Source organism: Bos grunniens, chromosome 3, assembly GCF_055505025.1.
Source record: "Bos grunniens cultivar Pamir isolate PY7600 chromosome 3, Bosgru_T2T1.0, whole genome shotgun sequence".
Classification (NCBI taxonomy): domain Eukaryota; kingdom Metazoa; phylum Chordata; class Mammalia; order Artiodactyla; family Bovidae; genus Bos; species Bos grunniens.
The window spans coordinates 29,297,605-29,438,565 of record NC_141167.1 but is presented as its reverse complement, the minus strand read 5'-3'; the positions used below and the strand labels follow the sequence as shown (position 1 = coordinate 29,438,565).

At 51.2% G+C, this 140,961-nt stretch overlaps 3 protein-coding genes across 20 annotated transcripts in view; all 3 read left to right on the top strand.

The window, feature by feature from the left end:
• SSBP3 (single stranded DNA binding protein 3) overlaps positions 1-40,305 on the top strand; it is a 166,442-nt gene extending 126,137 nt beyond the window's left edge. For 2 of the 5 annotated variants that reach the window (XM_086389845.1, XM_086389865.1), the window contains 12 exons: positions 13,922-13,981; positions 18,119-18,185; positions 18,302-18,378; positions 27,062-27,126; positions 27,757-27,805; positions 28,418-28,453; positions 28,972-29,026; positions 30,348-30,418; positions 37,174-37,252; positions 37,464-37,492; positions 37,606-37,707; positions 38,551-40,305. In XM_086389845.1, the coding sequence (XP_086245971.1) occupies positions 13,922-13,981; positions 18,119-18,185; positions 18,302-18,378; positions 27,062-27,126; positions 27,757-27,805; positions 28,418-28,453; positions 28,972-29,026; positions 30,348-30,418; positions 37,174-37,252; positions 37,464-37,492; positions 37,606-37,707; positions 38,551-38,580 (720 nt within the window). In that variant the 3' untranslated portion in view covers positions 38,581-40,305. Of the gene's footprint in view, positions 1-12,958; positions 13,040-13,921; positions 13,982-18,118; positions 18,186-18,301; positions 18,379-27,061; positions 27,127-27,756; positions 27,806-28,417; positions 28,454-28,971; positions 29,027-30,347; positions 30,419-37,173; positions 37,253-37,463; positions 37,493-37,605; positions 37,708-38,550 lie in introns of all 5 variants that reach the window. The other 3 variants (XM_086389856.1, XM_086389870.1, XM_086389836.1) reach the window with 2 other exon arrangements.
• A 25,500-nt stretch (positions 40,306-65,805) lies between these two features.
• CYB5RL (cytochrome b5 reductase like) lies at positions 65,806-92,493 on the top strand. Of its 14 annotated transcripts, XM_086389795.1 has the most exons (9): positions 66,318-66,431; positions 69,229-69,334; positions 71,655-71,909; positions 72,831-72,979; positions 76,105-76,192; positions 82,696-82,800; positions 86,607-86,810; positions 90,430-90,546; positions 90,634-92,493. In XM_086389795.1, the coding sequence occupies exons 3-9, from the start codon at positions 71,715-71,717 to the stop codon at positions 90,649-90,651; spliced, it is 876 nt and encodes a 291-aa protein (XP_086245921.1). In that variant the 5' UTR covers positions 66,318-66,431; positions 69,229-69,334; positions 71,655-71,714; the 3' UTR covers positions 90,652-92,493. The 14 variants fall into 14 exon arrangements, 12 of the variants coding, with proteins under 12 accessions (XP_086245852.1, XP_086245846.1, XP_086245860.1 ...); XM_086389726.1 differs by lacking the exon at positions 69,229-69,334 and having other exon boundaries at positions 65,806-66,427; XM_086389771.1 differs by having other exon boundaries at positions 90,430-92,493.
• Positions 92,494-106,823: 14,330 nt separating this feature from the next.
• CDCP2 (CUB domain containing protein 2) lies at positions 106,824-129,928 on the top strand. Its single transcript, XM_086394046.1, has 8 exons — positions 106,824-106,860; positions 108,976-109,037; positions 109,178-109,313; positions 117,686-118,033; positions 120,598-120,933; positions 122,353-122,706; positions 125,623-125,801; positions 129,326-129,928. The coding sequence occupies exons 1-8, from the start codon at positions 106,824-106,826 to the stop codon at positions 129,650-129,652; spliced, it is 1,779 nt and encodes a 592-aa protein (XP_086250172.1). The 3' UTR covers positions 129,653-129,928.
• The last annotated feature ends 11,033 nt before the right edge of the window (positions 129,929-140,961 follow it).

Genomic DNA, 140,961 nt, shown 5'->3' with positions numbered 1-140,961 from the left:
CTTCACCTGACAGTTAGGGGTGAATATACCCCCTGCCTCTTGGGATGGTGGTGGGGACACCATGAAATAATGCCTGTGAAGCCCTGCCAGGCACCTGGCTTAGGTAAGCACTCCGGGTCCTGTGTTATGGACACAAGCAGGAGTATTCTGGGCTGTTCTTTAAGCTAGAGGCCAGGGTGGAGGTAGGTCTTCCAGCTCAACCAAGAGCAAGGGCCTCCAGGAATTTTCTCCTTTTTCCAGAAGTTTATCTCAGGGGCTTAGCACAGCTGTGGTGGCAGTGATGTGTGAAAGAGATTCAGGGTATTCTCGAGGTGGATTGCCTTTTTAGGATTTAACCCTTTAGTTAGACTGGGGTTTATGGCACCTGCTAAGTACTGAGTCTTATTTGGGTCTTTAATGTGTTACCTCACTTAATCCTGCCCACCTGGCTACCCCCTTGGGCCCTGGCATGGTGACTCCTTGTTCTCTTGTCCGCTGACAGGAGCTGGCAGGGGAGCAGGTTGTATGCCCAATTCCTGCCAGGCTCATCAAGGTGAGTTCGCTGTTGTGAGTTAGCATCTGCTCTCCCGCCCAGGGGTCTGGGTCTTCACCCATACAGTTGTCCCTCGGTGTCCACCGGGGTTGGTTCCAGGACCCCTTGGACACCAGGATCTGCCGATGATGTTCAAGTCCCTTATATAAAATGGCCGAGTGCAGTCTGCCTCCCTACCCACGAGTTGTGCCTCCGTGGGTACGGAGGGCTGACTGTACTCCAGAGTTCTGTCACTAGTGACTCACCCGGCTATCATTGGAGTTTCTGTTTCTCCACCTGTAAAATAGGAACAGCTCCACCCGCTTCACCAGCTCTGAGTGTGGGAATGTGTTCAGAATGAAAGGCGGTGGAGGTGTCCGTACAAGGGCTCCTTCCCAGGGGCTGGCGTCCGGCCATCTGATCCTTCAGTGCACATCCGGGAGGGACACCTCTCTGCCTGGCCCTGCTGGGCTCCCAGGGCTGGAAGGTAGGCAGTCTGGCTCCAGGTGTTCCTGGTCCACGAGGTAGACTCCAGCCTGGGCTCCCTGCAGGTCACTGGAGGGGCTCATTCACTCCATCAAGTCGTCGTCTTGCCAGTGGTATCCCTTCGTTAGATACAATACAATACAAGACACTCAGAGCTCTTTGTGGTCTAGCCCTGTTGATGGACCAGCTGTTGATCTTTGGGACAAGGGCCAGAGCTTGTGCTCTCAGACCCAGCCCTGCCCCTCCAGCTTGTCTGCATGGCCTCTTCTACACACTGCAGAATTCTCCCCTCCCCTTCTTGAAGACTCTTCAGTTTCAGGTCACTTTTATTCAAGAAGACTTTGACAGAATCTTGTCCTGTCCTTGCCTCCAGGTCAAAAAAGATACACCCAAAATGTGGATCTGATTAAGTGCCTCTTTCTCAGATTAATTATAGTGTCCGACTCCACGAGACTTAACTGTGTTTATGGAAAGGGTCTAAGATTTTGGAGACTTGCAGTCTGTTCTGGGGCAGTGCTTTTACCATTCTGCACCTCAGTCCGCTCATCATAAAAATACAACATTAGAAGGCGTGGACATGGGAGATATAGTGGTACTTTGAAGAACCTTGTCCTCTGGGGGCATCAGGGGCAGAAGAAGTAAGTAATAGAGCACTTCAAGGGCCAGATGTCTTGTGTGGAGTTGGCTGAAGAGTTCCCCACGTCAGGTGGGGTTGGTGAGAGCCACTTGTCACATTCAGACAGGTTACATGTTAATGGGCAAGGAGTCAGCTCCCTAGGAGCGGGGTAATAGGAAGGCTTAGTCAGGAAAGAGGGGCTTCCTGAAGTATCCCACAAGGCTGGAGGATCTGAGCACAGCTCTGTGTATGGGCAGCCACCCTGTGATGAGGCTGGTCCACAGCCCCGGACAGAGTACTGGAGTCTCAGGATCTGTGACTCTCTTTGGGAAGGTGGCAGCCCTCTTTTCAGGCAAAGTTAGGGAGTTCTGAAGGGGACTGCAGACCAGACCCCTGGCCCATGAATCTGGGGCCCTTCCAGCAGCACCCACCACACAGCTGCCCCTCATGTGGCCACTGAGATGTGCCAGCCCACTGTCTGTGTGACCATGGGCCAGCCTCTTTAAGCCCATCTTTCCCCTGGTTTCTGGCTTTTCCCTCACCCCATCCTATTGCCTCTTCTAGGAAGGAAGACAAGAACCTGGTTCATTCCCTAAGCTCAGGGAGACAGAGGCAGAAGAAGCCACCCAGTTATCCAGGAAACCACAAAGCTAATGGGGAAACCTTAGCTAACTCTGCTGTTCCCTCTTCTGCCCAGTGGACAGCTGGGGTTGAATTCTGGCATCTGGATTTATAGCTCCCACAGCCTTGTGTCTCCCTGTCCTGGTCATTATGATGAATCTGTACTTTTTGGATCGTCTGTCGGGGTATAAAGGGGTAGGGCAAGAAGGCTGTGTGCATGCATGTGCCCAGAGAGCTTAAAGTAGAGCAAGAATTCTCTGGGTGGACCAGGCAGTGCCTTATTAATATGCACCTCGCCTTCACTGTGCTGCCGTGATTAACAGCAGAGCCTGAGCGTTGGCGAGAGGTGGTGTGGAGGCTGGCAGGCAGGAGCGGGATGCGTCTTTGCAGCCCTGTCTGTTTTCAGAGCAAAAGGCAGTCTTTGGGGATGGGGGTGGGGAGGTTTGGTTCTCTAGGCAAGGTGGGCGTCCTCCCTGTGTTCTGCGGGATTGGCATGGTTCTGGATCCTGGGTGTGTCTCCGCCTCTCCCACTTACCAGAGAACCAGTCTCTACCCAGTAGACACTGGGGAGAAGAGGGTGTGCTCTCTGGATGCCTGCATGCTCTCTGGAAACCTACATGGCTGGGACTGGGTCTTGGAAACCTTCACCAACATTGATGCGAGCTGGCTGCTCAGGGCTAGAGAGTGGCTTAGTGGGGGAGCAGGCACACACTCCATGTGTAGTCAGCAGGAGATGGGAATTAGCACCCCAGACAGCTGTGAACTCACTGTTTTCCAGGGGCCATAGGTCTTTACTTCTGACTTGAAGGAGGATATAGAAGCATCTTTGGAAAGGAATGGAACAGATGTGTGCTTCCCAAGACAGGTCTGGTTGCTACCCCGTTGCACGAGCTCCCAAGGGTTAATGACCCCACTCCTTAGCCCCACTTCCAGCCCCAGGGTCGCCGTCTTGTGCATGAGACCCTCCAGCACCAGGCCCTCTCCTGCCCCCGCCAGGTGCCCACCTCAGGCCAGAAGCCTCTTCCATTTCTGCTCTGCCAGGGAACTCCAGGCTAGCCTTCCACCTCCTGCCTACTCAGTGTGATTGCTCTGCGATCGCTGCCCCTCATTCCCTAGTGCACCTGGTGCCTGCCTCTGTTTGAAAGCTGTTAGGGTCCCAGTTGTGCCTTGGTCTCTCCGCACCACCAGGAACACTTTTGGGGGAAGGCCACAGTTCCTGCTTATTTTTGTGTCTCCAATGCTTAGCACACACTTTGCCCAAGCTGCTGGGACCCACTGGCTGGGTGCACTGCCAGGGTGAACATAGGTTTTGCCCCTAAGTTCTGTGTATTAATGCTTTTTCCCGAGTCCCTGGAAAGAGTGCTCAGTTCTGTGGACACAGCACATGCAAAGAATCTTTAGCAGCGAGGCCTCAGGTGTTTAGCAGCAATGGCTGGAGGCAGAGTTGCCTCTACTAGCCCCTCCACCACTCCACCACAGCATTTGAGGTTAGAGCCCTTTCCTGAAATGACCCTAGAGAACTACTCAGAATTTACTGCACTGGAGAAGGTCAAACAGCACAAACCTCCTGAAAGAACTCAGGGTTGGAATCAAGTCTTCAGAATGTTTTGTGCTGGCAAGCCAGGGAGAAGTGTGTTCCCCAGCATTGCGGCAAGAATGAACATAGGGAAGATCGTTAGCAAGGAGATACTCTGGAACCAACCAGCTGGACATGAAGGCTGTTTATTGTATTGTATTGTAATAGTGAAAGATCATTTTGTTTAAGACCAATGGCCCAGAAACCTGGGGCTCAGAGATTGGTCACATGGCATGTTGGTGGGGGAACCAGAACTCAGGTTTGCTGACCCAGGTCTGGGCACGATCTCTTGTCCTCAGTGGGATAAATCCTGGCTCTGGTAAATAATACTGTAACGTCGCTGGACTTCATTTTTATCCTTTGTAAAATGGGGTTGATTTTTGCTTCATTTATCTTACTAGAGAGATGTGAGGTTTAAGTTAGAAGGTATTGATAGATACTAGTACTGTTTTGCTTTTTCTTGAGAATTTAAAAAGACTCCAATTTGGGATTTCCCTGGTGATCCAGTGGCTAAGACTGCATGTTCCCAATCCAGGGGTCCCAGGTTCAATCCCTGGTCAAGGAACTAGATCCCACATGCCACAACTAAGTAAGACCCTGCATAACCAAATAATTTTTTTTTTTCCTAAAAATTGTAGTGCTGAGTTTAAAAATCCAGTTTTTTCCCTCTTAAGTCTTGAAAACCATTACTAAGCTCAAGGATCAGCAAAGTTTTTCTGTGACGGGCCAGATAATAAATATTTCAGGCTTTGTGGACCATCTGGTCTCTGTCCTGACTGCTCAGATATGTTCAGATGTAACATGAAAGCAGATTCAAACGGTACAGAAATGAACATAGCTGTATTCTGATAAAACTTTATTTACAAAAGCAGATGATAGGCCAGCCTTGGCCCCGAGCCATAGCTTGCTGACTTTTCTGGCAGCTCAGTGTCGTGGACGTGCTCTTGGTGTCCTCAAGTGGCAGCTGACCTCCAGCCTCCACTCCAGGTGTGGTGCAGGGCGCCAAGCCTGGACCTGGGAGCACATCCCTGGGGCTCAGCTTTCCTGTCCGTGCTCAGGGCTGGGGCAGACGGGAGCAGCACGGGGCAGGGGCGGGGGGCTCTGTGTTAGGTCTTGGATGCCACGCTGCTGCCTGTACTTTCATTTACTGTGCTTCCTCCCTTTGTTTTGAAAACCGTCTCCTGCTGATTCTGCGTCTCTGTCTCCGTGGGACCTCTGGAGTACATGTTCTGAACGCCTCCTGCAGGTGTCTAGCGGCCTGTCTCAGGAAGCCAGATTCACAAGCGTGTGGACCTCTCACCCTCGCCACCTGCCTGGCGCTGTCCTGGCTCCTCCGAGAGGCCCAGGGAGGAGGAGAGGGGAGGGGAGCCGGGCCTTTGCTCAGCTGGAATCAGTGTGTCTGTCACTGACCTTGCACTGAGCGGACCCCGGTGGCTGTGCAGATTCCTGATGTTATGCAGAGGTGACCCGAGGGGGACACACCGTGTACTGTCTGCCTTTCACTGATGATTTCCCCACCATGTCAGGAAGACGGGCCGCCACCACTTGCCCCCTGCTTTGCCTTGTGCCCATGGAGGATCATGATTGCTGTGGGCTCGTCTCCTAGGCGGCCAACAGCCCCCTGACTGAGCTCCCAGGGCCGAGCCCCCACCTGGTCATGGCTTCATGATTGAGTATGGCCCAGCTCAGCCCCTCTGTCCCCTCAAGTTGGTAATTTCAGCTCCACCTCTGACCTTTTCTGCCCATGTCCACACACATGAAGACGTCTCTTCCCCAGAGGGGACAGATAGAACCAGGAGAGGACGGCAACTGTCCAAAGCCACTGCCAAGTTCGTTCCCGTGGGTTGAAATGAAGAAATAACTTTTCCTGTGATGAGCTGCATGTCAGAGGGAGGGGGCAGTTCAGAGCCCACCCTCTGTCACCCCGCCAGGTGGTCAGCCTCCTGCTGCAGGGAGGCTGTGGGCGGAGGTAGACTGTGGTGACGGATGTGGATGTCAGTGGCACACAGGCACACCTTGGCCCTCTCCCCAGAATGGGCTTACGGCATTTTCCATCAGCATTCGTGTCCAAGGAGCAAATTGGATTGTCTGTTGCACGCCTGTTGCCATGTGTATAATTAATGTAATTTTATATTCACTCAATTACGGTAACACGCCCAATAGGCGGATTACACAAGGCCACCAATAATGTGGGTTGTCTGTCTCCCCCTGCCAGGCAGTGAAACCCATCCCTGCAGCCTTGCCTCTCCAGTGGCCAGTGTGCCCCCCCCGGCCCCCAGGAGTTGGGGAGGGGGACGGGGATGTGGGGAATGTTTTGTCTCTTAGCAACCTAAAATTTCAGGTCCCCTTTCCCCGAAGGCCCTCTGACTAAAGGCAGATCTGGCCAAGGTGGTGATGATGAAGCACGCAGTGTGTGAGAGCACTCTCAGAGCTTTTCTGCAAGGAGTGTCCCCTGGACTCCTTGTGCCCTTAAGGGCCTGGCTGGGGATGCCAGGCAGAACTGCAGCTCGGGTGCCTTGGGCTTTCATGGCCGAGCTCTCCCCACTGGCCCACCTCTGTACCCAGAAAACCTGGGACTCAGTCTCAGTTCTGTTTCTCTGAGAGTCCATGATTCCTAGGCAGGTTGAAGGCAGCTTCGGGGAGTGTGGGGTGGCATTTGGAGAAGGAGCCGTGAGTTTTGGAAATACTAAACTTAGCACATAGCTTTCATTACCTCTCTCCTTAAAAATTAATACAGATGATTTTTTGTAAAGCGATTTTTTTTAAGTTGTATTTTTGACTGCTGGGGCTTTGTTCCTGTGCGAAGCTTCGTCTAGTTAGGATAAGCAGGGGCTCCTCTAGCTGTGATGCTTGGTTTTATTGCAGTGGCTTCTCTCGTTGTGGAGCCTGGGTTCTAGGTGCGCAGGCTTCGGTAGTTGTGACCTGCGGCCTTAGTTGGCCCGTGGCATTTAGGATCTCAGTTCCTGGATCCGGGATCAAACTCAAATCCTCTGCATTGGCAGGCGAGTTCTTAACCACTGTACCACCAGAGAAGTCCCTATCTGGTTTTTAATTTTAAGACGTCATCCTCCCTTACTCCCAGGAGTCTTTAGCTGAGAGGACCAACTTGGTTACCCTGTTGTTACCAATGTTTCCTCCTGGTTCCTTGAACACCAAGTATTAGATGTGTTCCCCCCAGGGCTGGCTGACTGTGGCTGTGGGGTCCGCCTGCTGGCTGAGGCTCAGCATTCTGCTCGGGCCCTGCCCTGGACGTCCACGTGGGGACTGTGTCACTGCCCTGGAGGAGCTCATGTGACATCCAGAGATAAGGCGAGACGTCCATAGAGGATGTGCCATATTTGGAGTGTGCTTGGCTGGGGCAGAGTAGGTCAGGCTTCACAAAGGAGGATGTGTGGCCTTTCAGCAGGCTCAGGAGGGTGCTCCTGCGGAGTATACGTCTAGTTCTTGCCTTCCATGCAGATGGGCTGTGAGTGGCTTTGGAGCGTGAGGCGTGGGGACTGTGGAAGCTTGGGGATCTAGGCCCGTCACTGTCAGCTGAACCACCTCTCTGAGGTATCTGTAGAATGTCCCGTGTTCCGTGTAAGGAAACTGGACCCACAGTGTGTCCTGAGGAGTTGGGCTGGATGCCAGGAAGTGTTCCCCACTCACATCATGCACAAGCACATTTCTCAAGAATGGCTTCGGGGAGATGCAGGGACTTGATCAAAACATGGCAATAGCTGGGCCCTGCTGACGGTTCTGAGGTGCTTTTCTTTTTTATAAAGTTATTTATTTGGCCATACCTCGAGGCATGCAGTACTTCCTCAATCAGGGATTGAACCTGTGCCTCCTACAGTGAAAGAGCAGAGTCCTAACCACTGGACCACCGGGGAAGCCCCCTGAGGTGCTTCTCTACCGAGACCTCTGATCCGTTGTGCTCTGCTCCCCACCACATCAGTGACGGCAAAGGCTCTTTCACTAAACCGTCTGCATCCAGAGTTGGAGTGGAATGGCCTGGCATTTGCCTCTGTCACACCCATAGCAGAGCCTCCTGAGGCCCTGGATGTTACTGGATGTTAGACCACTCAACGCTGAAGTGGCAGGAAAAGGCGTAAGGATGTGCGGGGCTTACGTGTCATTGGTCGGAAATCTCAAGAACATCTGAGAGGAATGGCAAGTCCATTAACAGGTTCTGGGGCAGATTGAGGTCCAGACAGGACGTGGGCATGTCTCCTTCCTTTTCCCAGATTCAGTGTCAAGTCTCCTTGTTGTCACCCCATGGAGGCAGTATGGAACAGTTTGAGAGCTCTGACCCACCAAGGGACCTTGTTCTCACCCCTGCTCCCGTTGGCCTCCGTCTGTGGCCACCCTGGGCCTCAGTTTGCCTGTCCCCTTCCTTGGAGCCCCTGGTAGTTTTAGCCCGACACTGCAGCCTGTTTGTCACTGTGTCCTCGTCCTTCTCCCTAGCTAGCCTGGGAGCTTCCTGGGCCAAGACGAGACGAGGCCAGTGCACCTCTGTGACCTTTCCTTACCCCAGACATGTGGGAGGTCGGCACCCAGGCTATGTATGTGGGTGAGTTCTTCAGCCTCTGACTGCTCAAGGGCTTGTAGGAATAGGATGGTGGACCAGCTAGGCTCCTTGGACTCTAGAATCCGCCTGGACCCACCACTTAATAGTTTGTAATCCTAGGCAAGTGGCTTTGGCTTGCTGAGCCTGTTCTCCCTTCCTGCAAGAAGTTGAGTGACATGAACTGATCCAGGTGACGCCGCTAGTACTGTGTGGCAGGTGTGGGTTCATTGTTCTTACTATAGTTACTCCCATTTCATCATGGAGGGAAGTACAGTCAGTGGCAGAGAGTCAGGGTTTGAATGAACCCAGTTCTCTTCAAACCCTGTTTCTTTGCAATGGATGGGGGGATGATATGAAGAGATCTTGACTGGAGTGATGGCTCAGCCACCAGCTTCATCTCTGTGGCCTTGAGCAAGTCACACCTCTGTCCTGTGCCTCTCTTCTCCCCCATAAATGAAGATCATTGGAAGAATTGATCTGTCAGAGCCACCAACAAGCAGGTTACTGCTGGGCAGGTGAGGTTCTCCCCAAGTTTCTGGTGGGACGACCCCCAGCCTGGTCCAGCCTAATATTCTGTGCACCTCAGATGTCTGCCCCTATCCACCTCCTCTCCCAGTTGACTAGGCAGCACCTGGAGGGAAAGCTTCCAAGGTCCAGACGTGGATGCAGAGGCTCATCCTGGCAAAGCAGGCTTCCAGATGTACCTATTTTGGGTTCTTCTAAAGCTTTCTAGTGGAAACCAGGAAGGCCCCACTGGGGAGGCAGTGGACGTGTGTGGGAACAACACTCACTGTTGTCAGCTTTAAGGCTCTTGCCCTCTCTCACCTTCTACCTCCACCCTCTCTACCTGCCTGCCAGAGCTGTGCAGGGTTTGGGGAAGAGGAAAGCCAATATCCCAACAAAGGTCAGAATCTTAAAGCAGGGTCTTTTTCTTTTTTGGTCTGCTTCCTACATAGCCTTTTGCTTGAGTGGGTAGCAAGTTGAAAAGACCAAAGGTCTGTCTTCTCTAAACTGACCTGTCAGTCTTTGGTTGAGAATGTAGACAAGAAAGGAAAGAACACTCTTTTGTGATTTAATAAAGCTCAGGGCAGCAGATGCCATATAGTCTCGTGAAGATGGGCAACACAACACGTCTGTCGTCATCTACATGAGCAGACATTTCCCCAACGTGGAGTTCCATTCTGTGCTCCTGAGAACAAGCCAAGTGTACAGTGCTGTTGCATCCAGTCTCTGGGACAGAACCTGGACACGCATGTAGAAATGGGGGAGCTTTCAGGCTGAGTGGAGGTAGCAGAGATGCAGAGCATGAAGATTTGGGAGGGTGTTGGTTACCCATTGGGGAAGGTGGGCATCTGGCTCTGTGAAAGAGAAGCTTCCTGGCCTATAATGCTCCAGGTAGTGCTGGGGACCATGCTGGGAGGTACAGAAGCAGAGCCTGGGCAGCCTGATTGGATCTAGGAAGATGAATGCTGAGCTGTATTTTTGCCTGTGTCCAGATTGTGGTGGGCTTTTCTTTTCAGATGACCAGCTGGCCTGGGCTAGAGTTCCCATGTCCTCAGTATTCCAAACCCTGGCTCCAAGTCAGAGGAGAGACTTCAGAGCTGCTGCCTCCTCTCTGGGCTTATCAGCTGGCTTCTCATGGCTGCCCGCAGATCAGGGAAGTTGCTGGGGCCTCACTGACCAGCCACACTCCCTTACTGCTTGTCACTTGTCTTGAGGCAGCTGCATTGAGGCCAAGTTGTTCCATGTCCACTCACCAGGGTCCAGGCAGCAGAGTCCCAGAGGAAGCTTCTAGGGGGGAGGTGCTGGGGGCAGCTTGGCCCTCTGGACCTTCCGGGGCCCAGGCAGCTGGAATTCAGGGCTGAGAGGTGGCTTAGAAAAGACTCAGGTTTGAGTGTTGGCTCTTACCAAGGACTGCCATTGACCAAGGCCCCCTGGGGGTATCTGGGGAGCTTTACTTACTTTTTCTCTGATCACTCAGAAAACAAGGCTTTCTTTACCTCCCCTGGCTGCCAGGGTGCACAGGTGTGAGAGCCCTGCCCGAGCCACACTGCTGGCCCTGAGAATTGGGATGTTACTGGAGAGGGTGGCGGAGGCTCGGGAGGGAGGAGGCGCTCCTCCTGCCAAGAGCTGAGGACTGACAGAAGGCCTTTTGCTCCCTCTTGGCGACTGGACCTCACCCTTGAACCCTCCTCCTCCCTGCTTTTCATTTTCCTTTTTTTGGGGGGGTTGGCTCCAAATTATCTTATTTGTTTACATTGCACCCAAGTTTCATGGTACAAAAGACTTGCAGGTGCAAATATGTCCCGCCTTCATTAACTTCCCCTCCCTTTTTAATTTATGTGATTTCAATTTTCCTTCCCTGTACTGTTAATTAGGGGACCCTCTAATCAGTGCCATTATCACAGTGGTATTCATGTTTAGGAAAGCCGCTAAACAAATGCTTGCAAAATTGCTAAATGGCTAATTAATGTCTGTTAATTAAGAAAATTGCTCATGGTAACAAACCATGCCGTTGCTGGCAGCCGCTAGAAAGACACACACTTGTTGAAATTAGTAGTGTGGCAGGTAGGGAACATCTGCTCCATGGAGCTTTCCGGAAGTGAGCAGCCCCACACTCAGGCAAGAAGCTCCAGGCCTGTCCCGGGCACAGCCCCCTCGCCCCTCTCTGCACACCTCTCTCTGTCTCCATGCCCACTGGTCCTAGCCCACCCCACGCCCACCCCGCCTACCCACCCCCGACAGGCTCCACTCTCTGGGCTGTGCTTGCTGAGCCAGCAACAGGCTGAGCAGCCTGGCTTCCAGGGAGGAGACTGAGGAGAAAACCATGCCCCAAGAGTCATTTTCCTTCTCTTTTTAAATGAAACCACACTCATCCTCTCTGCATATTTTGAATATTTCTCAACTTCCGAGGGTAGTGATATAGCCCCAACAGAGTGAATTGGGTTGTGTTTCTCACCAGCAGGCTTTCCTGGTGGCTCAGACAGTAAAGAATCTGCCTGCAGTGCAGGAGACCTGGGTTCGACCCCTGGGTTGGAAGGATCCCCTGGAGAAGGGAATGCACTCCAGTATCCTTGCCATGGACAGAGGAGCCTGGCGGGCTACAGTCCGTGGGGTCACAAAGAGACACGACCGAAGTGACTTTCACATTCTCCTTACTAGCACCAGCATCTTGCTCTGAATATCCGAGTTGGCAGCAAGGTGCTTCCCTGACCAGATTTTCACGTTTTTGACTGCGACCCACAGTAGAAAATACATTTGACACAGTGACGCAGTACATACACACACACACGTGCACATATTTATAAATAGAGATTAATGAGTATTTCCTTAAAACACAAAGCTGTCTGATATTTTCTACCCTATTTTTTATTCTGTTCCAGGTTTTTAAAAACAATGGTTGCAACCCACTAAATTGATTTCACCACCCACTAATGGGCTGCACCCCATGCTTTGGTCAGCTCTGTGGTTTAAGTGTGAATTCTTCTGCCCATCTCTCCTGTGGGGAGTCAAGGCCAGCATATAGCCCAGAGCTTCAGGGGTCAGCTAGGGACGAGGGTGGCTTCCCACCAGCTGGAGTGGTTAGCCCCAGCATCTCCTCCTGTCACCTAGCCCCGACCCTGCTCCCCCACACACCCTCTCAGGCCTGGGCTACAGAGGCCAGGGTGAGCCTTGCACCCATCAGGCTTCTCCTCCTGTCCTTGCCATCTTCCGGTTGTGTGGCTGTGGCCAAGTCTCCCTATCCCTTGATACTCATTGTCGTCACTGATAGAAATAGGAATGAGAAACCAGCTTCCCCGCGCCAATTCCAAGTGAAGGTGTGTTAATGAAGTGCTCTGAGCACTCACTCAGTGACGCTCTCTTCTCTTGTCCCCCATGTATTCAGTCTCTGGCACCACCTCACTCTGTCTATTCCCATCTATCTGTCAGAGCCCCCTCCCCTCAGTAGACTGGTTGCCTCATCCTTGCCTGGCCCTAGCCCAGGAAGTGACACGTGGGCACCCTGCAGGGTAGGTCAGTTTCTGCAAGCCCTGGGGCTTCCCTGGTGGCTCAGCGGTAAAGAATCCACCTGCAGTGCAGGAGATGCAGGTTCGATCCCTGGGTTGGGAAGATCCTCTGGAGGAGGACATGGCAACCCACTCCAGTATTCTTGCTTGGAGAATCCCCATGGACAGAGGAGCCTGGTGGGCTACAGTCTGTGGGATTGCAAAGAGTCAGACATGACTGAGCGACTAAGCACGCACACATACTGCACGCCCTGAGCCTGTCTCAACCAACGTATTTAACATGGCAAACTCCGCTCTAACGGCAGACCATGCCGGCCTACTCCTGCGTGCTTCCACAGAGGAGCTTGATTTCATTTGTCCTGCCTGGAAATCCCCCATGAGTGCGTTTATCAGCTTCTCTCCCTCCCGCCCGCCCTTTTACACCATTGAGCCGGCGACCCAAGCAGCAGCTCGCACCTCCCCGCCAACCAGAGCCCGCCGCCCGCACGCCGCCCGCCCTTCGTTTTTGGTTTAATTTTTGTTCTTTTAAGCTTCTCCTGCGCTTCTCCATGTGCTGTGATCTATAACCTGCCTCTACTGTCTGGCCTCACAGGGTCCTCCGGGGTCACAGCCCTCGCCGCACGCACAGCCTCCACCTCACAATCCCAGCAGCATGATGGGACCCCACAGTCAGGTAACGCACTGTGGCTCGCCCGCCCGCCGGCCGGGGGGCGCGGGGCACCAGGAGGACAGAGCCAGCAGAGGAAAAACAAAAATCAAACGTGCTCTCGCCATAGCCGTTGAGGATTTCCTGACCAAGGAGATGCCTCCTCCTCCCAAAATACATCTTTTCCCCCCCTAAAGATAGTCTTCGTTCCTTGGACATCACACCCTTCTTGGATATGAAACCAAAAGAAAAGGAGAACTGTTTCTGTGACCTTGTCAGCGGCCTCTGCGTTTTTGTTTTGTCCTCTCTCACTTTTAGTTTGGTTTTTGAGTTTGGTTAACCATTGTTTGTAACCGAAGCTGCATCCCTCACCTTCTCCGTGCGCACTCTTCGCTGCTGAGAAAGCTTTTCTGCCCATTCCCCTGCATCGAGTTAGGGCGCCCGCTGTCCGCTCCCTGTTGGCCTTGTGTATCTCCTCCCCCTTCTCCCTGCTCCCCTTCCTTACCCCCTTTGTTGGTGTTGTGTGAGTGTGTGTGAGTGCACGTCCAGCTTTGTCTACACACTGGGAAATGTCCTGTACAAGTCCCTTTGGGGTTCTTCCACCTGCCCTTACCTACAGCAGAGGTCTCCCCTTCACCCTGCACTGATGTAACTGCTCCTCCGTGCCCTGTGCCAAGCCCCAGCTGCTGCCCTGGCACCCAGAGTAGAGCTCTCAGCAGATGCACGGTGTGCCTCCGTCACTCCCTCCGCCCAAAGGAAGTTTTGCCCGGAGGGACAAGGCCACCGGGAGGAAGACAGTTTAAAAGATCACTAGTTGTAACAAAACTGGACTTGTGGAGTGGCGCGGGTTTGTGTCTGTCACCGTTCAGTACTGCAGGCTGTCACTGAACTAACGCCCTGTAATTGCAGCCTTTTATGTCACCACGATACGCAGGCGGCCCCCGGCCCCCGATCAGAATGGGAAACCAGGTACTGTACCTTCTCGTGTTCTCTCCCCTCACTGGGCCACCCTTGACCCCAGCTGGACTTGGACTCGGAATCTGCAAGAAGGGTTGGGGGGTGGAGGGACAGTTTTAACTAACGTGGGAGGCAGCTTATAAGCAGGTCCCCGGAGAGGACTGTGTTTTCCATTCAGTGCTCCATGCAGCCCCTCCCAGCATCATACCAGCCTCTCCCGGTGGGCTGTGGGCAGCAGGGTGTGAGTGCAGGGTTTCTACTCTTCTAAAGAAGGTGGTAATGCCTCAGCTCCTCCCTGCCAACCCTTTCTTGGAAAAGGGTCTTCCTCCTTAATGAAGTTAATTGACAACGTGCATTTTTTTACCCTGGAAGCTTTTGAGAATTACCAAGGCTGGTGAATATAATCCTGCTATTAAGGGGAGAAATGGCCCATAGGAATGCTTCGATCAGGAGCCTGGGTGCAGCGAGCAGGACATTTGTGAGTTTTTAAGCAATGTCTGCCTGCTTCCCAGTTGCTTCCCAACTCAAAACAAGAAAGGATTTGTTCGTGTGCTTAGACCAGTGGTCTACTTGTGGGGAGGGCTTTTCAGCCTGGGGTTATATGCCTTATGCTGCCCCATAGGGTTGGCAGTTCTAAGTGGTCTGGAGAAATTGGTCCCCAGCTGCCTTCCGTGGTTCAGCCCATCCAAGGGCAGGAGGAGAGCTGTTGAAGTGAAGATGGGTATCTTCTTTTGAGGGTGGACAGGCTTCGAAGAAACTTTAAAGAAACATCAGGGAAATTTGATTACGTGCCCCAGTATTTCTGTATACATAATTCTTAGAGTGACCTGGCAGAAGCCCATCAGGAAGTCTGCCAGCAGTGCCAGGACCTCCAGCCCTTGTTGCCTTTGGAGCTGGGAGGTCAGTCACCAGCTAGATTGACGTTACCTGAATGGACTCTTTTCGGTCTCAAGAAAGCCCCATTAGTGAGATATACAAGGACTTTGGAGAGATGCTTATAACCAGGGGACTCCAGTTTTAAAGTTAAATAGCCTGCCAGTTTCCACTTATTTTTTTTTTCCTCCAAAAATCTTTTCTTTCCTATTTTCTCTGACATGAAGGAGAAAAACTTAGACAAGAATTAGAGGCCCAGCTTTTTGTCAAAGAGGGAGCCCGTGATATATCACAGATGAGGAAACAGAGGGTCACAGTGGAGCAGTGACTTCTTATGTGTCCCAGTGAGCTGGGCCCGTGTTGGTCTCCAGCTGCCCTGGTTCAGTTAGTTTTCATAGTTGTAAATGTGTTGCCCCGTCTTTGTTTTTAATGGGTCATTAAGTGGACCTTCTCTGGTCTCACATGCCAGGGCCCCAGCAGCAGCTCTTCCTTCTGCCCATCCAAGGCTCTCCTTAGCCCAAACTGCGCCCTCCTGCCCGCAGGAGAGAACAGATGCTTCCTTATCATAATTGTGGTCCTTCCTCCAGCAATTAAGGGACGCGAGAGGAAACATGTTTGTTTCTATTTATCAATTAAGCATGAGCAAGTGCCCGAGAGAGCAAATGGAGAATAAATCCATCATCTGTACCTCGCATTACAGATCAATCAGGCTAACCTCCCCAGCTAACCCTCCATTGGAAATCTATCCAGATTTCCAGTTTCCTGTGGACTCAAGAATTTTTGTTCTCCAGGCAGGGACGTGTCCCTTTCCCAGGAATTGCCCCTGGGCATGGGGCTCCTGGTTCCACAGGAGCCTCTGTGCCACCTGAGTTAGCTCAGCCTTCCTCAGGGCAGGAGGAGGAAGAAGCAGCTCAGGCTTGCATGACCTCCTGGGTTAGGGTGATAGAAGGGCCCTTAGAGAGACCAGGAGCTAAGGATCATTGACTTTGGTCTGGGTTTGATCCCTGGGTCAGGAAGATCCCCTGGAGAAGGAAATGGCAACTCAACCCACTCCAGTATCCTTGCCTGGGAAATTCCATGGACAGAGAGGAGCCTGGCAGGCCACAGTTCACGGGGTTGCAAAGACCACTGAGTGACTAACACTTTCTTTCTACTTAAAAGTCTTGCAAGGCCATCCTCCACGTGCCTCCCTGGCTAGGGGTTTGGTGCCTTGTACAGAGAGCATTGTTGTGTTTCAAGCAAGGATCGCTGAGTGGATGGCGAACGATGGGTTTCAGCAGGGTTTAGGAGAAGAGGGATAGAATCGGGGGTTGTCGGGCAGCCCTCACTTCACATCCCAGTGGAGCCCCTGCCCCACCCAGCCGCTAACTTGGGCACGCAGCCGAGTGACTAGCAGATGCTGCTGGACTTCGTCCGGCCCCTGGGCAGACACTTGCTGCACCCACCCCACCGTGCTGGAGGCAGGCACGGGCCTATTTCCAGGAGCCCACGGAACAGCCCCAGGGCATCTCTCTGCCCAGCAGGCCTGAGGGTGTGTGCACAGCAGGCATTTGAAGTCCCGTGTACAATGAGCCGTTATTCTTCTCTCTCACACCTTGGGGCTTTGGCTGTTGCAGTGAAGACCCTTTTGCCTTGGTTACTACACACCTTACTGCCCTGGTAGAGGAGGCCCAGTCCTCATCTCAGGGTCAGTCCAGTGAGAAAAGTGACTGCGGGTCCCGCCTGGGCCTCTGGGCAGCCCTGCCCTGCTCCTGAGTCCTGACACACAGCAGGGTTAGGGGAGCCCAAGGAAGAGCTTCCAGCCTGAACTGATAGTCAGCACTGGGCTACCTGGACAGGAAGCAGGTTTCTGATCCCCATGGCCACTCCACCAGAGTTAGATGGGGGCTTCTCAAGACCTCCCGGCACCTCAGCACCCCAGGAGCCCCCAAACCAGACAGCTTCAATGGCAGGCCTTCCTGCGTCCTCTCAGAGTCCTGTAACCAGGCTTCAGAAATATCCCAAACCCCCAAGTGGGCAGACACTAGCCAGCCCAGTGATTCAGAGCTTGGGAACTCGGTGGAGGAAACAGAGCTGGGAGAACGCAAGAGGTCAGAACAGCAAGAGGTCAGAAAGCAAGAGGTCAGAAAGCAAGAGGTCAGAACAGCAAGAGGTCAGAACCCAGTGCCAGAGAGAGACCATCCAAGCCCTGGGCAGATGGGATGGCAGGTATGGAGTGCCACTTCTGAATAGCAAGTACCCCCAGGCTGGCGTGGCCTCCCACACGCCTCCCTCTCCCCAGACGCGCGCGCACACACCCTATTTATTCTAAAGGTAAACTGTGAGACTTTGTCCCTTTGTTTCCCACCACCTCCTTCCCAAACTGGTTGGGAATTCCCTGTTGGGCCGATAGTCCCCACCAATCTCGCAACGCAGTTGGGGCTGGGGGACCCTGGGTAGTCCAGGGCCCCTGACACACGTGCCCGGCTTTCACAAAGGCTTTCCTCCCTGTAACCTGTAACCTCCCTGTAACCAGTCCTAAGGCGTGGGGTTCCTCCCCACTTCTGCTGTTCTTATTTCACATTGCAGTAAAAGAACTTCAGTCTCAAATAAAGATCTTTGACGGCATTTTCATAGCGAGTGTGCTAAGTGTTAACTCAGGAACCCCCCGGCCCTCCTCATCTCTAGAGATCACACCGGCATCCCCCACGTGCACCAGGCTTTACGGGGGATGGGTTCTCACCCAACACCCTGCTCACCCTCTCCCAGAGGCCTCCTCCACCCCTGGGGTTGGAAGGTGGCCTTTCATGTGCTGGAAGGAGTCGGGAGTCCTGGGTGTTCTTCCTGGCCCTGCCTGCAGGGCTGTCAGACCTCTGGACCTCAGCTCCCCCATCGAAATCTCAAAGGCCACCTTGTTCATCCCCTATTCCCAATTTAGTGTTTGACCTAAATTGCAGAGACTAGAGTTTGGGTGGTAGAAGGGAGGGACGGTGCTGCCTCTGAGGGGTGTGTGGTGGGCGGTAATGCCGGAGTGTCACTCGGCTCCGGCAGATATGCAACCCGCTAAGACTCACAGATGGAGCCCCCATGCTCAACTGCGCATGCTGCAGGTTTCCATAGCTCCAGCTGGAGCTGCCTGCCCCCTGGGGGACCCTCCAGCCCTCGGGCAGCAGGAGTGGTCTCAGGGAGACCCTGAGTGGCCCTAATGGTCAGGTGGGGAGATGGGACAGACAGGTGCAACCCCCTGTGCCCCCACTGCAGGGAACAGCGCTCAGCTGTATCTTACATCTCTTTCAGCCTCCGGGAGGAGTTCCTGGGACACAGCCACTGCTGCCCAATTCCATGGATCCCACGCGACAACAAGGTAGAGGGGGCAAGGTGGGCTGCTGGGCGGATGGGGGCCGTTGGGAGAGGCCCCTCCTCCCCCACGGTCTGCCTCTCCTTCCTGCCTCTCAGGGTCACTCCACCTCTGTCACACAGGTCACCCCAACATGGGAGGATCAATGCAGAGAATGAACCCTCCTCGAGGAATGGGGCCCATGGGGCCCGGCCCACAGGTAACCAACCGCCAGTCTGTCTGTCCATCTCCCTAGCCATCTGTATGCACCCGCCTTCTCTCCTCTTTCCTAGTCTGTCTGTCTTTCCACGTCTCATAGCTCATAAGGATGAGGGGAGAGGGCATGCCCGTAGATGGGCAGCCCCCCAGCAGAGTTGAGGGGTACCCCTGTCCCATGGAGCTAGGAGGAGAGGCACCTGGGCCTTCCATGGGAAGGACTTGAGGAATTTGGAAGGCAGGGGTCTGTGTGACCAGACAGCATTGTGGGTCCCCAGAGCTTCCTCCCACCCTGGGCGAGTGGCCCTGAGCTGGCTCAGTGGTCACCTAAGGCAGGATATTATATTATTCTGTCTGCAGCTCACCATTTGTCTGATATTGGATGAATCACTGTGACCTTGGTGGGCCCAGCAGGCCCCATTGTCCCCACCTGTCCAGTGTGGGAGGTGTGAGTCTGTGGCCATGGTTCTCAGTGGTATACCTCTCAGCTGAGAGGAGGCTGGGCCGGCCAGGGCCCCAGAGTGCACTTCTACCCAGAGCTCTTGCCATGTTCATATCCCAGGCTCCTGCCTGAGCTTGCTTTTGCCCAGGGGGGTTCTGTTGCCAAGAAGGACAGTTTAGAAACCTCTGGAAGAAGTTATCTAGTGCCCTGTCTGTCCCTTCACAACACCTCAGTGATCACTCCTTGTGACCCAGCTCCATACCCTCAGGTCCCTGGGTCCCATAGAACCATCGGGCAGGGGTCTGACAGGCCGTTGCTGTTCTAGAACCTTCTCACCATTGGCTCCCACTCTGAGTATTTAAGTGTGGCTCTGGGTCCTGTAGAAGCTGTGGCAGAGAATTTGCTGTGTTCTGCCCTCCTTGGGAATTCTCTGGAGTCTGCCCCTCAAAAGCCAGAGTCTGAGTAAGGAGACGGGTGTTTCAGAGTGAGAGCAGGAGAGCCTGTGCTGGGGTTTTCCTTCCCTTCTCTTCTGCCCTGCCCAGAGGCCTGCTTGTCTGTCTCCCTTCTGCTCTGGGTGTTTGGATTCTCTGGGCCCCTGTACAGGTTTCTGGTTCCCTGGCAGTGGGGTTGCACCCCGCTCATGCGTGCCAGCGTCTCTTTTGTAGGAAGAGGCTTCTGCCACACCCCACAGTCCTCCACTCTGCCCTGAATTGTATTTACAGCACACCCAGCCGCTGCTTTCTTCCCGGTGATGGCTGTAACATCTGTGGTGTTGAAAGATTTTTAGGGAGGTCCTTGTCTTTCGATGGCCCCATAATCCTGAAAGGAAGCAAGCCCACACCAGTTGCAGCTCCGGTTTTCTTGTTTTCTTTTCTTTCCTCAAATCCCCCAAAGCTTGTGTTTTCACCAGCTCCTTTTAAGCCACCAGAGTGGCCCCTTCCTGCCAGGAGGCCGGCTGGAGCTGACCTCCACAGGAACCCGTGGGACGGCAGCAGGGTCTGAAGCCCAGCATTCTTGTCCTGAGTCAGAAACTTTCAGATTCCTCAGCCGCGCACACTAGATCCTCTTGGTGTGCAAATCAGCAGTGGCCTTGGACTTCCAGGATGTCCTGGGGGAGGTCTTGGGGATGCAAGAGGACAGTGTACTCCACCCCTTGCCCCGCTGATTCTTGGAGACTCAGCAGCTGCATCTGTAAAGTGGGAGACCAGGACTGCCTTGTAGGGTTTCTAATAGGAGGAAGCACGAGTTCTTGGTTTGAGGCTTGGCACAGTGTAGCCTCTTAGGAAGTAGCTTGGGTTTTCCAACTAGGGGGCTTAAAACCAGTGTTGAGGACTCAATCTGCTTGGGCTGGGTGATTGCTTTGTGTTTCTTTTTTATTTTTTCTGATAAAGGCCATTAACACTTGTTAAGCCTGTAGTAATATTGAGGTTCCAGAAGCTGGGAATGGATGTTATCAGACGGCCCAAGACCAGAGTGTTCCGGAAGTCTAGGACTTCCTCCTGACTCAGCAGGAGTCTCTGTGTGTCCCTGTCCCTGACCAGGAGTCTGGCACACTCTTGTGGCATGTTTAAAGAGGTGGGGCTCCTGCAGCCTGAGGTCTTGCTGAAAGGGGCCCTCCTGGCCTCACCGGGCAGGATACAGGGATGGAACTCGTGGGCTCAGAGACTGGTGCCCAGAGGGGTGGGAGAAGCAAGCTCAGGGGTGAGGCCAGCTGGCCATCCTCACCCCACCAACCTCAGGGTCTCTGAAAACATCTCTCCTATTTTCCCCCCCCTGGTTTTATGGAGATATAATTGACATACAGCACTGCATAAGTTCAAGGTGTACAGCATAGTGACTTGACGTACATCACAAAGTGATTACCACGATAAGTTCAGTGAGCATCCATCATCTCAAATAGATACAGAGTTAAGGAGATTGAAAATTTTTTTTTTCTTGTGATGAGAACTTTCAGGATTTACTCTCTTAACAACACTCGTGTATGACATACAGCAGTGTTAGTCACATTTTTGATGTTGTACATTACATGCCTAGTACTCATTTATTTATCTTGGGAGTTTGTGCCTGTTGACTTTCTTCATCCAGTTCTCCCCCATCGCAGCCTGCTGCCGCCGGTAACCACAAGTCTGATCTCTCTTTCTGTGAGTTCATGAAGTGTAATTGACCTACAACACTATGTTAGTGCCTTTACACAACTTAGAGATTCAGTATTTCTGGACATTTCAAAACTGATCACCACAGTAGGTGTAGATCCTGTGCTGTGTCACCATGCAAAGATACTCCTCGGCTATGGGCTGCGTTCCTCACCCTGGACATGGCATTCCCATGACTCAGTTTATTTTGCAACTGGATGTCCTACCTCTTAATCTCCTTCACCCACACTCTCCTCCCCTCTGGCAACCACCTGTTTGTTCTCTGTATCTATAACTGTTTTCTGTTTTGTTATTTTTATTCATGTGCTTTGGTTTTGAGAGTCTACATATGAGTGAAACCATGAGTATTTTTCTTTATCAGACTTATTTCATTTAGCATATTGCAATCGGTGTCCATCCATGTTGTCACAGACGGCAAGGTTTCATCCTTTTTTGTGCCTGAGGGGTATTTCTGTGTGTGTGTGTGTGTGTGTGTGTGTATACCACATCTTTATCCATTCATTCGTTGTTGGATACTTATGTTGCTTCCATATCTTGGTTATTGTTTTTTAAAAAATGCTGCAGTGAACATAGGGGTGCATATATCTTTCTTTTTTTAATTTATTTTTATTTTTGACTGAGCCAGGTCTTCATTGTGGCGAGTAGGGGCTCCTCTCTGGCCGTAGTGCTTGGGCATCTCATTGCGGTGAATTCTCTTGTGGAGCACAGGTTCTCGGGTGTGCAGGCTTCCGTAGTTGCAGCACACGGGCTCGGTACTTGTGCCTCACTGGCTCTGGAGCTCAGGTGCACAGGCTTAGTTGCTCTGCAGCATGTGGGATCTTCCCAGACCAGGGATCAAACCCATGTCCCCTGCATTGACAGGTGGATTCGTAACTGTTGGACCACAAGGGAAGTCCACGTATATCTTTTCTACTTAGTGTTTTTGTTTCCTTCTTTTCCCATATCAGGCTTCCTTGATAGCTCCGTTGGTAAAGAATCCGCCTGCAATTCAGGAGACCCTGGTTCAATTCCTGGGTTGGGAAGATCCCCTGGAGAAAGGATAGGCTACCCACTATAGTATTCTTGTGCTTCCCTTATGGCTTAGCTGGTAAAGGATCCGCCTACAATGTGGGAGACCTGGGTTTGATCCTTGAGTTGGGAAGATCCCCTGGAGAAGGAGAATGCTACCCACTCCAGTATTCTCGCCTGGAGAATTCCATGGACTGTATAGTCCATGGGGTCGCAAAGAGTCGGACACAACTGAGCGACTTTCACTTTCACTTTTCCCATATCTCTTGTGCCCCACTGGGTAGGGTGTGGTATTACATTCCAGAACCAAACCTCCCTCAGAGCAACCCAGATGTCATCACTGACCCCTCACTGGGGGCAGAAAGGCCTGGCCTTGAGTGAGCCTGGACCTGGGCAAGATTGGGGTATAAAATGGATTGCAGGCTCTGGGGTCAGCCAAGGAGTGGGTATCATAAAGCCTAGAAGTTTTGGACCCCCAGGATGCAGTTGGGCAGAGGACAGGACCCATCCCCCAAGTCCTGTCTCTCTCTGTCCCCTGAGGGTGCTCCCCTGGTCACTCCAGAGGAGTAGACAGGAGAGGGATGAGCTCAGAGCTTAGTGTTGGAAAACATGGTCCCGGCTGCTTCTCAGACTCTTGAGGCCTCTGGTCTCTCATCTGCAAAATGGGCGGCCGGATGAGGACCTCATGGGACTCCTCATGGGGCTGTGAGACACAGACCACAGCACGAGGCACCCCACGGATCCCATTGCTTCCCTGGAACCTGGGTTCAGAGAGGGAGCCCTGTCTTGCAATGCCTGGGCTAAGAAAGACCACCAAGCCCCTTTAGGCAGTCTTTAGTAAGCCCCACTGCATACACTTGCTGAGACCAGACACAAAGGTGGGAAACCTTCAGCCTGTTGTTCCAAGTGGGGAATAAGATTGCTAATAGTGGAACCGCTCTAGAACTTTCTGAACAAAGAATAGGTACATGTGGGCTTGGGGCTACAAAACCAAATGGAGTGACATGGTACTTTTTGAGGTTGTGTTGCATTTTAGCCTAAGTGTTACAAAGGAACCAGTAAACTAGGCATCAGCCTGCCCTTTGCCCTCAGTGTCTTGGGCAGATTTTACTCTGGTTTCCTGAAACAGCCAGTGCCGAAAAGGAGGCAGTGTTTCCACTGAATTGTATTTTCTCTTCAAAGATTTACTCCTATGCCTGTGTCTGGTGAGAACTTCTGGCTGAATTTTTCAAAAGTGAATCCTGTTAGGATGAGGCTGAAACTGCCAGAGCTCTGCAGGCTCCTGTGGCAGTAATGTATGGCACCCAGACCCCATGGGGCCACTTTCAACGCTTCTGGTATTCCTGGTGAGGTGGGGTCAGCGCAGCCTGAAATCAGATCGCCATCCCGGCATTTGAGAACATTCAGATAACCTCTGATAACCCACCGTCTAGAGACAGACATCTTCCACCAGGAGAAGCTGCATCTCCCCTCTGATCCAGGACAGTCCAAACTCAGTGCCTCTGAGCAGAGACCCCAGAAAGAGACAGGAGGATTGTAAACCAGGCTAGAGCACCCTCAGCTGGTGAGGAGAGAGTGGAGTCACTTGAGGCCCTTTCTGGGGTGGCCCCTTGGAGGCCTCCCAGTGGGGCTGGCCAGGCTCTGCGTAACTAGAGGGGGTGGAGGGCAGGTCCAAAAGCCCAGGAAATGGCCTGACAGCCTGGAGTCCACCTTGACAGGCCTGTCCTAGAGACTGTTCTCTCAGGCACCGGGCAGCACCAAGAAGAGCCTCTGTGTCGAGGAGTTGGAGGAAGCAGCAGCTCCTGCCAGCTGTGGGTGCTTCCAGCGTGGCTGTGCACCCTGCCCAGAGCACGGAACTCAGGCCAAAAGACCGGGGCCTGACCTTTTATAGAGTTCCTGACAGTGGGTCCGACCCCTCTGCCCAGGGTCTGGGGTGACCTAGTTGGAACAAGAAGCCGGGTGGGAAGATAGGCGGGCAGACAGACAGACACATACCCGTGGATGTGGCCATCCCTATGGCTGCACCCCAGACTCCTCCAGATCTCTGGCTGCCCCATCCCTGCAGAGCGGTGCTGAGGGCAGAGGAAGAGGAGTGTCCAGCGGCGACCACACCTCTGAACCCAGTGCTGAGGGCAGGCGGGCAATGGGAGAAGAGAGATTATTTCTACTGAGTCTGAAGCTATGCTTCTAAGCCTGCCCATCCTCTGTGAAAAGGCTGGAGTCTCTGATTTGGAAACTTTCCTCCAAAACCTGCCTTTCAGCCCTGACTTACTGTATGGCCTTGGGTGGCGAGTCTTTGGCTTCCCTGGGCCTCTAGCTTGTCATCTGTGAAGTGGGACATGTGAGTGGTCCTCGGGGTCTAGGCCTCTATAGGAAGTAGGAGCTGGCGGCCTGCTCCCTCCTGGGCAGTGGTCGGGCTGGTTGCTGAGGGCTCGGCTGAGCACAGCAGCTAGAGCATCCGGAGCCTCCCCTTAGGGGTTGCATGTCCAGACAGCTTTCAGGACCGAGTATCCACTTATCCTCTCCTCACCCCACTCTGCTGCTGCGGCGTGGGCTCCTGCCGGCCCCCAGGCCAGCCTTCTGCTCTCACCGCTCCATGCAGCCACTCTCCTGGGCACGAGTGGGAGCAGGACACAGCTACACCCTGGAGGACGTCTCTGTCTGGGAGGCCTTTCGGATTGGCTGGGCTGGACACGGGAAGAGTGGCTACCTGGGGAGGCCATGAGCTTCCTGCTGTGAAACAGCGGGAGCCAGGCTGAGTTGTGGACAGGGGCTTCAGTGATTTTACATGGGCTAAGAAAGGGCCCTGGAGGACCTGATGCTCAGGGCAGCTTTGAGGGCTCTGGTGTTTTCTCTGCCAGTGTCCCATATCAGCACACATCTCTGAGGGCTGATGGAGCTCTTTAGAGCCATCATTTCACTTGATCTTCTCATGACCCTGTGAGGCTGGGCTCTTTGTCCCCAATTTATGGACGAGGCAGCACAGCAAGGGATTGCACACTGAAGCCATGATGATCGCTGCACAAGGGGCCGTCACTCTGCTCCTGCGCCTGAGTGTCATAATCTTTAAAGCGGGGATGGTAATGAGATGGTTGTGGGTTAAATGTAGGTGATACAAAGCCTGTAGCGCAGCCTGGCTTGGAGGAAGCCTTATTGTTATTTGGGTGCTTTGCCAAGAGTCAGGCTGAGCCGGGACAAGCGCTCCCATGTTCTGCCTTCAGATCTGAGGCTCTGCTCACCACCCGTGGCATCATCAGTAGGGATGGGCTGGCCCTGCCATCTGCAGATCCTGCTACGGTGTGCTCCAGAGCAGGCACACGTTTTCTGGCCCTGGGACTCAGCTCTGAGCAGGTGCAGGGGATGCGGGGCCCTACACGTGCCGGCTGCCTGAGAAGCCCTCCCCTGCTCCCCCATCCATCCACTCTGGGCCTTGCTCTGTGCCAGCCAGCCTGGTGCTGCTGCTGTCATTGTGCACACCCTGTCTGGACACTCACAAGCCCCTCTCTGGCCAGGCCAAGGAGGTGGCCCCAAGATGCTTCCTGGCTGAAGAACCCGCTACCAGCCTGAAGGCGGTTCTGTTTGTCAGCTCTGGCTCGAGCCCCCTGTTGTATCCCCCTCCCTCACAGATGTCTGATGTAGAGAGCAGACCCCGAGACCCCAGATCCAGGATTAAACCCCAGTGGAGACATTAGCTGACTGTGACCTTGAGCAAATCTTTTTCTCACCAGACCCTCAGTCTTCTCTTCTATAAAATGGGAATGATACAAGCCTCACGGTGTTGTTACAAGGTCCAAACCAGAGGTTGTATATTCCGTGCTCAGTAAAAAAAAAAAAACACCTAATGCTGGCTGTTCCTTTGCCATTAAAATTAACACCCAGCCAGATACTTTCAGATTCTCCTATAAAGGCGGAGCTCGGGCTGCAGTCAGCCTCATTATACTTTCCATTCCTTTGCTTCTCCATTCCTTCACTGATGATTCAGTGCCCAGTCTGCGCCAGCTGATGTGTGGAGTGATGAGGGATAGGACGATCATTAAGATAGGGTTCCCACCTTCTAAAGGGGCTCACAGTCCAGTGGGAGAGCTGCACACATGACCACAATCATAAGCCAGTGTGCTGCAGGCTGTGCGGGGGGGGGCGAGGTTACAAGGCACTATGGGAGTGACTAGGATGGAGCAGTTAATCCCATGGGATGAGCAGGGAGGGCCTCACAGAGGAGGTACTGTTTGAGCTGGGTATTGGAGGATGTGTAGGAACCTGCCAGATAGAGAAGGGAAGCAAGATATTTATTTCCTGCAAAGAGAATAGCTCTGGAAGAGGGGAGTTGGGGAGAGTGGTGTCAGGAGATGAGCCAGGTGACAGGCCTGAGCACCTGGTCCAGACTCCCTCTGACCCACCCCACTGCCATGATGGGTTGTGCTGAGGTGAGTTGGGACCAAGTTCTGTGCAGATTCTTTTCTTAAATAGAACAGTGATTCCCTTGAGCAGACAGACCATTTTCTTCTTGCTCTTCTAGTCCTGTGCCTGTTGAGGGCCCCACATGCTGACAGTTGAATCAGGCGACTGCGTCGGGGGGCAACCAAGACCCAGGGCAGGTGGGGTCTGTCCACACCAAGGCTCGGGAACAGCCGCTGGACAGGCCTTGCAGATGCGTGCCTCCCCTCCACATGCAGCCCCTGGTCTGCTGGCAGTTTGTTCTCCCTGAGTGTCTAAGGTGGCTGGTGGTCACCAGCCGGTCCTCTTGCTGAGTCTGTTCCCCTTTCCTGCCTGAGACCTGCGGGCAGGTGCCAGCCAACATCATGAGCTCCTTGCTGGACACCCGCATGCTCTCAAGAGACCCATCCTGAAGCCCCTGAAGGTGCGCCTAAAGGCTGTGGCCATCCGCCTGTGCTGGATTGTCATTGTGATCCTGTCAGCTGGTTCCCAGCCCTCTTTTTTTTTTTTTTTTTTTTGATGAATGTATTACTTTTTCATCAGATCCTTTCACAGACTAACCCTCTCCCTTATGTTCTGTTTGTTTCTCCCTCTCTTCTCTCTGGTGCCCCTTCTTCTTCTCATAGACTGACCCTTGGTTATCGTTGCAGAATTACGGCAGCGGCATGAGACCACCACCCAACTCCCTCGGCCCCGCCATGCCCGGGATTAACATGTAAGGCCACAGCCCTGCTGGCAGCCCAGAGCCCGTGGGAGTCCCCACCCTCTATTCCCCCTGAGAAACTCACGATCGCAGTAATCACTGACACCTCTCTGGACCTCAGTCTTCTCATCAGTAGAGCGAGGACGTTGAGCGTACTGGTGACAAGACATCACAGACCCCCGTATAGGGCTTGTCTATGGATTAACTCACCTCATCTTCATAATAGCCCTGTGGAGCGCTTAGTCTTACGCTCTGTTGTCAGGTGGGGTAACTAAGGCACAGGGAGGTGGCGTAACGCCCAGGCTCTCACGCTGTAAGAGGCAGGCTCCGGTTTGGAGCCCTGCGTCACTCGATGATGCCTCATGGTGTGGCGCTTTTGCGGTAGTAGATCCCTGTGAGTATCTGTGTCCTTCTTAGGAAAACGCACTTGCAGAGGAAATGCTATTCTTCACAAATCTTGCATGTAATGTTTAGGGGTCTATAGATTTGTACCCATGGAAGTGCATGTTTTTACCCCAGTCCTAGGACTGTATGAAGGACTTCCTGTTGGTGATTTTGGCCCTCTTGTTCTGCCCCTGCTGGCACTACCATGTTGGCATCTATAGCATCTTTTTCATTGTTTTCATCTCTCTCTCCTTTCAGGGGCCCGGGAGCTGGCAGACCCTGGCCCAATCCTAACAGTGCTAACTCAGTGAGTACCCAGGTTAGGGGTGGGGGGTTCTGTTTTCTAGGGGTGGGTGAGGTTCCAAGGGGCAGGGTGGTTCCTGTCCCCAGGTTGGAGGTGTCACGGGGAGTGGGATGCAACAGGATTCCACCTGATGCTTCCAAGGAGCAGCCTATCTGTAAGGAGAGATTTGGGAGTACCACGCTAGACCCATCAGGGGCTCTGCAGAAGCTGGGGTGTGAGCTGGAAGCCGGGCTCAGTCCTGTCCATGCAGGGACTCTGCCGGCCTCCTCTTTCTTGGCAAGGCAGGCCTTCAGCACTCAGAGGAGGAAGCTGGGAGGGCGCTTGGCGCAGACAGTCCAGGGCAGGAAGCCAGGGGGTGGGGCTAAGCTCTCGCTTTCCTGTCCTTGAACTAGAGGGTCTCCTGTGCCCACGGTTCCCTGCCAAGACTCTGGGACCAGTTCAGTAGAGGAACAGGACTCTGCTCACATCTGTGGCCTTCCTAGAGATACCAGGTGGCTCAGTATGTTTCCCATCGAGAGTGGGGTTGTGTCCCCAAGAGGATTTGGTAGGCAGAGCACATGTTGCCTGTCGGAGGAGGTGTCTCTGACCCATGGTTCACCCCTTTCTTGTTTCTAGATTCCATACTCCTCCTCATCACCCGGTACCTACGTGGTGAGTGTGTGCAGGTTTGGGGCATTGCATGTCTAGTCCTGTGTGACTGCGTGTGCAAGAGTATCAGGGTTGGGGGGATCCTTGTCTCTTTGTTTTCAAGACATGTTATGAGCACAGATTCCAAACTGTGCTAGAATCTACTGTCAATATGCAGGTATTTGTACCTTCTGGTGTCCCAGAAGTCCCCACACAAGACCCAGAGTTGGGACCTCCATCCAGGGGACTGACCAGGAGGCCAGTCAGCTTCCACCACAGGCCTGTGGTTTCACTGGGCTCCATGTGTGTGAGTGCACATGCATGCCCGCAGCTGCCCCCTGGTTTAAAGAGGGGAAGGAGGGAGTCCAGTTCCCCCAGGCCTTAAACACCTGGGTTCTGTGTGGACACTGGCAGCTGAGTGAGAGCTAAATGGGCTGGGTCCCGGGTGAGCATGGACTGCTGATGTGGCTGGAGCTCGTGGCCTCTCCCGCCATGTGTCATCACCGTGGGTTTCTGACATCAGTTTTTAATCTTGTCTCCAGGGACCCCCTGGTGGTGGCGGCCCCCCAGGAACACCCATCATGCCTAGTCCTGCAGGTAAGAATGCTGGGGGACGGTGCCGCTGGAGAAGTAGGAAGTCCTGGAGGGGCCTGGTACAGAGCCAGGGCTGGCTGGCTACTCTTTCTGAGCATTGTGCCCCCCACCTGGCATCTTGGCATCAGGGATTTAGTGGGCAGGAGACCCTGATGCCACCAGCCCACCCTGTGGCTTCAGCTGGGGCGTTCCTCACTCCAGTTGAAGGACAGGGCAGAGCAAGGAGATCCAAGAACGAGGTGTCTCACTACTCTTGACTCCCCCTGGTCAGAGAGAATCCTGTCCTGATTGTCGCTTCTCTAGGTGACTGGAAAGGGGCTTTGGGGTTCTGGCCTCCTGGGCCCAGGACTCTGCAGAGTGATGCCTCTTGAGTGTCCAGAGCTCTTGGTTTCTGGTCCTCTGCATCAGAGATCCCTTTTTCCCCTTTTCTCCAGTAGAAGAGGGCACGTGTAGTCACACACATACAGCATCACAATTGTGTTTCTTTCCCAGCTAAGAATAGCGTACCACCAACTAGAAGGAATTCAGCATGCCATCTTTACCCACCCCCAAAATAAAAAGTGAGAGGTAGTTGGATTTCTGCCCGAGAAGTATGGTGCCTGCTCCTGATACAAATATGTTAGCTGATTTCCTCGGGAGACTTTTCTGGCTAATTGGGGAGACAGAGGGGTCCCTCCTGCCCCCTCCTCTGCTCCCCATGGCAGGAAGGCTGCTCGGCAGCAGGGGTGGGTCTGGCAGCGGCCGTGAGGCTCCCACTCCGGCTCCCTCTTTCTGCTGCTGCATTTTTATGAGCTGCATGACCTACATTCAGACTGGGTCACATTAAACCACTCCATATGTTACTGCGTCTCCAGCCCCATCTCTGCCTCTCCCTCCTGCCCCATCAGCTTGGCAGGGTGGCCCCTCGGTCATCTGTGCTGCCACTCTTTCCCAGTGTGATTAACACCGCCGGCTGGGGGTCGGGGAGGACACAGGTGGTGGTCGGGCTGTGCCTGGTTGTCCCAGGCAGCATCTGGGGAGTGCGCTTGGTCTAGGGCGGAGTGGAGTGAGGGGGCCGAGACGGTTTTGCTAGTCCACACTGGTCCACACTGCTGTCCAGAACCCTGGAATCCTTCCTTTCAGGGTTGAGTGGCTTTCACAGTTGAATTTTCTGTGATTAAAAACTTTGTGAATCTTCATTAAATACAAATTAGCCAGAAAATGCTGGTACTTAGAGGAAATTTTAGGTGATAAAATACAAAAGAATGAGTTCAAGTGCCATGAGTTTGTTTTAATTAAGCAATGAATTAATCACCCCGACTTGCGGGTTTCCACTGTTCTACAGATTCAACAAATTCCAGTGACAACATCTACACAATGATTAATCCGGTGCCGCCTGGAGGCAGCCGGTCCAACGTAAGTCTGCTTTCTAATAATTTACATATCAGATACCATAACAAATCATAATTAACTTCATCAGCTGAGGGGAAAGCAAGTTTAATTGATTTCAGCCATTTGTTACCAAAGATGAGTAAAATAAACCATCAGAAAAGTGATTAACTCTTGGGCAGCTTGGTTCCCATTTCATAGCTGGCAGGGGGTGGCAGAGAAGCGGGTGGAGTGATCCCCACCCCTCTGGTCAGAGCAGGGTGCCCAGCTTCACTGTGGGGACCCCTGCTGGTGCCCAGCCTCACTGTGTGGACCCCCCCTGGCGCACAGCCTCACTGTGGGGATGCCTGCTGGTGCCCAGCCTCACTGTGGGGACCCCCACTGGCCTGAATGGGGTGTTGGTGAGGAAGAGCACAGGCTGCAGGGGGCTTGGGGGGGTGGTCTGGGCCAGTCCCTGCTCAGCTGACTGGCTGTACCCCTGGGTGATGATGGCTCACCCTCTCTGGTCTGTTTCCTTGGCTGTGGGGCTTGCGGCGGAGGCCTCCAGGTACCTGCCTGCCCTGTGCCTTTGGGAGCCCTCTGACTCCCACATCCTGTAACCTCTCTGCCTCTCCTCGCGCCCTTCCCTCATCTAGAAACCACTCCCTCCATTCTCAGCCCCTCAGTGTTCCCACCCTGCTGGTGGTGTAGCTCGGAAACCTCCTCTCCTGGTCCCTGCTCACCGCTCCCTCTTGTGTTCCCACACTGGACCGTCCAGCTGTGGCCTGTCTGCCTCTCCTGGCTGGGAGCTCCCTAAGGACAGGGCTGGTCTGGCAGCTCTTCCTGGCCAGGCAGGAAAGGTGAATCCCACTGGGCTTGCCCTGGGGGAGCTCAGGGTGTGGAAAGGAGGCTGTCGTGTGACCACATCAGTAGTTCAGGGACAGAGGAGCCAGAGCGTGGGCTTGAGGCTCCAAGGTTGGCTCTGGCCTTTAGGATGCTCTGTCTGGTTCTGCTGGTTCCGTTCCTGGTGTAACTCCAGAATCACCCCGTGTGCTAATAGCCCTGATTGTGGGCTACTCAATGCTGGATGCTGCCTGTGTTGCAGCCTCTGGGGGGAGGTGGTTGTAGGCCTGCCACCTGGGGATGCCAAGACGAACCTTACCCGGATCCCATGACTGAGAACTGTGGGATCCACGCTCCTCACCTGCCACTCCACCACCTTCTCTCCTGTCTCTCCAAGGCAGCCAGTACCTCCCATACCCCTGCCTCTCCCTAGGGTGGCCAACCATTTGGGTTTTAGCACCAAAAGCCCTGTGTCCCAAGAGATGACTTCCCAGGACACAAAAGTCTTTTGAGGTTTTAGCAATGGATGTAGAAGGTTGGGAAAAAATATACAAGGCCCATTTAGCTGCCTCAAAGACAGGACTGAGCACATGAAAATGGCATAGACTCCCCTCTTCCCATGGTCGCTGTTGCCATATTTTCCCAACCACATATGCCAACGGTCGTGGTCTGTGGCTCTCAATGATGGATCATCCATGTTGCATCACTCCAAGGGGTACCACTCAAGCGCACAGCATCCAGGCCCTGGCAGAATCTGCCTTTGACTCTGCCTGCAGTTTAACTGTTAGGCCTTGTGTCAAGATAGTGCACATGTCATTTTTCACACTGTGAGTATCGTGGTCATGTTTTCTAAGAGCTCAAATAATGAAAATGAGAACGATGAGACCACCAGCCCCAGCGTGGCCCTGACATGTCCAAAAAAGAGAGGCCTGAATGAATGTTAACGACAGGTGTGAGGACACACGGACCTGCATCCGGGAGGCAGATAACCAAGATGGCATGTCCTGGCAAGGGCGTGGAAGAGAAGAGCGGTGGGCGGAGGAGGGGTGGGACAGTGCATGGCTGTCTGGGACGTGACATGCACATCCCTCTAAGTCAATCACAAGTTTTGTATGCCATCCAAAGAAACACCAGTCCTCAGTGTAGAAAGGTGGCTGCCACGCTTGGCGGGGCCCTGAAATGGTCACTGTCACCATGTTGGTGCCTTGACGGCTCCATGAACTGAGAAGATTGCGTTTCCTGGTTCAGAGGCTTCAGCTAAGTCCTGCGGGTGAAAGGAAGGGGAATTTTGGTGACAAGCGTGTTGGTCCTTCGTGGTGTGTAGCTGATCCTCTTGCATCATCCTGGTAGTCAGGGAGCTTTCTTCCTCAGATCAAGTGGTTGATCAGACCGTCTCAACAGAACCGTGTCCCTAGCTTTTAGATACTGTGACTTGAAAACTGGAGCTTCACCTTGTCATCTTGATTTCTGCGAAGAAGACGTTAATGAAGTGTGGAAGAGAAATAAAATATTACTGTTCTCTTGTCCAAATACAAGCCACACTTTGCTCGTTTATCTGCACGTTTGGCAGACAGTGCAGTTAATTTGGCAAGTTCCACTTAGCCCATGAACTTCTTACCTGCTAATTTCCCCGCCCACCTGTCCCTAACGGTGCTGCCAAGGGGCCTGGTTTGCTTGCCTGTGATAATCCAGCTTTCATAATGAAAGGTTTTGGTCACTTGTCGATTTGCTCAAAACACGCAGAAACAGATTTTTGAGTTTATAAAAAAAGAGAAGGCCTCGGACACGTGCCCACAGATGACTGGCGTTGTTGCTGGCTGTAGAGAAGATGTGAAAACGTCAGCCTGCTCTGATGCTCTTCTCTTAGAAACACTGTGAGATGAGAATGTGGAAAGGAATTATAATAAAGTAGAAACATAGCTGCTGCTTCTCCAGAGCTGTTTCATGATCTTCAAGAGGCCACCAGGAGCCTAGGTGAGGCTGAGTGGACTGCGCTTGAGCCGTTCAGAGTTGTAGAGGGGCTGTGACAGAGCCTTGTACGGCCAGAGTAATGGCTCACCTTTTGAAAGTGAGACTGCTTGAGAACTCATAAAGTGTTATAGGCAAGGGCAGCCAAGTTAGCTAAGACTTTCTCAACATTTTTATTAAAACTGTGACTTACTTAGAATCCAGCTTATATCTCACAAGTTAAAATTACCTTTGTGCTTTAAAAACCATTTTCCCTGAGAAACAGGTTTAATTGATGATGACACCCAGTGTGCTCGGAATGTTTAGAAATGACGGACATCGTAGGCAGGCACAGCCCATCTGATGAGCTCCTAGGTGGAAAGGGCCTGACAAATGGCCGACCTTCCAAAACCTACCTGGATACAAAGTGAATGGACATCTTCGGAGAACTAGAAGCAGATTCCTACAGATCCAAAACCTGTGTGCTTAAGTAAAGTCCTAAGCACTGCATGCACGGATGTTCTTGTGGAGTGGAGAGTTTGGTGTTGGTACGCTGGACTGACACCAGTGCTTGATGAGAGCAGAGTGGCAAGTCGGTGCATTTTCTGCTTGACTCTCTCCCAGTTTTGCCCTACGTGAAAGAAAGGTGTCCGAAGCCTGCAGGCAGTTCAGAGAAGCATTAGTGGAAAAGCAAGCCCCATTTGCCTTGTTGGGCGCCTGAAAGTAAGAGGAGTCCCTAGCAGCTCTCTTGAAGCCCCCTGGGGAAGAATCTGCCGCAGCTCTTGCACTTGCCACATCTTCTCAACATTTAAATATCCAGTTTAAAGAGTTAAAATAATTTACTGTGTTGAAGACAAATATTATAAAAGTGTTATATTTTCCCTATACATGTCATTTGTTCAACTAGTCATCCTGCTGTTTGCCACTGTTCACTAGTTCAGCTGTTCTTTCATAGAATTTAACAGAAGAGTAAATAATACAGAAGAAACAACTGGATATCCACATGCAGATGAATGAAGCTGGACTACTTCCTTATACACAAACAGAAATTAACTCAGAGTGGACCCTAGGCCTAAATGTCAGCTAAAACTGTCAAACAATTAGAAGAAAACGTAGGAATGAATCTTTGTGACTCGGGTTAGCAAAGCCTTCTTAGCTACACTAAAAGCACAAGTGACAAGAAGTAGCTGCACTGGGCTCATTAAAATGTGAAATTCAGGCTTCAGAGGACACTGTCAGGGAAGTGAAAGACAGCCCACAGGAAGCATTTGCAAGTCATGTGTCTGATGAGGGTCTTGAATTGTAAACGTGTAAAGAATTCTTAGAACCCAATAATAAAAAACAAACCCAACTTTAAAATGGGCCAGGGATCTCCATAGACATTTTTCCAAACTTGTACAGAGAACCAATAAGCACGTGAAAAAATAATCAATGTCATTAGTTAATAAGGGAATGCAAAACTGCAGTGTGTTACGCTTCACACCCACTAGGATGGCTAGAGTCAGAAAGACAAATAATGAGCGGTGTTGGTGAGGATGGGAGGAAATCTGAACTCTCACATGCTGCTCACGGGAACATAAACTGGTGCAGGTGCTGTGGAAGAGTCTGGCAGTTCTTCGATAGGTTAAGCAGTTACTGTGACCCTGCAATTCCTCTCACTGGCATCTACCCCAGAGAAATGGAAACATGTCCACACGACTGTACACGGATGTTCACAGGAGCATTAGTCACAATAGCCCCAAAGTAGAGACAGCCTCGGGGTCTGCTGACTGATGACAACGTAGTACATACATAAAATGGAATGTTTGGACATAAGAAGAAATGAAGTACATGATACATGCTTACAACATGGATAAACCTTGGAAACATTTCACCAGCTGAAAGAAGCCAGCCACGGAGGTCATATACAATTTATATGAAATAACTAGAGTTGCTAAATCTATGGAGAAGGAAATGGCAACCCACTCCAGTATTCTTGCCTGGAGAATCTCAGTGACAGGAAGCCTGGTGGGCTGCTGTGTGTGCGATTGCACAGAGTCGGACATGGCTGAAGCGACTTAGCAGCAGCAGCAACAGCTAAATCTATGACACAGAATAAATTAATGGTTGTGTGGGCCTGGGGATTCGAGGAGGAATGGGGAGTGATGGCTCATGCGTACAATTTCTTTTGGGGATGATGAAAGTGCTCTAAAATTGATTGTGGTGGTGATGGTACAACTTGCTAAGTACACGAACAACCACTGAATTGTGTAGTTATTAAATGAGTTGGTCGTATGTGGTTAAAAATAGCATGAAAATCCATATAAGATAAGATACCTGTTTTTGAAATATATTTATGCACCTGTAATACATGTGCATAATTGTGTATATTATCAAATTTGGGGATTTAAAAAAATATTTATGTATTTTATTTATTTGGCGGCATCAGGTCTGTAGTTGTGGCAGTCAAGGTCTTTCGTTGCAGCACACAGAATCTCCAGTTGTGGCGCCAGGGCTCAGTATTTGTGGCATGTGGGCTTAGTTGCTCCATGGCATGTAGGATCTTAGTTCCCCAACCAAGGATCGAACCTGTGTCCCCTGCATTGCAAGGTGGATTCTTAACAATTGGACCGCCAGGGAATTCCTCTGGATGTATTTGGTCTGGTAGGACTGTGTTTGAGTTTGGCTTCCTAAAAAGTAGGTCACTCTCATCTCCTATCACTTGGGTTAATTAACATGAAATGGGTTGCCAGATGGCAAAATGTGCCCCCCGGCCCACCAGCAACCTTGGGAAGCCACTGGGGAGGCGAGGACAATGTGAGTGGGTGTCGGTGAGGCAGCAACTGGTACCCTAGCAGTCTCCTCACAGCAGTCTCTGCGCCAGCTGGTCCTGCTGCCACCTGCTAAGAGGGCTCTCACTTCTGCTCAGGCAGGACCCTTTCAGGAATGAAGCCATGACACATCTCTACCTGCCCGGATCCTGACCCTCAGTTATTTTTTCGCTCTGCCGCCACCTCCTTGCAGCCTATCGTGATTTTTCTGCCTTTTTCCCAGTGCCTCTCTCTGAAACTGCAGCCATGCTTGGTCTGCAGCCGTCTCTAGATCTCAGTATCCTGTGAGGTAGCTGGGTGTCCATGGCTGCGCTCTTCCTCCAGGCTGAGGCCCAGGTGTGACTCAGCGCTCAGCACAGGCCACATGCCAATCAGGCTGTGTTCTGCTGCTTCATCCCCTGTCCGCCCTTGCCTCTGGTCGGTACTCCAGGCCTTGGCTCTCCAGGCTGGGCTCAGCTATCCCTTGGTGGCCATGCCTTGTGACCTCTGGTCTTTGGTTGCATCTTTTCTGAGATGGGGGTGATAGTCCCAGACAGGCCTGAGGAAGGGAGTGGAGCAGATGAAACGTCTGCCCTCTGATCCATCTGCATCTCCAGTTCTGCTCACTAGTGAGCACCCCTACGGAGCCCCAAGGAGAGAACGCCTGCCACCAATGCCCCAGCTCCCCCACATTTCAGAGGAGGAGCCAGGAGGAGGCTCGTGTGATGGCTCCAGGGCCAGGCTGCCCGAGGTCCACTCCTCCATCTCCCACTTGGGAGATACAGGGCCAAAGCATGGTCCACTCTGTGCTTCAGTTTACTCATCTGCAAAATGGGGAGGAAAGGCATTAGTAGTTTTATTCCCAGGCCTGGCTCAGTGGGTCACTCTGTCTCTGTGAGCCCCACACACTGCCTTGGGGATGGAAAGAGCCCAGGGTGGGATCCGGGAGGCCTGGTGTGAGAGTTGCCTCTGGTGCCTTGGGTCAGCCCCTCCCTCTCTCCTGGTTCGTTCCCTCCCGTGTGCGTAGGCCTCTGCCCTGCACAATCCGAAGGCTTAGGGGAGGTGCCACCTCTGGCCTCTGGCGTTCAGTGCCCGAGTGTGCCTGCGAGCAGCTCCTCCAGGGTGGAAGCTCCTGGCGGCCGCACTTCTGTGCCTCTGGGTGTGGAGCCCTGCGAGGGTTGCGGCGGGCCCACTCAGGTGACACGCTCTGTGCTTCTCCCACAGTTCCCGATGGGTCCAGGCTCGGACGGCCCGATGGGGGGCATGGGCGGCATGGAGCCACACCACATGAATGGCTCATTAGGTAAGTCAGCACCCTGCCTGCCTTCCCGGGAAGCCTTCGCTGCCTCGGCTCCGGGCTCCGCTGAGCCCGGTCCCCACAGGAAGATCCGAAGAGGAAGATGTTGCCTGGGTAGAAGGTCCTCTGGCAAAATGTTGGGGTTTGGGTGGAAGCATTTGGAGGCCCCTGCACAGAAGAACGGGCAAGACCCTGAACTGGACTTTCTTCCTTCCAGGGTCAGGTGACATGGACGGACTTCCAAAAGTGAGTGTGTCCCTGTCTCCTCCCTGACAGCACCCTCCAGAAAGCCTTCCCGTCCCGGGAGGGGTGGCAAGTTGCTGGGGGCCCGGGGCTCACCACCTCTGGTCTCTCCGCAGAATTCTCCTAACAACATAAGTGGCATTAGCAATCCTCCAGGCACCCCTCGGGACGATGGCGAGCTAGGAGGGAACTTCCTCCACTCCTTCCAGAATGACAATGTGAGTGTGCCCACCACCGCCCTTATTTCACCCTCCGGGTCCTCACTGGGCCCTGGGACTATCGACTGAAGTTTCAGAGTCTCCTGGCCGAGACCTGAGACCTGTCTGCTGGGCCAGTGTCCTGGCAGCTGTGTCATGACCTCGGTTATTTTTCCACAAAATGGAGCGCCCTCAGATTCCCCCCACCCCCAGCAGCCCCCGGTGCAGTGCTGAGCCCTGTCACCCGAATCCGACCTTGCCCAGGCGTCCGCATGCAGGCGCAGTGCCTCCGGCGCTGGAGAAGCTCGCGTGGCTGGACGGGCCCTGGGCCCTGGCCCGCTGGGTCCTTGTCTCAGTTTGCATCCTCCTCTCCTGGAGGGGGTATGCATGCAGCTAGTGACTTCCTGGGGTCTCAGTGCGGAGGAGCTGGCTGGCTGTTTTTTCATATTAGGCTTCTTGTTTACAGTCTCATCTGAAGAACCAATGTCTTGTTTTTGTAGCTTTTGAGAACCCCAGGCCAGCTCCCACGCCAGGGTGCCCTGGCTGTGCTCCAGCTCATCAGACCCCAGTCCTCTGCAGTCCGTGGCCCTGTGAGGGGAGGGCAGGGGCTGGTGCTGGCTTCCTTAGGAAAGAAGGGGTGATTTGGAGAGGGAAGGGGGGCAGGGCAGGCAAGTGAGGGACACAGGCTGGTGCGGGGCGGGGGTGGTTCCTGAGTCCTGCCTGCTGGCCCCTTGCCCACCCAGTGCCATCATGGGGGTCTCAGCCCAGCCCTGAGACAGGCCCTGTCCAGCTGTATGCAGTCAGACCTCCACAAGGCTCCCACACCCGGCCCTCACGACCCCCCTTCTCTGCTTCTCCCTTCAGTATTCTCCAAGCATGACGATGAGTGTGTGATTACCCCCCTCCTCTTCTCCGAGACGCTGAGAGAGCCGACATTGCAGGCGGGAAGATGCCAGAAATTATGCAAGAAGAAGTGAGGTGTCATTACCCAGGAGCTGGGGGAGGGGCGTCTCCTGCTCCCCCCCAACCCCCACCCTCTCCTCCACCCCGTCCACCTTTCCCAGTTTTAGTTTCATGCAATAAAAAGGCCGAACTTTTTATTCCATAAAACATGAAGGACAAAACTCAAAATAAAAATATATTTCAAGTCAATGACCAGAAAAATCCCACCCTTGCCCTTTCCCGAAGGACCTTTGATGTCCTTGACACTTTTCTGTTTTTTTTTTTTGTTTGTTTGTTTGGGGTTCTGCTGTTGTTGGGATTTTTTTTTTTTTAATTTGTTTTCAGGGGGGTTTTTTGGGGGAAAAATTTTTAAAAATGGAAGCTTCTAGCAAGCCCCCCCAACCCCAGCCCAATCCACCTCTTTGCTTTCTTCTTTTAAAAAAAAAAAAAAAGGACAAAAAAAAAAAAACCAAGCCCCATTGTCTGTACCCAAGCCCTTCCACCAGGAAAGCTAGTCTAGGTGTGAGATCTCACCTGTCTTTGTAGCCATCTAAAAATAATAATAATAATTATAATAAACTGGGCAGTTTACAATCGGTGGTTTCTTTCAAACGGCCTGTTTTGGAAAGAAAAAACGAGTCACCCTTTTCCACTTGGGGTTTTTGGTTTGTGCTGGCGAGCGGGGGAGGGGCGGGAACCTGTTTTGTTTTTGCTTGGTCTCTCCCGGCGAGGTGGACAGCAGCTGCACAGCTTGGACCCCAGACCCCCTCCCCCATGGCGTGGCCGGAGGGGCCAGGCCCCCAAGCTTTCAGGACCCTGCCCCAGCGGAGCCGCGCTGTGACCCGGTTGGCATGCACTGTGTTCCCAGGACTGCTTCCTCTCTCTTCTGGACCTCGCCTCACCCGGGCTCCCGCCCCCTCCTCAGCCCCCGCCCCAGTCTTCCCAGTGAGGATCCTACCAGCGGGGTGGTGGCTCGGAGTGGAGTGGGGGAGGCCGCCCCCGACAGGATGGCTATGACCTGGGACGTGGAAACCGTGACCTCTGCGTCCTCCTCCCTCGCATCGTCCACGTCGTGTGTGCGGGCAGCGCAGGGCTGGAGTTGGGTGTTCTTTTTTTTTTTTCTCTTGATTCTTCCTTCTTTTTCAAAGATGGGATATTGACCAGAATTGCTCTGTATATGCTTGGAACTGGATGGAGAGACTTTGGGATAGCTGTGGGGGGCGGGGGGACACCAACAACCAAACAGGTGTGCTGTTCCTGGACCTGTTTTTATTTTCAAAAACCGACAAACGCCACAGTGGAGCCTGTCCCCTCCCAGGAGGAGTGACTCGTGGCCTCCCTCACCTCACCACCCTGCATTGAAACCTCTGTGTCTTGCCCTGAGACACCTGAATTCTTTGTACAGTTACACCCCTCTCCCCCCTCTCCCCTGTAGCTGGTCTTCGTTTTCTTCCCTCCTTTGATCCATGTATATCATATTATGTGAGATATCATCTGCCTGAAAAAAGACCTTGTGCGGATTATTGGGAACATTGTAGCTGTTTCTGTGTTTTTTCTTACCTTGTAGTCTGGTTCTGAATTAAGAGAGGAAAAAAAAAAAAAGTAATTATGATACATTGTAGTTTGTGTACGATATATGTTGATAACGTTTTATTAAAGGGACATCTTTTTTCCGCAGCCCTTCCTGACATGTTTGGGGGAACGTGGGTTGGAGTTTATTATACTGGTTATAAAATGCCAGGCGACTGGCTGGGCAGAAATTCTGTTCCTGGTGCTCAACAAGATCTTGTTTTGTGTTCCAGGCGTTGGCTGCCTTTTCCTGGGCGTGTTAATTCTGCATTTTCTGTGGAGAGTTGGGGATGATGGGTTGGGAGGGAGGGCATGGTCTCATTTCAAATATTTGGGGGCATTCTGAAAGGCAGTTTCAGTTTCTCATCTTGCTGATGCATTTTGGTTTGCCAGAACGTATTTTTCTGGAAAAGCAGGAAAAGGTTCCCAGTACGCCGTGTTTTCAGTGGCGAGGTGGTGTCGGCTAGGATGGCCGCGTGGGCTGCAACCACGCCTGCTTTCTCCTTTCTGGTGAAATTTGCTTTGCAGGTCCTAGGGTGCTGGGCCGCAGGAGGTTATTTTATTTTTTCACCTCCAAGGCAGCAGGGAGCCCTTGAAAGATTTGAAGAGTGGCACAGTTCGACCTGAATTTCAGAAAACAGTGCAGGTTGCATCTTGGAAGATGGTTGGGTGGGGCTAGACAGATGTGGGGAAATCCAGGGCCAGCTGCCATCTAAGCAAGAGCTGCAGGCTGAGGAGGTCAGCAGCAGTGGATGCTGATTTGATCATTTAGAAAGTAGAACTTTCTGCAGCTTTGGAGCTTCGGGGCCAGGCCTGCAGCAGGAGTGGGCAGGAAACGCACAGTGTGTCTGAGCAAAGCGTGACCTTAGCCCCACCTTTTACCAGGTCTGAAGGGACAGTTTCAGATCCTGCCTTTGCCACTGCTCACTGTGTGGCCCTGGGCCAGTTGGTTCATACTGTCCTCAGTTGCCTCATCTGTAAAATGGGGGTAACGGTCTACCCATCATGTAGTCGTTGTGAGGATAAGTTGACATTTGTAAAGTGTCTAGAACAGTGCCTTTTAAGTAGTAAGAGCAGTAGTATTAGCTGTTGGCAGTAGTGTTCCTCATTTGGGGAGTCTAAATGGGTGTGATGAGTAGCTGGGAGGCCCTAGAAAATCCCATTTGTCCGTCCTGCCTTTTCTGAGAACATGGCTTCCAAGGCTCTTCCTCATCACTGTTGGACGGATGAGACCTGGTCTGTTACTGACCTGCATCCACAGTTCTAAAGAGGCGTTTATGCACCAGCTTGAATACCTGCCATGCCCCAGCCCAGCGCTGGGCAGAGAAGGTGGAGGTGACAGCGAGCATGTTCTCAGTATCCTTGCTGTCCCTGTGCTTGAGCAGGACTCAGGCACAGTGGGAACCAGTGACCTGGGGAAGGGAGTGCAGGTCACAGGAGCCCTTGCCAAGAGAAGGAAGGACCCCCCAGCCTGTAATGAGAGCCTGCTGCACCCACATCTGCGGGAGGTGAGAACACTGGGCACCCTAACACCACCCTTCAGCCTGTGACACCTCCCTCCACCCCCCACCGAGCACTTCGAGAGTTGCCTTTGCCACACTCAAAGCTCTGGCAAGGGCTGGTTTGGGGTCTGCTTCGCAGCAGGAGAGGACAGGCTGTTTCCCAGGTTTTTTCACCACTCTGCCTGTCCAGACCTGAGTGAGAGCAGAGCCAGGCAAAGCCAGCTTCTGCAGCCAGCATGAGGGTCCCAAAATGAGAGTCAGGAGGCGGTGGGGGTCACTCCTGTCCTTTCACAGCAGAGGACTTTAGCCCATCACTGAAGCTTAGGCAGGAGTGAACAAGCCAGGTCAGAGGCCCCAGCCTGGCAGCTGCTTTCCTGGTAGTCATTACTACCCACAAGGGGCTGGCCATCCTGGGGGTCCAAGTGAGGGCCAGCCCTGCCTGAGTCAGGAAAAGCTGACCCGGCCAGAGACCCATGCCTTGCCCCTCCTGGCTAGGCACCCCTGCCTAGAGCCAGAAAAGGAGAGCCTGGAGGCAAGCCAGCTGTCAGCAGGGCCTGCTTGGGGGTGGGGGTGGGTGAGGGGGGATGTGTTCAGCAACTGCCAAGGCACTGTCACAGCAGGCTTCCAGCTTGGGCTCAGCTGAGGCCATTCAGCCTGACGCCCTGGGTGACCCTGAGGAATCCCCCACTCCCCACCTCTGCTGTCCCTTGATTCCAGAGGCCTGAGCCCAGAGTACGTCCCAGGCTTCTTTGAGGGCTCTGCTCTGAACTGAATGGAGCTGGGGCTCCCCTGGGCTCATTGGGTGGGAATGCCAGAAACAAAAGACCAGACCAAGCGAGGGGGTGCTGAAAGGTCCATTCTGCCCTGTGCTGGCACTTTGCACTCCCAGGTACCTATGGAGCTCCAGTCCTTGGCATGATGTTACCTGGGCATTCAGCTACCACCTTGGTTCCCTGCCTCCATCTCAGCCTCACTTCTGAGCATTCTTTAACTCTTGGGTCTGTCCGTTCGTGTCTTTATTGAGCACCTGTTACATGCCAGAGGCTATCCTAACACTAGGGAAACAGAGGTGCACAAAACAGATGTGGGAGGCTGGCGATGCCCATCACTGAGGTGAGGCGGGCTGTGGGAAGAGCAGGTGGTGGTGATGCTCCAGGAGATGCTTGTTAGTCTCCAGGTGAAGATGTCAAGTAGGCAAGTCTGGGCCAGACACATTACTTAGGGAGTGGTTTGCATTCAGATGTTCTTGAAAGCCACAAGACTGAGACTGTCTGGAGTGTGAATGGAGAAGGGCCCCAGGCCTGGGCCCTGGGAAATAGAACCAGTGAAGGAGGCAGAGAAATGAGGAGAGTGAGGTGCCCTGGAGACCAAGGGAAGAAACCTGCAGAGAGGAGGGTGCTGCATGCTGCCCAGGCCCCAGTGCACACACCTCGCCTCGTTCAGGCCCCATGGACCTCCTGCTCGTCCCTGACCCTCAGCACTTCACGCTCTGGTGATGTGGAGTTCCTCTGCCCACTGACTGCTGACCATTTTGTTCCTGCTATTCCCTCATGGTACGCCTTTCCTACTTGCTCTTTAGTGAAAGTCATTCAGTCATGTCCACACCTCTTTGCGACCCCATGGACTATACAGTCCATGGAATTCTCCAGGGAAGAATACTGGAATGGATAGCCATTCCCTTCTCCAGGGGATCATCTTAATCCAGGGATCAAACCCAGGTCTCCCGCATTGCGGGCAGATCCTTTACAAGCTGAGCCACCAGGGAAGCCCAAGAATTCTGGAGTGGGTAACCTATCCCTTCTCCAACGGATCTTCCTGACCCAGGAATCGAACCGAGGTCTCCTGTGTTGCAGGCCGTTTCTTTATCAGCTGAGCTATCAGGGAAGTCCAGCTCAAATTGGCCTTTCATCAAGGTAGAGGCTTTCTCTGGGCCCCCATGGTGGCTATCCTGTAATGGACCAACATGTGCCTCTGCCATCAGACTGGGAGCTCCTCGAAGCCTGGGATCTGGCCTGAGTGTGTGGTCCCCAATCACGCAGCACAAGGCCTGGCACCCAGTAGGTGCTCAGTGAGTACTCGTGAAGTGGGTGTTTGTTGAGTACAGCACCCCTACACCCCGCCCCCCACTACTGCATGCTGTCACCTGTGGGTAGGTGCTCAGATGTAGGCAAAGAGGTGGCCTTTATGGCTTTAGCAGACCCAGAGGAGGCTGGCTGCTCTGTCACTGCCCACCCACCAACTGGGAGCTCCTGGAGAAACCACTGTGTCTTCCTGTATCTCTGGCTCTTGGCACACGCCTAGCACACAGTAGGCCCTTACAAAGGGAGCTGGATTGTTGGACCCCCTAGAGATCTGTAGTGGGGAACCTCAGCGCTCAGTCCCTGATCCCATCAGCTCAACTGAAGATGAGACATGTATGTTTTGTGGGGGTGAGTAACAAAGCTAAGTAGGGCTATGTTGCTCTCGACAGGCTAGAACCCTGGCCCTGGGCAACAAGCTTACACCCTGGCTAGTTTGGGGGGATGAGCAAATAGGGCTAGGGTGTCTGGCATGGCAGAGACAGAATCTCAGGTGGCAATAAACAAAGTAGGGGAGAGTGGGCCTCACTGCACCCTGCCATCCTCAGCCCAGCGGAAGCGCTGGGTCCCCAGGCCCTGCTCTGTCACACAGCCTGGAGCAGGCGGCCGAGGTAAGCTGTGGATTGAGCAATGGGTGAGAGTTCAGTGAGAGGCAGACACAGGGCTATTTGGCTTTGAGGCCTATAATTCTTGGCTTCAAATCTCTACAGGGCAGCCCCCTGGCTAAGAGAATGCAGGATGTGGGGCCCCAGAGGGCAGAGCTGGGGCCCTGGAGTTAAAGCTGCTGGAAGACTTCTGTGGTGTGAACACACAGCAGCCAGAGATGTCAAAGGATGGAAGAAGCTGCATTGAGAGGTAGTAAGTTCCCCATCGCTGGACCGGTGTAAGCCGGCTGGGGGAAGGACAGATGGTATATGTGTTGGATGAGGGTGTGCTGGTTCCTGGGCTCTCAGGTTGAGGGCAGAGCTGAAGATAAGCCCCTTCTCAGGAGCTGAACTTGGGTTAGAACTAGCTCACTCTGACCTCTAAGTCACCTCTAAGAGACATCTCTGTAGACTGCAGCTCTGTGACTCAACTTCCATCTGCCAAAGACCACGCCAGACCTAGTTCTGTGAACTTTGCAGAGAAGGGCAGGCTGGGTGGAGTTCTAGTGATGGAGCCGGCGTTCCAGCAGGGCCTCCCCCGCCTCCTGGCTATTCCACAAACACACCAAGCCCACACCCATCTCAGAGCCATCACACGCACTTTCCCGGGCACCTTCCTGGCCTGCCCCCACGGCTGGTTCAGTCTCATATGTCACCTTCTCAAAGAGGCCACACCCATCCCCAGCTGCTGGTGGCTCACGTGTCCCTTCCTGGGTGCTGCCCTGGGCCCCTGGGAACAGCCACACCCAAGGTTTCACCTCCCAGGCTGTGGCCCGTGGCAAACGGCTGATGTGGGACCTCAAGGCCCCATACCTGGCCGCAATTTGGGACTCTGAAAGGCCACCCAGCACCAAAAGCCCTACAGGACCATGGGGCCTCATCTACTCTGCCCGGTCGTGCCCCATTCCCTTGCTCACAGGTCTCTGGGGAGTGTGCCCCAAGAAGCCTCCTGCTACAACCTTCCAAGTCTGTTCCAGGAACGCTTTCCTTCAGATCTTCTGACATACCTTTCTTTCTTCATCATCTTTCCACGTTGGAATGTAAACTTCATGACAGTAGAGACTGTTTTGCTCACTGCTCTCGAACTGGGGCCTTGCTGCATGCCTGACACATACCAGATGCTCCAGGACACCCTGTGGCTGACAGCTATCACCCGGAGTTGAGGAGTGGGGATGGGGATTCTCTGCAGGTTCCCAGACATGTCTGGGGAGAGGGTCCCTAGAACAGTGTGGGCTTCCAGCAGCCAAGCAGGTAGGCCCCACGAGTCGTGATTTGTGGATTTGTCAGAGGGAAGACAGTATGACACACTCAGGTCACATACACACTTTAAGGGACTTTGTCCTGCCGCAAAAGAGGAAGCAGGGAGATGCTGTCTAAAGCCTGAGGTGACCTTGACCTGCTCTTTCAAAGCCTTGGGCCTACTGCGAAGGACAGCCCAGCGAGTCACAGAGCCTCTGGTGAGGACCCGCCCTAGGTCCAGCCTGAGCCAGCCTTGGGAGGGGACAAAACAGCCTAAAGGGCTGCCTGAAGTAATCTCACCTTTTCACGGGGCTTCTGAAAACCTCCAGACCCCTCTACTTCATGCATCCTGGTCAAATGTGGCCTGTTAATCCCCGAGGAGGCAAAGCCTGAAAGGGAGGCAGGTGCTTTATTCCCACTTTGCAGATGAGGAAACTCAGGATCTGAGAGGAAGCTGGGATATAGGAGACTCTGGGAAATGGCATTCCCTAGTCCACTGAAGCCTGCTGGAAGTGAACCGAGGAGCTTTCTCATGGATCCGCAAGACACTTAAATACACGACAAAATGAGAGTACGTTCACATGTGGTCACAGAGTCATCAACAGAATTTTGGTTCCAAACATCTGTTGCTTAAAAGTCCAAGTCCCTATAGTGTGATTTTTATACCAATAATAGGATACCCCCATCCACCTTCCTCCTGCTTCCTTCTTCCAGACTGGGTCTGATTGAGTGAGGCGTCTGTTCTAAGGCCTGAGGCCAAACAGGGCCTGAAGATCACCTCTATTCCTCCGTCCCAGTGTTGAACGAGGAAGGGAAGGTAAGAGGTGGGGAGGCTGAGGCAGGTAGGCATTTGGGATTTGGGAAAGCGGGCACATCTTTGTGGAGGGGGCAGGTGTCATCACATACGAACTTTCTGGCTCTTCACACTACACCACGTGGTGTCTGAGCCTCAACTGCATGGGGAGGATAGAAATGCCAGTCCTGCCAGCCTCACCTCGCAGACTGGCTTTGAGGGGCCTGAAGGGAGAGAGCAGTGGGCACCAGCCTCCGCAGCTTAGCTCCAAGGTCCGAGGTGACAGACCAAGGCTAGCCACAGGCTGTCCTCACCCCAGGGGCTGGGATGAGTGCCCAGGCCTGCCCTGCAACCCTGGCCCCTTTCCAGGGCTGTCCTCAAGCCACAAGGTCGCCTGCTGACAGCCCGCCTGCTTGCAGCCTCTGTCCCACACGCTCAAGACCCAGGCAGGCTTGGCCCTCTCGCTTCCCATTCTACCAGCCACCGGGGGGTGGGGTGGTGGTGGTTCTGCCCCCTAACCCTGGCTTCAGGCCACCACCGTCACTCACCCAGGAGTGACCGATATGGCCTCCAGCTGGACTCTGCACAGTCACCCTGCCAACTTGTCCTCCATTTGCCCATAGAATGTTCTTATAAAAAAAAAATCCCTTTGACTCAGCAATTCTGCTTCGGAATTTATCCAATGGCTGCGCTGGCAGAAGTACTCTAAGATACATGAACAAGGATGCTCACTGCAGCATTATCTGTAATGGCTAACAACTAGAAATACCTCGAATGTCCATCGATAGATATTAATGCCGCTGCTCGGAAGAACAAGGTAGCTCATATGTGCTGATGTGGCAAGATCTGCGATCCCAAGGTATTAGGTGAAGGAAGGAAGGTGTAGAACGGTCTACAGATAGGGTAACACTAGATAACGCACACAGATGCATCCCCATTATACACACACTATGCATACCAAGGTGCCACAGTAAATGACCCCAAGCTGTGGTCACCCCAGGGGAGAACCGGGGCTGCCTCGGGTGGGTGACAACTTGTACCTGGGGAAACCTGAGGTGCCAGCACTCCAGGCCCTTGAGAGCTGACCCTCCAGCCTCACCCCAACCCTCCCCATCTGCAACCACTCCCTGCTGCTTTGGCATACGTGCTGCCTTCCCAAGTAACCCCTTCGCGTGCATCCACCCCCAGCCCCATCTGTCCTTTTCCTGGTAAACCCTCCTGCTGCCCCTGTCCCCACCCAGCCGAGCCTAAAAGGTACTTTGTAAAGTGCAAGGAGCACAACCTGGGAGCCAGAGACACACGGGGCTGGAAACAGCACCATCACGTACGCAGCCCACGTGGGCCCCAGGGCTTCCTCCTGTAGCAGGAAGTGTCCCGGCTGCCTGCTCTCAGCAAAGCCACTCAGGAGTCACACTCGGCCCCAACAAAGCCGCCTCACGAGGTCCCTAGGTCCCTCCTGCGTCGGGAGCAGTGTATCCGCTGACTGGTGACGCACCACTGGTGTTCATGGAAAGGCGCGGCACCTCGGCTTCACGGGGGTGCCCACGGAGCTCGGAATCAGCCAAGGCCTCAGGTACAAACCCATCGAGCCCAGTCCCTCCTCCACCTGATGCCACTACTGTCTCTCCCCATGGGGGCCGATCCCCAAGGCCCTCCCAAGCTTCCCCCAGGAAATCTCCACCTCAGAGTTTCCTAAGGGAGCGGACCTAAAATATCAGCTGTGTGACCTTCAGTGATTCCTTACACTACCTGCGCCTCCTCAACGACGGGGCCCAGAAAGGAGCCCGGCACACAGCAGGCACTCTCAACACTTTTCTTGTATGTGGAAACGACACTTAACCTTAAAAGGGTTCTGTGAGGACTGAACAAGATGCTGTGTATAAGCTGCCTGGACGAGCGCAGGGCCTGATGTTATCTGAACAGAGGTCAGCTGAACCAGGGGTGTGCTCAGTCCATTAACCAAGATACTAGCGGGAAATCTACAATGAATATTCTATTCAGATTTCCTGCAGTCACTGTGGAATGTGTCCACAATTTAAATAATTCCCACAGAACCTAGTGACCATTCCAGAGCACCTAATAGGAAGCAAACGTTACATACAAGTAATCTATAGTCTGTAAAACAATGTAAGTCACATTAGCCACAAGTTTTCAGATGATGAAATTGAGACTCAGAGAGAGGAAGATTCTTATGTAAAGTCACAAGATGGGTCACAGACAAAGCTGGGGCAGGTGAGGCTCCAGGGCTGGCCCTTGCAACAGAGGTAGACTCAGGGGCAGGGCCTGTGCGTAGCTCTGGGTGCCCCACCTGAAAGCTCCCCGATAATAAACACAGGCTCCGGTGCACCAGAAGGGCTCTTTTATTATCGGTGAGACCTGCAGCTTCAGGCACCATCCAGGCTCCAGGATCCTCAGGAAGAGAGGGGCGCAGGCGGCTCCGGCCTTAGAAGAGTCCTTGGCTCACACAGCACCGTGCAAATACAGAGCTAAAAACTTCCTGAATGTCTCTGGCTGGAAACCAGTCGGCCCAACAGGTTCCTGAAAAGAACACAGCCCATTAGCATCTTGCTACTAGGTTTAATGGCAGCAATTAAAACAAAGGTCGGTTTTATGTAAATCCTAAGCGCCTGGATAATAACTGTTTCTTTCTCCTGTGATCAAGGAGTGCTGGGGAGCTGGTGCCAAGCGATGCCAGGCAGGGGCTGGGCTCGGGAGAAGGACATGAGGCATCTCTGCGCCTCCAGGCCAACTTATCTGCCGACCTTGCCCTGGTCCCTAGTCCCCCTCAACTCAACCACCACGAAAAAGTGTTTCGTTTGCTCCTTTTAACTCCCAGGGACAAGAATCCCTCTCTCATCCCACACACACTTATCAGGCACCTTCTCTGTATGAGAGCTGTGCCCAGCGCTGGAAACCCAATAGTAACTTGAACCTGGCTCCCGCCCTCACGGAGCTTCCAGCCAGGGGTGCAAATAGTGGTGACGAAGGGTGATAGGCCTCACCATGAAGCAGGAAAAAGATGCTAAGAAAGCAGGAGAGAAAACAACTCACTGACTTCCATACAAGAAGAGAACATGTATGAATGAGCACTAAAGGGCACCTAGAAAGGGCTAAGAAGAAAAAGAGAGGGAGAGGCTGGTGGAGGTGGGCTGGTGAGAGGAAGAGATGGGTAAGGAGGAGCCACGTGACCACACCAGGACAGGCCTGGCACTAAGTCACGCTCATGGAAGGAAAAGGCTGAAAGAAAAGGACCTGAAGCCACGAAGGGGACAGAGAGAGAGGGCAACTAAGAGCAAAGATGCGCAGAAGACGGCTGATGTGGCCGCACAGGCGAGGGACAGAGAACAGGGCCTGGGGCCAGAGAGAAGGCTCACACCAGCAGGCATTTCAAGGGCATAGCAACATCAACTAACATACAGATGATGCTCAAAGACTCAACAACCCTACATTAAGCAAGTCTACTCAAGCCCTGCGTGAGACACAGCTGGTGAGCCACAGACCCAGCACTACACCCGCGCTGCTCTCTCTCACCCCACAATCCCGTTCTGTCTTTTACAGGCTTTATCACTGCCTGATACTATGAATCCGTTAAGATACTGTCACTGCCCAGCGCACAGAACACAGGCCTGGTCTCAGCCAGCTGAGCACTGGAGGTGCGGCAGTGAGGGATTCCCTATCCGTGGAGTGAAATGAATGAACGCGTCATTCAGACTCGGCCTTCCAGGAGCTCAGGGCGCAGTTTAACGGAGGAGCAGAACGGTGAATAGACAACCGCAGGACAGCAGTGTGACTGCGCCGTGATGGGGGCCCCCAGGCTATGGCGACCTACCCGAGGAACTTAAGCAAGGCTGGGACTGGGATGCTGGTCTTTAGGCTACACCTGGAATGACAAGTAAGGACACCCAGATGCAAGAGAAATGGGGGAGGGCGAGTGGAGGAAGAGGGAATGGGGTGTAAGAAGGAAGGCACCTCCTCTATAAAAAGAGCAGCACTTACTAGGATCCTGAGCTGCTCAGGCAACTGGAGACAGAGCCAAGAGGAGAGGGGCGTGGTGGGGCGCAGAGGGGAGCGCGAAGAGCTGGGCGGGGCCCAGAGTGGAAGGTGCTATTTTAGCTGGCGGGCTGGGCTGAAGCAGCCCTCCAGGCAGACAGAGGTCCTGAACATGAGGTTCCTGAAGCCGGTGCTCCACTCACAAGCACGCCCTCCACCCCAAGCCAGGCTCTCTCTGGGGAGGACAAGCCATGGGCCCGGTCCAGTCACCAAGCCAGAGATGGCTGGACTTACCACAACCACCTTCTTTTTGATCACTGGGAGACACCAGAAGTGCTGATAGAGGAGCTGATCGGAGTCCACCCAGACTAGATTCTTGATGCCCTCCTCGGAGGCCAGATCTGTGGTGTTCAGCTGCAGCACCAGGAACTGGAAGACACGCCCATCGGTGCCCACACTCTGCACGACTACTGGCTGCTCCAAAACCTTAGGGTCGTTCTGAGAGGAAAAGAGGACAAGTAAATGCAATCAGAAATGGCGAGGTCTAAGAACAGCACAAACCAGGCAATTTCTAGCTCTGGCCTTTTAAATAACCCCCTACCCCACTGAGTGGTTTTCCTACAATGAAAGATGAAAACAGAAGGTGGAGCTAAGGGCACTGTCCAGGGTAGGCCTTCTCGCACATACCCAGCCTGGCTCTCTCTGGGCTCAGACCAATCGTGGCCCCGGCGTACCTGCTCTTCAACTTGAGCACACTAAAGTACTAATTCCTGCCACTGAGAGGCGACTGCCAGGCAAGCTGCACAGTGAGGGAAGGTGAGCTGGGAGGTTAACGACGGGAAACCCCCCAAACCCATGGTGTAACCTGACGGGGACAATGACGCTTATCAAATGCTGACCTGGAGCGTCAGTGCATCTAATAGACACGATCTCATTCAGTTCTCACTCCATCTGACGGTTGAGGAGACAGACCAGCTGAGGTGGTGACTTGTCTGAGGTCACAATGACATGTGACATCGGCACCCACAGGGGCTAGTGCTCAGTCAGACACACCTTCTCTCTGCCTTACTTTATCCCTCAGGGCCGGGCTTCTTGGAACGTCCTAAGCCTGCAGGCAGGCATCTCACCTGGGCTTTGGGCTCTCGAAATGCAACTCAGTGCGTCAGATTCCTGAGTGTCCACTCCAGCTGTGTCAGCCCCAGGCTTTCGCCAGTGGACACGTCTGCTAATCATCTCTTTCAATCAGTGCCACTGGTAACAGTAACATACTAGCAACTATTTACTAAGGGCCTCTCATGTCCTGGGCATCACAGCAGTTTTACACAGTCACCTCTAATCTCATAAATCCAGTGGTATATACCCATTTAGGTCTCTTCCCCAGTGGCTCCGCAGTAAAGAATCCGCCGCTCTGCAGGAGCCACAGGAGACGTGCTGGACCCCTGGGTCGGGAAGATCCCCTGGAGGAGAGCATGGCAACCCACTCTAGTACTCTTGCCTGGAAAATTCCATGGACAGAGGAGCCTGGCAGGCTACAGTCCTTGGGGTCGCAGAGAATCAGACACAACTAAAGCGACTTAGCATGGTACAACACGGCATACACATTTAACAGATGAGGAAACAGATCCAGAGAGGCGGTGTCACTTGCTCAAGGTTATCCAGGACGAGACCCAGGCTGTTAAATCTCTTAAAATCTTACTGTCCTGGTTTACACCTAGTGTCCCATTGTATCTGACAGTAGCGCCTGTCACTCTCAACAGTATTCCAGTTTTGATGACAAGTCATATGTTCACCCTACTGAGTCTGCAGGAATCCAGTCTGATGACTACTACCCACTGGACAAAGATTCAATAGGCAGGCCCTGTGAAGCAAAGCATCCTTGACTCAAAGATGCTGCCTACTGCATTCACCGCTCTACGGCTGAATCCGACATTAGGAATAGCTAATGGCAGACCTCAGTGAGGGCCACACTGGGACTGTTGGCCTTAGAAATACCTGTTCTTAGCTGCATGAGAAATAAATAAAAAGAAAAGTACCTCTAAGTGTTAGCTGAGAATCCTGTATTGACTCTTATCTCCCTCTACAGATCAATAAAGCTGCAGGTAGTACATAAATTTCTCAGCAATTTTACCTTTTACACAGAGGCTCTTCCCATAATTGCTCAACTTCACATCCCCAGGAATAATTTGTACCTGGAGGAGCTGGGGGAGGCCTCCTCTCCTACCCAACTGGGTGGCAATTAGTGACAGCATTGCTACCGTGTTCTGCTGGCACAGGAGCGACAATGAGCCTGCAGGCCTGGGACCTGGCATGTGACTCTCTCTGCCTCCCTCTCCTGCCCCCCAGTCAGGAGGCAGCATGTCCCCTGAGGCTGGAGAGATCAGGGTTCCAATGCCTGCCTCCCTACTCTTTAGCTGTAGGGTCCTGGGCAAGTTACCTGACCTTCCAGAGCCTTCAAAAAATATGTCAGAGAATAGGAATTAAGATAACCTCCCAAGGACTGGAAAGACACAAAAACGTCACATAAAGATGCAACAGCTGCTAATCTCTTAGCTGTGTTACCCTGGGGAAGTTACTGGGCCTCTCTGAACCTCAGTTTCTTCATCTGTAAAATGAAGCTACTAGTATCTGCCACAAGGGGGCTGCTGTAAGGATTAAATAATGCGGTAGTTCTCAAATTTTAGTGTTGTGGTTTTCAAACTTGTGCTTGTACCAGCATCACCTGGAGGGCCTGTTAAAACTGACTGCCAGGCTCCACTCCCAGAGCTTCTGATGTAGGATGTCAGGTGGTCTGAGAATTCACATTTCCAGCAAGTCCCTTGATGGTGTTCATGCTGCTAACAATCCAGGGTTATATTTTGAGAACCACCGCTATAAGGGAGCCCTAGTTAAATGTTTGGCATGTAGCAGATGCTCAATACAGACAAGGTCCATTCTACTCCCTGTCTCATCAGGCTAACCACACTGTACCAACCCCACCTAGTTCCTAGACCAACAAGGATGAGAAACAGAACATTCGAGTTCACTGCTCCTCCAGGAGGGCACTGGGTTCTAATCAAGACCTGGGAGCCTGACAGCAGCTCTCAAAAACATTCTTCCCCTCCCACCTTCCAACACACACACAAAACCAGGGTTCTGGCGTCCCAGACCTATGTGGGGACTTCGATACTGCTATTCCCTGCCTGGAGGCCTTTGCTCCCCGGCCAGGCTTTCCTCCAATCGTGGGACGGCATTGTGTAACAACCACTCAGCTTGCGTTCTGTAACATCTAGGTCCCTGAGACCTGCTCTTAGAATCAAGGGGTGACCATCCAGGTGCTATGTTGGGTCTTCAGAACGTGTCCTGAGAGGGCAGGCAGGCCTGGGCCATCCCCTGCCTTCCTGATAAAGCCCTGTGCTCGGGCTCCGTTAGTGCAGTTTAAGGCCGTGTGCTGGAGGACATATAACTGAAGCCTCCGGAGTTGAGACCATCTGGTCCCGATCTTCTCTCCACCACTTACTGTGTGTAATGCTGGACAAGCTGCTCATTAGCTTTCCTGGGACTCAGAAGTATAATCTGAAAAATGGGGATCACAATGAAACCTTGTGGGCCATCGTGATGAGGCATCTTATGTAAAGACAGACACACTGTAGGTCCCCAGCAGACGGCAGGGTGAGTGGAAGTGCCTCTCCCTGAAACTCTTCAGTCAAGCCAAAGAATTCCCTCCACACTTCCTTTCCTTTGAGCAGGGTAAGGCAGGAAACCGACACAACGTAAGGCAGCTCAGTGGTCTTCCCCACATACATACCCCATACAGGAGCCGGGCCTGAGCCAGCGCGTTGCCGAAGGCAAACAGGATCATCTTGGCCCGCAGCTGATCTGGCTGAAAGCGGTGTGCTCGTAAGTTGGCTGACTCCAGCAAATACAAGGTGTGGGGACAGGGGTAAGGGTAGCCCTCTCGGAATCCTGCAAGACACGTCATCATGTGGAGGGACAGGTTAACTGGCCCACCCAAAGCCTCAGGAAAGTCAGCCCACCTTAGCTTAGTGCCAGACACTACATATTTTGGGTTTGTTTTTTCCTTTAAGATTTTGTTGTTGTTGTGGACTGTTTTTAAAGTCTTCATTGAATTTGTTACAATATTGCTTCTGTTTTAGGTTTTGGTTTTTTGGCTAGAAGGCATATGGGATCTTAGCTCTCTGACCAGGGAGAGAACCTGCCTCGGAAGGTGAGGTCCTAACCACTGGACTGCCAGGGAAGTCTCTAATCTGGCCTGCTTTTGAAAACAAAATTTTTACCAGAGCACAACCACACCCACTCATCTACATATCTATTAAATAGCCGTGACAGAGACTATATGTGGCCTACAAAACCTAAAATACCATTTGGTTCTTTATAGAAAATGTTCGCTTACCTGTTTCAGGTAATTCTTGCCGGCTAGCTCTAACCCCACCCCTTTCTCATTCAATCAAGCACAAAGATGACAGTGATATTAGAAAGATAACCTGAAACCTATGTGATTACTTTTTTAAAAAGCAAATCACTTGCAAAATACTTCATTATTAGTAACAAACGGGGTCTCATAGAATCCAAGTTCAGCACTCGTCCATCTCAGCCACGATCCTGCCGGGTCACTGTTTCTTCCCTTGTATGGCCGTGGGCAAACTCTCGGAGGCTGGAGTCTTCTACAGTGAAGGACCGGGATTGGCAAAAGTGGACGAAATAGAGGAAGAAAGAGGCTGGGAAAGTGTGGGCTCTGAAAACCCCAGGGGAGGGCATCACTTAAGGGAGACCCGACTCTCCTGTCTGCCTCAGTTCCTCCGCACGTGTGAATACGCATCACTCAGCACTCACTCTGTGCCAATCTCTAAGACAGGTACCAGGGACAGAGCCCACACGGTGCCTGCCACTGCCTTTGAGGAGCTCACCAAGTCTAGAGGGGAGACAGACGGGAAAACTGATCACATCCACGCAGAGGGACATGTCAAGACACGAGGGGAGCCAGGGGGCTGGGTGAGGACAGATCAAAGAGCCCTGACCAGACTGCGAGGCTGTAGAGCATTTCTGGGAAGAAGTGAGTCCGAAGGAAAACCATGACAGATGAGTATTTAGCTGAAGAGAAAGAGGGGTGAATGGTCAGAGCGCAGGCAGAGGGAAAAGAAAGTGCCAGAGCACAGTGGTGAGAAAAGGACAGTGAATACAGGGAGCCCGTGGAGGAGGAGACAAAGATGGGGCTGGGGAGGAGACAAAGATGGGGCTGGAGAGAGGGGCAGAGGGCTGATGTGAAGGCCCTTGTGTGATAAGCCAAGGAGTTCAAACTTTATCCGACAGGCAGTGGGGAGATGGGCATGAAGAGCGATGGGATTAAATCCACATTCTAGAGAGTCGACTCTGGAACTGTGAACTAGAGAGACGAGAGAGGAAACAGCCCAGGTCACACTAGCCCATTAAGAGACTGGGGTAACGGGCTGGTGAGAGACACTGGGGACTGACTGAGGCATAGCTGGAAAGGAAGAGAGGCTGAGGAGGAAGACACTGCAGTTCATAATGACTGCGTGGACGGCAGGAGCTGCAGGCCCGTCCAGGCCAACTCCCTAGTTTCTGTCGTGTCTCAGTGGGGAAGTGGTGGTGCTTTGTTCAATGGAGGTGGGATGAATAGCCCGATTAAAGGACTATGAGCTTCCTCCATCCTAGCAGAAGGTTGGCCAGAGTTTACAGGGTGCACACAGAGGGGGTATCTTTCAAGAGAACTATAAATAAAGGAAACATTTGATGCCTGGTCAAAAGCCCCTCAAGCCACCCATTAAAACTGATGCAACAAAATGACTTCTTAGGGGTCAAAAGTAAAGTCACCCTCTGAATCAATCACAATCAGCAGAGTCTTCATTTCCTTAGGGTTAACAACACCTATCTCACGGGGCTGCTACACGGCTCTGAGGAGAAAATGCACATGAGATCCTAATACATAGTAAGTACTCAATGTTTCCTTTCTCTCGGAAAAAGCCTGTCCCTCATCTGCATGCTGCCTAAAAGTCAAAGGCTTTTTGATACTTACCTGTGTCGTCATTCACATCATAAATATGGCATTCCTGAAGGCTGATAGTGGGAGATATGGGAGAGAAAGTCTCGAGAATATGATTCTTAGTAGCTTCAACTTCCTCTCGGGAGGCAATGGGAGGCAGAGGATCCTTGGCATTCAGCTGGGCTCCACTGGAACCATGGACCTGAATCAGAGTAGACTCTAAATGGGGAGAAAAGCGGTTAGTCTAACCTGGTCTAAAGCCTTAGCTAGGCAAAGTCAAAAGCTTTCATCCTGCTATGCTCCTCAAGCCTTTTACAGCTTCACTATCTGATCTGCCTCATCACAGAAAACACAACTTTGGAGATTCATCCTTGTGCTTATCATATAAGCCTCCTTCTCTTCATGTCTGGGTGCCATCCTCTGCCTCTGCTACGCCTTGGAGTAGACAAGTAACATCAGATCCAAAGACTGAGTGGCCAGGCTGAAGTCACAGAAAAAGCACTTAACAGGACTGGAGTTCAATCTAGTGATCTTCATTCTATAGACTAGAAGGGGACATGAAGACAAGACGGTGCAGGAAGGACCTGAGCTCACCTGCCCTCACAAAAACACCGGAACAACTAACTGCAGAACAACTATCATCAAAAAGGATTGGAAGCTACCAAAGAAGACATTCTATTTACCAAGACAAAGACAAGATGGTAGGAGTGTTACATTTGTGACATAATCAAATCCCATACCCACCAAGTGAGTGAGACACAAACTGGAAAATAATTGTATCACAGAGGTTCTCAAGTTCTGAGCCCTACAAAAGGTTCCTCCGCCTGGGGGTCTGGCATCAGGAGGAGGAAGCCCCAGGGCATCTGGCTTTCAAGGCCAGCAGGGCTTGACTGCAGAATCTCAAGAGGGATGGAATAGAAACAAATGCCACTCCTGGAAGGTGGATGCAGGGTCTTCTAAGAGCACCAGGACCCATGGGAAAAAGCACTGAGTTCACAGGATCCTAGGCCAGACCTACTGCTGACCTTAGAGGGTCTCCTGGGGGGGAGGGGGTTGGGGGGCAGGGGCAGCTGTGGTCAGACTGGGGTCAAGGAAACCCATGGTGGAGAGGTACTGGGGAGTACTCATTTGGTGTGAGCTGTCCTGGAGGCTGCCATTTTGATGCCAAGTCCTGGCCCCACCCAACAGCCCATATGGGACCCTCCAGTCAAATAACCACAGAGCAGGAACACAGTCCCACTCATCAGTAGACAGGCTGCTTAAAGTCTCCCTGAGCCCACAGCCACCTCTAAACACACCCCTGGGCACAGCCCTGCCCACCAGAGGACAAGCCCCAGCTCTACCCACCAATGGGCAAGCGCCAGTCCTTCCCACCAGAAAGACTGCACAAGCCTGAAGCCAAGACCAGATACTATAAAACTCAGAGGAAAACATAGGTATTAGGTTGGTCAAAAGGTTTGTTCAGGTTTATTACAGAAAAATCTGAACAAACCTTTTGGCCAACCCAATAGGACACTCTGTCATGAAATGCAATAATACATTTTCCTATCCATTTCCTAATGAAAACAAACCAGAACCTATTCAAACTTAAAAGGTTTTGCACAGCAAAGGAAACCATTACAAAAAAAAAAAAAAAAAAGACAACCCACAAAATGGGAGAAAACATTTGCAAACAATGCAACTGACAAGGGATTAATCTCCAAAATATACAAATAGCTCATGCACCTCAATAAAAAAAAAAAAAAAAAAACCCAATCAAAAAATGGGCAGAAGATCTAAATAAACGTTTCTCTGCAGAAGACATACAGATGGCCAGAAAGCACATGAAAAGATACTTAATATCAGAGAGCTCAGTAGGTAAAGAATCTGCCTGCAATGCAGGAGACCTGGGTTTGATTCCTGAGTCAGGAAGATCCCCTGGAGAAGAAAATGGCAACCCACTCCAATATTCTTGCCTGGAAAACCCCATGGACAGAGGAGCCTGGCAGAATACAGTCCATGGGGTCCCAAAAAAGTCAGACATGACTTACTGACCAAACAATCACTAATTATTAGAGAAATGCAAATCAAAACTACTATGAGGTATCACCCCACACCAGTCAGAATGGCCATCATCAAAAAGCCTAAAAACAATAAATGCTGGAGAGTGTGTGGAGAAAAGGGAACCCGCCTACGTTGTTGATGGAAATGTAAATTGGTACAGCCTCTGTGAAGAATGGTATGCAGGTTCCTTAAAAAATTAAAAATAGAGCTACCATATGATCGAGCAATCCCACTCCTGGGCATATATCCAAAGAAAGCCATACGTTGAAAAGACATATGCACCTGATGTTCACTGCAGCACTATTTACAATAGCCAAGATAAGGGAACAACCTAACTGTCCATCGACCCGGATTCTTTACCACTGAGCCACCAAGGAAGCCCTACAATGGAATGTTACTCGCCATAAAAAAGAATGAAATAATGCCGTTTGCAGCAACACGAATGGACCTAGAGATTATCATACTAGCTGACGTCAGACAGAGAAAGACAAGTATCATACGACATCACTTATATGTGGAATCTAAAAAATGAGCTCATTTACAAAATGGAAACAGACTCACAGAGTCAGAAACAAGCGAATGGTTACAGAAGGGGAATGGTGGGGGGAGAGAGAATTAGGCAGTTGGAATTAACATATACACACTGCTATATATGTAAAATAGATAGTCAGCAAGGACCCACTGTAAAAGCATATATGGGGAAAAAGTCTGAAAAGAAAATATGTATACATATAACTAAACCATTTTGTTATACACCTGAAACACAGTATTTTTAAATTAACTATACTTCAATAAATAAATTAAAAAAAAAGATTAGTTAAAAATAAAGCTTTTATCCTAAAAAATAGAAAAGAAAAAACCAGAGAACTTTGGTTAAGGTGTTACTCCTGGATTTCTTGAGAGGGACTGACCAGTGCACTCTTTGACCTGTGTTCTTTCCAATGAACCGAGAGGCCTGGTGATCTCTGTGGGCTCAGAGGCTGCGGGTTCAGATCTTCTCAAGCACCTGCTCTGCACTGGGGACCAGTCTGAACTCCCTTGAACAGAGAGTCCCTCTCAAGGGCTGACGAGGGATTAAGTGCTCCAACAGTGGGAGACAGCAGAGGTGGGGAAACCGACCTCCTCTGGGAGGCCTGGGAAGCTGCCTGAAACGCCTTCAAACTTGCTTCAGAAAGATGGATAAGAGCAGAGCTTCTCAACTTGGGTGCTGTCCACATTTCAGGTAGTTCTTTGGTGAGGGAGGCTGTGCAATGCACTGTAGGTATCTGTCAGCACCCTGGCCTCTGCCCACTAGATGCCAACAGAACGTTCACTGCCAGCCCCGGCTCTGCTTCAAGTCAGGACAAACAGAAATGTCTCCAAACAAAGCCAAATCTCCCCTAGAGGATTAAACCACCCTTGGTTGAAGACTACTGGGTCAGAGTTTGCCAGGCAAAGAAAAGGGAGGAAGGTGTTCCAGTGAAGGAGCCCTAATATGTTCCACGGTCCAGAAGCCTGCTGCTGCGTGGCAGAGCTCAGGGGAAGTCAGCACAGATAACTGGAGCACGATACAGTAGGAAGGATGGAGAGAGAAGTACTGAGACTACAGGCTAAGCCGAAAGGCTGCTAAACCCAGGAAAAGGGTTCAACTGACCTCAGTCACTCGGAGTTAAAAAAATGAGCCAGTCAGAAAGCCTCACTTAAGTCAGATGAGCATACTTGCCACAAGGAGACACAGGTGCATGAGGAAGCGAACGCACATCTGCCTAAGCAGCAAGCCTGCCGCTGTGGACGTGAGCAGATCCCCGTCACAGAGGTGCCCACAGGAAGAGGAACGCCATCTAGAAAGCCTCCTGGACAACGGCCTGCTACGGACTCCCCACAGGGGCAAATTTTTCTCTGAAGGTCCTTGAGTTTTCAGAAATACAAATTAAATACTACAATCACAATGTGATGGGAATGGACCAACGCTGCTGATGCTGTATGTCTAAAAACTGGTCTGACCAACAGCACTGTCATTTAATTAACATGTGTCCTCCCTTACTGGCTGTGCAAAAGGGGATACTACATCTGTGGATGGATAAACTCTGACCCACCTGGTAAAACACCTCATACCCACACTTCAGGAACAGTTTTCTCAAGTACTTCCTGTTTCTTCGCATATAATCTGCAAGGAAGACAAATGTGCCTGGACCTCTCGTAACCTTGGGTTTTAGATTCTCCCCACAGAATACTCTACTGTGGTTTCCAATTCAATTCCCTCCACATCCCTTCTCCAGTGACAGCTCCAAATGGGGCAGTTTAATTAGAGGTAATACTTGATAATGGGCCAACAAGCACTCCTCTATTAATGAGGTTCACTAATTTCCTTAGTGGTGCCATTACCTCTGCAAAGCTGACTCTTTGCCAGGAAGTCCATACTCACAGGGGCAAACTGGTGAAGCCTGACCAAGTTGATGTCCTAAAAACCCAAACTGTTCCACAGCTGGTTTCCCTGCTCCAGGGTTCCACCCAGGACAACCCCTGTGTTCGGAACATCCCTACCTAAAACATCTGGGATCTGGTATTGATTCGCCCATCCCTTTAGTCAGCGCTTGTTGTGTGGCACTGTTAGATACTGCGGACAAAGAAGGCACAGTCTCTATCATCAGAAGTTCACAGTTTAGTGGGGCAGATAGAAAAGGTACTAGATAATCACCAAACATAATACAGTATAATGTGTGCTATGACAAAAGTAGGCCTATGGACAAAAGGAGCAGAGAGCTGATCTGTGGATGTGCATGAGATGTGGGCTTGAGCTAAATGATGCGGACAAGGAGAAATTAGTCAAATAAGGAAAATAGAAAAGAACATTCCCTGCAGAACATATAGCACGTGCATACGCAAAGCTTGATGCCCAAAAGCGGCAAGTGGCCAACAGGGGAATGGAGGTGGGGACGGCAGAGAGAGATAAGACTAGAAAGACCAGCTGGTGGCTAAAGCCCAGAAGACCTGGATACCACCATAAACTGTTCAGCTATTAGGAGACAATAAAAGATTTGACCCAGGGGAGGGACAGAGAGAACCTGCACTTTAGAAAGATCACTCTAGCAGCTCTGCAGAAAGTGGATCTAGAAAAGGAAAAAAGCATGAGAGTAAGAAGGCTCTTGCAGTAGAATATAAGCTTTGTGAGTGCAGACTGTGTTGTAACTTATGGTCAACATTTAGGCACTTGGAGGCACTCAACTGATATGGTGTGAATTAAGTCTTGGAAAGAAGTGAATAAAAGAAAGAAAGGCTGGGCAAAAACTAATGACACTGAGGATGTGTCTGAGCCACAAATTGGACCATGAAGGATGGCAGTGAGAGTAAGTATGGCAGCAAGGATGGGAATATAAGCTGGAGGTGGGGCTGAGAGTAGAAAGACAAGGGACAGACAGGGTCTTTCTGGTGTACAGGAGGACTAACCTCGTTTCCAGGTGGTGGATAACATGTTCTTTTGGGCACAGATCCGCCTGGCCAGAGAAGGATGCTTGAGAATCTGGGATTTACACAGCTGGATCAGGCTGTCCACAATGACTGGGCTTGGAGAAAAGAAGAGACATTTGGAGGTATAAAGCTGACTCCAAGATTCATCAGTAGGAAATCTTACTGACTTGGGGGAAACTTACCAGTAGGTCTCTCTCTTGGGGATGTCTTCAGTAGAGTGCCAGAGACGAGCATGAGAGATCACATTCAGAACGCGTTCATCTTGGTTCTCTATGTGGTTCCTCGGATTGTCAGCAAGGCTAAGCACTTTCTCAGGAAGGCCTTCTATTAACTTGGTCTTGGTAAGCCAGAGGGCCTGCTTTACACCTTTAGGGTCATCAATCATAAAAAACAAACACTAAAAAAAGATGATTCAGGAAAAGATGCTTATGCCTGCCCAGTAGCATTTTGGGGAAAGAGCAGCCTTGAGAGGGAGATGGGATTTGTTCTGACATCTGAGGGGACAGAACTAAAAATAAAGAGCAGAAGCCAGGAGAACCAGATTTCAACTCAGCTCCAGGAATGACCATCTGCTTAAAAACAGTTAACAGTTGATTGACGTAGAGTACTTGCCACAGGAAGAATTCAAACAGCTATTAAAATGGCTGAGATCATGAGACTGAACCTCGCAGGCAAGGGTCGTTTGTATTCTGTCTGTAGGTATAGAGGATTCAGACCCTAGCATACAAGCCTAGATCAATAGATGCCAACCCTCCAAAACCTAGATCCCTTCTATTAACCCATACCCTAGCCCCGAATGGAAAAGCTCATGTCTGCCAAATATACTTCATTCAATAGATATGGGCCAAGCATTAAGCACATGCTGCTTTATCAAGGGAAAGAAGCTTTCAGAAATAAAGGAAATATCTTCTGGATCATGAATAACTTGAGGAGCGCTGAGTTTGGGAGCACCAGATAATTTTTCGCATCTACCTCTGAGATTCTGTAACGAGCCATTTTATAAGCAGAATTTTGTATGAAGAGGCCATATGAACTGTACTGCTATATTTGTCAAAAGAATCCTCAAGATGTTTTTCAATTTATTATACTGGGTCCTCCGAGGCCTTCTGAACTTCTCTTTGGCCTCCATACAAGAAGGGTGGGCTTTACCTGGGTAGAGTACTATTTTGTCTTTTGGACACGGTGAACTACGTTAACTCAAAATGTTTCTCTATATCAGGGGCCAAATTTTTTCTTAAAGGGGCAGACAGTAAATATTTTCAGCTTCTGGATATAGTCTCTGTCATAACTACTCAGTTCTGCCACTCTAGCACAAAAGCAGCCATAGGTAACAAGTAAACAGGTGTGCTTGGTTTATAGAAAAAAGCAACAGGCCTGGTCAGCTGACCCCATCTCTGTACCATCTGTTGACTGCCAGCAAGCTGAGAGCCAATACTGGTGCTCCCCTATATAAGTACAACCTCACAGAATGGATTTTTTGTACTCACCTCACTGTTTCTACGCTCATCTCCTCACCTATTTTTAATTTACTCTGGCTGTACTATAAAATTTCTATAAGATGCCCAAAATGCTTCTCAGGAAAAGGAGTAAGAACAAAGATTTGATCCAGAGTGCTTAGTCTTTAAAAACTAATTTAACCACCCTACTCTCAGCAGGATGGGGCTGCAGTGCCAGGCAAACTCCCTTGCTTCATTTTCCCCAAAACCTACTTCCCTAAAAGAGGAAGAGGCATAGACATAGGGGTCTAAATTCTGCACTGGGTCCACATACCAGTCCTCTAACTCTCAAAGTTAACACTGCATTCTTTTTAATGACTGTGTCCATCAGTTGGCAGAGCTCTGGTGACTTCTGTGATTGGCAGGCTACTCATTCCAGTTGAAAAAACATCACCTGACTCAGGAACACATCTTCATTTGAAAAACTATGGGATTAAAGCAAACCCAGAACACTTTGAAGGAAAACACCCTCAATTTCTCTTGTGGTGACAAATGAAAGGCATTGAAGCTTTTTACTGTAAGGTTCATTATACATCAGAAACACAAATATTTAGAAATTTAACTTCCTGATTGTGTGGTACAGCAGAAAGAACCCTGGACTGGGGGTCCGGTAACCCAAGTTTTAGTCCCAACCCTGCAACTGTTCCTAGAACTTTAAAATGGATAAAATATTAAGAATTTATGATTCACTAGTATATGAATCAGAGAAGGCAATGGCAACCCACTCCAGTACTCTTGCCTGGAAAATCCCATGGATGGAGGAGCCTGGTGGGCTGCAGTCCATGGGGTCGCTAAGAGTCGGACACGACTGAGCAACTCCACTCTCACTTTTCACTTTCATGCATTGGAGAAGGAAATGGCAACCCACTCCAGTGTTCTTGCCTGGAGGATCCCAGGGATGGGGGAGCCTGGTGGGCTGCCATCTATGGGGTCGCACAGAGTTGGACACGACTGAAGCGACTTAGCAGCAGCAGCAGTATATGAATAATACCATCTACTCTGTGCCAGGAGCTTTATCTACAAGTTGGATGGGATTTCATGACATGGAGGATGAAACTCAAGAGAGATGAAAGGCTTTGTTTCAAGTCTCAAACCTCGTAAGCGATGGGACTGGGAGGGGAACCTTTACATTAAAGCCCAGGATCTCTCCATTACCCCAATCTGCTTCTCTAGCTCTATATCTTACAGAATTTTATTATAGACTTTACAGAACCTCTCTGCATACGGTGAAAGCATAGGGTATGTTTTCAGCCTAGTCAAACAAGTTATCTTTAACATCTAAAATACATCTAATGCAATTCATCTACATAGTAATGTTACTGGGATCACGCAAGGGTGACAAGTCTTGTGAGGTCCTTCAGAGCACCTTGCGAGGACACTGGAAGTGTTTAAAGGTTGAAAAAAAACAGCTTTCAGTTATCAGGAATGGGTTTGAGCAGCTTAAGAGGCTGGCCAGTTGACTTCTCCCCAAACCTAGGATTTTTTTCTCTGGCTTAGTCCCCAGACCCTGCCAAGTCTCTTTCTTCCCTAATTACTTATTGGAAAATTCTGTTCCCACTTACCTGGACCATTTTGTGTTTTCAGGACCTGTCCTAACCCCAGCCTGATTTAGGGACTAAGGAAGAATGAGTTGGAAACAATGGGTAGGAGAACTGAATAGAGACCGTCCTCCATGGGACTCTGGAACATAATTTCTAGTACTAACCCCAGACATACAGATGGTTTTGGCTAAAGTCATTCTGACCTGTCCTTCGTGAGAGTGAAAAGGTGCAGAGGGACTAGATGGTTTTTAGGTCCAGATCTTTTCCCTCAAAACATCTCAGCTCTGACCTCTGACAAAGGTCACTGATCTGGGAAACCAGGGGTGTAGCCCTGGCTTCACTAGATACCCACAGCGCACCTATGAGCAAATCACTGCCGAATCACTCCCCTCCGTCACAGTTACCAATCCTGTGAAAAGACGCAATAGGCCGGCAGGTTAAGCACTGTTTCTGCCGTCTCTATGCACTATAATCCTCCATCTAATTCTTAAATAGTTACATCTCCAGGGTGCAAAAGTTGGGTCACTGTGAATCACCTGGTCAAAACCACTCATTTCACAGGAGACAGAGGCTCAAGAAGCTTCAGTCACTTACACCAAATCACACACACAGTGAGAGGCAGGGCTAGGCCTAGAAACCACGTCTCTTGGCCACGAAAACTCTAAAACTCCCCCACACATGCTAGTCTTTACATCCCACTTAATCCTGACAATTCTCAGAAATGAGACTCAATACCGGGCCCATTTCGCAGACGAAGAAACCGAGACCCACAGTTTCAAAGTCTTGCCCAACCCCACAGAACGTCGGGGTTACTGCTGGGTAAAGGAACAAGGTCTGCTCCCCGCCGTCCTGGGACCTCACCCTCGAGGAGGCGGCAACGCTGGTGGAAGATGTAGCAGACCTCATCCTTGTATAGGGGATGCTCCTGCAGCGGGGGCAAGCGGCGGAACTTCGGGTGCGTCCAGCCGGGGTCCCAGGGCGGGAAGACTGGTCGTGCCAGCCCGGGCATAAAGTGCATCTTCCCCGCGAAGGTGATGGGCTCCAGTCCAGGAATCTCATACACCCTGTCCAGGGGAGGAGGCTCCGGCTTTCTCGTGGATCGCACGCCCCACTCGTACGCCCCGCGTCTCGGGACCCCGCAGCCCTCAAGGCCGAGCCCCCAAGGGCGAGCCAGCACCCGCCTCGCTGGCCCCGACGCCAACGCCATGCCAATCTGCTCTCAAGACCTCCACCTGGACGCCGCCATCTTCCCGCGCGCAAGGCCTGCTGGGAACGAAAGGGGCCGACCGACAAGGCTCTTTTTACGAGTGGCAGATCCTTTAACCAATCACCGCCAGGTAACTCTGGCCTTGCCCCACCCCGCAGGCCGTCCACATTTTTTCACAGGTGGAACCCTGCCCACCTTCCCCGGGTGGGAGTGAAACCTGCAAGATCTTTACCTGAGGGAAAGCGCAGGAGGGTAGGTGAGTGGTTGTGGTGAGAGCTGTAATGAGCTAGGAGAGCTTCGGGACTTAAAATTTGAACTCATGACAGCCTTGATTTCTTGCGAGCAATTGGAGCTTGGACAGAGTACTTCTGAGCCTTAAAGTCACTCGGTGTAAAAATAGGGATGTGTCTGTGTGCTCAGTCGAGTCTAACTCTTTGCGACCCCATGGACTGTAGCTGGCCAGGTTCCTCTGTCCATGTAATTTTCCAGGCAAGAATGCTGGAGTGGGTTGCTTCCCTCCGCCTGGGGATCTTCCTGACCGAGGGATCTGTCTCCTGCATTGGCAGGGGGATTCTTTACCACTCCGCCAACTTGGAAGCCTCAAAATAGGGATGGAAATGCCTAAACTAGCTCAGTTGCGCAGCGCACAGAACGTGGTGGGTATCCCGTAAGTTTCCTTCCCTCTCCACCACTTCTGACGTGGAGCCTGAACGTGGCCTTTGCACCACGCTAGGGCCGCTCTGACCTCGCACACTGCCTGCTTCCTCCCCAGCGCCCAAAATGAGTTAATTTCCTCTTTCCTCAAAATGTCCCTTTTCGCCTCCTAGGAGCGGGGCCAGAGCGGCGGAGGGGTATCTTGCTCCTTGCTCAGTAGGTATTTATCAAATGCCTACTGTGTGTCAGGCACTGTTGAGTAGCGGGTTTACACTGGTGAATAAAATGGATGTGCGATGTAGAGCTTACAGTTTAAGTGGGAGATACAGACAGAAAGCAAGTAAACCAAATAGCAATTGCAACACACACACTTATATTCCTTTCCCCCAGTTGTTTGCCTCTTTCGTATTTAACACTGAACATAGCCTATTTTTCATTTTGATCTTAATGACATTCCCACTGGAATGTAAGCTCCATGACTGCAAGGAGCTCCATGAATGCAAGAGTTTTTGTTTCTTCATTGTTGTGAAGTCTGCCTCTAGATCAGTGCTGAGCACATAGTAAATATACATTTAATGACTCAATACATACTAATGTAATGAATAAGCAAATAGGGTACCTGCTAACGCACGGGTCCTCAACCCCCAGGATAGTCACTCCCCATGAACTTGCATCACTGCCTGAACTCTGCCTGCTGTCAATTCAGCAGCTGGCATTAGATTCTCATAGGAACATAAACCCTAACCCTAAAGTAAAGGTGGAATATCCTGATTGCCACAAAATAGAAATAAAGAGCACAATAAATCTAATGTGCTCAAATCATCCTGAAACCATCCCCCTTCCCACCCCAGTCTGAGGAAAAATTGACCTCCAGGAAACTGGTCCAAGACAGCTGTGCTAGAAAATGAGAAGGGTGTGGTAAGGGGGTGGCTCTGAGAGGAGGTGACCCTGAAGCAGTGTCTGAGGGTGTGGAGAGTCATCCAGGCAGAAGCAACATGTGTCAAGGCCTGGCTTCTTAGACTCCAAAAGTAGAGGCTGAGAGGAAATGTGAAACTGATCTTTAAAATTCATAACTGACATGGCCAACTTCTCTACTCACTTCCAAAATAGCAGGGAAAATGGAATTAGTAAAATCTAGAAAGCAAATTTAAGGCAAAGATAGATAAATAACTCTCACACTGTACAGGAGTTTACAGTTAATAGAGCTCCTTCTGTTAACTTAGCTCACTTTATTTCTCCCAAATCTTTTGGGAGTAAGAAATCAGCATATAGAGGAAACCAGCTCTCATTCACTTTTAATACAAACCTGGTACATAACATGTAAGAAGAATGGGTTGAGCTGATGTGACACCATTCTTGTCTGGAAGCTCTGTGAAGGTAGAGCCAATGTTTTATTAACCTCTGATGTATCTCAGCCCCAAGCTCTATGCCTGGCTCCCAGATCTTTGTGAACTGAGCACTCACCACTTGCCTGAGCCTTCCGTCTGCCAGGCTTGTGCTTGGTGGTAGAATGCAGAAAGAATAAGATACCACACTTGCCCTCAAGAGGGTCTTAGCCTACTGAACCTTCCTGAAATCACTGAACCAGCAGTAGAAGGTTTTCTTTCCTCTAAAGAGAAACCTTTCCTTTACAAGAGAGATTGTGGCACATACAGGAACTGCCCTTCTAAAATTGATGATAGTAAGTGGTAAGAGAATTGGGGCAAGTTCTGACCAGGAAGAATGTTGGGCACCAGGCAAGAAGGCTGAATTGTGTGTAGTAGGCAGTGGGGGGCTGTTGAAGGTTGTGAAGCAGGGGACAGGTGTGGTCAGAGCTGGTGGCAGGTGTGCTGATGGATAGTGTTGGGGGAAACTGGAAGCACATCGTTTGGGCCCATAGAAAACTCTAGTGTAAATGGATGTGGGAAGCGGAAAAAATGGGAAAGATCGTAAAAGTTAAGACTCCTGGGAAGTGATTGGTAACCAAGAAACAGTATTTCCATGTCCTCTGGCAGGCTTAGTGGTTTGCTCCTGGCTTTTCCACAGACTTGGCCCACACCTTGATTCTAGCATTTTATGCACCCATGAAGCTACTGCCCTAGGGAGGCTCCAGGGGGCCCATAAAATTCAATGGCAGTTTGGCAAGGTGGGTGTGCCAGCCCAGCCCACTGGAAATTGGAGATGAAGACACTCCTCTGCCCTACAGAGGCATGAAATCTAGGGAGAAAGAGTATCCTAGAGTCTTAAGAGACCAGGTATATGCACTAACCTTGCCACTTCTGGCTTCCTGGCCGCAGTTTTCTCCATTGTGGAATAAGGAAGGCATAGCCTCCTTACCTATGGCTGCCGGGAGCAGAGTGAGACAGTGCAAAGTGCTTGGGACAGAGTGGCCCAGTAAGTGACCTGTGTTCTTTTCCCAGGTATTATCTGTTTAGTGTCTGACTCCTCCAGGCCAGGAGCTCCTCCAGGACATGGACGAGTGTCATTCATCTCTGTCCCAGCACCTCATTCAGCAGCCCCTGCCCAGTAAGTGTCGAATGAATGGGAGGATAGCAAAAACTGGAGCTTTTAGTCGTAATTGCATTTTAAGTAATGTTCTGTGACATCAGATTTCCCCTAAGTTCTGTTCTCAGACAAGAGGGGGAGAAGACCCCCCTTTACTTTGATTTGCCTGTGGGATTTTAAATGAATAGTTTCCTTGCAAGTGAGATGACAGCTCTATTTCTATATGAACTGTAGAGTTCCACATATAAATACAGAAAACCTTGATAAATCCCAAACTGCCCTCACAGAAATATCTCAAAATAAATCATAACCATTTAAATTTTCCTCCCTGGTCTGTCTTTCAAAATTTACCTAATGGCCCTGAAACCAAGTTCCTTTCCTTCCTTTCTTTCTTTCATATAACATGCATATTTTAAAATATACATTGTGCCTCTTCATAAAATGAATAAAAAGCAGGTCTCTGCCCTCAAGCAGTTCACAATCTCAGAAGAGAAAGACATGTAAACTTGTAAGTTCTGAACAGTGTGAAATGCTATAGGGTGGAGATTCATTCACTGGAAGAGCATTTATTGAGCACCTACCATGACCAGGGCTGGACCAAGCGCTATGAGTGTTGCAGGAAGCCAGGCAGGCCTCGGCAGAGGCTCCAGCCTGCTCTCTACCAGCCCATCCCTTCCTTGCTGTCCATTGCCCGGAGCTCCATCTCTAGATTCAGGTTCCTAGACCTGCTTAATCCAAACGGAGCTAGATTTTGCCCTTGGATGCCCCACAGGCATTCAGCGTACCTCTTAGTGAACTTACCATTTCCCTCCCTTCCTCTTTCCTCTAAAACTCAACTCTGTTTGGACCCACTATCCACCCAAGGATCCAAGCGTCACACCTGGATGTCCCTTTAGCCCTCTCTCCCCCTCACCTGCTCACCTCACATCTGTCAGTCTCTGTGTTCTGTTAATTCCTGCTTCAGGATTTCCCTAATTGTCCACTCTCCTCTCATCTTCTCTGAAACTGTCCTGGTCTAGATCAATTCTCACCTGGACCATCATGACCTTCTTCTCCTGTGTTCCTGTTATTGAAGAACAATATGTTCTGAGACCAGACAGAGCAGAGTTCAAGTCCCAGTGCCATCATTTATGGAACTTTGTGATGTGGGTAGGGCTTCCCAGGTGGCGCTAGTGGTAAAGAACCTGCCTGCCAATGCAGAGGGTGCAAGAGATGCAGGTTCGATCCCTGGGTCAGGATGATCCCCTGGAGGAGGGCACATCAACCCATTCCAGTATTCTTGCCTGGAGAATCCCATGGACAGAGGAGCCTGGCAGGCTACAGTCCATAGGGTTACAAAGAGTTGGACATGACCGAAGTGACTTAGCACGCATGTGTGTGACCCTGGGTAAGTTATTAAACCTCTTCAGACTCCAGTTTGCCCATCCATAAAATGGCACCTCCAGGACTGGCCTTGTTGTAAAGATTAAATAAAATGCAGCAATTCGGTAGATGACTCGCCAACAATACTGAGTGAAGGAAACTAGGCACAGAAGAATACATTTCATACGATACTGTTGTTATTGTTTAGTCGCTAAGCCATGACCGACTCTTTTGTGACCCCATGGACTGTAGCCCACCAGCCTCCTCTGTCCCTGGGATTCTCCAGGCAAGAATACTGGAATGGGTTGCCATTTCTTTCTTCTCGATGCAGGGATTCAACCCGAGTCTCCTGCTTGGCAGGCAGATTCTTTACCACTGAGCCACCTGAGAAGCTGTTCATATAAAGATAAAAACTAAGCAAATCTGATAAATTGTGGATAGAACTGCAAACAAAGTGGCACAAGTATAGAAAAGCAAGGGAACCGATAGTGGTTATGGGCACAGAGGTGTGATCAGAAGGGACACAAATGCATGACTTCTGGGATGCCAGCAAGATTCTTTTTACTTGAGTGAGTGGTGGTTACAAAATGGCTCTTTTATAACAATTGTTAAATTGTACATAAATGTTTTACTTCATCATTTAAAATATTTTAAAAGTTCAGTGAAATTTTCTATGTAATCTTTTTTTTAACTTTTGCTTTTATGTTGGAGTATAGCTGATGAACACTGTTGCGAGATTTTCTTTGTAATCTTGATCCAGCACTCAGAGCATGGGAAGAGGTCAAGAAACTGTGGTTGCCTGTTGGGATTGTGGTTGCCTGTTGGGATTATTGTGCCTGTCTGCCTCCCTCCCTGCAGACAGCAGACCCCAGGACTGATTCATCCATGTGCTCACACGGAGCTTGGCACCTGCCGGCCCCAGGGAGAACCAGTGGAACAGAGGTGCCCAGAGAGTAACCACACGTGTTCCCTCCTCCAGGCTGGCAAGGGAGCAGGGCCTGGGCCTGCTCTGGGAAGAGTATCTGATCAAGCCCCACTGATGATGGACCAGGGGGAGGAAGGTGACGAAGAGGAAGCCTGGCTGCAGCTTCGACCGGTGGAGCCTTTGCCCTCGCAGTGCTGTGGCAGTGGCTGCTCGCCCTGTGTGTTCGACATCTACCAGCGAGACCTGGCAAGGTGGGAGGCTGCCCGAGCCAGCAAGGACAGGAGCCTGCTGAGTATGGAAGAGACACAGGTAAGGGGGGGTGCTCCTCAGACACGAGGGCCAGGTGTCGGCATCTTCCTGACCTCAGCCCTGTATGGTGTACCTGCTCAAGGGAGCTTCCTCTGACTCTGCAGCAGAGAGAAAAGAGTGGGCCTAATGAAGCAGACTGACCCAGGTTCAAAGCCTGGCCTTGAGTTGGTGAGTGGGGGATGGGGTGGTATAGTGAGGGAAGGTCCCAGGAATGAATTGGGTGGGTGCATTTTCAGGGGAACAGGATCTGTGAGTTGGGGCAGTCAGAGAAGACTTCCTGGAAGAGGTCTGCGGGGTGGATGGAATATTAAGGGCAATGGGCTGAGACTTAGAAGACATGAATTTGAACCCCTGCTCATGGTGGTGACTTTATACAAACAAGTCACTACCACTTGGGCCTCAGTTTCCCCACATGTAAAATAAGGGTATTGAATTAGGTCATCTTTAAGGTCCCATCAGTTTCTAAATCTGCATACTGGGTTTTAGCAGGTTTCAAGGATAGGTAGGTTTTCCATACATTGGAAATGAGTGTTCTGGATGGAGGACACAGCTTGAGCAAATAAAGACTTACAGGTTGGAATCCACAAGGTGTTCTTGTGGGGAACACAGAAAGGTCTGACACTGGATGCTTGGGAGGTAAAATGAGACTCAGGACTCATCCACAGGCACTAGAGTGTCCAACTAAGGACCTTGTGCTTTATCCTGGGGCTGAGAGGAACCATGCCAGGCTTCAGAGCAGGGTACCCTTGACATAAAGTGCTCCAGCGTTCTTAGAGCCTGAAAGGGAAGGAAGGTGGGACTGCACTATTATACAGAAAACTTGTCAACCACAGTAGCCTCTCCTTGCAGGGAGGATGCTCATGGAGGCTTGCTTGTCTCTTGAGTTTCAGGTTCTAGCTGGTGAATCTTTTCCTGTTGCAGAGCTGCCCTTCCAAGCTGAGCCCAGAGACCTTCCTGGCCTTCCTCATCAGTGCTGTGGACAGGCTCACCGAGGACACCTACCTTGTCCGGTTTGCACTACCCGGGAACAGCCAGCTTGGCCTGTGGCCTGGCCAGCACCTCATTCTACGGTACACTCAGGTAGTGGGAGGACCTCATCCTACGGTACACTCAGGTGGTGGGAGCATCTCATCCTACGGTACACTCAGGTGGTGGGAGCACCTCATCCTATGGTACACACAGGTAGTGGGAGGACCTCATCCCATGGTACACTCAGGTGGTGGGAGCACCTCATCCTACAGTACACTTAGGTAGTGGGAGGACTTCATCCTATGGTACGCTCAGGTGGTGGGAGCACCTCATCCTATGGTACACTCAGGTGGTGGGAGCACCTCATCCTACAGTACACTCAGGTGGTGGGAGCACCTCATCCTACGGTACGCTCAGGTGGTGGGAGCACCTCATCCTACAGTACGCTCAGGTGGTGGGAGCACCTCATCCTACAGTACACTCAGGTGGTGGGAGCACCTCATCCTACGGTACACACAGGTAGTGGGAGGACCTCATCCTATGGTATACTCAGGTAGTGGGAGGACCTCATCCTATGGTATACTCAGGTAATGGGAGCACCTCATCCTACAGTACACTCAGGTGATGGGAGGACCCCATCCTATGGTACACTCAGGTAGTGAGAGGACCCCATCCTACGCTACACTCAGGTAGTAGGAGGACCCCATCCTACGCTACACTCAGGTAGTAGGAGGACCCCATCCTACAGTACACTCGGGTAGTGGGAGGACCCAGGCTTTGCAGCCCTACTCTGCCATTTGTTAGCAGTGTGGCCCAGGGCAACTTGGTTAACCTTCCTAAAGCCTCCATTTGTCATCTTCAGAGTAAACACTGATACATGACTTAGAGGGCTCTTGGAATTGGCCTAGATAATGTATTTTCATGATAAATAACAACAACAAACACTTTTTTCATACAGTTTATGCTCATATGTATGAGCTTATTTATTGTTCACAAAATCCTGTGTGGTAGGCACCGTTATCATACCAGAGAGGAAACTGAAGTCAGAGAGGTTTAATAACTTCCCCAAGATCACACAGTTGGCAGATGTTGGAGCTAGGGTTTGAAAGCAAACAGTGTGGCTCCAGAGCTTGTGGCATTAACCTCATACAATTAGCACCAGTTGATAGAAAGGAGACTGACATTGAAAATAAGAGACTTGCCCAGTATCACACAGCTAACAAGGATTCAAGCCCAGACAGCCTGCCTCCTGAATTACAGCCTTCACTCCTCTGCACTTCCTTCTTTCTCCCAGCTTAATTTTGTCTTCTCATCCCACCTCGATCCCCACCTCCACCTACCCAGGGACAAGACTCTTTGGGACCTCCAGGTGGAGGCATCTAGCAGGCAGTCAGCTCTCTAGGCCTGACGCTCAGCAGAGAGATCTGAGCTGCAGGCGTGGATCTGGGAAGCATCCAGGTGTATCGTTATACCTAGATGGCATTTGGGAGCATGCGGGACATGGAAAGAAGGAAGGAGTTAGGACTGAACCCTGGCAACTCCACCATTTACAGTGTTGGCAAGAGGAGGTAAAGCCAGCAAAGGAGACAGAAGGTATAGCCAGGAAGGAAACCAGGAGAAAGCTTATTACTCATCACACTCTGGTCACTTGCCTCACACAGACCCCTGGTGTTTGTATACAGCTCATTCTGGCCTGTGGCCTGGCTGGCCAGTCCTTAAAAGTCACTGTTCCTTTAGGAGCCACAGGACAGGTCAGAGCCCAAGAAACCCTCCATCCATAAGTCAGGGATGCCCAGAACTGCCTGCTTCTGGTCTGGTCCCTCTCCACTGTCTCTGTCACTCTCACGACACCCACGTCCCTCCTCACTCAGACCCCTTCTGGTGCTCCACAGCACCTCCCCAGCAACACACCAACCCACAGCCCCAGCTCCCTTGCCCACCAAGTTCTCAGCTGCCCACCCCCATGCTTGCCCCTCTCACCAGTTCCTGGCTTGCCCTACATTAAACTACCTCTAAGCTTTTGCCCCTGGAGGAGGGCATGGCAACTCACTCTCATATTCTTGCCTGGAGAATCCCCATGGACAGAGGAGCCTGGCGGGCTACCGTCCATGGGGTGGCAAAGAGTTGGATATGCCTGAGTGCATAAGCACAGCACAGCACAGGCTTTTGCCTAGGTTCTTCCCTTTACTTCCTGTCCCCATTTTCACGTGTTAGTGGCTGGCTCATCCTTTAAAACCCAGCTCAGGGAGGGCTTCTGAGGCTCCCCAGATGAGAGTGCCTGTGACTTACCTCTGTCATAGCAAATGTCAGTGCTCTTTGCATCCGAGCCAGGCCATATGTGCCTTGTTCTGTAAGCATTTATTGAATGTTTCTGCCCAACTTTTGATACATTAGGATGAGCCTTTTTAATCTTTGCATACCTTGGAGAAGAAAATTTTGTACATGGTAGGGTTCAAGAAAGGGGTGCTTGGGTGCTCCCGGGAAGCTCTGAGGAGTAGTGGCAAGGAACCTGCCTCTGAGGCAGACGGAGCTACAGTTGATTCTAGCTGTGTGACCTCAGGCAGGTGGCATCCCTTCTCTAAGCCTTGGTTTCTTCATTTTGGTTATTGTTTGCAATAAATGAGGTACTGCCTGTAATATACTTGGTGCATCATAGGCACTTAATACAACATGTCTGCATGACTATCCTTCTGGCCCCCTTGTTGATAATACTGGAGTGGATTCATGCATCAGGTCAAACTTTGGACGAGGGCACCTTTGAGGATCCTTTCTAATTCCAATGCTCCTGGCATGTGGTAGTATTTGCTAAATGTTAAACACTTGTCAAACATAGCTGTTTTTATCTTGATCATGCTATGGTCAGGGAGAGGTCAGGAAAAACCTCAGTGATGTCCTAAAACAGCTCACATCATCAGTGTGCTTTTTGAAGCACCTTTCCATCTGTAATCCCAATGGAACCACATAGCAGGAGCATGGGTGATTGTCCCCATTTTACAGAAGGAGCAACTGAAGGTTTAAGTGACCTGCCCAGGGTCTCATAGCCAGCACGCAGTCGTAGGGGAGCCCAGTACGCTTGTCTTCTGCTCCACCGTGCCTGCCCGTCAGTGAGGGCTGCTGGGATGACTGGGCCCCTAGCTTCACTTTCACCAGCCTGGCACAGGTTAGGTACTCTAAGGATTTGTTGAATGATTGGCTGAATGCCTGACCAAGTGCATCTCTTTCCCAGAGGGACAGTAGATGACTTAGAAATTCAGAGAGCCTATACGCCCATCAGCCCTGCCAATGCAGAAGGATACTTCGAAGTTTTAATCAAGGTAAGTCAACTCACACGGTTGCTCTAAGAGCCAAGGACTGGACCTCCATTTGCCAACTTGGTCAGGGTTGGGCACTTCCCTTTGATGTGGGAAAAGCCAGGATTCACGTGGGAGGAAGCTGGCTGGAGGGAAGAGCAAGGACAATGAGGGTGGCCTTTTCTAATCTCCTTTCCTAGGGAAAAGGGGCTGCTGCATCATCAACAGAGGCATGTTCCTGATAGATTTTATGGACAAAAGGCTTGGGCTGAGAAGAGTAAAGCTCTTCCTCCTCACCATCTTACTACTGATGGAGCGTGAGCACTGAGCCAGGGAAAGGGGAACCAAGTCATGGGCTCCTTCTGTATGCTGGGCACAGGCATCCAGGGGGAGTCAGACCCAGTGCCCACCGTCTGATGGGGCCAGATTAGGACACTGCAAGGTGGTAGACGCAGCAGGCCCCAGCCCAGCTCAGGGCACCTGGGGCCGCAGGGAAAGCGGGCTGGGCTTCCTCGAGGAAGCTGTGTGTGTGAGCTCTGTGTTAAGCTCAGGATTGGGAAGGAAGCTCTGAGTGCTGAGCAGTGTGTATATACAGCAGCCAAGGGGGCATGATTTGGGGAACTTCCAGTCATTCGTCTTGGAACAGAGCGGGTGCGCAGGCAAAAGATGGGACATGGAGTACCTCGGGGACCAAGCTAACTGAAATTACCTTATAGAAGGAGTTGGCAAGGGCCGGGGCATTTGAGTTGGGCCTTGAAGAAGGAGTACAGATTAGAGGTGGTGTTCCAGGGCTGGATAACCAAAGGCGGGGAGAGGTGAAATAGAGCAGGGTCTGGTGGGATCTATACTCAGTCTGAGTGGTGGAGGGAGACATGCTTGTAGGGGCAGCCAAGGTGGGCTGGGCAGTTGGTAGAGATGAGATGAACAAAATGGGCTGGATGCAAAATGCCCCAGAGACCCAAGGAGTAGGCAATAAATGTATAAGAAGTCATGGGCGGGTCATGGTGGAGAGATCTGACAGAATGTGGTCCACTGGAGAAGGGAATGGCAAACCACTTCAGTATTCTTGCCTTGAGAACCCCCATGAACGGTATGAAAAGGCGAAAAGATTCACTCCCCAGGTCAGTAGGTGCCCAATATGCTACTGGAGATCAGTGGAGAAATAACTTCAGAAAGAATGAAGGGATGGAGCCAAAGCAAAAAGAATACCCAGCTGTGGATGTGACTGGTGATAGAAGCAAGGTCCGATGCTGTAAAGAGCAATATTGCATAGGAACCTGGAATGTCAGGTCCATGAATCAAGGCAAATTGGAAGTGGTCAAACAAGAGATGGCAAGAGTGAATGTCGACATTCTAGGAATCAGCAAACTGAAATGGACTGGAATGGGTGAATTTAACTCAAATGACCATTATATCTACTACTGCGGGCAGGAATCCCTCAGAAGAAATGGAGTAGCCATCATGGTCAACAAAAGAGTCCGAAATGCAGTACTCGGATGCAATCTCAAAAATGACAGAATGATCTCTGTTCGTTTCCAAGGCAAACCATTCAATATCACAGTAATCCAAGTCTATGCCCCAACCAGTAACGCTGAAGAAGCTGAAGTTGAACGGTTCTATGAAGTCCTACAAGACCTTTTAGAACTAACACCCAAAAAAGATGTCCTGTTCATTATAGGGGACTGGAATGCAAAAGTACGAAGTTAAGAAACACCTGGAGTAACAGGCAAATTTGGCCTTGGATACGGAATGAAGCAGGGCAAAGACTAATAGAGTTTTGCCAAGAAAACGCACTGGTCATAACAAACACCCTCTTCCAACAACACAAGAGAAGACTCTACACATGGACATCACCAGATGGTCAACACCGAAATCAGATTGATTATATTCTTTGCAGCTAAAGATGGAGAAGCTCTATACAGTCAGCAAAAACAAGACCAGGAGCTGACTGTGGCTCAGACCATGAACTCCTTATTGCCAAATTCAGACTGAAATTGAAGAAAGTAGGGAAAACCACTAGACCATTCAGGTATGACCTAAATCAAATCCCTTATGATTATACAGTGGAAATGAGAAATAGATTTAAGGGCCTAGATCTGATAGATAGAGTGCCTGATGAACTATGGAATGAGGTTCGTGACATTGTACAGGAGACAGGGATCAAGACCATCCCCATGGAAAAGAAATGCAAAAAAGCAAAATGGCTGTCTGGGGAGGCCTTACAAATAGCTGTGAAAAGAAGAGAAGCGAAAAGCAAAGGAGAAAAGGAAAGATATAAACATCTGAATGCAGAGTTCCAAAGAATAGCAAGAAGAGATAAGAAAGCCTTCTTCAGTGATCAATGCAAAGAAATAGAGGAAAACAACAGAATGGGAAAGACTAGAGATCTCTTCAAGAAAATCAGAGATACCAAAGGAACATTTCATGCAAAAATGAGCTCGATAAAGGACAGAAATGGTATGGACCTAACAGAAGCAGAAGATATTAAGAAGAGGTGGCAAGAATACACAGAAGAACTGTACAAAAAAGATCTTCACGACCCAGATAATCACGATGGTGTGATCACTGACCTAGAGCCAGACATCCTGGAATGTGAAGTCAAGTGGGCCTTAGAAAGCATCACTACGAACAAAGCTAGTGGAGGTGATAGAATTCCAGTTGAGCTATTCCAAATCCTGAAAGATGATGCTGTGAAAGTGCTGTACTCAATATGCCAGCAAATTTGGAAAACTCAGCAGTGGCCACAGGACTGGAAAAGGTCCGTTTTCATTCCAATCCCAAAGAAAGGCACTGCCAAAGAATGCTCAAACTACCGCACAATTGCACTCATCTCACACGCTAGTAAAGTAATGCTCAAAATTCTCCAAGCCAGGCTTCAGCAATACGTGAACCATGAACGTCCTGATGTTCAAGCTGGTTTTAGAAAAGGCAGAGAAACTAGAGATCAAATTGCCAACATCCGCTGGATCATGGAAAAAGCAAGAGAATTCCAGAAAAACATCTATTTCTGCTTTATTGACTATGCCAAAGCCTTTGACTGTGTGGATCACAATAAACTGTGGAAAATTCTGAAAGAGATGGGAATACCAGATCACCTGATTTGCCTCTTGAGAAATTTGTATGCAGGTCAGGAAGCAACAGTTAGAACTGGACATGGAACAACAGACTGGTTCCAAATAGGAAAAGGAGTTCGTCAAGGCTGTATATTGTCACCCTGTTTATTTAACTTATATGCAGGGTACATCATGAGAAATGCTGGACTGGAAGAAACACAAGCTGGAATCAAGATTGCCGGGAGAAATATCAATAACCTCAGATATGCAGATGACACCACCCTTATGGCAGAAAGTGAAGAGGAACTAAAAAGCCTCTTGATGAAAGTGAAAATGGAGAGTGAAAAAGTTGGCTTAAAGCTCAACATTCAGAAAACGAAGATCATGGCATCCGGTCCCATCACTTCATGGGAAGTAGATGGGGAAACAGTGGAAACAGTGTCAGACTTTATGTTTCTGGGCTCCAAAATCACTACAGATGGTGACTGCAGCCATGAAATTAAAAGACGCTTGCTCCTTGGAAGGAAAGTTATGACCAACCTAGATAGCATATTCATATTCTGTCAAAAGCAGAGACATTACTTTGCCAACAAAGGTTCGTCTAGTCAAGGCTATGGTTTTTCCTGTGGTCATGTATAGATGTGAGAGTTGGACTGTGAAGAAGGCTGAGTGCCGAAGAATTGATGCTTTTGAAGTGTGGTGTTGGAGAAGACTCTTGAGAGTCCCTTGGACTGCAAGGAGATCCAACCAGTCCATTCTGAAGGAGATCAGCCCTGGGATTTCTTTGGAGGGAATGATGCTAAAACTGAAACTCCAGTACTTTGGCCACCTCATGCAAAGAGTTGACTCATTGGAAAAGACTCTGATGCTGGGAGGGATTGGGGGCAGGAGGAGAAGGGGACGACAGAGGATGAGATGGCTGGATGGCATCACTGACTCGATGGATGTGAGTCTGAGTGAACTCCGGGAGTTGGTGATGGACAGGGAGGCCTGGCGTGCTGCGATTCATGGGGTCGCAAAGAGTCAGACACAACTGAGCGGCTGATCTGATCTGATCTGATATGAAATTGCTGACACGCTAACGTTTTTGACTTATGGAACCAGCAGTTTCACATGAGTCGGCCTAATACATAGCTCTAGATCTTTTCCCAAACAGAATCCTCAAGATAGGTGTTCACATCCTTTGTCTCCCTTATAGGACAGAAATTACCCCCCTCTCATTGACAAGTAAACTGAGACCCCAGGAGAGCCTGAGGCTCCCCAGGTAGTAAGAAGTGCAAGTGGTGGGTAAGCCCTGGCCTCCTGATTCCAAGTCCCCAGCACCATCTATGGCTCCTGCCTTCCCTGCCTGCCTTCAGAGCTCGAGTATTTATTCCCTCAAACATAAGCTTGGATGGGATCCCTTCTCCACGCAACTGTTTGTCTGGGAGATTCCACAAATCCTCTCCAAATGGCCCACTTCCCCAAGCTGCTTGTCTGGGTGTGTTTCTATTGAAAGGATAAGCCTAGAGACAGTACTTCAGGGCAGCTGGATCACTCCCAGCTGCAAGGCTGATTTTCTCCTTCGTTTACCGGAAAGCCTCTCTTCAGAGAGATGCTTAATTATCCCTAAGCCGCTGGCTGAAGAACTGGAAATGTCTTGGCAAATTGGGAAGGCAGGCGGGTTTTCTAAGGTTTACACTCCCTTGTGGATAGGAAGGGGGAACTCCCATTTCTCAGGCACCTTCTGGGCTCCAGGTACTGCCTCTAGCTCTTTAATTACCTCATTTCAACCTTGTAACCACCCTGCAGAGTAGACCATATTCTCCCCACTTTGCAGATGAAGAAACTAAAGCTCAGAGAGATGATATTGTCCCAAGGCCCCTTGGGTAATATGATCCCAAACGGAAGAACAAGTCCAGTGTCAGTTCTGTTAAACAGATGTGTTTTGAGGGTTTACCCTGTGCCAGGCTCTGTGTGAGTGCCAGAAGCACAGAAAAATCCTTCCTTTCTCCTTGAGTTCTCTCTGTGCCGTAGGGCTTCTAAGGCCACCCCTGGGGCTGTGCCTCCGTAGGACCAGGGTCACAAAACAAGGGATAGGCTGAAATGTATCTTTCAGCAAGTTAGAAAAACTGTAGCCTCCTCCCCAGACCTCTTCCAGGTCAGCCAAGGACGTTCTTTGCTTTATGCATTTGGTGCCCAAGGAAGGCAGCGATGGTACCAGAAGTGGCTGCGAGTGTTTACAAGCAAGTCTGGTGACCAAAGCCCAGTCTCTCCTTCAGGCCTGGTTATAATTTCTCCAAACACTCTTCCAGTCCTCTCTCCCAGTGCTCCCCTGACCCGACTCTATCGTGTCCACTTGCTGTTCCTAGAACATGACCTGGGCTGTCCTACCCCTGAGCATACCACACCTGATGCCCAGAATCCTTTGTGCCCGTCTGCTCCCATCTCCAGTGAGTCTGATCCTACCCAGTCGTTAAGGTCCAGCCCCACTGCTTCCTTCTCCAGGAAGCTCTCCTCAGTCCCGCTGCACTGGAAGTGACTGCACCTCCTCAGGCATTAGGTAGTCTCTACCTTGTGTGTGTCTGAGACTTAGGTCCCTCTTAGACTGTGAGCTCCTTAAGCTTAGGAGGGCCTGATCTGGGTTACTGATTTGTTCATTCAGATGTTAAAGTCCTTTCCATGATTCAGGCACTGGCTGCTTTCATGGAGCTTAAGGTCCAGCTGTCTTCCCTGCAGCCCCAGCATAGTGCCCAGCACAGAGTGGGTGGGCACCCAGCAAGTGCATACTGCCCTTCTCCCGTGGAGGAATCCCCTCCACAACCTTCACTTTTTCCTCCAGCCAGGAGACAGTATAGGGATATGCAGAGATTGCAAGTGAGTGGCTCACAAACTGCCTCTAGCCTACAAATATATTTCGTTTTGGCCTGTATAGTGTTTTAAAATTTTGAATTAATTGCTAACATTTCAAGAATGGGAAAATTTTCTTAAAAATATGGATTTCCTGCCCCTCTTAGAAAGTCAGAAGATCTGGCATCACTGGCCCTGTGGACTGTGGACTGGAATTTGCAAAGTGGCTTCTTCTTTAGAAAGAGTATTCGCTCACCAATTTACCTTAGTCTCCACCACTCACTCTTGTCTGCCTGATGCTGAGACTGTTAGGTGCCATTAATTGTCTCTTCCCTGATTCTTCACTCAGTTGTGTTACCCGTGTGGCCCCTGGTTATTTGGTTTGAGATCTCTGTAGTTAGGGCCGACAGTCATACAGATTCTCATCCTGGTCTTACCATTTACCTTCTGTGTAAGGTTCTGGGCCTCATCTGAAAACGGGGGCTGACAGTACTAACTTCGTGGATGATTAGAAGGATTAAATGAGACAACACGTGTAAAATACTGAGCTTGCGGCTGCCGTGGCGTGTATTGGCGGCGCGGCTGCCGTGGCCTGTATTGGCGGCGCGTGCCCGTCCACTGAGGTCTCCCTTTGTTTGCTTCCAGTGCTACCAGACTGGGCTGATGTCCCGGTATGTCAAGTCCTGGAAAGCAGGAGACACAGCTTTCTGGAGAGGACCCTTCGGAGGCTTCTTCTATAAACCAAACCAGGTCAGTGCCCATGCTGTGTCCTCAGGAGACCCCTGCCAGCTTAGCCTCCAGGACTGTGGTTCTCATGTTTCAAGCCATATAATCTCGCTGTGCCATTCTTCTTGAGCCCAGACCTAATGCCAAGAGTATACTTGGGGCTGGACATGGGAGGAGATGGGATAGGTACTAAGAGACAAAACTGCCTATGTCCCAGAACCATCCATGCCTGAACATTGCTTGGAAAAATTCAGACTAAGTTTGGCATGTAGGGCCCGTACACCAGCTGACTCTCGGATCTCTTTCCAGTTTCACGGGCCATTTACAAGACTATGGAGACCACTCCCTAAGTACACCTTGTGACTTGCTGCTGGGAAGTCCCCTGCCTCCCAGGCCAAGGGTTCTTCCCCTCATCTTCATGGCATGTTCAAGTCCTGCCCTGACACTCCTAGGAAAAAGCAATCATTTCTCATCAATTGGTGCATATAAGAAAACAGTTTGACAGTGTGTGCTGGGGACTTGGGACTTCCTTGTGCCTTAGTTTGCAAAGAATCTGCCTGCAATACAAGAGACCACCTGCAATGCAGGAGACCTGGGTTCGATCCTTGGATCAGGAAGATCCCTTCGAGAAGGAAATGGCAAACCACTCGGTATTCCTGCCTGGGAAGTCCCGTGGACAAAGGAGCCTGGTGGGCCACAGTCCATGGGGTTGCAAAGAGGTGGACTCGACTGAACAATTAAACCACCACTGGGAGTCTTAGGAATCTTCACATCCTTGACCCAGTGCTTCCACTTCTGAAGTGTGTCCTATGGAAAGAATCCAAATGCTGCCTCTTGCACATGTTCATTGCAGCGTATTTATAATAGCGAGAAATTGGAGACAGCTGAACATCCAACAACAGAGCAATTATGTACACTGGGTTACAGGCACTTGATAGACTACTATCCTGGATTTTAAAATTATGTTTATAAATGATGTTGATGCTTATGCTGTAAGGTCATGACCAATACTAAGTAAAATACTGAATACACAACAAGCTAGGAAACTTAAGTTAGATTATACAGAAAAAGTATTTTTTTTTAAAAAAGCAATAAAATGTTAGCAGCTCTGGTTGGTGGAATTATGGGTGATTTTTATTTTCTTCATTATATTTTCCAAATTACCCACAATGAGTACCTATTACCTTTTATAATGAGGAAAACAAAGCAAAACAAATGGAAAAGAGTGAATCATTCTTCCTCTCTATTCTTTTATTTTTAATTGAAGTATAATTGATTTACAATGTTGTGATAGCTTCAGGTATACAGCAGAGTGATTCAGTTATATATACACACACACACATACATTCTTTTTCAGATTCTTTTCCCTTATAGGTTATTACAAAATATTAAGTACAGTTTCCTGTGCTCTACAGTAGGTCGCTGTTGGTTATCTAGTTTATATATGGCTGCTGCTAAGTCGCTTCAGTGTCCGACTCTGTGCGACCCCATGGACTGCAGCCTACCAGGCCCCTCCGTCCATGGGATTTTCCAGGCAAGAGTACTGGAGTGGGTGGCCACTGCCTTCTCCTTTATATATGGCAGTGTATATGTTAATTCCAAACTCCTACTTCATCCCTCGTCTCTTTTCCTCCTTGGTAACCATAAGTTTGTTTTCCTTTTTGGCCATGCCACGCGGCATGCGGATCCCAGTTCCCCCATCAGGGATCAAACTTGCACTTGAAGTGCAGACTCTTAACCACTGGACCCCCAGGGAAGTCCCCACGAGTTTGTTTGCTATGTCTGTGTGTCCATTCTTTTTGTGTAATTTAAAAATAGCTTTTACTGGTATTCTCCTTATTACAAATGTAGTATCTGTTCATTACCCCCCAAAATCTGCAGATATAAAGAAGCTAAAAGAAGAAATATAGAATACCTGCAGGCCATCTTCCCAGACATAACAGTCTTGGCATCCACAGACCCCTCGGGAAAGCCCCACACTTGCTGTCTGGGAGGGCACAGGGCCAGGCTGTGAAGGAAAGGACATGGCGTCTCACGCACCAACGTTTGGCTGCTGAGACTGTGGCTGAGACTTTGCTCTGCTCCTGTGAGGGTGCCAGGGTGCAGGCCAGTCTTGCCACTCTGCAGCCAGCTTCATGGCAGGTGGCTCACGTCAGCCCTGAGACTGGCATGTTAGCATCTGTCTTGCATTTGTTCCACAGACATTCATAGGGGTTCACCCAGGGCCAGGCCAGTGCTGGACCCTGGAGGCCCGGAGATGGGTCAGATGAGCCCTCCTCCAGACGCTCCCAGTCTGATGGGAGACGGGCGCACAGATTGATGATAACAACACAGGGTGAGGAGGGTGTGCAGAAGGCTGTGGGAACACCTGCCCGTGGCTCAGGGGAGGCTCCCCAGAGGAGAGCCTGAGCAGTGATGGGAGAAAGAGGTGACACACGGCAGCCTCCGTGACTGGAGGCTGGGGGAATCGGAGCACAGGCCAGGATGACGGGCCAGCAGTAGGGCTCAGTGAAGGGCAGGAATGTAACTGCATTGGGTCCCAGGCTCCGTACCAGGCACTTGTCATCTCTGTAATCCTCATGCCAGTTCTGAGATAGGTGCTCTTCTGCAGAGGTCTATTTTTTTTTTTTTAAACCAGTGAAGAAAGCAAGGCTCTGAGAAGTGAAAGAACTTGCCCAGATCATAGGGCTGAGGGTTTACCCCGAGATCTGCATGGCTCCTGGTAGTCCAAGAAGCATTCCATGCAGTAGTGTGGTGTGCGGTGGCTATCGCTAAAGCTAGAGGAAACTCGGACTGCACTCACAGAGACCTACAAAGCATAGAGGTGAACACCTCACTGTGCGGGTCAGGCACTAACCTGCACAGCACTGATCTTAAAGAGACCTAGGGCCAGGAAACAGGTTTGGAGAGGGGGAGTTGGTGGAACAGGGGCCCCTTGGGAGCTCACTTTTATTGCTTGGCTCTCTGGGCCAGCACTGTGCCAGGCACTGAGGTATAGTATCTCATTTAGTCTAGAGAAGAGCAGGCTCAGGGTCCAAGCCAGGGCCCTCAGATCTCTGCAAGGTGGCCCTGTGGCAGAGGAAGCAGCCCAGAGGGCAGGGCCGGGGTAGGGGTGGTGGGCAAAGCTTTGGTTGGAGCAGGTTTCAGGTCATTGAGATGAGAAGCCCTCCCTGGCAAGGGGAGTCAGCTTGTAATACAGCAGACTTCTTGGGAAGTAGTGGGCTTGTTGCTCAGTCGCCAAGTCGTGTCTGACTTTTTGCGACCCCACGGACTGCAGCCAGGCTTTCCTGAGCCTCACCATCTCCCAGAGTTTGCCAAAATTCATGTCCATTGAATCAGTGATGCCATCCAACCATCTCATCCTTTGTCACCCTCTTCTCCTTCTGCCTTTAATCTTTCCCAGCATCAGGGTCTTTTCCAATGAGTCAGCTCTTCGCATCAGGTGGCTGAAGGATCCGTCCTTCCGATGAGTATTCAGAGTTGATTTCCTTTAAGATTGATCCAGTGGGCTGCCTATCAGCAGAAGTGTGTAAGCAGAGCCCCTTGGGGATGCTTTAGAAGGCAGCCAGCCATTTGTAGGATGGCTGCACCACTGCTTTTCCTTGCAGCCTCCGGATTCCATGATTTCTGTTCCATAGGCCTCACAAGCTGTAGCTCACAGGCACGGAGGGTTCCCTGGAGGGGGTAGAGAGGGAAGCTCAGATGGGCAGGACACCCCAGAAGGACAGTACCATCCAGTTCAAGCACGCTCAGGAAAAGGCCCCATAGTTGGTAGGTGGAGTAAGACCCCTTCCCAACCCAGCCCTGTCATGTACCGTCTTGTTCCCCAGTACGGGGAGCTCCTCATGCTGGCTGCTGGCACCGGCCTGGCCCCCATGGTGCCCATCCTCCAGAGCATCACAGACAATGCAGAGGACGAGACCTTCATCACCCTGGTCGGCTGCTTCAAGACCTTTGAGGGAATCTACCTGAAAACCTTCCTCCAGGAGCAGGCCCGTTTCTGGAATGTCCGCACCTTCTTTGTCCTCAGCCAGGTGAGCCCAGGGGATGACTTCCGTCCCTGATGGAGACTCTGCTGCCCCCTTGCACCCCTCCCGAGGGCCCGCTGTGGGCTCTCTCACCCGTGCCGTAATAATCATTCTCATCACTGGTGGCAGCCACAGCGTGTGCCTGTGTTATCATGTTCGTCATGCAGGTGAGGAAGCTGACGCTCAGAGGTGAAGGTACCAGCTTGTGTCACGCTGCCAGACGGGGTGAGGCCAGGATCTGAGCCCAAGGCTGTCTGCTTCCAGAGCACCAGCTCTCACCCAGCATGCTTTGCTGCCTGCCTTCCACCCTCCGGCATCCTGCGTTGTGTGGGCAAGGGGCCTGGTGGTGGAAGCAGTGGGCCAGGCACAGACGTCCTCTGGCTGTCATGGCTGATTGAGGCAGGGACATATTTCTAGGTTACCAGTCTCTCAGTGCTCCACCCAGTGCCAGGCACGGAGGAGGCACTCATCCTGTCAACAGCTGGTGGAGTAAACTAGATCCGAGTTCATGGCATTTGTTAGAGTCTTTTCCACATCCCTTTTCCGTGCAAGCCCCATCCACTCTAGCTAGAAATGGCTTTGCTTCCTGAGCCCTCTTCCCTTTGGTTCCCTGTCCCGCCGTTCATTCAAGGGACCCCTCCGGGCCCTCCCTTCAGGGCCACGGCTTGCGGGTGGGGGATGTCTTGCCTCTTACCTCAAGCTAGGCCTTCAGCTGTCTTTGTTTGTGTGCCTTCCCCTAGTCTGTAGCTTCATTTCTCTTTCCTGCACACCCTGGGTTGGGGTCCCCTGCTGGTGTCTCCCCTCCGTTCTCTTGCTCAGGGTCAGCCTCGTTGCCCTGTACTTAGAGTGTCCCTAAAGACTTCCGTGATCCTTGACATTGTGGGTGGGAGGCTGTCAGGAAACCAGAGATCCTGAGGTCCCCAGGAGCCAGAGTCCACAGGCCTGTCTATCAGGAGGAATGCTCAGTGGCCTGATCACCCAGGATGTCATGCTTGGTGAGCGTGAGCAGCGACAGCCATGCCCAAGGTCAGAGATGGAGCAAAGGGCTAGTGGACAGCCAAGGGGAGAGGGGTGAGGGAAGGGCCAGTCCTGCTTAAAAATGAAGATGCCCTGTTCCTGGCCTCCAGGGGCTCACCTGTATATGTGGAGGCAGCCACAGAGACGGCTGACAAGGGCTTCCCTTCATCCAGCACTTTCTCTGTGCCTGGCACTGTTCTAAGCACTGTATGTGTATTAACTCATATAGCCCCCACCAAAATCTTTGGAGGCTTGTACTGCCATCGTGGCCTTTTAATGAATGTGGAAACCGAGGCACAGAGAGGTTAAGAACCTTGCCCAAGGTAACACAGCAAGTTGGTGGAGAAGCCATGGTTTTATTGCTTGCTGGTATAAAACAGCACAGGGAGAGGTGCTGTGGAGTGTGTTCAGGGTGCTGGCAGCAAGCAGAGAGGGCTTCACAGAGCAGATGGCATTTGAGCCTGGGCTTGAGGGCAGAGTTAAAGTTCACCAGCAATACGGGACCTCCTACCTTGGGCCAGGGTTTTGATGATGCCGGTGCCCTGGGGTTGGGCAGGCGAGTCGGCTGGCTGTCAATAGCAAGGGCAGGTGGGGGAGGATGGAGTGAGAGGCACCTCCTCCCTGTCCGTGCTCCCTCCACTCCAGTTGCTGCCTGGGCCATAGTGACAGCATCGTCAAGGGTCTCCCTGTTCAGGCCACTTCTTGCCTATTTGTCTTTGATCCTGTCTCTGGAAGGTCAGCTCTGACCACATCGCTGCCCCGCTTCCTGCCCTTCCCTGGCTCCCCACGGCTCTCAGGACTGTGTGCCAGCCCTCTGCAGCCTCGCACCCTGGCCCTTCTCCATCCACTGCACGCTGCATTTGGCGTCACTGGTCTGCCTGTGGTCGCGAGTGCTCCATGCTTTTCTGCCTTTGCTCATGCTGTTCCCCCACAGGGAGCACTTTTTCCCACTTCTTAAGCTAACGCCCACTCATCCCTCACATCTCTCTGCAGAGGTGTAATTCCATCCTGGGAGCTTCCCTGAGCCTCCCGGCTGGTGTAGGTGTTTCTGCTGTCACGGCCCAGGCTCTCCTTCACCCACCCCGCTGCATCTTCATTGTTGAGGGTCCCCCTCCCAACTTGAGCAGCAACCAGACCCCATGTATCTCTTGGTGTACAGTCAGGGTGAGCCGCACTGCATGAACTGGTCAGGGAGGAAGGGGGGATTGGGCAGTGGGAAGGAGGGGCAAGGCCAGTGGGCCCTGCTGGTTCCTGCCCTCGAGGGGGCCTGTTGGGCAGGTCAGAGCACAAAGGGCACACGAGAAGATGCAGATCATCAGAGAGGATCCACTGTGAGCAGCACAGCACTGTCCTCAGAGGCCCTCGGGGTCTGATGGGCTCTGAATGTGCCTGGGATTCTAGGCCTGCTCTCATGGAGCCTCTTTCAGGGTTTCTCAATCACCCCGCGCTCATCACTCATCACAGTAGCTCAGAGAGGTCATGGTCACTCACCAGAAATTGGTGGCAAAGCTTGCATTCCAACCGCAACAGCGCTGTCTCCATCCTGTCTCGCAGCTTGGCTCTAGGAATGAGAGGTTCACCTCAATAGCATCTGCAGAGGTGACAGCCCTATTCTGCTGGGGTTTTATTTGTTTTGGATGCTGGTTACATGGCTTCTTCTCTTTCCTCAAAATTCTCCAAACTGTCAATACATATACAATATATGACATATGTATACATACGTTATACTTCAAGAAAATGTTTACTTAAAAGAAATTTTTCCAAGTCAGCTGGTAGTGGAGATTTTCTTTTGTAACCTTGGGGATGAAAGTCACAAGCTAAGGTTAGAGGAGCATAACGAGAAAGAGCCTGGGGCCTCATACACCCCCAGAATACTTCTCTAGCCTTCCCGTGTGAGAGAAATAAACACCTCTCTTGGTTAAGGCAGCCTGGGATCACTGATATACAGCCAGATGAGGCCAGGAGCCCTGTCTGCCTGGAGCAGCTGTCCTGTCCCCATTGCCTAGCACAGGGCCGGGCACAGTCCACTCAGTGAGTTCAGTTGCTCAGTCGTGTCCGACTCTTTGTGACCCCATGGACTGCAGCACCCCAGGCTTCCCTGTCCATCACCAACTCCCAGAGCTTGCTCAAACTCATGTCCATCGAGTCCACTCAGTAGACATTGGTTAACTCAACAAGTGAATTGAAGACTTAAATGCACAAAAGTTATGCTCTGAGAGTGATGGTGATAAATAATCTTGTAAAGATGCTGGGAGACCCACAGTCGTGGTGAGAAAACATTCCCCCCAGAGTGTCGGGGACAGCAGCCCCTTGGAGGCCGTGGAAATGATGGGACCCACGGTCTGATCCCACTGCTGCCCCACCTCATCGTGTGTCCCAGGGACATCCCTCCTCCTCCCTGTGCCTCACCTGTGCCTACTGGCCCACAGACTTCTGTGAGGGTGACCTGAGTCCCTGTGGAAGGAAGTACCTGGCCTGTGGTGGGGCTGGGAGAAGCTTGCTTCCCCCCATCCCCACTGGCTCAGGTTCCTCATTTGGCAGAGAGGAGCTGACTGTGTAAACTCTGAGGACGCCCAGGAATCACCCCCACTGTCTCTCATCCACCCAGGAGAACTCTCTGGAGCAGCTTCCCTGGAGTTACCGGGACAGGACCCGCTTTGGCCGCCTGGACCGGGACCTGCTTGAAGAGCTGGTCGGCTCCTGTCGGAGAAAGCCATTCGCCCTGGTCTGTGGATCAGCTGAGTTTACCAAGGACATGGCTGGGTACTTGCTGCACGCAGGCCTGGCTGAGGACTCCTACTTCCTCTTCTAGGCCTGGCCTCGCTTCTAAAGCTCAGGCTTGGGGCCCGGCACTGGGAAGCAGGAAGGAACACAGACTGGAATCCGAAGACATGAATGGGAGACTGCTGTTGGTGCTCCAGGTGACCTGGGACAAATATCTTTGCCTCTGCAGACCTCCATTTCTCATCCATCCCACGAGGTCACTGACGCTCCGACAGGCATCTTGCTGGGAGGATAGAGGATGGGGCTGTAGGAGTCCTGAACAGGAAAGTATACAGTGGGCAGTCAGGGAGGACTTCCTGGAAGGAGCCAGGTCCTGGCTGAGTAGGAATTGGCAGGAGGAGGACTGGGAGGGGCTTTTCTGATTCCTCAGCCAAAGCCTACTTTCCCTGGAGTCTGTGTATCTCTTGTGGCCTCCGGGCCATCTCAGAGGAGGTGCTCACCAACTGTTTAGGGAATGACTGCAGGGGAGGCTGGAGGAAGAACTTGCTGTCTGGGCCTCTAGTGCTGTGAGCCTGACACAATGAAGGTCGAGGCTTCTTTGACCTGACCACATCTCAGAGCAAGGTGGGGCCCTAGTCTACCTTTCTTTTGGCCCCAGGCCTTTCCTGCTGCACAGGGCTTCCCTCTCAGTCTCCCTTTCCTGGATGGAGAGCCCAGCCCAGAGTCCTTTCCCTGGCAAAAGAGGTACGGAAGGAAGCTAATGCCCCTCCCTCCTGCAGGCAGCCAGCTCAGGCAGCCAGCTCAGCCCCAGCCTGCAGCTCAGCACCCTGGTGACGGTTGCTATGGAGATCTAAAGATAGAGCAGGAGTCGGGAGACCTGGGTCCCTCTCCCTGCTCTGCCCATTGAGCTGCTGCTGTTCCCACCCCTCTACACGCCACCTGCTCCATCCTGCACAGGGGATGCCCTCCCCAGGGAACCCAGTGCTCCTGGGCAGCACACTGCAGTTAATGAATTCTGCTTTTTTGCAGCCTGTGCTCCTGTCTGCTGCACCAGCTCCGGCTGGCTACAGGCAGTCCCAGAACTGGAATATTCAGCCATGGAATCTCGGAATCAAAGGACCATAAAATCGTAGAGTTAGAATTTTGCAGTCATAAAATCACAGTCCTCATCACATGAGTGTGTGCGTGCTAAGTCACTTCAGTCTTGTCTGACTGTTTGCCCGCCAGGCTCCTCTATCCCTGGAATTCTCTGGGCAAGAATAGTAGAATGGGTTGCCATACTCTCCTCCAGGGGATCTTCCCGACCCAGGGCTTGAACCCACCCATGCCACCTACATTGGCAGGCAAATTCTTTACCACTAGCACCACCTCGGAAGCCCAGTCCTCATCATATCAGAGGTTAAAGCTCAGGAGTCCAGAAAGTATCTCATCTATCAGACTCATTGTATCAATGCAGAAACCAGGGCCCAGAGAGGCCATGTGATCTGCCCAATATAAAACAGTTCACGGCGGGGCCATTGTCAGAAGCCAGATTTATGTCAGCCCTGTCCACAGATTCTGTACCAGTGGTTTTTTAGACTAGACTCTTTAGGATAGCATAGTTCCTGGCATGGCAGCCGTGAAGGAATGGCAGCTGAGTGGAATCCCCAGGACCCCCTCCAACCAGAGCAGTTCTGTTTTTATCCCATTTATATCTTGGGGCTTGGAGTCATTTTCATTTGTGAAATAGAGTTTTCCTGCACTGCCCAAAAAGTTGCAACAAAACTCTGTGCTGTGCCATGTTCAGTAAATAAGGACAGGCCATCGTGGGGTGGTCCCAAAGGTTTCAAACCAAGTTTCACAGACAGCATTCCATGGTCAAATAGATGTGGGGAATACAGCCTGTGGCCTTTGCCAGCAATTATGTGCATGTAAGCATGTGAGCATAATAAAGGATCTGAAAAGTCCAGTGGTGAAGAAAGGTTTTTCGTTTTAACCAGGGTTTCCCAGGCTTCTTAAACTAGAGAACATTTTGAGACCAGCCTTCCAAGGACTGAGCTTCAGGGAATCCTGGTCTGTTGCAAAGCCTCTTTTCAGCCTAGGGTAAGGAGAAGGCCCTTCTCTGAACAGCCGAGGTCCCTGACAGGAACTGTGACCTCATTCTGCCTCTGCTGTGCCTCGAGCGAGGCACTTTTCCTTTCTCAGGGTCTCTCAGTCCGGACGTCTTCGTCCACCTTTTCCTCTCCCTCAGTTGGTATGTCCTATTGAGTCTACTCACAAATACTCCTGGAGGGCCGGTTGGGAGCCAGACTCTGTTTGAGGCACTGAGGGGAGAGCAGTGAACAAGGCGAGGGCAGTTCTGGGAAGCTCCATCATGGAGCTTACAGTATGACAAGGAAGACAGGAATTAAAGCTGTAATTCTCAAAGAGATGAGTGTGCTCAAATGGGAAGTACAGAGCGCCAGGAGAATGGCTGGCTTAGGCTAGCCTGGGGGGGCTAAGACACACCAGTGTGCTGAGGGTGGAGGCCGCTCACCATTGTTATGGATGGCCGGGGGTCCCCACCTAAGGAGTGAGGGGTCTGGGGCAGTTCTTGTAGGTCTGACTTTGTCCCATGTTAGGTATTTGATGTGTAGATATTACCACCCAGTGATAGCCGACGACCCCTCTTGTCTTAGGATGTGTCGCCCCTTCCCCTCCTTCCATGTGGGATCTGTGTGGTCTGGATGCTGGTGGGGCTTCTTATCCTGGGACACTGGTGAGGACCCAGCCACGTCCTTGCTGCCATGATACTGAAGGGCTCATATCATCCAGAAGTTGAGAGCTGGTGGCTGGGTCCTGTGCCTCGAAAGCTGATAAGTGAGCCCAAGATAAAGACTCATCGGGGTGTATGAGCACAGACCTCTTTGAATCACGATGAGGTGCCCATCGGCTGGCCCCCTCCTCCCGTCTGTCCTGATAATGCTGTCACAGGGTGATGTGACAAAATCAGTGGCTGCCTTGGTTCTGCCCTCGTCGTGTTTTACTGCACCCTTGCAGCATTCGCATCCTCAGTCTTCAGCCTCTTGCCTCTCCCCCATACTCCTTCCTCACTGCAACCAGACCCTTTTTTAATTTTTAAAAATTTTTGCCCACACTGCACAGCATGTGGGATCTTAGTTCCCTGACCAAGGATCAAACCCACGTGCCCTGTATTAGAAGCATGGTATCTTAACCCTCTGGACTACCAGAGGACCTCCTGAAGTGTAGGAGACATCGTTGAGTGGAAGTACAGTGGTGTACAGCAGCTCTCCAAAGCTTACCTAGACTGTTTCTAACACACAGAATCTATCATTCCCTTGCTTAAAATCCATCAGTGGCTGCCTATTACTCAGGGTGTGGTGTCTGGGCTCTGCTTACCTCTCCAGGCTTCCCTGATAGCTCCGTGAAGAATCCACCTGCAATGCAGGAGACCCCGGTTTGATTCCTGGGTTGTGAAGGTCTGCTGGCAAAGGGATAGGCTACCCACTTCAGTATGCTTGGGTTTCCTTTGTGGCTCAGCTGGTAAAGAATCCACCTGCAAGTAGGGAGACTTGAGTTTGATCCCTGGGTTGGGAAGATCCCCTGGAGGAGGGAAAGATGACCCACTGCAGTATTCTAGCCTGGAGAATTTAGAGTCAGACACAACTGAGCAACTTTCACTTACTTATTTACTTACCCGTCTGGGCTTATTTGATCTTGCTGCCACTCCCCCACCCCCAACTCTTATGTTCCCTTACGCCCTTCAATCCCTTCACATCTACTGCTCCTTCTGCCCAAGCCAGCCTTCCATCCTCCCATCTTCCATTCACTTTGCCTCCCTGTCTTTAGAGGGCCGAGTTTAGTGTCACACCCTCTCTGAAGCCGTACCTGCCTCTGCACCCTGGGCTAGATTACTGAGCAGAGTCTTGTGTGTTCTTCTCTTGCTGCACTCATCAAACTGTCTCTTCTGCGTGTGAGCACGTTGGGAGCCGTCCCTGTTTGCTGTGTCCCCAGATGGAAGGGTGCTCAGTACATCCTGGATGTCAAACATGCGAATAATAAACAGCTAACACTCATGGAGTCCTCTGTTGTTGTTCAGTCACTAAGTCGTGTCCGACTCTTTGTGATCCCATGGACTACGGCACGCCAGGCTTCTCTGTCCTTCACTCTCTCCTGGAGTTTGCTCAAACTCATGTCCATTGAGTTGGTGATGCCATCCAACCGTCTCATCCTCTGTTACCCCCTTCTCCTCCTGCCCTTGATCTTTCCCAGCATCAAGGTCTTTTCCAATGAGTTGGCTCTTCACATCAGGTGGCCAAAGGATTGGAGCTTCCTCTTCAGCATCAGTCTTTCCAGGGTTGATTTCCTATAGGATTAGCTTGTTTGATCTTGAAGTCGAAGTGACTCTCAAGAGTCTTCTCCAGCACCACAATTCAAAAGCATCAATTCTTTGGTGCTCAGCCTTCTTTGTGGTCCAGTTCTTAACATGCATACATGACTACCGGAAAAACCATAGCTTTGTCTATACAGACCTTTGTTGGCACCATGACGTCTCTGCTTTTTAGTATGCTGTCTAGGTTTGTCATAGCTTTTCTTCCAAGGAGTAAGTGTCTTAATTTTGTGGCTGCAGTCACCATCTGCAGTGATTTTGGAGCCCAAGAAAATAAAATTTGTCACCGTTTCCACTTTTTCTCCATCTATTTGCCATAAAGTGATGGGACCGGATGCCATGATCTTAGTTTTTTGAATGTTGATTTTTAAGCTAGCTTTTTCATGCTCCTCTTTCACCGTCATCCAGAGGCTCTTTAGTTCTTCATTTTCTGCCATTAGAGTGGTATCATCTGCATATCTGAGATTGTTGGTATTTCTCCTGGCAGTCTTGATTCCAGCTTGTGATTCATCCAGCCCTGCATTTCTTATGATGTACTCTGCATATAAGTTAAATAAGCAGGGTGACAATATAAAGCCTTGACGTACTTCTTTGCCAATTTTGAATCAGTCTGTTGTTCCATGTCTGGTTCCAGCTGTTGTTTCTTGACCAGCATATTGATTTCTCAAGAGGCAGGTAAGGTGGTCTGGTATTCCCTTCTCTTTAAGAATTTTCCACAGTTTGTTGTGATCCACACAGTCAAAGGCTTTCATGTAGTCAATGAAGCAGAAGTAGATGTTTTTCTGGAATTCCCTTACTTTTTCTATGATCCATGGATATTGGCAATTTGATCTCTGGTTCCTCCTGCCTTTTCTAAATCCAGCTTGTATATCTGGAAGTTCTTGGTTTACATACTGTTGAAGCCTGGCTTGAAGGATTTTGAGCATTACCTTACTAACATGTGGAGTCCTGTAGAGGTTGCAGAATGCTTTTCACCTACACTGAAGCATGCAGTCATCACCGAATATGTGCTATTTTATTACCCCAGGATACTGATGAGGAAACTAAGCTTCTGAGACATTAACCAATTCTCCACGGTCATGCAGGGGTATGTGCTGCAGTTGTTATACAGGTTGTATGTGGTGTGGGTGCACAGGAGATGTGTATAAAGATATCACTGCTGTGCTGCTTGAAACCTCAAGAATGAAAATATGTTCATCAGTAAGAAAATGGAGAAACGAAGTGCTCTTTGTAGATACATACAGTGGAAAACCATACGGCAGCTACAGTGAGGGAGCTAGATTTATGTGTATCAACATAGACTAAATTCTAAAAACAGAGTGAAAAGCAAATTGTAAAAGGAAGGGTAGAATAAGATACCCATATTTGAACAGTTTAAAAACACAAAATAGGGACTTCCCTGTGGTCCAGTGGCTAAGGCTGTGAACTCCCAATGCAGGGGGCGCGGGTTCGTTGATCAGGGAACTAGATCCCACAAGCCACAACTAAGGATCCTGCACGCACAACTAAAAAGATCTCCCACGCTGCAGCGGAGATCGAAGATCCTGTGTGTGCCAACCAGGACCCAGTGCAGCCAAATAACTTTTTTTTTTTTAATTAAAGCACAAAATAATACCAAATGCTCAGGAAGGAGATTCACCAATTTCAAGGCTAGTGGTGACCTCTTGACAGAAAGAAGAGAAGGAGGTGGGATGAAGTGAGAACTTTTATCTCTATCACTTCACTAGAAAAATACTTGAAATGAATACAGCAAAGTGTTCATCTGGTAAATCTAGGTGGTGGGTTCACCGTTGTCTGCTTTATTAATGTTCTACCTTTTTCTGTGTTTGAAATATTTCTATAATTAGAGAACTTTTAAAAATAAGATTAAATATGCCATCAAAGTGCTTCAGAAACTAAAGGCTTGAAAACATTCGCCGCTTCTCTCCCACCTCAGGGTAAGCTGGGCCCTCTATGCCTTCAAGCTTTCCATTCTTTCATTTGAAACTATCGTGAGCACCTACCCTGTGCCCTGGTCTAGTTGTTGTTGTTGTTCGGTCACTCAGTCGTGTCCAACTCTTTTGCGACCCCAAGAACTATAGCCCACCAGGCTCCTCTTTCCATGGGATTTGCCAGGCAAGAATTCTAGAGTGAGTTGCCATTTCCTTCTCGATGGAATATTCTTAACCCAGGGAAAGTGAAGTGAAAGTGAAAGTCCCTCAGCCGTGTCGAATTTGTGACCCCACGGACTATACAGTCCATGGAATTCTCAGGCCAGAATACTGGAGTGGGTAGCCTTTCCCTTCTCCAGGGGATCTTCCCAACCCAGGGATCAAACCCAGGTCTCCAGCATTACAGGCCGACTCTTTACCAGCTGAGCCACAGGGAAGCCCTGGTCTAGACAACAGTAAATAGTGTAAACAGTGCCCAGCACCCACGTACATGCCCCTCCACTTGTCCCTCCTTTCCTCGTAAACCCAAACCAGAGTGACTTTCCAGGCATCACAGTTTTGGACTCTTTCCCTGCCCCCCCCACCCCCCCCTTTTTTTTTTTTTTTACTGTATTTTGTTTTCCTTTTTAAGTGAGGCAGACCAAGGTTCAGATCTCTTACTGATTCTGCAAGTATCCAGGGCAAGTAACTTGTCCTGTCTGGGCCTCAGTCTACTCACCTGTAAAGTGGGGTGGTACCGTGGTCTCCCAGGGCCGTGTGAAGATGAGGGAACACACGTGATGCCCAAGCACAGCTCCTGGCCCGGAGCGGGTGTGAGAACCACTCCCCTGCCTTTCCTCTTCCCAGAGGCCCTCCCCCGCAGCGCCTGGCTCATGCTGGCCTCTGCACAACAGCACTTATTCTCAAACTTTTCAGTTTCAGGAACTCCCCTTTTTATTATTTTCCCCATGCTTTGGAAGATTTTGATCCCAAATTGCATGTATTAAGTCATTATTAATTTATTTCCCATTTTTTATTAATCAAAGACATAGATAGCTGCCCCTCAGAGCTTCTGATCTATACAGCCCTCTGGGAGCTGCACATGGCTAACATAATTCCAGCCAGAGGCAAAGGAGTCAGCAGTGTGTGTGGTCTGGGTGGCCTGAGGAGGGCCCATGTAGTGGCACGGTGTTCATTTCCTTTTAGCTAAGAGCTGTGGAAGCAGCCTGCCTTGCGTGGGTGGATCTGCTTTCCCAGGTCACTGACCGATGGGCTGGGGGCTGAGTCTTCCCTGTGAGGCTTGAGTCCAGGGCCCCACACAAGTCCCGGACCCCTCATCTGTTTGACTCACTCCAAATAGATGGCGTGCACCAGCGCCACCCAGAAGAGCGTGGGGTTCGTGTAGTGTGTGTGTGTGTGTGTGTGTGTGTGTGTGTGTGTTAGTCACTCAGTTGTGTCTGACTCTTTGCGACCCCACAAACTGTAACCCACCAGGCTCCTCTGTCCATGGGACTCTCCAGGCAAGAATACTGAAGTGGATTGCCATTCCCTTCTCCAGAAGATCTTCCCAACCTAGGAATCGAACCCTGGTTTGACTCACTCCAAATAAATAGCGTGTACCAGCGCCATGCAGAAGAGCATGGGGTTCACATAGTGGGAGGTGGCAAAGCTGTCTGCATGTGGGTTCCACAGGCACCTGCTGGAGACCACCACGCTGACCTGCCCCTTGCCCCCAGTGCTGACGGAGCACACCAGCCTGTAGTGGGGCAGGGTGACAGCCCTGACCAGGTCCCGGATCTCGGCACTCAGCACTGCGGCCAGGTGGGCACATGGGGCCGGGTGGTAGGCCACACCAGCCAGCTTGCAGGGCAGGTGAGCCTGCATTAGCTCCTGCGCCCAGACCCAGGGGAACTTCACCTGCAACCTGGCTGCCCCCAGGGGAACCTGGAGGGAGGGGAGGAGGCGGGTGACGGTGGGGAGTGTTTGCAACAGAGAACATGTAGAGTTGGGGCTCAAAGCCTAATATGTTGAGCACAGACCCTGAGTCAGAGCAGAGGAATGGACAGACCATGGAACATAAGGACACAGGAAGATAACTTACAACTCTGTAGTCCTGAGCTTCCAAGGGGCTCAGCCTGCGATAGGTGGCCTAACACCCAGGGTCCTGACTCCACTCCAGCTCCCTGCGTCCCCAAGGCCCTGGCCCACACCTGCTCCTGGATGATGCTGACAGGCCAGTGGCGGTTTGACTGGAGCCATGACTGTGTTCTCGAAGACGTCCGATTCTGGAAAAGTGAGAATGAGCCTGGAGGTAAGCAACGCTTGCTGAAGGTCTCCTGAGCGCCAAGTTTAGTCGTCTGTTTCGGGCTGCGTTTGCCCCAAAGCAGACTCTGAATGAGGATGTGGGTGCAAGAAGTTTACATGGGTGGGAATTAGGGAAGCGTGGCGAGGGAGGGCGAGGAGAGCCAGCACACGTGTTAACAGGCAGGCTTCCTCCTGCACAGCTGGGGCCCATCCTCGGGGGTCCCACCATCAACTGCGGAAGGCACTCAGCACTATCTACTCCTGGGGGTGAGGGAGCTGGGTGCTTATCTACCAGCACCCAGTGTCTCTCTAAGGGCTGAGGCTTGTTCCCAGGGCACCAGCTCCCAGCGCTTGTGGCCTCCCGGGTGTGGGCTCGGGCCCGGCAGCCAGAGAAGCCCTCAGGCAGAGACATGCAGGAAGCCCGGTGTGTGTCCCTCCAGGTGGGCCGGGGTGACGGAAGTGGCAATCAACAGTGTCCACCAGGCTATCTCACTTAATTCTCACAATCTTGAGAGCTGTAGCTTTCCTGTTTTATAGGCAAAGGAATGGATGCTCTCGGGGTGGAACAGCTGGCAGAGAAAGTGATGTGGCCTGAGGGCAGCCTCTGTAGTGTGCCCTCCCCCACCACCCCACCACCCCAGCAGCACAGCACCTAGACAGGGAGTGTTGAAGCGACATTTGTTGGATGAGCTGGTGGATGCCACACGACCTTGGGCTAGCCACTGCTCTTCTGTAAAATGAAGATGGGATCTCGTTTCCTCCCGGGGCTGCTTTGAGGAGTAAAGGAATTGCCCCAGTGCCCAGCACTGGGCTTGGCCCACCGTCAGGTCTCTGAGCCTTACTTTCTTTTCTCCTCTGAGGGCAGGAGGGGTCACTACTAAGAGGTGAATCTTCATGCCCTGCTCAGTGGTTCCAGAAAAATCTCCAGAACATCCCTACTGGCTCCACCCAACCAGACCTGAAGCCTGTCCAAGTCCCCCGCCCCCCACCACCACACCCATGTTAATAAAGCAGTAGCCTGCCTCGCCTCCCTGTTAGTCCAGAGAATACTCTCTCCCTCGATCTCTCAGTCTCTGTCTCTGACTCACATTTTCAGCCTCTCCTTAACCTTCCTCATCTACCATCACTCCCCAGTCTGCTGCCATCTGGTACCTGCCCCACCTGCGCCCTATGGGCTCTACAAGGTCCCTGGCATCCAGAGATCATTTTTCAGCTGCATTTGAGGCTGTTGTCAATTCCCCCCTTTCTGACCCTCAATTTCCTCAATGGCAAAATGCGTCCTACTTCGCTAATTAACTCCTTCATTCATGTGTTCAGCAAACATTCCTGGACACCCCCCTGTGTGCAGGCTGGGTCCTTGAGGACCCTGACTTTGGGGGTGTCCACAATCTCTGGGCTAGGGGGTTAGGGAGCAGATGCCATTATAACAAATGTGAAAGAGCTTGGCACACTGCCTGGTATAGAGTGGACACTCAGCAAGTGCTGGGCTCTATCTTGTCTTTCTGTCTTCCGGGCCTCAGTTTCCACAGCCAGAAAATGGGTATGAGGAGGTTGAACTTGCTCTTTGAAGTCCCCTCCCCAGCTCTGATGGCCCAAGGCCCTGCTCCCACCCCCTCCTCCAGTTGGAGCCCTTCCCTCTCACCTTGAGCTCCTGAGTTAGCCTGCGAACAGCCAGGAGGCCTTGGAAGCTGAGCCTGGCAGCTCCTGCGCTGGACTTTCTGAAGCTTGGCTGGCCGCCTTTCTTGATGGAGGACCTGATGAGGGAGTGCTGCTCCCCTGACCAGGATGGCCAGGGACCTGAAACACAGGTGGGCAGAGGAGGCAGGAGGGACCAGGGCTCCCAGTAAAGAAGGCAAGAGCAGCTTTGGCCCCCAGCTCTGCCATTCCAGGCATCTACAGCCCTGTGTCCCCAGTCTGCATTGAGCTCAGACCTCTTCTTCCCCCCTGCAAGTGGCCTTCCTTGTGGGTAGAATAAGTGTCACGGTAAGAACAGCCTTTTGAACTAATCAGGTGTAAGCTCAAGTCTCAGCACTACCATTTCTTGGCTGAGTCATCTTGGGCAAATCTCTCTTCTCTGAACTTCAGTCTCCTCATGTGTGAACTAGCAGTGCTTGCTTTCCTTGTCTCAGCTTACATTTATGTGCACATGTGCTCAGTCACTTCAGCCGTGTCGACTCTTTGTGACTTTATGGACTGTAGCCCACCAGGCTCCTCTGTCCATGGGATTTCCCAGGCAAGAATACTGGAGTGGGTTGCCATGTTCTTCTCTAGGGGCTCTTCCCGACCCAGGGATCAAACCCGCATTTCCTGCATTACAAGCAGATTCTTTACTGACTGAGCCACAGGGAAGCCCTTCAACTGATGTTTACTGAGCACTTAATCTGCGCAATGGGCTGAAAAACACAGATCTCTGCCACTCCCAGTGGTCGTGTGCTGGTGGGAAGACAGTAAACAGCAATACTGCCCTGCTAAGGGGTGTTTGAAATGGGGACACTAATACCTCCTCCCTGAACTCTGAGAATTGAGTGGGATGAAATGCACAAAGTAGGGTGCCTGGGCCTGGCACCTGGTAGGTGCTCAACAAACGCTTGTTGAATAAGTGAACAAATACAAGCAGTTCTCTCTGAGCCCTGATTACTAAGTGGTAAAAAGGAGCTGGTCATCCATACTTTGTGAGGTTGTTATAAAGATTTTTAACTTTGTTGAAATGAGTGAATTTACATGAATAAAATAGAATAGACCCATGTAAAGTGCTCAACCCAGTGCCCAGCTCAAGGCCTGGTGGCTCCAGTTATCATTCATCCACACGGAAACATGCTGCCCGTGCTGTGCACAGCGCTTCACAGTTTACAAAGCCCTGTGGCATCTTACGTGTGGGCTTCACAGCAGCCCAGGGAGGTCGGGCAGGATTAACCCCCGTGGCACATGTGGAAACTGAGGCTCGGTGGTGGCGGTGGGGAAGTGAATGACTTGCCCAAAGTTACACAGGCTGTCAGATGTGAAACATGGGTCCAAACCCAGGGAGTTTCAAACCCAAACCTGTCACTCTTTCCACTAAACCAAGCATAGCAGCAGTGATCCAGCACCGCTGAGGGCGAGCAGCCCCCAGAGTGGGGGGGGCATTCTCTGCCTGATCCCCCAGACCTCTGGGTGTCCCAGGATTGAGGGTGCCCACACTGCACAGTCCCAGCTCCAGGCAGGCCCCTTCCGGGCTGGGCCCTGGCTTCCTGTCTACGATGTGGGTCAGTATCCCTCCCAGGCAGGAAGAGCCCAGAGCTGGGTGGGGCCTACAAAGGGCGGCGATCTAGGCCCCCTTCTCACTTTCCTCCCAGAATCCACGGAGTCAGAGGCTGAGAAGGTCACACCCTTGTCCAGGGTCTCCCTAGAAACCTCATCTTTGGTGCATCTGGTCTTCTGCGTTGTCATTCCCGGGCTGTGGCCCTTGCACTTAGCCTTTGGGAACGAGGACAGGGCAGCAAGACTATGAGAGAAAACAGAGACACGGGGAGAGGAGGCGGGGCTGTGTCTTCCTCCTCTGGGCAAAGTCCCAGCCCTGGGCTGGTGTGTGGCTCCCAGGGGCGTGGGAAGCCAGCAAGTCCCCAGGGGTCCCCTTCTGCTATCCCGGGACCCCACTCCAGCTCCCCACCAGCCCCAGCTCTGCAGGGGCCTGCCTCCTCGTGCCTCCCTGCTTTCAGCTTTCCACTTTCCTCCTGAGTTCTCTGTCTGCATTCCGGCCCCTTTCTCATTCCCCTCTGGCATCTTACACACTCGCTCACACTGTGCTGACCTGTGGCTTTCAGTCAGACCCAGCAGAGGAAGTCTGGGGTGTGAGGAGTAAAGGTGTGGGTGTGCCCCGAACGTCCTTACCTCCCGACCCCTGCCCCCCGGGAACCCAGACTCCTGGGAAGCTCCCCTGAGTCCTCAGGGTCCTGGTCAAGAGAGAGATGTGGCTCCCCAGGGCCCAGTCAGGAATCCCAGGGCGGGCGCAGCCTCTCTGCCCTCTGCCGCACCCTCCTTTGTCGGCCCAGACCTCTGGGAAAGGGCGGCATAAGGCAGTGCTCTTGCTATCCCCTGGGCTCCGTCCCTGTACCCGGGGTGGAGGGGCAGACTCGGGCTTGAAAACAAAACAGGCTTAGGGAGGAGCCCCAGACATGGACAGGCACACCAGATCCGTGGGAGCAAAGGTACTCAGAGCTGTGTGCACACCTAGAGGGACAGGTTTACACTAACACACTGACCTGTGCACTAGCGGACAGCTGTGTACCCACGAAAATAGCCGTGCACTTACAAGTGTGTATCTGTGAAGAGGTGTGTGTCCCCTGAGAGTGTCACACACACCCACAGCTGTGACATTTGCACTCAAGACACACGTACGCACCCAGGGAGGGGCATTCCCTTGGAAATGTGTAACATCCAGGGAGAGAGCCGGGTACACGCAGGTCTAGGTGGATAACCGCAGTCATAGCGAGGGACACGTGCCTACACAGGTGTGTGGGGTTCAAGTGTACACAGAGATGTGTGCAAAGGAACAGGTGTGAGTGCACAGCACTGGGTGTCATCACAAAGGGCGTTTTCACACTCAGCAATGGACAGTCACCCAGAGAGAGACCAACATACATGGTGCCCAATGCCCAGACACCAAGGTGAGTTCATGAGCCCAAGGAAGCAGTCTGAGCAGATGGTGACACAGGGCACCCCGAGGTGGACACGTGTGCGGTGACAGAAGCAGCACGGCGGCGCCCCCCACTGGACATACAGAGACCCTCAGGGACAGCTCCGCGCCCACTGGCTCCAAGGGGCTGCAGGGCCGGTGGCAGAAAGGAGCGTCCTCTCCACGCCAAGACACCCCCTGGAAGTTTGAGTGGGTCCTCAGGGTTCTGCTGTGGGAATCTTCCCAGCGAGGTGCTGCAAGGCCCCGGATACCCAGGGTGACAGTCCCGTGGGAGGTATAGAACTCCCGAGTGACCGAGGCAGGGTGGCAGCGGGCGGCCTTTGTTCCTTCCCCATCTTATCCCCTGGGGACTGGGAGAGCACAGAGGCCAGGCTGCTGACTGGAGGGAGGGGCAGCCAGGCGGGGGAGACCCCACTCAGAGGTGACCTCAGGAGGGAAGGGTTAGAAAGGCGTGGGTGTGCCCTGGGAGCTGTGCAGCCTTTGGCACTCACACAGACATACGGGAAGACATGCATTCCCAGCTCACTGAATGCTGGCATGCTCCCGGTCCCCAGCGGGTCCCCGCCCATCCACCCTCACAACGCCTGGCAGGGAGATGCCATTCTCACGTCACAGACGAGGAAGCGAGGCCTGGAGAAGTGGTAGCTAGTCCAAGGTCACACAGCTGGTAACTACCAGAGCTATCTGAACCTGTATGGCTGGGGTTCTAGGGGCGCCAGGCTGAACCACCACACTAGACCATCCAGTCACTCCACTGGGTCGAAGAGAAATATGGGCTCAAATCCACAAGGACACTTCCTAGCTGCATGTCCTTGAGCAGTTGAATCCATGACTGGCTGCTGAGCACTTAGCATCTGCTAGGGAGGACATGCCGGAGAAGGCAATGGCACCCCACTCCAGCACTCTTGCCTGGAAAATCCCATGGACGGAGGAGCCTGGTGGGCTGCAGTCCATGGGGTTGCTAAGAGTCGGACACGACTGAGCGACTTCACTTTCACTTTTCACTTTCATGCATTGGAGAAGGAAATGGCAGCCCACTCCAGTGTTCTTGCCTGGAGAATCCCAGGGACGGGGGAGCCTGGTGGGCTGCTGTCTATGGAGTAGCACAGAGTCGGACACAACTGAAGCAACCTAGCAGCAGCAGCAGCAGCAGCAGGGAGGACATGCAGCAGGATGGAGACCATGAGAGGACGTGCTCTGGGCAAAGCTCGTGCTGGGCACTAGGATGAAAACCCAAGAAGATAGAGGATATTCACAGAAAAACATGGCAGTCAGAGCATGGGTGATCCTCTCTGTGCTAGGGGGTACATCCAGAGAGGGGCAGACTCCCAGCTTGGGGTATGGTCAGGAAGACTGCCTGGAGGAGGTGACAATGTTCTGAAGGATGAGCAAGAGTCTGTCAAGGGAAGCTAGAGCAGAAAGAAAGGCAGTCCAGGCTCAGGGCACAGCATGTAGAAATGAGAGAGGTGCTGATGGCTGGGCTGTGATGCTCAGGATGGGGACAAGGTCTGAGACGTTCTCTGTGTGTGTGTGAGTGGGGGGCAGGGGAGGAGTCCTGGAGAGGCATGAACACCAAGCAGAAGAGTTTAGATTTTATCCTGAGCAGAAGGCTGACGTGGTCAGGTCAGCATTTTAAAAAAATCAGAGCAGAGTGGTTGGGGTGGGTAGAGGGCAGGCAAGAGTGGAGGCGCACAGGTGGGTGAGATGAGGAGCCTGCTGTAGAGATGCAGAGAGAGACGGGGAGAGGTAGGGGTGTCTTCAGAAGCTGCCTCAGAGCCGAGAGCCGTGACTAGGCTCAAGTGTGACCGCCGATGTGGGGATGAGGGGAGGGAAGTCCAGGCAGCTCCAGCATTCTTCCTGGTGGGCTGGTTGTGGTGCCACCTTGAAGAGGAAATGCCAGAGGAGCAGCAAGTTTGGGGGAGGGGCGGTGACGAGTTCAGCTGGGAGCTGTGGATTTCGAGGGGCCTGAGGTGCGCTGTGGTGGTTACAGTTGGCTGCCAGACTAGCAGCCATCTTTGCTCCTGCCATCCAAATTCTGGTGTGTTGTGGAAGTGATATGCCTGGTCTTCCGAGGTGAGCTATGCTAAGCCCATCAGGATAAACTTCTCCTCTCACCAGTGATGTTCTAAGAGTGGGCATGCGTCTGAGTTTGGGCTCTCCCAGAAGCAGACCTTGAGACAGGATGTGAAAGCATGTGGTTTATTTAGGAGAAAGAGGGAACCCTGATGAGACTTGGTGACCAGGACACGGATAATTTGACCGCAGGGAGGCAGTGCACCCAGCAGAACTTGAAAGAGGGAGGGGAGGGGAGAAACCGAAGATGAGTATAGACGTTATTCTCAAGAAGCCTGGTTGTGCAAGCCAGTAGACGGGTAAAGGTGAGAGCTGGAGGGAAGCACAGGCTCACAGAGAGTGTATCCCGTGATGGGGAGACCCTCATGCACTTGACTGTGGATGGAGTCTGCCAGGAGCCGCTGGAGAGCTAGGTGCCTGAGGCAGGGAGAGGATGGGCTCAGGCAGGAGGTGGAACCACCTTCCCCTGAGGCTCGGGGGAGGGGTGTGTGAGCACAGGGTGAGGACGGGAAGGTGAAGGGGCTTTCCTGTTTGCCTGTCTCCCTCTGCAGGAAGGGATGGGGTCACCCACAGGAGGGGTGGGGATGCACTGTCTCAGGGAGGCTGCTGACTGCCTGGGATGGTGTCTGTGGAGTCACAGGGAGAGAGCCACCGGGGGAGCCAAGGCAAGGCTGGGGCCGGAGCTGAGATCCTAGGCGAGGCTGGAGACCATGAACAATGGGTGCTGGTTCTGACCACACAGGGACGGCACTCCACCTAGCAGCACCCAGAGTCCAGACACCCAGGGGAGAAAGTGGCCAGCTGGACTTGTCCAGCAGATGGCATGAAAGGAGAGTAGGATGACCCTGACCCTGTGGTCTAAGCCTGAGGGGCAAGGGGGTGAGGGATATGCAAGGTGACGGGGAGATGAGCAGGGACGGGAGAGGAGTGTCACAAAAGTGCTGGGAGAGATGCGGTTGCTCCAGGGGCGGGACGAACACTTCACAGGTGAGGGGTTCAGGGAGTAACACGTGGATGCTGTCACGGCCCCGCCCACATCCTGCGGTCTTCACCATTCCCAGGCTTCTGCTGTGACACCTGGACACTGGGGCTTCACAGGCAGGTTAGAGATGCCTGAGAGGATGGTCTCAAGCAGTGGTCACCCAGGGGCAGCTGGCAGTCGGTGGACAAATTCGCTGCCTCCTTGCCCCTCAGTGGAACGCTGTCTCCCGGAGGTGCCCATGGGGTGGAGGCTCGGTTGCCCACAGTGGTCAGCTGCAGGTTAACACACCCTGAATCAGCTTCTTCTCACCGCTCATCTCCCTGCTCTACCCCCTGATCTGTGCTTCCTCGGATTACTTTCCAGATACACTCCTTGTCCTCAACTCCCTGCCACAGGGTCTTCTTGTGAAGCAACTCAACTCACAACAGTGACTCAAACCCTCTGTGCTTCAGTTTCCCCCTCTGCAAGACGGGGAGGCCAATCTGTGCCTCTGAAACTGGGAGGACACACACACAGGTCTGGGAAGCTCAGCGCCATGCCCAGGACTCAGCAGACATTGGGTTAGCGCCCTCTCTCAGACATGCATGTGTGTGTGTGTGCACGCACGCATGTGCTCAGTCACTTCAGTCCTGTCCAACTCTTTGCAACCCCATGGGCTGTAGCCCACCAGGCTCCTCTGTCCCTGGGATTTCCCAGACAAGAATACTGGACTGGGTTGCTATTCCTTTCTGCGGGAGATCTTCCTGACCCAGGGATCAAACCCGCATCTCCTGCATCTCCTTCGTTACAGGAGGATTCTTTACCACTGAGCCACTGGGGAAACCCTCTTATACATGCAGTAGGTATTAGCTCCATTCCCCTCAGACTGTCCAGGACATGGCACCTTTCTTTTCCTGCCAATCAGGCCCCACACATAAGCCAGTCCCTCAGGCCTGACCATTCCTAATGCTCTTGGCTGAATATCTTCCAGGCGGCCTCCCTCCCTTGCTGGCAGCAAAGGGCCCCCTGGGGACCTCCTGACAAAAGGATGATTCTGAGGCAACACGTGGTCTGGCAGATGGACGTCTGAGCTCCTCAGAGGTCAGCAGAATCCTCCTCGCTCCTGTGCGCTGAGCCAGGCACTGACTATCATCTCATCTAATCCTCTCACTGCAGGCACTGTAAGCTCTCCTTCGTGGTCCAGGAGGCCCAGCTTCAGAGGGGCCCCACAGCCCAGCAGTGAGGGGTAGGGCCGGGATTCAGACCTTGTCTGTCAAGGCAGAGCCCAGGCTCCTCACTGGGAGGCAGGCATGGGCTTGTTTACCTCAGATGCCCTGGGCTTGGCACAGGCTCTGCACAGAGAAGGAGCTTAGGGAATGAGCCTGGGGCCTGGCTGAACCAAATAGTTTCCTGGAGTAAATTGAAAGATCCTGCTCCCTGTAGGACATGGAACCCCTGAGGGCATTGCCACAGCCCAGATCCTAGCACAGGGCCTGGCACATGGTGCTGTTTGAGCCAGGTTTGTGGATCAATAACAAGGTGACCACTTAATAGTCTTGGCCACGCAGTCCATGATTGCACTGGGCATGCTACGTGCGTGCAATCCCTTCAATCTGTGCGACCCTATGAACCGAAGTCTGCCAGGCTTCTCTGTCCATGGGATTCTCCAGGCAGGAATACTGCAGTGGATTCCCATGCCCTCCTCCAGCGGACCTTCCCGACCCAAGGATCGAACCCCCGCCTCTTGTCTCCTGCATCGCAGGCAGGTTCTTTACCCCCAGTGCCACTGGGAGTTGTCCTGTAGTGTTTTCCCATTCTGTTATTCCTGCCACGTTCTTCCCTTCGCTCTCCCTCTAAGCTCATCTATGCATGTCTCAGGGGTCCTTGTCCCCTCCCACATGGATAGGCGATGGGGAAACCTGTAGCAAGCGCCGACTGTGTTTTTTAGCATGTGTTACCACATTTCATTTCCACAATAACCCTATAGGCAGGGCTGAGTGGCCCCACCAGATAGAGGAGTCAGATCGAGACCTAGAAGGGTTGGATGACTTTGTTCAAGGTCACCTGGCAAGGTGGAGGCCAACCCAGGACGATTCCAGATCTGCCTAGCCCCCAAACCCCTGCTCTTTCTCCACCGCCAGATTCTCTCCCAGCCCTCTCCCCACCCAGTGTGGCCAGTGCAGATCTCAGAAGTGTCAACCCGGTGACACTAGATCCGTCACCTTAGGGTGGAGTGAAGGAAGCGCAGGGGATCAGCTTACTAATTCGAGGGCCCGATGAATTATTCACACCACCATTAACTTGGAGGCCCTTGCAGCCTCACCTCTCTTTCCCCCGCTTCAGACCCTCAAGTCCTGGCCTGCCCTGAGCTCTGCAGACCTGCGGGGACCTGATGAGGAGATGCTGGTGGAGCTGGTATTCTGTCTGCTGCTGGCAGTGGCGCTGCTGGGCCCAGACCTCAGAGCCCAAGCCATGAAAGGTAGGAGCTGCTGGGGACAGGCAGGACCTGGGAGGGAGGCGGGAGGGAGGGAGGTGGCGGTGGGGTCTCAGGAGGTTTCTGTGTGAGAGGCCAGAAAGTGGAAGGCCTTTTGGGGGAGAGTTGGCTGAATTGAGTTGTACAGCTTCTGAGATGGTGAAAGACAGTGTTTGTTGAGTGCCTACTATGTGCTGGGTACTTTCCATGCATTATGCATGAATGCATTTAATCTTCACAAGAAACTTCAAGATGGGTATCAGTCTCCCACAGATGAGGAAACTGAGGGAGAGAGAAGTTAGGTAACCTGCCCAAGACTGCATGCTTACCAAGGGTGAGGGGAATGGCTCAGAGAACAAGTAAAGATTTGTTGCTGGAAAGGGTCCTTATTTTCCTCCTGAGAGCCTGCTGTACTTCCCCATCACCAGCCAAGTGACATCAAAGTTCTCTATAAAGCCAACCGCCCCCTCACCCAGGTCTGGCTCCAATCTCTATATAACATCCAGCCTTGGTTCCCAGCATCGCTTGGGCATCCCATGCTCTGGCAAAGGATCACATTCCCTTCAGGAGATTTTCACCCTCAGGGCTTTCACCCCCTGTGCCCTCTGCCTGGAAGGTCCCTTTTCTCTTTTTCCACCTGAAAACACCTGGCTTATCCTTCAAGCTCAGCTCAAGCACCAGCTTTTCCAGGAAGACTTCCACATCCCTTCATCAGCCTCAGATGCCCCTCCTTGGCGCTCTTTGAACCCTCTTCTGGCACCCTGGTCCCAGGTCCTTTGTGGGGCTCCAGTCCTCTGTGAGTCTGTCTGGGAAGCCAGGGCAGTATCACTCACCTGTCTTCAAGAGGCTCATGTGGAGTGGGGCTCAGCCAGCAGCCAACTGTGCCTTGTCTTCCTGCAGGCTCAAGGGGGTCTCAGGAAGGAAACCTACTTGGTGGCAGAGATGGGCCAGGCACCCAGGTGTCTTACTCCATGCCGGGGTGATCAGAGAAGCTAACTGTTCCCATTTTTAGCCACTAGGACTTCAGAGGCTTTGGAGTGGCCCTGGGGGTCAGGGTGCCTGAAGGACAAAGCTTTTACCTGTGCTGGCCCCTGGGGCCTCCTGGGCCACAAGAGTTTTCTCCAACCTTCTCATGGCCTTTCCCATCCAGTGGGAAGGTCTGGCGGAACGACAATGACAGTCACTAGACAGGTTGTCCCTCTATCCTCTTGACATAAAGGCATGGATCAGACACCACTCCCGCCCTGACCTGCCCCTGGGGCCAGACGACCTGTTGTGAACTGGGTGTGCATCTTGTAGCCCTTGCACGGCTTTCTCTTATCTGTTGCTCACAGCTACCCAGCAAGGTCATTATCCCCATTTCACAGATGCCCGACTGAGGCTCAGGGAGGCTAAGTGACTGTGAGTCTGAGCCTTTAGTTGCTGTTTCCTCCCTCCAAATCTTCCCCAACTTATGAAGCCTTTGTTCCTCCTAGCCAAACACCCCCTTCTCCCGTGTCCCTCCTCTTACAGGGCTGGCTCCAGCAAGACTGGCCTCCCTCCCTCTGGACCCCAGAGTCCCCTGTGTGGCCCCAGCACATTCATACCACGTGGCTTTGTCTCATTTGCCTAACTCCCTCCACCTTACCCCCTAGCTGTGAACACCCCGGGGAGGGACCCATTCTGAATCAGCACAGGCATGTGCTGACATGCTTGACATGTGTGACAAAGTTTTACAGGAACTTTGGTGAAGCATCTTCAAGATGCTTTTGGTTGCAAGGGACAGAAACCCAACCTGGATGAGTTTAAGCAAGAAGAGAAATGCACTGGCTCTGTCACCAGGGAGGCAAGAGTGTAGCTGAGCTGGGCTGCTTGGGTTCCAGGCCATTTCTGCTTGTCACGTGGTTGTTGCCATCTGTTGACAAGCTTTCTCAACGGGCCCTGAGCTTGGTCCCACCCAGGGCTCTAACTCCGGGCTTAGGGATCAGGGAAGGAAAGGTCTCATCTGGGCATTCTGCAGCAGGATTCTGGTGGCACAGGCCCACCCCCCAGGCCAGTCACTTGGCAGTGGTGGAGGCCTCAGGATTTCCCAGCTAGGCTCACGTGTCCTCCCTGGGTCAGGGAAAGATGTGGGAGAGTTATCATATGGAGGCAAGGGAAGGGAGCAGTGTTTAAACTCAGGGGCTTATTCTTGCCAAAGATAGAGGAATGGGTGCTGTGTGGACCCAAACAGGATGTCAGCTACAGGGGTAACTTCCCTTTCTGGGCCTCAGTTTTCTTATCTGTTAAATGGAGTCAGTAACACCTGTGCTGCCTATTTTATGGGGATATTATGAAGATGATACTAGATCATTCACTCGTTCATTCATTCAGCAAATATATACTGAGCACCTGCTTTATGCCAGGAGCTCTTCCAGATGCCTGAGATACAGCAGAGAACAAAGTAGATGAAAATCCCTGCTTTTATAGAGTTTACAGTTTTGTAGAGAGAGACTGACAGTGAACTGAACAAATGAGGAAGTAAATAGTACATTCAGTGGTGGTGGGTGCTATGGAGAAAGCATAGCCAAAAAGGGAGAGACGGGTAGAGGGATGGGGAAAGGGTTTCAATTGCAAATAGGATGGTTGAGGGAAGCTTCACTGACAAGGTGACTAAGAATGTGTTGATCATTTTTTTTCAACTTTTAACTATGAACATTTTCAAACACTAAGTGGAGAAAATAGTATAATAAATACTGATGTTTCCATCAACCATCTTCAAAAATTGTCAACATTTTGCCTTTCTTGGTTCTTCTAAAGAAAGTGAAAGTGTTAGTCATTCAGTCGTGTTCAACTCTTTGTGACCCCATGGACTGTAGCCTACCAGGCTCTTCTGTCCATGGAATTCTCCAGGCAAGAATATTGGAGTGGGTTGCCACTCCCTTCTCCAGGGAATCTTCCCCACCCAGGGATCAAACCTAGGTCTCCTGCATTGCAGGCAGATTCTTTATCATCTGAGCCACCAGGGAAGTCCTCTGGTTCTTCTATCCTACCTCCATCTCCATTTTAGCAGGGTGTGGGGCAGGGGAGGGTCAGAGAAATTTAAAGACCATCTCAAATATACTATTTTACCCATAAATATTTCAGAGTATATCTAACAGATATATATTCAGTAGATAGATATTCCCGATAGTATTACAATTATGTAATAATTCCTTAATTTTATCTCATACTCAGTTCATGTTCCGTTTTCCCCAATTATTGCAAAAACAAAAAAATCCTATTGCAATTGGTTTGTTCAAATCAGAATCCGAAAAAGGTTCACACATTGCTTTTGGTTGGTATTTGACTCTTGAGTCTTTCTCTTTTTTTAATTGACTTCTCTGACAACCGCTTTTCTGCTGTTTCTATGATTCTGACACTTAAGATTTCACATGTAAGTGATACCATGCAGTATCCGTCTTTCTCTGTCTCGCGTATTTCACTTAGCATGATGCCCTCAATGTCTATGTTGCTGCAAATATCAGGATGAATGCCTTTTTTAGGCTGAGTACCATCCTATGCCATATGTGTCTCCATTCACCTGTTGGTGGACGTTTAGGTTGTTTCCATATCTTGGCTATTGCGAATAACTGTGCAATGAACATGAGAATGCAGATAACTCTCCGATATGCTGTTTTCATTTCCTTTGAAATATGCCCGAAGTGGAATTGGTGGATCATATGGAGTCCTATTTTTGTGTTTTTGAGAAGCCTCCATATTGTTTGTCATAGAGGATGCACAGTTTCCATTCCCACCAACAGTGCACAAAGATTCCTTTTTTTCCACACATCCTTGCCAACACTTGTTGTTTCTTATCTTTTAAATAATAACCATCCTAACAGATGGGAGCGGAGAAGGCAATGGCACCCCACTCCAGTACTCTTGCCTGGAAAATCCCATGGACAGAGGAGCCTGGTGGGCTGCAGTCCATGGGGTCGCTAAGAGTTGGACACGACTGAGCGACTTCACTTTCACTTTTCACTTTCATGCATTGGAAAAGGAAATGGCAACCCACTCCAGTGTTCTTGTCTGGAGAATCGCAGGGATGGGGGCGCCTGGTGGGCTGCCATCCATGGGATCGCACAGAGTCGGACACGACTGAAGTGACTTAGCAGCAGCAACAGATGGGAGATGGCATCTCATTGTGGTTGTGACTTGCATTTCCTTGATGATCAGTGATGTTGAGCACCTTTTCATGCACCTGTTGGTCATCTGTATGACTTCTTTGGAAAAATTCCTATGCAATTTCTCTACTCATTTTAAAGCAGACTTTGTTGTTTTCTTTTTGGTCTTCAGTTGTATGAATTCTTTATATATCTTGGATATTTACCCCTAATCAGATGTATGATTTGCAAATATTTTCTTCATTCCATAGACTTTTCTTTTCCCATTTTATTAACAGTTTCCTCTGTTGTGTGGAGGTTTTAGTTCAATGTAGTCCCACCTGTTTATTTTTGTTTTTGTTGTCAAATCCAAAAAATTATTGCTGAGACCAAAGTCAAGGAACTTACCCTCTATATTTTCTTCTAGTTGAGCCTTTTAAAAATATGTTAGTTGTAAAAAAATAAATAAATAAATAAATAAAAATATGTTAGTTGTGTCTCCCCCGCCACCTTATTTACTTAGAAGCACCTGGGTCATTAGAATTTCCCACATTCTGGACTGGGCTGAATGTGTCCTCAAGGGGTCATTTAGACTGTTCCTCTAGCTTCCATATTCCTCTAAATTTTGACAGATCCAGAGATTTCATTAGCTTCAGGTTCCTTTTTTTTTCCCCTATAAGAAGATATTATAGGTGTTTCATCAGGTCACCTATTATCCAGTGTTCCACTTTGATGTTAAGATTGACCAGTCGGTTCAGTTAGCCTCATCCATCCACCATAAAGTTTCTTATAAATGTAACTTTTTGGGTATTTTTTAAATGATTTTTAAAAACCATTTTAAAAATTCATTTATTTTTGGCTGTGTTGGGTCTTTGTTGTTGCATGGGCTTTTCTCTAAGTTGCGGCAAGCAGGGGCTACCCTCTAGTTGCAGTGAAGGGCTTCTCATTGCGGTGGCTTCTCTCGTTGCAGAGCATGGGCTGTAGGCACGCGGGCTTCGTTAGTTGCGGCACATGGGCTCAATAGTCGCAGCTCCCCTGGTCTGGAGCACAGGCTCGATAGTTGTGGCCCATAGGTTTAGCCACTCTGCAGCATGTGGGATCTTCCCAGACCAGGGATTGAACTAGCATCTCCTGCATTGGCAGGTGGATTCTTTACCACTGCGCCACCAGAGAAGCCTGGTATTTTTTAAATATAAAACTTTTCAAACATTAGCAAAGTTGAAATAACTTTACGGAGAATATTTGTCTGCTTAAGGAGGTTTTACCTCTCCTCATTTACCTTTTTCCTCCATGATTAGGATAGATGATGATGATGATGATTTCATTAAGGTTTGCAAACTTATGTTTTCTAATGTTCTTTTTTAAAAAAATTTGTTTATTTGGCTATTCTGGATCTTAGTTGTGGCATGTGGGATCTTTGATCTTTGTTGTAGCATGAGGGATCTTGAGCTGCAGCGTGTGAACCCAGTTGCAGCAGGTGGGATCTAGTTCCTTGACCAGGGATCAAATCCAGGCCCCCTGCACTGGGAGCGTGGAGTCTTTACCCCGGACCACCAAGGAAGTCCCTAAAGTTGTTATTCTTCCTGTAGTCTTCTTTAAATAATACTTTTTCTTCATCAACTATTCAGTTATCCTGAAATGCATATAATTTATAACAAGAAAGACAAATTAAATGCTTAATTCTTTCTCTATGTAGCAAGAAGAAAATGACTTCATGCACCAGAAATCTCTAAAAGAAATCAGTAAGTTCCATTTTAATTTCTTTTAATTTTTTAGTTCATTATGAATTCATAAATGTTTATATATTTGATGGGTTTCAACTCACTGCAGTAAATCTTTTTTGAAGCTCCAATTATACCTTCTAGCGGGTTTCTGTGTCTTTTGACACAATCCCAGCGGTTGTGATAGCTTCTTTACTCTGTAGCTTGACAAGGTGTCCCAAGTGTATTTTGTATGTTTTCTGCCCCTGACTATTTCTCTAAGGAGTCCTGGTTCATCTTAGTTGGACATAACAATCTTAGTTTAGTTGGACATAATAATCCTAATTTAAGTTGAAGGGGTACAAAATACTACCAGAATATTATTGCCTTTAGGCTCTTTAGTGAACAAAGCTGATAAATTAATATTTTTAGAAATAAAAATAAATCTTGTTCATACTGATGTTCTCAATTCAAATGAAGGATCTCAAGAGTTCTACTTAGTTTTTTTAGTTTTAATTTGTATCTCTCTCCTCTTATACTGCAAATCTTAATTTCTATTGACACTGGCACACTTCCTTTATTCCAATTATCAGTTCAGTTCAGTCGCTTGTATCCGACTCTTTGCGACCCCATGGACTGAAGCACGCCAGGCTTCGCTGTTCACCAACTCCCGGAGCTTACTCAAACTCATGTCCATCATGTCGGTGATGCCATCCAACCATCTCATCCTCTGTCATCCCTTTTCCTGACTTCAATCTTTCCCAGCATCAGGGTCTTTCCCAATGACTCAGTTCTTCATATCAGGTGGCCAAAGTATTGGAGTTTCAGCTCCAGCATCAGTCCTTCCAATGAATATTCAGGACTGATTTCTTTTAGGATTGACTGGTTGAATCTCCTTGTGGTCCAAGGGACTCTCAAGAGTCTTCTCCAACACCCCAGTTCAAAAGCATCAATTCTTTGGCACTCAGCTTCCTTTCTTTATAGTCCAACTCTCACATCCATACGTGACTACTAGAAAAACCATAGCTTTGGCTAGATGGATCTTTGTTGGCAAAGTAATGTCTCTGCTTTTTAATATGCTCTCTAGTTTGGTCATAGCTTTTCTTCCAAGGAGCAAGTGTCTTTTAATTTCATAGCTGTAGTCACCATGTGCAGTGATTTGGGAGCCCACAAAAATAAAGTTTCTCACTGTCTCCACTGTTTCTCCATATATTTGCCAAGAAGTGATGGGACCAGATGCCATGATCTTAGTTTTCTTTATGTTGAGTTTTTTTTAATTAATTAATTTATTTTAATTGGAGGCTAATTACTTTACAGTATTGTAGTGGTTTTTGCCATACATTGACATGAATCAGCCATCAGTGTACATGTGTCCCCCATCCTGAACTTCCCTGCACCTCCCTCCTCATCCCATCCCTCAGGGTCGTCCCAGTGCACCGGTCCTGAAGGCCCTTTATCATGCATGGAACCTGGACTGGCGATCTATTTCGCATATGGTAATATACATGTTTCAATGCTACTCTCTCAAATCATCCCACTCTTGCCTTCTCCCACAGAGTCCAAAAGTCTGTTCTTTATATCTGTGTCTCTTTTGCTGTCTCGCATATAGGGTCATCGTTACCATCTTTCTAAATTCCATATATATGCATTAATATACTGTACTGGTGTTTTTCTTTCTGACTTACTTCACTCTGTATAATAGGCTCCATATGTTGAGTTTTAAGCCAACTTTTTCACTCTCCTCTTTCACTTTCTATGGCATTGGGGTTACTTAATCTTTTGATATTTTAAAAATTATATTAAAATTATTCATGATTAAAAAGTCAAAATTATAAAATAACTTGCATTTAAAGATGTCTAACAGTCACACCTGTTTCCTCCCCGCTGCTTACTTCTTCCTGTTATAGAGAACCATTTTTATTAGTTTCCTCCCATTGTTTTCTTTTTCAAAATATAAACCAATACATACATATAAGAATGTACTTCAAACTTTGTAATACACTGCACATTTTCACTCAGGATGGGGGTGGGTAATATTACTTTTCATTTTTGAATTCCCCAACGGACATCTTTAGTGCCTAGTATATTTTATTTAAAAGCACAGGCCCATGGGACTTCCCTGGCAGTCCAGTGGTTAAGACTCCAGGCTTCCACTGCAGAGGGTACAGTTTCAATCCCTCTACCTATAAAATTACAGGCCTACCTGACACTTCCTATCTCCTTCCCCTGCTTTATTTTTCTCCAGAGCACTTATCACTAGTTAATACACTCCATATTTTCCTTATTATGTTTATTGTCTATCTTCCCCACTAGAATTTTTGTCTATTTGTTCCTGCTGTAACCCCAGCACTTACAACAATGCCCCACACTCAAACAATATTTATTGAATGCATAAAAGAATGTTTGGTAGTATTTGAAGAATAAGTAAATGAATGAACAAATAAATGAATAAATGAAGTGATTGAGGGCCATGGCCTCTTGCTCTCTCATTCCATCCCAAAGACCCTGCTTTGAAGCTGGGCCGTGATCCGAGACCCTAGCACTGACTCTAGGTCATTCTTCCCTCTCGCCACAGGTGTCAAATGTGGGGGTGTGCTCTCAGCACCTTCTGGAAACTTCTCCAGCCCCAACTTCCCCAGCCTCTACCCCTACAACACGGAGTGCAGCTGGCTGATCGTGGTGGCCGAGGGCTCCTCCGTGCTGCTCACCTTCCACGCCTTTGACTTGGAGTACCACGACACCTGCGGCTTCGACTTCCTGGAGATCTACAACGGCGCCTCCGGGGACCAGGGCAACCTGCTGGGGAGGTTCTGCGGCAGGGTGCCCCCGCCACCCTTCACCTCCTCCTGGCACGTCATGTCTGTGGTCTTCCACTCAGACAAGCACGTGGCCAGCCGCGGCTTCTCCGCGGCCTACCAGAAAGGCAAGGGGGACTTGGTGGTGGAGAGAGTGGCCTTGGGTGGGGATGGGGGAGGGCGGCGGGGGCAGGTAAGACAGGCCGGGTCTAGGCATCTTAGCGTGTGGGCCGCCCTGTTACCTGGATGCCCCTGCTCTCGTAGCTCACGGGGCAGAGGCGGCCTCTGTTGGTAGTCTTGGTGGTTTTGTGTTCCCACCTTCATGGCAGCACTCCCCTCCTCTCCGTCCATTATCCTGGCAGCCCCCGGAGGGTCTCACTGTGCTCAGGGACGAGGCCTCTTGTCCTCACCTATCCTTGTCCTCTCACCCCTGAGTGGCCTTGGGACACAGGAGGGGACATTGTGCTGCCTCTGCTCCTCAGCACTCTGTGGCATCTTATTATGTCATGGGCACTTGAGTTCCCCCCACCCCTCATGTCCTCAGCAGTGGGAGGGGCACAGGGTCTGTGTGGAGCTGGTGATTCTCTCCTTCACAAAGCCTTTCCTGAGCTCGCCCCTTACATCATGGTCCCTAACCCCAGCCGGGCTTGGCGCCTGCCCTCAGGCTAGTGAGGGGAGCACAGGCCTTGCTCTCAGTGCCTGTCTGCTAGACTCCTTCCTCCTTTCTCAGGCTTCTCTGCTCACCCTCAAAGCTCCTTCGTCCTCCCTTCTCCCAAGGCCAAAACCAAAGGCCTTCCTCATGTCAGCTCAAACAATGGGTGCCACAGAGGCTCCTGGTGCACAGCATCCACCAACAGCAATCAGGGCCAGGGTGTGGGCAGGGGCAGGTGTATGTGTGTGCGCACGTGCTCACGTGTGCAAGCTGATGGACATCAGTCCCCGCTGGCTTTGGAGGCATAGATTTGTAGAATGCTGAAACACGAGAACTGCAGACAGATCTAATGGTAGTGGTGGAATTTTAGATCCCTAGATTTTTAGATTATTAAGATATCAAAGTTATAGTACCATGTGCAATGTTTTCCAATATTTTAAAAAAGCAGGGGTACCCTTACATCAGGTGGAGCTTTATGTTAATCCCTGATATATAAAAGAGGTAAAGGCAGCATTTTGTTGTAAGCATTTAGTTTATAAGTTCGTATTCTTAACATGTACTTATTTTAAGCCAATCATTGAAAACATCAGTAAATATTGATGGTCTCCAATTAGTGATATATTTACATTTGAGATATGTGACTGTGGATTCTATCTTTCATTGAGTCAAAAAAAAGTTTGAATACCGTTTAAGAATGACATTTACACCAGATGTCTGCAGATTGATGCCCCAGGGCCACTGTGAAGGCCTGGAACACAGTTTGAAAGTCCCTGCTAAGTTTGAAAGCCCTTGCTAACACAGTTTGAAAGCTAAGGGTATTGAGGTTGGAAGGATCTCACAGACTGTGAAAACCTGTCCTCTCTTTTCACAAACAATGCATCTCAGACTAGAGAAGGAATGTGCCTTCCCATGGTCACACATCTGGGAAGGGCAAACTCTGGGACAAGAATTCAAGTCCTTAGCTGCCTGGCACAGTGCTCCATTCATACAGCCATGCCAGGGGATGAGATTCTGCAGTCTCGGGAGACAGAACCTAGTGTGCCCCTTCCTGCTGGTGGCCTCCAGTTGGTCACAGCCTTCACCATCACACAGCTCCTGGTTACACTGGCTGCACCAGGTTCCAAAGGACTTTCACCAGAAACTTCTCAAACTGTGCATGAGTCTGAGCCTGGTGGGTCTGACTGAACAAGTCTTATGAGTTCTAATATTCCCATGGGGCTCAGAGAGGCTGAGTTACTTGTCCAGGGTCACAGAGCAATAGAAGGCAGAGCTGAGAACACAGTTATCTTCAGACTTCAAGCCTATCTCTACTTCTTCAGATCCTCCCTCTAAGCCTCAGTTTCCGCATCTGTTATGGAGGTTTAATAATATTCCTGATCTGAGATGTCTCAGCCTCTGTGCACCACTGTCCTTGGTAGGAGGGACAGTGAGACACAATGTCAAGTGTACAGACTCAGTAGTTAGTCACATCTCACCCTCCCTGATACCAGCGGGGTGACCCGCTGTCAGGGCCCTGCTCTGTCCCTTGGGCCTTGTCAATGGCACCCGCTGGTCTCCACATCTCTTTGTTTGAGAGCTTTTACCAAAGCTGTGGCAGCCTACCTCTCAGCCTGCATTCTGAGGGGCTGGTGGGTGAATGCCCCCACTCTCCCACCCTGTCTCTCTCAGTGCCCACCTGTGGTCCCCTGTCTCTCCCAGATAAACTCTTTGGGCTCAGATCCTTCTCCTGGGCTCTGTCTGGGTGAATGCAAACTCACATAGCTAAGTTACTTAACTTCTCTCTGCCTCCAGTTTTCCAACTGTAAAATGGGGAAACCGCCCTGCTTTCCTCATGGGGTTACTTTTCTGTTGTCATCGTTTAGTGGTTGTCACGTCTGACACTTAGGGTGATGGCTAAAAAGATGGCTTGTGCCTGCCACTTAACAAGCACTCAGTGGGTGGTGCCAAGGGTCCGGGTGAACACTTGTGGGAGTGGCATTTCCCAAGGGAGGAGATGGGGGTGCCAGGGGAGGGTGCCAGTTCAAGTGGGCTCCCTTGCAGATGTGTGTGGTGGTGTCCTGACCGGCCTGTCAGGGGTCCTCGCCAGCCCCGAGTACCCCAACAACTACCCCAACAACGTGGAGTGCCGCTGGGTGATCCGGGCCGCTGGCCCCGCCACCATCAAGCTGGTGTTCGTGGACTTCCAGGTGGAGGGCAGTGAGCAGTGCACGTACGACTACGTGGCTGTGCTTGGGGGGCCCGGCCCCTCCCGGGAGCACCACTACTGCGGCAGTGCCAGGCCCCCCACACTCGTGTCCCTGGGCCACGAGCTGCAGGTGGTCTTCAAGTCTGACTTCAACATCGGAGGCCGCGGCTTCAAGGCCTACTACTTCTCAGGTGGGAGGACTGCAGCGAAACCCCCAGGGCTCTGTGCATGCTGGGGGGTGGGGGAGGAGTTCTACTTTTCTGCCTCTGGGTTTGGCACTTCCTGCTCTTTCTCTGCCTGAAATGTTCTAGCACACTCTTTCCTGCCTGGCTGATGCCAAGGCACAAGCATGTCACCTCCTCTGTGAAGACTTCCTGATACCCTCTGAATTATTCTCTTCCTTCAGCTCCTTCGAGAAGTGTTTTCATAGCAATGATCTAACGCTTGTCACTTCTGTATGTGGTTTGCATGTTGATCTCCTCTGCCTGACTTCGAGTTCCTATGGATTTATCTTTATACCTGCTACATAGAAGACACTCGGTTAATGTTTGTATAAATGAATGAATGAACGCTTTGGAATTAAACTCTAGTGGAGGAGATGGGGAAGAAAACAGTGAATACTCACTGTGATCTGTGATATCTAATAGTAAGAATGATGGATGACTTCCTGGAGGAGGAGAGAACTGAGCAATGCTTTGAAGGAGTTAAAGCTTCCCTGGTGGCTCAGAGGTTAAAGTGTCTGCCTGGAATTCAGGAGGCCCAGGTTCGATCCCTGGATCAGGAAGATCCCCTGGAGAAGGGAATGGCAACCCACTCCAATACTCTTCCCTGGAGAATCCCATGGAGGGAGAAGCCTGGTAGGCTACAGTCCATGGGGTCGCAAAGAGTCGGACACAACTGAGCGACTTCACTTTTCACTTTGAAGGAGTTAAACAATGGCAGAAGGAAGGGAAGGGTGTTCAAGAAGTGAGTGTTTAGTCGCTTCAGTTGTATCCGACTCTTTGCAAACCTAGGGACTGTAGCCTGCCAGGCTCCTCTGTCCATGGGATTCTCCAGACAAGAATACTGGAGTGGGTTGCCATGCCCTCCACCAGGGGATCTTCCCCACTCAGGGATCAAACTCATGTCTCTTACATCTCCTGCATTGGCAGGTGGGTTCTTTACCACTGGGCCACCAAGAAAGTCCAAGCAGAGGGATCAGCATATGGCAGGGAGGACAGAGAGGGTTTGTGTGCCCATAGTACTAGGAGATGTTTGGTGAGGCTGGAGGTGGGGCTCAATGAAAAGGGGCAAGGTCATGAACCATCTTGCCTGTCAAGTCCAAGTTTGGACTCAACTCCGAGGACAGGTATTAGACATTTTTATTGAATTGCTAGCAGGGTCAACACTCAGACAATGGATTGCCCATTGGAGTGAGAGTCCCAGTTTTCAGCTAGTTATAGTTTAAAGCAGGCTTTGGGATTAATTGTCTGGTTTTCTGCATGGTGCCTACAACCTGCCGGGGTGGTTTTAGGATCCCTATGTGCCTGCTGCCCAAGCTGTGGTTGCAGAAGATGACAGTCTCCACTCTTCTCACCGTTGCTCCTTTGGACTTGCTCTCCCCAATCCAGGAGAATGCCAGGAGGTGTACACGGCGGTGCGGGGCAACTTCTCCAGCCCGCAGTACCCCAGCTCCTACCCCAACAACATCCGGTGCCACTGGACCATCCGCCTGCCTCCTGGCTACCGGGTCAAGGTGTTCTTCCTAGACCTGGAACTGGAGGAGCCCAACAGCCTGACCAGGACCTGCGACTTTGACCATCTAGCAGCCTTTGATGGGGCCAGTGAGGAGGCGCCTCTGCTGGGGAATTGGTGTGGCCACCACCTGCCACCCCCCGTCACCTCAAGCCACAACCAGCTCCTGATTGTGCTGCACACGGACCGTAGCACCACCCACAGGGGCTTCTCTGTGGCCTACATTGGAGGTCAGCTGGGGTAGAGGGTGAGTGTGTGCTTATGGGGGAAGGTGAGGCTGGGGTCCCAGGACTTTGCAGCCTCCTTCCTCCATCCCTCTTTCTCTCTATTGCACCGATTTCTCTGGTGGCTACATCACTGCCGACTCCTGCCCTGGGACCTCTGAGGCTGTACCAATGTGACTCCTGCTTATTTTCACTATTATAGTGCCCTATTTTTCTAGCTTCCAAATCTACGATTCCCAATTCCTCTCTATCTGTCTCTTTCCTCCATGGCCCCTGGCTTCTCTTGTGTTATGGTTGATTCTCTGTATCCAGGGGCAATGCACAAAATATGGTAATACGATTTATGTTCATAATGCTAAACAACCTTGCTTGTACAGTCATAAGTCCTGACTGACAGTGGTTTGAAAATCCACTGATCTTTCAAGACCTTTGATTTCCTTTTATAACAAGAAGTCTAGAGCTAGTCAGCTGCGGTATTGGTTCAGGGACTCAACAATATCCGAGTTTGCATGTCTGAGATTCTCTCAGCCTCATGACCACAATATGGCTGCCACAACTCCAGGCATCATGTCCATGCTCAACTCTGGAAGAGGGTAGGGGAGGTGCCAGCCATAAATGTCCTTTTATCAGGAAAGTAAAAGCATTTTTCGAAGCACTCAAATTTCTTCTTCTTGATCTTATTATTTTAAGCTTGATCATATGGCTGTGCCTAGCTGCAGAGTTGGCTAGGGAACTTGGCACTCAGCTTTTCCATCCTCCACAGTGCCAGTTAGATTTGCCAGCTGACAGCATCTATCCCCTCCTCTCCCCACCCGTCCCAGGGCCATGGGCCCAGAAAAGCCTGTCCTCTGGACCCACTTTGCCCTCTACCTGACCAGGCTAGAGCCTCTTATGCAGGTGTAGAAACGGAGATGCAAAGAAAGGACTTTGATGTCATGCAGGCAGCAGTGGCACAGGCAAGGCTAGAACTCACACTCCTGCTTTTTGTGTGGCTGAGCAGGGCCTGGGGGGGAGGCTCGTGGCTGAGCTCAGACAGACTAGGACCACATTCAAATGCTGCTGGGCCTTCCTGGTGGCTCAAACAGTAAAGAACCCACCTGTAATGCAGGAGACCTGGGTTCGATTCCTGGGCTGGGAAGATCCTCTGGAGAAGGGAATGGCAACCCACTCTGGTATTCTTGCCCGGAGAATTCCATGGACAGAGGAGCCTGGTGGGCTACAGTCTTTGGGGTCGCAAAGAGTTGGACACGACTAAGTGACTAATGCACACACACACACTGATCATCCAGTGGGGCTGAGCTGTAGGGGAAGGAACCAGGAGAGCTGCAGCACGCTAGCGGCAGCGAAGCGACCTGAGCAGACCCTCCCTCTGTCTGCTTCAGTCACCTCCACCCAGAAACATGCAGGAGGACTCCTCCTCTGTTAGAGTGCCCTCTTCCTGGATGGCACTTGGAGATCCAGGTGCCATGAGCTCTGCCACAGCTGGCTGACAGGTCTCAGTAAACTGAAGATACCAGCTGAAGGAGCTGCAAAGTCCCCTTTGTTCAGATGGGCCTATTTCCAGGCCTGGGTTCTCTCCCAGCTGTGTGTGATCTTGGACAAGCCCCTTCTCCTTTCGGTCCCCCCAGAGACAGAGGGTGGGCCTCTCCTCTCCTGGCTCCTGTTTCAGATACAAGGACCCCACTCCCACCCGCCCCCTTTCTCCCTGATGCCCTTGGGAGCCTGGGGTCAGACAGGGCATTCGTGCTGGGCCAGGATCCAGATGCGGCCCAGGCTGTCGGCGGCCTCCCGGCTGGAGGACGACCTCAGCATCAATCAGGGGTGACACACAGTTCAGCGCCACCAAGATCATCGTGGGAGACGGCAGACCCATAAATCCCCGCCTGCCCAGACACCAGAGGCTGAAATATGTCTGAGGCGTTTCCCGGAGAGAGGTTGAGAGTTCCTGGCCTCTGCCTGCCAGCTCCTTCCTTTTCCTCCCTCCAGGTCCCCACCCCCATGTCCTTCCTCCTAACCTCACCCCTGCCCCAGCAAACACCGCCCCCTACACACCCACATGCACACACACACAGTCTCGCACAGACCCAGACGCTTGGAGTCAGACCGTCCTGCTGGGAGGGGGTGCGGGGGCTCCCACACAGGGTGGAGAGACCAGGAACCATGGAATCTTTACAGACTCGATGGTTAAAATGCCAGCTTGGACACTGCAGACAGTGTCACCTCTCAGAGCTCTGAGCTCTAAAACTGTAAAACGGACTTAGACGTGTCTGCCTCATGGGGTTGGTATGAGGAGGGAGAATGAGGCTTTCTTCACTACCCTTTTCAAACTGCAATCCCTCCCGCCCCACCAGCTCCACCCATGCATACATGCTGCTCTCCTCGTCTCCATCTTTTTCTTTCCTTGATTTTCCTTCGACTACTCTGACACTTAGGTGTATTTTACATATTTATTGCTCCCTCATCCAACTAGACTGTAAGCTCCAAGAAGGTAGGCATGTGAGGCTGGTTTTTTTCTTTTCATTTCTATATCTGGCATTCAAGATAGTGCCTGGACTACATAGGCTGTAAATACTTGTTAAATGATTGAATGAATTGCCTGGTATATGGCAAACATGATCAGCAAATAGTAGCTTCCATTATGATTAACAAAATTCATTCATTCAATCATATATTCACCTTTCAAGCTCTGGGCTTAGAGGACTCTGAGAAGTAGGAATGGTGCCTGCCCTGGAGCTCATAGCCTGATGCAGTTAAGTGGAGAAACACATGTAAATATGTCCTTGTAGGACTGCATATGAGCCATTCACTCTCTGGGCCTCGGTTTTCCACCCACCACCCTTTGGCCAGGGGCTTGAAGAAGGTGGGGGGGGTCAGACTGCCTGCCCGCATGGCCTCCAGCTCCCCTCTCCCATCCATCCCCAGTGGTGCCCATGAACGTGAGCTGCACCCGCACCGACTTCCAGATCCTGATCTCTGCACAGGCGCTGGCCCCACTAGAACGGACCAAAGTCTACCTGGGAAGCCGGAGCTGTGCCGCCCAGGAGATGGGCAGCAACTTCCGGATCCAGGCCCGCTTTGACACCTGCGGCACTGAGTCTCAGGTAGGGGGATGAGGGCTGGCATGAGGCTGGGGCCCTGATCCCTGGGGAGAGGCACCTGCCAGACTTGAGAATTCAGCTTCTCTTCCTGGCTCTGGTCATTACACCTGCTGGATATGGAACTCAGCCTCTCCTTCTCCTCAACAAACTTGTTCAATGTAGACACACAAGGAGCTCAAGTAGGGGAGATGGAGAAGGGCGATCCTGCTGCGCGACCTGCTGACGACCAACAGCCCCTACTGGAGGCCCCTCTGTCAAGGTCCTGACTGTTTCTGGAGGCTTTCCTGCTCTCCCCTGTCCTCCCTGGAGCTCCCCAGGGCCACACAGTCCCCACCTCTAACACACAGAGGTGTTTGAGCACTACTGCCTCCTGCCTGCCCAGGGGGTCCCTTTGGACTACTTTGTGATCCCAATCCTTTTCTGGGTTCCACAAAACAAAAGAGCCCTTCAAGAGACAGGATCCACCTGCCTCCAAAGGCGGCGAGGTGTGCAAATGAACATTTTCTACTGTCCTTGTATTTTGGAAGCCTGGAACCCAGGTTTGGGGCCTTTAGCATCACTGGGTGGCTGCCCAAGCACCCTGGATGTTTGTATTCTTAGGGGCAGGTTGGAAAGGGGAAAGGCCTTGGTATCTGAGGATTCATGATTTGGCAGAATCACGTGATTTCCAACAAACCATGTTTCCCCCACACCCAGCATTAACCAAGTGTGTACCTCTGGCTCTTCCAGTTCACCCTCCGCTCCCCCAGCCTCCTAGCAACCATCATCTTTTTGACCTGAGTAGAGGAGAAGTGGGAGTCAGTCTTGGCTGCCAAAATAATCTGCCCTCACCTCTACTCTATGCCCTAAATCCCTGAGCGGTTTTCTTTAGGGGCAGAACCACATTCCATAGAGTCATAAGATGATGGGGACAGAGAGCCCCAGAAGCAGGGAATCATGACATCTAGAACCAAGAACTCCTAGACACTCAGGGTCTCAGAGTTGCAGAACCTCCGCTAGAACTTAGAGCCTCATAATCATAGAAGCTTGGCATCAATATTATGGAAACATAAAAACCGGGAACCTTAGACTCATGGGTTCTTAGTGTAACACATATAAGTCGTAGACCCATGAGGACCAGTCTCTGCATTGAGTTGCTTTCAAAGATGCACAGTTCAAGTGGCCAAAAGCAGGACAACCTTTCTGTGTGCGCGTGCTTTGTTGCTTAGTCATGTTTAACTCTTTGCTACCCTATGGACTGTAGGCTGCCAGGCTCCTCTGTCCATGGGATTTCCCAGGCAAGAATACTAGAGTGGGTTGCCATTTCCTTCTCCAGGGGATCTTCCCGACCCAGGGATTGAACTTGTATCTCTTGTGTCTTCTGCATCGACAGGAGGATTCTTTACCCCTGTGCCACTTGGGAAGCCCCCAACCTTTCTGTACTTTTCTTAAAAACCACAGAGACTTGATCTCATAACCATAACACCACATATGTGTGGACTCTCTTTCCTCAAGTTTCACTCATCAAAAACCCCTGAAACTTTCCCACACACCCATTTTATGTGGTTTTCCCTCCATTCTTTATTATATAGATTCACTTTGGCCCTTTCACTGGGTCCACTTTCACTCTCAGGTCCTGTCTCTCCCACCCTCTCAATTCTTTGTCACAAAATTTCAGGACTCTGGTCCTCCTCAGAGAGTCCGGTGGCAAGACAGGCTGAGGGCACGAGGCAGAAGACTCCTCTGGGGACACGGTCTCAGAGCCTTTTGGAAGCCCAGAGTTGGGAGAGACCTACAAGGTCGCCTGGTCCACCGAAGGGAAAGACCTACAAGGTTGCCTGGTCCACCGAAGTCCAGATCGGTAGCTCCCCTTCAGTCTCTTCCCGAAAGGGTTGCCCAGCATCCCGTGATGGCAGATTCCTCCTGTGCGCTTGCACTTTCTAGGCAGCTTTGATTTTTAGAAGAGCCTCAGCTCGTAAGTCGAAGGCAATAGCGACCTACTCCAGTACTCTTACCTGGAAAATCCCATGGACGGAGGAGCCTGGAAGGCTGCAGTCCATGGGGTCGCAAAGAGTCAGATAGGACTGAGTGACTTCACTTTCACTTTTCACTTTCATGCATTGGAGAAGGAAATGGCAACCCACTCCAGTGTTCTTGCCTGGAGAATCTCAGAGACGGGGGAGCCTGGTGGGCTGCTGTCTATGGGGACGCACAGAATCAGACACAACTGAAGTGACTTAGCAGCAGCAGCAGCAGCAGCTCATAACTAGGACTTCCCAGGTGGTGCTAGAGGTAAAGAACCCGCCTGCCAATGCAGGAGACTTAAGAAATGTGGGTTCAATTCCTGGGTCGGGAAGATCCTCTGGAGGAGAGTATGGCAACCCACGCCAGTGTTCTTGCCTGGAGAATTCGATGGACAGAGGAGCCTGGCAGGCTATATAGTCCATGGGGTTGCAAAGAGTGGGACACTACTGAAGTGATTTAGCACACACACTGCTCAACAGTAACGGAACCAGACAGGGCAGTTGGGGCGGTCTGAGAAGTGTAATGGCTGCTCTAGATTTGGGGAGAGTATCCCGGCATAACTGCAGTCTCCAGTCAAGACCACAACAGACTGTCTGTCAAAATATTGTCCCTCAGTTCCCAGCCCCAAAGCCCTACCATCTCAGGGCATCTGGACTCCTGTCTCCTTCATCCGTGCAGCAGTGTGACAGGCTCCCCACATCTCACTCCTCAATGGCTCTTCCCAACCCCTGGGTGATGATGCTGGACTGACCTGGACTCAACCACAGGGACACAGAATCACTGCAGACACAACTGGGCCAAAAGATTCCAGAAGGAAAGTCACATCACACCAGGGAGACGGCATCTCACGGGGAGGCAGGAGACTGGCTTCTGGCCCTAGCTCTGGGCAAATTATGGCTTTGCCGGGCCTCAGTGGCCACATCTGTGAATTGCCAAGGAAGGGAGATTAAACATCTCCCAAGGAAGGGAGATGCCCTGAAAGTCCCCTTTGGTTCTACATCCTTTGGTTTGAGTGAGGTGTGGTGGTTAACAGCACAGTTAAGAATCGAGCAGCCCTGGGGAGAATATACTCCCTGTCACTTGGGTGCTGTGTGGCCTCAGACAAGGGACTTAACCTCTGGGCTTCACTTTCCTCATCTGGCAAATGGCGATATTAATGGTACCAATTAGAGAAGGTTGTCATGAGCATTAAATGAGATAATGCACTTAAAGGCAGAGCCTGGAACATGGCAAATGTCCCTGTTGTTACAGTTTCTATCTTTCATAGATTCCACCTCCCTGAAGCCAGAGCAAATACTGACCCATCGAATCTGATACTGTCCTTCCAGACATTCTGGTAGTGCCCCTTTTACAGGTGGGGGAAGGGGCCTGAGGCTGTGAGTGGAAGGAGTCAGTGGCCAAGCTGGGACTGGAACCCCGACTCTGGAGTTCTGCCCCCTTGGCACTGAGTCCTCACATCGCTAGGGCAGCAGGGGCAGTCCTGGCCCCCTTAGGTGTGAGCAAGTGCCCCTTGACCCCCACAGAGAAGAAATAACACCTCAGTGATCATCAGCGTGCTGTACATCGACTTCTCAGCCGGTGGGCAGGAGGACACCCACGAGTACGAGGTCCGCTGCGAGCCGCGCCGCAAGGAGGCCTCTGCGCACCTGCTATCTGGCTCCCACTGGCTCGGGCCCTACGCTGCCACGGCCGAGCACCTTCAGGAGGCACCCCCCAGGGACGAGGTGGAGGCACTGGAGGGCCCCGTGGCCATGGTGGCCCAGGACACCAGTGACATCGTCTTCCTGGGCCTTTGCATCCTGGCTGGAGTCCTCATGGTGATTGCCATCGTGGTCCTGATGCTGCTGTAGGTGGGGAGGGTAGGACCTGGCATCTGACACCCCTGGGATCCTACAGTAAGGGTGAGAGCAGGTCTTATTGACTTGTTAGTGACAATGGACAAGTCACTACCTTCTCTCTGAGCCTCAGTTTTCTGGAGCCCTTGACTCTGCCCTACTTACCTCGGTACAGGGCTGGCATGAGGCTCAGAGAAGAGCATAAATGGATAAGAGCTATGTAAACTATAGCCTGCCATGCACATGTGTGCAATTGTTTTCGTTGTTATTAATTTTAAAGATTTTCTGCTATAGAAAGAACCCTCCTGTGTGTGTTATTTGTCAGTGTATACAGTTGTGGTCACTGGCGACAGAGTTGATAAAACTGACTTGTAACTTGTATGAGAACTTCACCATCTCAGGATACAAATAAGTCACCTCCTAATTTTCCAGCTAATTGCTCATCCCAAGCCTTCATTAGTGGGAAGTTCAGTATCCATCCAGGGGCCTCCACTCTCCTGAACTGACCCAGGAACCCCGAGGACTTTGTCTAAAGCAGGCCAGTCCTACCTCCAAACTCCAGGAAGAGAGAGGATTGTGGAAGGTGGGCTGTGTGCATCCTGACAGACGCCAGTCCACCCAGGTGGGCAGAGCCCTGCCTGTGGATGCCTACCCTGGACTCAGTAATGGGGCTGGAGACTGAGGACTGGCAGCTCTTCCATGCTGGTGTTTTTCCTTAAATATTTAGTGATCTTTGGGGTTTACCAGGTGGCGCTAGTGGTAAAGAAACTGCCTGCCAATGCAGGAGATGTAATAGATTGGGGGAGTGGGATTCAATCCCTGGGTCGGGAAGATCCCTTGGAGACGGGGATGGCAACCCACTCCAGTATTCTTGCCTGGAGAATCCCATGGACAGAGGAGCCTGATGGGCTACAGTCCATAGCATCACACAGAGTCAGACATGACTGAGGCGACTTAGCAGGCACGCATGCATAGTGATCCTGGCCTGAAATGCTGATTGAAATCCCATTTGTCTCTGCCCTCACCCTTAATGTCAAGCTTAGCTCACCAGCCCATCCTTTTCCTCCAGATGACTTTTCTTTGAATCCCTCTGACCTTTCCCTGTTATTGGACTTCACTAAGCGATACTCCAGTCTACTGAGAGCTACTCCAGTCCACCTGCGTTTTTCCAGGTTTACACCACAGTGAGTGGGGGTTGGATTCCCAGTGCTTTCCTGTGAGAATATCTCTGGCATCCTTATGAGAATTCTCTTGCCCTCCCCAGAGCACTATATATCAAGAAGTGGAGCAATCTTGTTAACGAATAATAAACAAAAAATACATTTATAATACATCACTTTCCCTTGTTCACCTTTATATTTGCATAATGAATCACTCAAGTGAGTCCTTTCATGACACGAGAAATTGACTGTGCTGACCACTGGCATCAGTGTAAAAAACTGTAGTCCCATCCACTGATTTCCAGCCCTGTGACTATTACAGTCTTAGGCGCCAGGCATACAGGGAAGAGCAGGTCAGAGGAGATTCCTAACTTCTAGATGCTTATAGTCGAGCGTAGCCAAATCTGGGAGAGGGAGGCCAGACGAGTTGGTAACTTGCAGAGGAAAGAACTAGAGAGAAAAGAGCTGATAAAGTAAGACATGAATTAAACAAGGGAAAAAGAGTAGTCTGGACATTGGGAGAACTCGGTTCAAGTCCACACTCTTCTTTCTAACTGAGTGAGCCTGAGCAAGGTACTTTGACTCTATGGACCTTGATATCCCCACCTGCAGAATGGGACCACAGTTCCTGGCTTGCCCCGAGGGTGTGGCAACATGATGAACTAGAGGTCTGTCAGGGTCATGTGCCAGCAGGAGACTCTGGGGTGTTTGGAGAAGAGGCCCCAGGCTCTTTCTCTCCCACCGACCTTCTTACTCTCAGACTCCTCAAGCCACTGAGCCAGGCTTCCTTCACCAGCCTGAGTTGTGAACACCTCACAAACTTCCCAGGTCTCAATTTCCCTGAATGGGCAAGATTGGACACACAGCATGCCCTCTTTGAGGACACCTTTGGGGTTCTGTCTTCCAAGGACTATGGGCTAGATTTTGGGGTGGCATCTGGACCCAAGCCTTATCAGCTCATCAGAGTGGGGGAGATGATAGCCCAGCCTGTGGCTGGGCTCAAGATGGGATGGTGTGTGTGCACAGATCTGGGAGTCTCGATCTCCACCCTCAGCTGCCAATCTTCAAGCGCTCCAGCACGGAGGCCAGAGCTGCGGCTGTGCAGACAGACCATCCCCAATTGAACTTCGGCTCCACTACTTGCTAGCTGTGTGACCTTGGGCAGGTCACCCCATCTCTTTTAGCTCAATATTTTCACCTGCAAAGTGACGCCAACTTCATCAGCCCTGGGGGGATTAAGTGAGATAATGCATGACAAAGCCCAAGTCAACAAAACTCTCACTTAATACCATTGACTTATGAATGTGACCTTGGGGGAGCCCGTTTCCTTCTCTGGCCTCAGTTTCCCTATTTCCAAAATGTGACGTGCATCACTGTCACCCCCAGTACCGTCACTGTCATCGCTACTATTCTTAAGCACCCTACATGGCAGGGATTTAAGACATGTCATCCCACTTAAGCCAACTTGTGAGGTAGACATAGTTGTCTCCATTTTACGGATGAAGAAACTGAGGCTTGGGAGGGAAAGTGCTGTGCCCAAGGTCACATGGCTATGTTATGGTGAAACTAGGCTAAGAGAGACAGTGCATCCCTGAGCTGGGGGTCTATGTAGCGAGCTGGAGCCTCTTGAGACCTCAGACGAACGGTCTCAAGCATGAGGGCTATGCCCACTTGGGAAAGGACTGAACTGGCAGAGAAAGAGAGGATGGTTTTGTCTTCACAAACGTGCCCAGATACTGCCATTCCCAGCCCTCCGGGCAGCCAGCACACTGATTATCCTGCGTGAGCCACGGGAAATGACAGTCTTTATGACAGTGCGGTGTCTCCAGAAATGAAAGGGCTGAAATGATACCCATTAGCCAGTGCGCCCCGGCCCTGAAAGTGTCGGCATGGGAAACATGGTGCAGCTTTCCTGCTCACTGACTATTTCCCCTTTTCAGAGGGCAAGGGTCTGCGGAGGAAGCTGGGCTTAGACCCCAGGTCCCTCCCTATTGGCATGTGGCCTTGAAATGTGCCTTCCCCCAGCCCAGAGCTTGGGCTCCTCCAGACAGCCTGGGTCTGCAGGGTCAATGTTATCAATGAGGGAGCCCTTGCAAATGGCTGTGCTGATCCTCGAAACACCTCTTCTGGCCTGTAGGTCAGGCAGACCTGGGTTCATTTCCAGTTCTTTCTCTGACTCTATGCAACCTTGGGCAGGTCGTTTAACTTCTCTGAACCTCAGTTTCTTTATTTGCAGAATGGGGAAAGAAAGACCTTACTTATGAGGTCACTGTGAGGACTGCAAGAACAAGGGAGCACACCCCACATGGGGCCTCCTTCTGGGTCATTCAGGAGGTGGTTGCTGGCAGCTGCTTCTCTCAGGACAGTGACGGAAGCAGTCCCTGCGTCCTTGGCTTCAGAATGAAGCCCACCGGACCAAGAGGGCCATGTGGTCACTCTTGGCAGTTGATGCCTTCTCCTGGGACACAGCCCACCATGTAGAAAGGCTCTTGAACTGTTGGTTCCATGCACACTGTTGGGGAGTAAGCCAGCTGGGCACAGTGAGCTCATGAGCTCAGTTCATGTCTGTTTCTGCCACTACCTGGCCAAGTAACCTTGGTCTGTCGACCCATTGGTTCTCTGGGTCTCCTTAAGAGACACTACTCTAGCACCCACCATGAGCCCGGAACTGGGCCAAGGCACTGGGATCCAGAGAGAAGTGGGGCAGAGACGGTGTCAGAAGTAGGACTTAGGAGTAGGGTTCTCAGCTTGGCTCTGCCGTAACCTCTCCAGATCTCAATTTCTTCATCTGTAAATTGGGAATAATAGTAGAAGCAGTTTTTTGAAGTGTATGCCAGGCATTTTTCTAGATTTTTTTGTATTTACTTTCTCCTTTAAATCTCTAAACGGTAACTATGATTATTCTTTATTCAAAGAAACAGTGGAGGCAGGATTCAAACCCAGGCACTAGATCTGTCTGCAGATCCAGACCTGACAGGAGAGCAGATGAGGAGAGTCAATAAGAAAAACAGGTCACAACCATAACTCATATTTGTAGCTGTAACAAAAAATATTTTATTATTTTTAAATGTTTTTTTCTGTTTTTTTTTTTTTTTTTTTTTAATGGGCAGAAAGGAACTTAAAAAAAAATATTTGTTTGGCTGCGTTGAGTCTTAGTTGCAGCACATGGAATCTTCACTGCATCATGCAGGATCTTTTGTACAGATTCTCTCTCCTTGTGGTTCACGGGCTCTGGAGCTCATGAGGCTCAGTAGCTGCAGCACACAGGGCTTAGTTATTCCAAAGCATGTGGGATCTTCCCTGATCAGGGATCGAACCCATGCCCCCTGCATTGCAAGGCAGATTCTTATCCATTAGACCACCAGGGAGGTCCCCAAAGTACATTTCAGATATTAATATTAAACACTTTGTGCCTCGTGTTCTAAGAACCTGAGCACTTCCCATAAGCTAGTTCCTTTAATCCTTGTAATAATGCTGTGAGGCAAGAGTACTGTTATGAGGCCCATTTCACAGATGAGGAAACTGAGGTGCTGAGAAGTTGAGTAACTTGCTTGAAGTCACAGCTTATAGTTCCCATTAAAAAAAGGCTGATGCTGATAGCATGAATTGTTCTACACATGCTTGTTTAGGCCTCATAGGAGACGAGCTTGGGCAGAGAAGGTGGTGTCCCACCTACAGTCGTATCACTAGTTAGCGGTGGAGCCAGGCTTCCAATCAGGGGTCTGATTTCAGAGTCTTGCAGTGCCAGCACTTCGGGGCACAGTGCCCAGTGTGGAGCATGACTGCGTTAAGTATTGACCAGTCCCAGCCTGAAGCTGCAAAATGATTTGGGATTCCCAAGGCCCCAGAGAGGCCCTGACAAACTGCTGCCCCATCACGGATGCCTGGTCAAAGGCTGCTCCCAGTGGAGCCTTCCAGAAACCCGTGGCCATCTTGGCCTGCTGTTTCGTCCCTGAAGGCCTGGAACGCATGGTGCCCAAAGCCAGGCCCAGCTGCCCTAGACACTGAGCCTAGGGCCTCCCAGGGCTACTCCACATTCCCCTCTGAAGTCAGCAAGGCTCTAGACTGGCTCCTTCCCAGAACATCAGTGGGCTCACTGCCCTCTGCTGGCTTCCTCCAAGCCCACCCAGTCTCTAGGAAGGCTGCTCCAGCCATCTTAGCACCCTGGCTCCACCTGAGCATGCCTGGCCAGCTCTGGGGGCTATGCTGCAAAGAGCCTGGACACCATCTCTTTTGGTCTTGCCGCAGAAATGGAAATATAACAGTAATTGCTCCCGCTCACTGAGTCCCCAGGCATGCAGGTGCCCCACCCACTCTAATCTGCACAACCACCCCATTTTACATATGAGGAAGCTGAGGCTCAGCCAGGCTGAGGAGTTTACCAAAGACCACCTGCTGGTAAGTGGTTGAGAGGGAACTTGAATTCAACTCTTTCTAGGGGCTCTTTCCACAAAATCAAAACCACATGGAATCTCCCAGAAGGTCTTTCTGATGTTTATGCCAAGAATATCCCCTTCAGGATATTCATCCATGCCTTTGAGTACCTGATCCCGAACTTATGGGTGTTGGGGAAACAAGGCGATATGAATGGTGTGGGTAACCTGCTCCGAAACCAACAGTGACACAGGCGGGTGAGCACTAGGACCAGCAGAGGAGCCTCAGCACCGCCTGGAAGCAGGGAGGGTCCCCTGGAGGTAGTGGCACCTGGGCAGGGTCCTGGGGAATGCGGAGGCGCTGAACAGGTGAAGGGAAAGAGAGGGCGGGGAGGAGGGATTCTTCAGGCAGGACGTGGCTAGAGATTAAAGACTGGGGATCCCCAAGTCCACCAGGTGGGAGTGGAGGTGGAGGTGACAGAGAGTGGAGGTGATAGGCCAGAAGCGCAGGTGGGGACAAAGCCTGGCTGTCGAGATTCTTCCCACACAGCAGGGCCAAGGCCTGGGGGATCTGGGATGGCCACGTCAGGCTCCCCGAATCATAAATCCTGTGCACTGGCTTTATAGCTGAAGCCTGGACAGAAGGCAGTTGGCCTACGGTCACCCAGGAGAGCGGGAATCACACCCAAGTTGCCTGACTCCAAGGGACACTCTGTCCCTGCAGTACAATCTCATGGCCCTTCCTCCTTCCTGGGGGGTGAGTTTCTACCTGATCACAATGGTAGCCATCAGGGACCCCAACCCCTGGGATTCCCCTGGCAACTCTGTTGACAAGGCCCCACCCGCATCACCTGGACGAGGGAGTTTCCCTGTCTTTGAATTCAAACACAAACAAACCCCAAACAGAAACTGCCCCACACCTGAGCTCCAGGTATTCACAGCCCAAGCCTGTGGGGTGTACACACCTTTTGGCTCACACCCAGGAGAGGGAAGGAAGCTGTTTGAATATAAAAACTCCTCTGGATGAGTGCCCAGCATTTTACAGTTTGCAAACTGCTTTCCCCAAACATTCTGTTCTTTGATCCTCACACCTGTCCTGAGAAGGAGGTGTTGCCCATTTTGCAGAGGGGGAACCTGAGGCCTGAGAAGTAAAGTGATGTGCTCAAGGTCACCCTGAGAGCTACTGATGGAGCTAAGGTTAGAAACAAGCAACTGCAGGAGGCTGTGCATGCTGAGCCCACATCAACCAGGCGGCTCGATCCTGATGAGTGTGGGGGGTAAAGCCAGGAGCCCTTTGGTCTGGGTGGGACAGAGGAGGTGCCACTGGGGCTGGGTCCTTCAAAGATGCACTGCAGTCACCAGGCAGAATGGGAGGAGGGCTTTCTGGGCAGAGGGAACAGCGTGAGCAAAGGCCTGGAGATAGGAAACCTGGAGGATGGTCCCAGACAGGGAGTATTCCAAAAGGGCTGGTGTCCAGGGGCTGTGGGGCCAAGAAGGTGGCTCTCCTCCATCCCAGGGGCCCTTTTCTCCCTTCCTCTGTCTCCCAGCTGCCTCTGTCAACATCTGCTTTTCTGTCATTGTCAGCGTTCAGATCTGACTCCTCCGTCATTCTGGAAGCTTCTGGAGGTCAAGGACCCTATCCAGTTCATCTCTGTGTCCTTGTCTTCTAGCACAAGCCTGGGCTGGCACAGAGATATAGTCTGTGAATGAATAAAAATGAATAAGTGACTGAGGCCACAGTGCTGGTTGCATATGAAATAGCAGCCAACAGCGTTTTGAATATCAACTGTGTGCTACCAGGTGCTTGGCTAACTGCTTTCTACATGTATCCTCTCTTTAATCCATTGATTTTATTATTCTCATAATCTCTGTTTTATATGTGAGGAGCCAGAGGCACAGAGAGATGAAGTAACCAGAGCAAAATCACAAAGCCCAGAAGTGTCTCTGGACTTCAAACCTAAGCCATAGGCTCATCTGAGACAGTTTGCACATGTTCTCTGGTGGCTCAGATGGTAAAGAATCTGCCTGTAATGCAGGAGACCCAGGTTTGATTCCTGGGTTGGGAAGATTCCCTGGAAAAGGGAATGGCTATCCTCTACAGTATTCTTGTTTGGAGAATTCCATGGATAAAGGAGCCTGGTGGGCTACAGTCCAGGGGGTCACAAAGAGTCTGATGCAACTGAGTGACTAACACTTCTACTTTTGCAGGCACGTGGAGCAATGTCCTCCTGCACACACACACGTACACACATGTATGCACACACATGTACACACATACAGATGCACACAGCGTGGATATCCAGGCCTCAGGCCCATGCTCTTGGGCACCCACTCCTCCCTGGGTTCACTTATGCCTGGCGGGGCCTGGTGCCAGGCCTAGGGAAGGCGGCTGGGAAGGAGTCAGGGGGACTCTGAGCCTCTCACTCCCTCCTCCTCCGTTGCAGCTCGCTGTCCTTAGGCACCTCCAGCTCTGTCAGGGTTGTGGAAATGCTTTCTCTGCAATTGACCCTGTCCATACAATCCCCAACACAAAATGTTGGTTGCCCATCATGAAGGAAGTGAAGACTTCCGGTCTGCCTGTGGTGTAGCAAGCCCTGTCCCAGACCCCTTACTAACTGTGTCACTCCTGGAGGGGTTCCTCAGGATGCCCACGGTCACCCAGAGTCAGGGGCAGAAAGGGAGTTCCAATTTATGTGGATGGGACCCTCCAGACCAGCGTGTCCCTCACCGCCCAAGTTTCTCACTGGGACCCCCAAGCCTCTTTGAGGTCTGACAGAGGACAATCCAGTTATAAGGAGCAGAGTGGGGACCAGAGAGGGGAAGGCTTGCCTGAGGCCACGCAGCCAGTGGAGAGGAGCCAGAACTAGGGCTAGCTGTGGGGACAGGTCACAAGAGCACATGTCCATCCCGAGCTGAAATTGAGGCTGGCTTGGGGCTAGTCTGAAGGTTTGGGGAAACCCTGCCTGGACACCCGTCCTCTTTGCCGGCTCCATCTCAAAGCCGAAGGGAACCCTGGAAGGAAGGGGCCTGCTGGGTGTGGGGGGTCCAGACCAGGCCTGCAGTTCTGAACGGCAGGTGACTTGGTGTGCATGAATCCTTGCACTGGCTTTCACACTTCACACGTGCAGCCGCACAGGAGCTCCGCTGAGTGTGGCTGGGGGCACAGGTGCGAGGGTCTGCGTGTGGCTGCGTGTGCGGGTGCGTTTGGAAACATACGTGTGGGTCTAACGTTATGCCCACTGCACTCTCACGTGTACCCGGCCTGCTTGGCTCTGTCTCTTCCAGTGTCTCTTTTGATTCCCACCAAAGGGCTGTGAGGGGGTCGTGGAGAAAGGGAGGTTGAGAGGAAAGCAAGGGAGGGGTGTTTGACTGCAGGAGGTGGCTACGTGCATGTGCTCACGTAAAGGGGTGCTCCTATGCATGTGTGTGCATGTGTGTGTACTCTGTCTGGAGGGGACTGGGAGTGGTGATCCCTGAGGTCCCTCCTGGTTCTACCGAGCCTGTTCCCCCAGAGATGTCAGGTTTGGGGTTTTGGGGGGCCTGTGTGGGCAGAAGAATGTGTACATGCCTAGTAAGGGAGAGCCCTTGTGTGCACTGTGGGTGTCTTCCTCCACCAGACAGTTCCTAAGGACCTGAGGCTTGAGGAGGGTAGGGGAGCCAGCCCAGAGGATTGGACAGATGCTTTGGAGGCCACTCTGCCCACCCACCTGGCAGAGGGCTGGGTCGGCGTTGGGCACAGCGCCACCTTGTGGGGCTGCAAGGTGGGCTCTGCGGCATCCCAGGGAAGCTGATGACCTCCCTGGGGAGGATGGAATGTGACAGGGAAACATGGTCTGAGGGATCTGGCAGGTCAAACCACCAAGGAGCCGGCCTGAGCCACTGCATCCTGGTTGTGCCAATTTCCCAGTAGAAAAAAGACTTTAAACGCCTCCTGGAAGGTTTTCTCCAACATCCCAGAATGGCCCCTGAATCCTCCTGGCACCCTTCACCTCGCTTTTAATCTTAAGTCCTATTACCGTTGCTGAGAAAAACAGACACTGACCAAATCCTTAAAACTGGGATGTGTGAAAGGTGGTCAATTGTCCCAGCCTGCCTTGGCTTGCCAGGACTGAGGGGCTCCCCAGGACATGAGACTCTCAGTCCTAAAATCAGGGAAGCCTGGGCAAACTGGACTTGTTAGTCCCCCAGATGGGTGAGTGTGTCAAAGGGGCAACACCCAGTGCAGTGGAGACAATCTCCACTAGCTTGGTCTGAAGGATCTAAGGAGGCTTCTGCGCCCTCACCCAGCAGGGTCTTGGTCGATCTTGTCTGTCCTGGGAGTTCTGTTACCATCTCCGTGGTATTTGGTGACGCCCAGTCTGGGTCTCCACCCAGGCCTCTCTCTTAGTTTCAGTCCTTGTCCCCTGCTCTAGATGACAGCTCCACGCTGCCCCACAGGACAACGACCACACAAGCCTCCAAGGGAGTCATTGTGTTCCCTGAGCCTCTTCCCCTCCTGTGTTACTATCTCAGTGAGTCACTCTGACAGATACCTGGGCTCATCTTTGATCCCTTCCCCTCCCTCACTTCCCACATCCAGCCAGTCAATTGCACGTGTCCCCATCTTTCCAGTGTGTTCCTGTCTCTCTCATCCCTACTGCCACTACACTGTCATTGGTAACCTCTCCTGGCCTCCCTGCCTCCAGCCATTGCCCTGAGTTCATATAGACCGTGGACAGACCATGGAGTCTGGGCATGACTTAAAAATGAGTAAGAATGTTGGTTTGAACTTGGTTCCAGTTTCTAGGTCCTGAGAATTCTTGCCATGCTGGTCTGGGGACACTCCTTGAGGGATGGTGTAGGTCCCCTTTATGTCCTTCAGGGTCTGTCTGGGCCCTGACTGGAGGCCCCTCTATTTCACCTGGGGATCTTCCTGCCCAGGCCACTCCAATGCTCCCCATTGTCCTCAGGATGAAGTTGGAGCTCCTCAACCTTGCCCACAAGGCCCTGATGACCAGCTGCCATCATCCTCAGAGTGATACTTATATCCATTGCTCTACCTGTACCCACTGTGCTGCTGGTTTTCTAACTCTGTTCTGTAGAGAAAGATGATATGTGTATAATGGGATGTGTGTGTGTGTGTGTGTGTGTGTGTGTGAATGCTGTGTGTATGGTGGTATTTGTGTATGTGATAGTTGTGATGATGGTGTGTGGTGGGGTGATGTATGTGGTGGTGAGGATGGTGTGTGGTGGTTGAGGTAATGGTGTGGGTAGTGGTGGGGGTGATGTGTATGGTGGTGAGGATGGTGTGTGGGCTGGTTGAGGTAATGGTGTGTTCGGTGGTGAGGATGGTGTGTGTGGTGGTTGGGGTGATATGTATGGTGGTGAGGATGATGTGTGTAGTGGTTGAGGTAATGGTGTGTGTGGTGGTGAGGATGGTGTGTGTGGTGGTGGGGGTGATATGTATGGTGGTGAGGATGATGTGTGTAGTGGTTGAGGTAATGGTGTGTGTGGTGGTGGGGATGGTGTGTGGGCTGGTTGAAGTAATGGTGTCTGTGGTGGTGAGGATGATGTGTGTGGTGGTTGAGGTAATAGTGTGTGTGGTGGTGGGGATGGTGTGTGGGCTGGTTGAGGTAATGGTGTGTGTGGTGGTGGTTGAGGTAATGGTGTGTGTGGTGGTAGAGGTGATGTGTGTGGTGGTGAGGATGGTGTGTGTGCTGGTTGAGGTAATGGTGTGTATGGTGGTGGGGATGGTGTGTGGGCTGGTTGAGGTAATGGTGTGTGTGGTGGTGGGGTGATGTGTGTGGTGGTG

Bases quoted from the DNA above. Each gene is read 5' to 3' on its own strand.
- CDCP2 (XM_086394046.1), top strand. From the start codon at position 106,824: ATGCGGTTGCTCCAGGGGCGGGACGAACACTTCACAG. The intron at 109,314-117,685 runs GTAGGAGCTGCT...CTCTCGCCACAG, and splicing joins CAGAGCCCAAGCCATGAAAG to GTGTCAAATGTGGGGGTGTG. The intron at 118,034-120,597 runs GCAAGGGGGACT...GCTCCCTTGCAG, and splicing joins CTCCGCGGCCTACCAGAAAG to ATGTGTGTGGTGGTGTCCTG.
- CYB5RL (XM_086389720.1), top strand. From the start codon at position 65,888: ATGCTCCTGCAGCGGGGGCAAGCGGCGGAACTTCGGGTGCGTCCAGCC. The intron at 72,980-76,104 runs GTACACTCAGGT...TCTCTTTCCCAG, and splicing joins GGCCAGCACCTCATTCTACG to AGGGACAGTAGATGACTTAG. The intron at 76,193-82,695 runs GTAAGTCAACTC...GTTTGCTTCCAG, and splicing joins ACTTCGAAGTTTTAATCAAG to TGCTACCAGACTGGGCTGAT.